At 42.8% G+C, this 144179-nt stretch overlaps 3 protein-coding genes across 10 annotated transcripts in view; 1 reads left to right on the forward strand and 2 right to left on the reverse strand.

Moving 5' to 3' along the window:
• Positions 1 to 3667: 3667 nt before the first annotated feature.
• adm2a (adrenomedullin 2a) lies at positions 3668 to 15600 on the reverse strand. Its single transcript, XM_078242789.1, has 3 exons — positions 15490 to 15600; positions 14848 to 15130; positions 3668 to 4914 (listed from the first exon to the last, which is right to left on the reverse strand). Exons 2-3 carry the CDS (start codon positions 14940 to 14942, stop codon positions 4506 to 4508), a joined length of 504 nt encoding a protein of 167 aa, XP_078098915.1. The 5' UTR covers positions 14943 to 15130; positions 15490 to 15600; the 3' UTR covers positions 3668 to 4505.
• A 16982-nt stretch (positions 15601 to 32582) lies between these two features.
• Positions 32583 to 121178, forward strand: sbf1 (SET binding factor 1). 7 transcript variants are annotated; one of them, XM_078243245.1, is made up of 44 exons: positions 32583 to 32795; positions 60218 to 60303; positions 62981 to 63118; positions 65087 to 65215; positions 66040 to 66150; positions 67855 to 67932; positions 72426 to 72455; positions 74847 to 74952; positions 75509 to 75641; positions 75778 to 75886; positions 78832 to 78945; positions 86540 to 86617; positions 87602 to 87715; positions 87854 to 87982; positions 88681 to 88779; positions 89103 to 89310; positions 90140 to 90252; positions 91148 to 91297; positions 92464 to 92565; positions 94689 to 94757; positions 95005 to 95166; positions 95823 to 96088; positions 96746 to 96918; positions 97044 to 97117; positions 99796 to 99988; positions 100721 to 100848; positions 101586 to 101761; positions 104220 to 104356; positions 105008 to 105215; positions 105354 to 105550; positions 110331 to 110468; positions 110573 to 110668; positions 111378 to 111446; positions 111993 to 112165; positions 112855 to 113031; positions 113161 to 113262; positions 113343 to 113528; positions 114682 to 114808; positions 114996 to 115126; positions 116372 to 116716; positions 118321 to 118526; positions 119054 to 119141; positions 119270 to 119401; positions 119862 to 121178. In XM_078243245.1, exons 1-44 carry the CDS (start codon positions 32741 to 32743, stop codon positions 119958 to 119960), a joined length of 5934 nt encoding a protein of 1977 aa, XP_078099371.1. In that variant the 5' UTR covers positions 32583 to 32740; the 3' UTR covers positions 119961 to 121178. The 7 variants fall into 7 exon arrangements, with proteins under 7 accessions (XP_078099371.1, XP_078099373.1, XP_078099375.1 ...); XM_078243247.1 differs by lacking the exon at positions 111378 to 111446; XM_078243249.1 differs by lacking the exon at positions 92464 to 92565.
• A 2706-nt stretch (positions 121179 to 123884) lies between these two features.
• LOC144512475 (serine/threonine-protein phosphatase 6 regulatory subunit 2-like) overlaps positions 123885 to 144179 on the reverse strand; it is a 27218-nt gene continuing 6923 nt past the window's right edge. Inside the window, exons 8-24 of one of the 2 annotated variants that reach the window (XM_078243256.1) lie at positions 143581 to 143694; positions 143223 to 143349; positions 142831 to 142983; positions 139977 to 140201; positions 139763 to 139827; positions 139522 to 139637; positions 139341 to 139426; positions 138273 to 138353; positions 137455 to 137534; positions 137107 to 137164; positions 136729 to 136856; positions 136428 to 136597; positions 135735 to 135879; positions 134183 to 134271; positions 133515 to 133704; positions 132575 to 132667; positions 123885 to 131339 (exon numbers count right to left, since the gene is read on the reverse strand). In XM_078243256.1, coding sequence (XP_078099382.1) covers positions 131291 to 131339; positions 132575 to 132667; positions 133515 to 133704; positions 134183 to 134271; positions 135735 to 135879; positions 136428 to 136597; positions 136729 to 136856; positions 137107 to 137164; positions 137455 to 137534; positions 138273 to 138353; positions 139341 to 139426; positions 139522 to 139637; positions 139763 to 139827; positions 139977 to 140201; positions 142831 to 142983; positions 143223 to 143349; positions 143581 to 143694 — 1969 coding nt within the window. In that variant the 3' untranslated portion in view covers positions 123885 to 131290. Of the gene's footprint in view, positions 131340 to 132574; positions 132668 to 133514; positions 133705 to 134182; positions 134272 to 135734; positions 135880 to 136427; positions 136598 to 136728; positions 136857 to 137106; positions 137165 to 137454; positions 137553 to 138272; positions 138354 to 139340; positions 139427 to 139521; positions 139638 to 139762; positions 139828 to 139976; positions 140202 to 142830; positions 142984 to 143222; positions 143350 to 143580; positions 143695 to 144179 lie in introns of both variants that reach the window. The other variant, XM_078243252.1, reaches the window with a different exon arrangement.

Consider the following 144179-nt stretch of genomic DNA (forward strand, 5'->3'; position numbering starts at 1 on the left):
TTTCTCTACTTCATGGTTCCTCTGAGCTACAACACACCTCACCTTGCAACACTCTGAAAAACTGTGAATCATTTAGGTTGTAAAAAAACAAAAAAAACACATGCATTCTTGAATACTTCCTGTTCCCTCGCCCTTCCCTCTCTCCTGAAATGAACCAATAGCGTTTCTGCTGTCAGCCAAACCTCCTGTCACTCATTAACTCTGTCAAGTCATCCGACCTTTAGCACTAACGTGACTGCTGATGCCCTGATCATATGTTTCTCAATGTTTCATTAACATTGCACCCCACCCCCAACCCCCCAACCACCTGACCTGTAATGATTGACTTCTCTTGGGATTTTTTGGTCAGGGGCAAAGTTACACGGAGGAGGGTGGAATTGATTAGAAAGAAAGTTTAAAAAATATATATACAGAATCACGTTTTGCACTTCATTTGTGAATGTTCAGAACCTTTTTGGTGCATTCAGGATATTTCAAAGCCTCATGTGATTCTATCATGTATGCCTTTATGTCTTTAAGGAATGCACCCTTCTTCAAATCAAACTCCATACTCCATCACATTACAGTTTAGTTCTTTATTTTACAGCGTGAAAGACATTGACAAACAGTAACATTTTAACTACAGTTAAGACTTTTGTTTCCTACCATAAGGTCATGTTCAAGGAGTAGTGGAAAAGGTGAGATAAATAGTCTTTGGTGACGTACAGATATTAACATACAAAGATAACTTAAATACATTACTTTCTTTAAATAGTTTGGCTGATTCACAGGTGCACACAACGTTCACAGTCATCCTGACGCCACATGGAGTGCGCTGACGTCTTCAAGCACATTCGCAGACAATCTCAAAATGCAACATTTACAAAAGGGCACCTCTTCCAACTTTCACAGGTCCATGAACAATGTGTGAGATTCAAGTTGTGAGAAACTATGGACACACGTGTTTGCAATAAAGTGCTTTCCTGTGACACTAAAGTAGAAAAACAGCAACCTGGATCTACACTATCTTGCAAAACTAACAAGAGACATTTTTTTTTTTTTTTTTTTTTTTTTTAAAACACTCATTCCTCTTTGCAACATGGAGCCATGAAAGCTGTGGTTTTTCTACGGGGGAGGTATTAGAGGCAGTGCACAGCTTGCTCACACAACTCGACATGACGCAACTCCTGACGTCACAAAAACATACCACGCTGAAAAAATAAAAAATAAAGACTGGGCGCACAATAGTCCAGAGCACTGATCAAACACAGGACAGAAGTGTCCTGGTAGGCCTGACACGTCCGTCTGAAACAGAACATTTTGAAAAAGTAGAGAGATCCACCAGGATTTTTCGGTGTTTGAAAAGCCTTTTAATGATCGGTCACGAGACATTGATTAGCTCCATTACAGCAGAGAGAGAGAGAGAGAGGCATGTGTCCCCCTCAGCAAGCCTTTGAACAGATTAGATTTAAGACTAAGGAACTACTGATTATATTACCCTGTGACCTCCATGGTTACAGACAGAAGAGAAACAGAGAGCCAGGATGGGGCTGAGAGACTAAAGACACAAAGTCAAATCAGGAGACACAGATAAAGATATAAAAGAATACAATATTATATGATGTAGATCACATGTAAAGTCGGTCGATTTGTCAAGTATTGCCAGGTATTTGGTGAGTTTAAACTAATGCTCTTAGGAATACCAAACGTTCATGTTTGTGAAATCATACGCAAAATAACAAAAAAAACGTACTAGATGTGATGTACTCTAACTGACACAACAATCAGAAAGTGGGCCAACAGTTTGGTCTGTAATCCCACTGTGAAACAGTGAAGCACTCGCTGCAGGTTTGGATCAAGCTTCCATATAGTAAGTCTTGGTATTTAAATAATATATGTAATATAATTATGTTTCTCGCCAAACGTGGGATTTATACATATGGTTGCATTTTTTTGGTTTTAAAGTACTCATATTATGCTCATTTCTAGGTTCATTATTGTATTTAGAGGTTGTACCAGAATAGGTTTACATGGTTTAATTTTCAAAAAACACCATATTTTTGTTGTACTGCACATTGCTGCAGCTCCTCTTTTCACCCTGTGTGTTGAGCTCTCTGTTTTAGCTACAGAGTGAGACATCTCACTTCTGTTCCATCTTTGTTGGGAGTCGCACATGCTCAGTAGCTAGGTAAGGACTACTAGCCAGTCAGAAGCAGAGTATGAGGGCGTGCCATGCTAGCAGCTAGGCGAGCATTATAACGTGTGTGTACAAAGTGACCACGTTTGTCTCTGAAGTAAAGGCTGGACTACAATAGAGCTGTTTGGAGCAGTTTGTGAACAGTGTTTTCTGTTGGAGATGGTAAGTCCCTTTGGGGGGGACTTTGGGCTTTTTCACTTTGTAAACCTATTACATGCACAAAATGATATATAACACAATAAAGGAAAGGCAACAAGCCAAAAAGCATAATATGAGCACTTTAAGGCCTGTCAAATGTCATCATGCCTGATGATGAGAAGAGCTTGACTTCAGTTATTCTTAGTCAATCACACGCCCACTGTTTTAGATACGGACATATAGAGAGAAGGAAATGTCAGGGTGTATTTTTGATGGTGCGTTGCTATTTTGTGTACATATTTGACATTGGGCACACCTAACATTTTGGTCGCTCTGGTCTCTCTCATAAGAAACCAGAAATGTAACAGTAGAGCTTTTAGCCGTCGTCTCAGGACTAGTTTAAACCCCTTTAACATACTACATGTGACAACGGTGCCAACCGAACTGTGTGTTTACTTTAGTGTGTTGACTATAGGAAATGGAAGGAACAGTCAACCTTTTTTTTCTCCATTCATCTGCAACATTACTGTTGGACTTACTATTGGTGTATTAGCCAACTTTTAGAGATTTCTCCCTCCACCCCAGGACAAAGGAGGCAGGGTGCAAAATTAACTTTTTTTGTCCCCCAGCCAAATGGCTAATGAATGTTTTACCAGCTACTCAATAGATTACCATTGGTTTTTTGGCTGGGCAGTGAAACAAAGCAACCAGCCACTTGTATAATTGACTAGCATTTGGCTGGTGGATGGTGCTAATTTTGTACCCTGAAAGGAGGTGAATGGAATTTTGTCTGTGGTGCTCACAGCACTAGAACATGGCATTAAAATAATTTCAAGAACAAGAATCCATGTTACTCTGGAAAATCCCAAAAATATTCTGCAAAGTATGGGGAATTTGTTTTTGGTAAGTAAACCCTTTAATATCTGCAAACTTCAAGGCTGCGTGTGTGCATATTTGTGGGAGCCACATGCCTTGCTCTTTATATTTATGTTTTAGCACTGAGTGTGCGGACCATGGGAGGATGAGCCCCCCCCCTCCCCTCCTGCTGTGGCGGTGCATATTTCTGATGTGATAAGGTCAGTTTTAATAAACTGCTGTCAACCCAAAGTCCTGACTTGCAAGGGGAACGTATGAATCATGTGAAAAGGCTAATATTTCAGACTTGGCCTCCAGCAGGGAAAATGCCAGCAGTGGTGCGACGGAGCACTGACCCATGGCTCCAAGGCTCACTTTAGCACCTACTGTGTTGGCCAACGGGCTACTCCAATGCAACACTGAAACTGATCCTTTGGGAAGTGAGTTTCTGTGTAGATTCCTTCCAAGGCACTGGATGCCGACCCTCTTCTTTTTCCATTTTCAGCGTGGAGTTTATGTGGTTAAGTCCTGACTCAGAATGCTCTTAAACTCAGGGGGGTGTAACCAAAGTGCTGTGGCTGGTTTCAATGTAAACTGTGGTCCTGAAACACAAAGTCCTGCTGACTGCCAAATTCCCAGCTCAACTCAAAGCTTGTGGAATATTTTGTGGATGTCAGAGTTCATATTGTAATTGTATATGCAGTTGTGAAATGACTTGGGAGTCCCAAAGTTAACAAAAAGGGACACACACACAAAAAAAAGAGTTGAAAGGGTTCATGGGTCATTTACGCTCTCTTTGGGAATCCATTGGTTTTGACAGGTCTCCGGCTCTGAGTGTAGGTTGAAAGTGTTTGATCAATGAGCTGCGGAATATCCACCGCTGGGGGGGTCAGTTGGCAGACAGGACCAGGCCACTGGATGGTGTTGAGGACAAGCCTTTATTCTAATATTAACAGGATTAAGACGTCAAACTGAGGCCTCTTGGCTTCTTTTTTGGGCATTCAGGAGGGGGAACCAAAACGACTTTGACGAGACTTGAACGCCCTACAAAAAGACAAACGTTCTCAGGACGGTGGGTGAACTCAAATTGCGGGTTTTCAAAAAATGATTCAGTCAGTCACGGTGTTGAATTTAAATCTTCAAATCCATCAATCAGCACAAAAAGTAGAGAGGCACAACATCATCGTCATTTATGGTAGTATAATTGTCATTTTGAGATACATAAGCAAGGGTTAAGGACTACATCAAACTAATGCAAAAAATACCAGTAATACATTAAAAGATAAGTAATTGGAGATATAGATAGACTTGCTGTGGGTGTTTGGGGTCAACTAACTCATCCATAACTATGGGGGCTACTGGGGTTGATGGGGGATGAGTCCTGTCTGCCGCTCTGACCAATGAGCTGATAGAGCCGGTGGCTGAGGTTCTGCACTTGGCAGGTTCCCAGGACGCAACCCACTCTCATCAGCTGGGCATGTTGGTGGTGGTGACCACCTCGCGAGTGGGTGTAGCGACGAGTTCTCAGCGCCCTCCGCTGGATGGGTGAAGCCCTATTTGGTCGTGCCCACGCCAGGCTTGGCGAGGCAGTGCTCACTCCCGAAGCCGGTTGGTGTCTCAGGAAACCGGGCAGCCATTTTGGGGATGGGCTCAAGGCTGAAGAGGGGGCGGCGATGTGAGTCTGGCTTCCTGTCGCTGAGGCTTCATCCTCTCTCTGGTCCATGAGCCTGTCGATGAGGGCCAACCTGAGGAGAAGACAGAAGTCGGGTGAAGATTTGTCCCGGTGTGCGAGTATCATTCATATTTAATAAGTTCTGGAAAGAAAATGTAAAAAAAAATATGTACAAAGAGGTAGGGCTGCTTGATTTTGGACAAAAAAATCATAATCACAATTATTTTGGTCAATATGAAATCACGATTTTTTTAACACGATTACTCATTGACTTTTGGAAAGATGTTGCGTTTATTGAACTCGCAAAACTGTGAAACTTTTTTTAAATTCCCCTTAAAAAATAAAAAATATATTCAAATCTGGCTGAGTGAGTTTAGTCTTCGGGAGGGGTGAAAGTACGCCTCATTTAGAACCAAGACAAATTAGTTGGGAGCCAAAATCGAAATTGCGATTAAAATGAGTTTGATTGCACAGCCCTACAAAGAGGGAAGGTTTAGGGGCCGTTTCATTTGTTTGTGCAAGTTATAGAGCTAGCAGATGAAGAGGAGGATTGAGTACTGACTCATGTAAACCCCCCCAATGTGGCTGATGTGAGTTCAAACTAAAACGGTTAAATTACCTTAAATTGAATCGGTTAGGCAGTAATTTGTTGTATACTTTTTGGAATCAACGTTTGAAACGTCTTGGTCTGAGAAGGTTTTTTTTCTTCCCTTTTCTTTCTTTTGACTTATGTTTGCATTTCCTGTTTGTCTGTTTGATATGGAGGAGAATGCTGGTGCCTGGACAAATGAGAAGGCTCAAACCACGTTTGTCTCTGAAGTAAAGGCTGGACTACAATAGAGCTGTTTGGAGCAGTTTGTGAACAGTGTTTTCTGTTGGAGATGGTAAGTCCCTTTGGGGGGGACTTTGGACTTTTTCACTTTGTAAACCTATAACATTAACACAAAAAAGATATATAACACAATAAAGGAAAGGGAAAAAGCCAAAAAGCATAATATGAGCACTTTAAAAAACAAAGACATTTCCTCATGCACCTGCCAGCTTTGTTACTATAACAACTAATGTTGTAGGGCACAGGTTACTCTGCAGAAATCCGATTAGCCTACAAAGCAGCTTTGATAAACAAATCATTTTGGCCTTCTGTGTGAACACAGCTTGGCTCTCTGCACAGTCACCCCTTCACGTGGACACCATGCTCATCTCCTAATGTACAACAGAAACGTTAATGGCTTTGTACATGTTGCCTGACACAACAAGTGCACTGAGTCAGTTGGTCATTACATTATGCAATCAAAACCTGCACCCCGCTGCATTTTAATGCCCAGCTGGGATTCAGCAAACGGTAACTATGGGAGATTTAGCCTGGCAAGCCAATGTCTCAGTGGTCCTGATGGGCTCCAGAGGAGGAGATCCTTTCACATGTTATGTTTCAGGGTTTTATGAACCTCGCTCTCCGCCTTGTTTCAATACACAATACATTGAATTGAATCTGGAGACATCTCTTGCCCAATAGACACACATTTTCACTCTTTAAAGGGTCTGTTCATCCAAACTACAAAATGACATATATACTTCTCGTAGTATCAAGCCATGCAGATAGCTTTTTGAAACTTCTACCACCAGTCTAATACAATGGAGCCTACTGGAATTTGAATTGTGTTGCCCAAAGCATTGAAAAATGACATTTGAAAAACAAAAACAGTTTTCAGAGGAAACTAGTTCGGCTAAAAAAACAATGACCATAACGTCTTCAGATTGTCCGGTCAAATTTTTTCTTTTATGATTAATGGATTAGTTGTTTGGAGTATTAAATGTCAGAAAATGGTAAACAATGTCGACCAGTGCCCAAGATGACGTCCTCTAATGTCTTGTTTTGTCCACAACTCAAATATATTCAGTTTACTGTCACAGAGGAGAGAAGAAACTAGAACATATTCATATATACATAACATATATATTTAACAAGCTGGAATTTTTTTTAGATCGATTATCAAATTAGTTGGCAATTAATTTAATAGTTGACAACCAATCAATTCATCTTTGCAGTTCTACTCCTCTAAAGACTTCTCAAAGACTTGTCAAAGAATCTTAAAATCTGGCCAAAATAAAAACCAAACCTTATCACTTTTAATGACAAACATGTTTTTTGTAGTTTGTGTGACCTTTGCAAAAACAGGTTGTGCAGTGCGGTGGACCGGCGGGTATGGATCGTTCAGCAAACAGAGCACCAACCAACTCGCCATCTGGTCATTGTTTGACAAAGACAGTCGTTTCTCACAACTTGACCCTCCTCACTAAACTGTCACCGCTGTGTTTGTACAGCACAGTGTGACTCGAGTCCCTGAGTGTTAACCCATCACCACCGCTGAAGGTCGGGGAGAAGTAAAACAGGAAAGTGCTGTTGTACCTGGCAGCCAGCGGATGAATAGTATGGACATGTTAAATGGTAGCAATAGAGCCTTCTTTTGTAATGAGGTTTAAATACAGCATCAGGGCAAATATATCTGATGTTTGCTTTACTGAGTCAAAGGAAAAAAATCTTCCACTGCGACAGTTTTTGGCACTATTTTCCCATGTTCGGAGAGGCAGAAGCCACAGTTGATCTAATTATAAAAAGTTTGCTCCACTTTGTGAAATGCTGACTTGAGCTATTTTACTCATGGTGGGAGGTTTTGATGTGAGACATCACACAGCAGATGGCTTCTCTTACAGACAGTGCTGTGGTGCGTTTGGGATTCCTCTGTGAAATGTGAAGCTTTTGGTTTATTCAGCCAGCTCCTGGCTCACTGCTGGCAGGTATGGGAGCCTGGAGGTGACCTGCTGTGAAACAGTGGCAAGGGCTGAATAAATAGTTGCGTAATGCCAGGCCACAGACGGAGGCCAGCACTATTTCCAGGACAGGCTTGGTCTGTCATGGTGCCACATCACCAAGTTACACCCACCTGATCTGCTGAGGGAAGGTTGCTGCACAGGAAAGCTTTTCACCATGCAGCAGTGTTTGCCCTGCACCAAATTCCTATTCTGACTTTATTCTTCTATACAAGACAGAACTGTAATCGTTTTTTGTTTGGATCACGGAGGTCAAAAGTTAGAGTAAGAGAAAAAGAAACTCAAGTAAGTCTTAAGTCAAAAAAACACTTTATACCCAGGGCTGGATTAACCCACTATGAGGCCCTGGTTATAAAAGTTACCTGTGAGGCCCAGGCCCACAGGAAGTCACCAGGCTTTGAAGCGAATTGAACATAGCGGCCAAACAGTGGAATTGCATTTCCGGGCCCATCACGTGATGTCCTCTCGCCCCAAAATACTTACATGGCGAAAGAGACATCTGTAAATCAGTGGATAAATTTTTTGAGCGTCACTATCTCCTTGAAATGACTCGTTTCACTATCAGATTTTCATCCATTTGGTCCGATAACATTTGGAAAGTCAGTAGACGGCTCTTGGCTGCACAGTGCAGAAGCAGCGCAGATCATCCAGGTAATTTTTGGCTCTACGATGGCTTCATCACCCACGGTGGGCCCCTGTTGGCCTGTCCCCCCAATAGGTAAAAATGTAGATGTCTCCTTAAAGGTAGTGGCCCCTATCATTTAGTTTAAACTAAGCCGGCCTGCTATGATTGGTCATCTGCTCCAGCTAGGCAGGACTGGAGTGGGTTTTTTTTTACTACGCTACTGCGGTGTTAACATTGTCCCATGTAATTACATGCTAACAGCTCCACATCACCTTTTCTTCAACAATCTAACACAAACCCTTTAAGCCTTACACAAGATTGGACTTTGCAGGTCTGCAACTTAACCAATTCCAATTCGCTTAAAAACAGTTGGCTATAAGGACATTTGAAGTAGTTGGCAGATGACCAAAAGGACCCTGTGACTGTGCTACAACAACAATTATAGAGGAGAATACATCCTGGAAGAGAAAGTATAAAGGAGCCAGATCATTTTTGAACTTTATATAAGGTTAAAAGTATTTGGTGTTGTTTGATTTTCAAGATTTCCAATGCAACAGTTGTCCTGCTTATCTCACTTGAAGCATTTGCTTATTATTTTTCAGTCTAAAGATTTATAATTAGTTATCTAATAGCATACAGGTAAATTTAAATATCATAATTTATGTTAATGGCTGTGTGTGGTATGTGTAATATATGGCAAAGCCAAGGCCAAGCTCCTCTCCAAAAACACTTCAGACTGCCATGCTTTTTCTTCTAGAAGTTAAAAGAATCTTGATGTAGAAAACGCTTCCACTCTGTCACATTTGATCACACAAGACAGGCTAATTTGGCCATTAGGAGCTTAATCCCACAACTCCACAGTAATGGAGATCTCAGTGATTGGCAGACGATCAAAGATATCCAAGCTACTTTGCCTGTAATTATTCACCTTGCATGGTCTTAGCTGAAGGGAATTATACTAATATTCATTTTGACTGAAGATGATTTGTAAGGATTTTATAGATGCTGATCCCTGCGTGCTGCCTTGTTTGGTTTTTCTTCTGTATTAACCTCACAGCATTGCTGCCTTTAAGATGAGGGATCAAAGCTGAAGTCTCCCCATGTTGATGACACGCTTCAGTTACCAAGCCCTCCCTACCTCTGACCCCAACCCTTACCCCAAGGGTAAGCCTTCTCTAACCCTAAGGGCCGGGTCATGCTTGGGAAAAAATTGTTCTCACGACATTTTGTCTGACCACATCTTTAGTGTCGAAAGTCTTAATAACGCATAATGTTCTGAACAGCTACACTCAAAGGCGAGTGGCCTACCACTGTGTGAAATGGCCGTAAATGTCAGATTGTTGGTTTTGGGAAGTTACAGAACTTGTCGGACACAGCCCCCCAAATTCCAACATTGGAAAGGTGTGGGGGGAGGGCTTTACAAAGCCATTGGACCAATCCAACAAGTACTTTTGATAAAGTATAGCCTACTGGTGCCTTAACCATAACTACAACCCTCCCTAACCCTAACCCTAGTACGTGCTGCGGAGAGGCTGAAGCTTACCAAGGGCAGCCTTAATCAGCTGTAACTATAGCACATTCATTGGTAATCTCCCGATAGGTAACAGTGGGGAGATTGTTGTTAGCAAATAGCAGGACAAAAATAAAGGAAAGGTGATTTATTTCACACGTAACACATCCTACTTGTTAGGAAGCAGTTCTGCTTTCATAACCTCCTTAGTGGGATGCGGAGTACTTTATGTAAGAAAAACTGGACATTGAGCATGCTTACTACAGCCAGTAAATTACAAAGATACACCGGATACGTTAAGATAAGTTAAAAACTATACGTCTGCTCTGAAACCACATAACTGCGATGCAAGTAGACAAAACATTCACAATCACAGCTCTCAGAAGCCACCTTTGTTTTTTAAGCCTTTTGATCCACACTCCCACTGTAAGCTACTCCTCTTAATGCATATAGTATACATGCACATTCATGCCTCCACAACGGTGTGGCTCTCTGTGTAAAGTGCGAAAAACCTGCTCTTTAAGGATGTGGTGGGTGGAATTTAAGGTCTAAGCCATTAATCCACAGTGGAATTTTTTTTTGCCTGCTTGGTCGCAGTTTCACCTTCAACGTCAGCCTAGGTTTGGTCAGATTGACCCCCATGGAGCCATACAAATATTTATACACTGTACATGTTAGCAGTCCAAGCCAAAAAATATCCTGTTTATAAGACATACAACAAGAGGCCTCTCTTGAGAGATTTACAACAAAGGCAATCCTGGTTTCAATCATTCTGCAAGCATAAAAATGGTTTTCTGATCATTTATACACAATAAAGAGAGTTATGTTCGTGTTGTTCCTTGATAAAGTGCAAACGTGTCAGAATATAGATAGCAAATCAAGACGATGGACCCAAAGCCAACTGCATGTACAGAGTGGCTCAACAAACATCGAGAAGGCAGGAAGCCACCCTGTGTGACATGAATTCAGTCTGTTTCTCAGGTAAATATGATGTTAAGAGTATCTACGCTGAAGCCCACACTGCTCAAATGCACACCAACAAGAATGGGTTAAGGATTTAGCAGATCGATTGGGGGAAAACATGACTTTATTTGGCCTTGACAAAGTTCGAACAAACCTGTGGCCACAACATGTACACACAGACTGATTTGCCATCTCATCGTACCCTGGTCCAGACGGAGCAGAGGCATTCTGGGTGTATGTAACAAAAGCTTGACCACAAATCAGCCTTGCATGTCTTCTGTCTCGAAAGCAATGAGCTGCTTCCCACTTCTGGGATCTGTATTGTAAAGCCGCTTTGCTGCTAAAGCCATATTTAACTTCTCTGGCTGCGGACCCTGGCTATTTTCTAAAATAAAACGACAATTAAGGGTATGCGTTGCTTGGGATCCTGGGAACATGCAATTTCTCCTTGTTTGGAAAGCACCCGTCAGCGTCTTGGTGGGATTTTGTCGTGTCCTTATCAGGACACACAGGGACAACATGGATGCAAACACAAAGCAGGGAAGGAATGACAGAGATATGAGCTCAGACACAGTGTCAGTGTCCAACGAGGGAAAGAAATGTAGAGCAGTCATGTCTGTTATAATCATGCTGTCATCGTGCGATGGTAAAAAAAAGAACAGGACGTGCTCTACGGAGTCAAGAGAAGAGGGAGAATTTACTGTCCTCATAAAAGCCACACAGGACATTTATGAAAGATGGGCAAAGTGAGAAATGTGGTTTGTGAAGCAGAAGAAAGTGACACTACTACAGTGCGGAAAAACTACAGGCCCGATTTTCATGAAACTTGGTGGAAGGGTGTAGCATGTGTCAAGGAAAAAAAACATTACATTTTGGGAGCGGATCTGAATCAAGGGGCGGATACACAAATTATTTTTTACTCTTAATAACATTGCGAGATAGGGCATTTGTGCAGCATTTATGTGTTGAAAAATGAGTTCCCGACTGGGAAGATTCCCGTGAACGCCCCCCCTCAACTTGGAACAATGAAATTGCCAGATAGGGCATGCCTTGGCAGAGGTCTGCACTCTCTGAGTGCCCTTCTAGTTCTTCTAAATCCCCCTCTAACTGCTGCAGCCCTTTCTCTCAGACTGAGAGATATAAAATGACCCTTTGCTGGTAATGACAGTTTCAAACAGAGGTGGGAATGATGGGGGATTACAGTGCTAGCAACACAAACAGAGCGAGGATACAGGAGCCTCGCTTACCTTAATTGTGGTTAGATTTCAGCAGCAGGTGTTCACCATTTGAACATGCACACACGCACTCGCGCGCACACACACACACACACACACACACACACACACACACACACACACACACACACGCACGCTAGTGCACCGCAGCCACGTCCCAGCGTCACTCTGTCCCCAGCTCTGGCACACAAACCCTCATCTGAAGCCCAGCTTCTCCTACATACACACACACACACACACACACACACACACACACACACACACACACACAAATGCACGAGATGGCCACCTGGAGGAAAATTCCACTCCCAGATCTTCTTACACTGTTATATATTATATGTTAAGTGCTTTCTCTTTTTCTTCACTCCTGCCTTACTGTAGAATCTGACACATCTCTGAATGTGGATCATTTGTACGTGTAACACCTGATAATAGCTAAGCCTAGTGTTAATGAGGGATACACAGCAAAGAAGAATATCTATTTTATTAATGGATATCAGATCACTCAAACAAAGATCGATTTTAATTGGAGACTCAATTATTATAACCCAGCCCTAGTATTCATTAGAGGTGGGGTGAAATAATCAAAATTGTATGTATTGTGATCATTTTTGCGACAGTTTTTAAAATCGATTCTTTCGATCGATATTTTTTTACCAATGATTGACCTAAATACTTTCTGTTTATACGGTACCGCTGACGGCAACTTCATCATATCTGTTTTCTGACCGAAAGCAGAAAAATCCATGTTATGACTGACATGTGATGTGCATTCTTTTTAGAAAACAATTAGTTTTTAGAAATGCCTCATGATATATTGTCTCTAGTCGTGTGTTATTCTTTTGTTTTTGTCTCAACACTCAATACTATCATATCTAGCATATCATCCCAGCCCTAATAATGATGATTTCTCAGTCAGGTATGATCAGCTGCAATGTTCATATCAGCCTACACTTGCTTTGCTCAGTCACAACTTGACATTTTGCTCAGTCACAACTTGACATGCATGCAACATGTGATGCATAGAAAATGGATCAGAGTATAGGCCTTCAGGGGCCCCATGCTTGCCTTTGTCCAGGGCCCCCACATCACATCACATCACTGTCTCTCCCTCCCTCCCTCCCTCCCTCCCTCCCATTGAGCCAGCAGCTGTGGATCCAAAATCCACCAGAAGGGGGCATTCATACACCAACTCATCCACATTCCTCACTGCTCCTCATAATTGCAGCTCCACAGGCATTGCTGGTAGACCTCCCTCACACACAATAAATAGGTAGTGTACTGTATGTTGGGCAGCCACTTAAGGCGTGGAAAAGTAGAGGTGCGACTCAGTGGCTAACAAAATCCTTTACAATAGTCCATGCTGGTATTTCTGGCCCGGGCTGTGAGACAAACTGGTTTTCCCACCTCGGAAATATCAGTTTCCTATACAGAATCACAGGGAGATTATAGCACACGACACCTTTGTAAACTGTTACTCATGTGATGTCTGATGGGATCAAGAAGGGGAGGAGGATGAAGAAGAAAAGACAGAATCATCTTTGAAATGTTTAGAAAAAAAAAAAAAAAAAATTGTTCATACATGAACAATAGCCTACTTTTTTTTCCGGATTAACCGCAACAGTGATACCAATAATTAGTTGTTGTTGTTTTTTTAACATAATTTATAACTTATTTGCCAGAACAGTCTAATATATGGGTCACATTTACTGTAGAGCTGCTGTAAAATGTAGATTATAAAACCAATTTGAACGCCATAACCTGCATGACTTTATTATCAGTTACTTTAAACTTTAGCCTAACGTGTACCTTGCTATTAGGAAGGGTGATACCATAGAGACAATCAGGTCACTGTGAACTTGCTACTGTTACAAATAGCCTACTATATTATACTGTCAAAATGTATTAGAAATAAAATGGATTTCCGTTTAGTTCGGTCTTTTTAATAGGTTTTAAAAAAGTTATAATGGTTTATTTGAATCTGAAATTCAGTTGCATTGCCTAACACTGTCACTTCTTGCACAGCTGATGTGCTCTCCAGCAACAGGGCTTATCTCAAGGAGAGAGAGAACGTGTTTTATTGTATCATGGGAGAGCCTTTGTCCTTGCGTCTACGTTATCCTCTATCTGGCCGACACAGCAACGCAGCACTTTCGTTTTTACACACGGTGTGATGGGATTTCTCACACAGGCTACAGGCTAAATCCAGCCTTTCAGCTTTGACTGAAAATAAAACCTAAACAATACGTTATAGTTAAAATAGCCTAAATTTAAAAAGTGAGAATTTTAGAAATGCCACATTTTTTGTTTAGTAATAAAGTCTGACTAATTTAAACAATGCAAAGGTCCACTGAAAAACTACGAAAATATGCTTGGTGAAAAAAGATATGTTGGCTTAAAATAAGTTTAAAAAGGGAGAGTTTTAAAAATGCCACGTTTTTTGTTAAGTAACGTTACCAAAGTCTGACTAAATGCGAAGGTCCACTGAAAAACTACGAAAATGGACTTGATGAAAAAGGGTATGTTAGCTTAAATTAGCAAAAGCGTTGCAGCTAACTGACGTGTTTACAAATTTAAAAAAAAAACATATTTAACGTCATTTAATACCTAATACCGCCGTTATAGCTTATTTACATTTAATAATACATATAACACTACGATTTAACCCCCAACCAAGCAGGTCAAAGTGGCCAGTAAGTGCTTATTAATACTGGGTACTACTAGCTTAGCTATATCATGTAACGTTATCTTACTATGTTAAAGAGTATTTAGCCAATCAGATGCGCGGAGCGGCTCTCTACAGGATGCTTAAAAAAGTAGTAACTCAATAAAAGGGTGTCCTACCTGTTGCTGTCGGGACGCTCAGCCGGCATTGCCTCCAGCTGCTGGAGGGAAACCAGGCTGATGCAATACACAGCAAGCGGGAGAAAGGACTGCATCTCTCCGGGGCGACTTTAACTTTACACCCTCTCTGGGAAGGAGGGGGCGACCACACGGAGTGGGCGAAGATTTAATTCCCAAGAGTGGGAGAAAATAAATAGTAAAACACAAAAAAATGAAGAAAAAAAATGTTCCTAAAAGGTTGATGTCCAAGTCTGGCAATGGATATTGCAGTTGTTTGTGAAACCTTTGGAGAAAGCAGAAGGAATAAAATGGTCAATGAACCTGTTGCTCATACAGAAAAGAGAGCCGGTGAAAGTGCGCTTCTGAATGTAGCCTACCCTTCACTGAATTAGACCTTTCACTTAGTGATACGCTTTAAAAACACACTATCTGCACTAAAACTATCCCCAGTGAATTCTTCATCACAACTCCTGCTTTTTTCTTTCCATAACCAGCCATTAAACCTATGCGCCAGATGAACACTTTACATTGTTTAGAAAATGTCCCCAAAAAAATGCAACCTCAATCCATTATGCAAATACTTTTGTAAACTCTTACATTTGATGAATAAACCTACTCAACACAAGTAAAGAGAAGTCTTACCTTCTTGGTAGTTATAGCTCAGAATGTGGGCTTAATTGTAAGTTGTTGTTTTTTTCTCTCCCATGTATCCAAACGAGTTGGTCAAGATCAAGTTCTCCAGTGTGAATCTGAGCGCCTGGTGACATTGTGGGTTTAAATAGTGAGTGGGCGGAGTCACTGACTCAAGTACCGGTGCATGGGCAAAAGGTGCTCAAACATCATTATCTTCCATGTTGGGAATATCCTTCTATATACAGTCTATGGGAATATCCTGCATTGATGTGGTTGGCACGGATAAACCCTGGAAGCACTTTATGGCAATTAAGACTCTACATAAACTTAAAGAAAAAAAAACACTATGGTATTTCTTTTGATACATGTCGGAGAGATTCTATTCACAAACTTTATCACAGAAAAACTACAAGTTCCATGATGTTGTTAAAGCTGCTCATACAGACAATAATGTATGTCAGGTTTACTATAAACACAGTGTTGAACAGCAGGGAATCACTTTAAAGTCCCAGAACTGTTGTAGTGCCATCATAGGGGCAAATATAGATCACTGTAAACTGATTAAATAGCATTTAACAGTATAGGTCCTATTAGCAATGGTATAATACATCATAGTAATATTAATAATAATTCTATTTTTTTTTTTATGCCTCGACGCAGAGGTCCAGGGTTCAAATCTGACCTCTGATGATTTCCTGCATGTCTTCCCCCTTTCTCACCTAGCTGTCCTGTCAAAAGTAAAGGTGGAAAAGCCCCCAAAACAAAATTGAAGTCGTATGATAGTGATGCAATATGAGTTTTAAAATACCATAACATTCCCACAGAAACACTACAAGTCCCTACAGGAACATGGCTGATAGCTCAGGATGCTAAAGTCACTACAATTATAAGCTTAGTCCTATTCAGCACAAAGTGCTTCATACTATCATAATCAGCCATATACATTCTCATGTAAATAGCCCAATTTTTCACGAATTTCTTCAGCAGTTTGTCCTCCTGACCAAACCCTCCTCCTATCTGTTATCATTGCTCTCAGCCAAGTGTGTAAAACAGATAGAAGGAATTACAGGAATCTTTTCATGAGGCCCCGCCCACAGTTGCATCATGAAGCATCATTGATATATTTCCTGAAGCTAAACGTTTCCTTCATACAGCTTATTGCTGCCAGACTTACAAGCTCCTGCTAGGAAACAGTTTTTTTATAAAGACATGATTCATCAAGAAGCTGGCTTCCTTCACTTACAGTTTGGTCCCCATAAAGCCCTAAAAAGGTACGTGTGGACGTGACCTAAGTCATGTTCCACAATGCCTTCCATCCAGGACCTGGCGCACAAACGCTGTCCAACCCGGGCTCAAAGCATCACCCATCCCCATCATGCACTGTTTTCTTTGGGTCATCCTCTGTTGTTTTACTGTAAATGTGCTTTATAAATGACTTGCCTTTCCAAACCAAGACTCTATCACTTTCAGTTGTGTATTTAAACACGTTATAACTAATGGCCTGTTACAGGTCTGAACGTGTAACTTACAACTCAGTTTAATGACTCAGGTGAATCCTGTGACGCTTATTTCATCTTATTAGAGAGGATTGTTGTGCAGTGTCCTCCCTCCCTCCCTCCCTCCCTCCTTCCTTTCTAACTCAATAACGTTGCTGTAGCAACAGGGATACATACACCTGATCCTGCCTCAAATGCGGTTACGCAACGTTCATTTCTAAGAAAGCGTGTCCAGCCAACAGTTGGTCCAGCAGGTTGTCAACACCTGAGTGGACGCCCGTCCTGGTCCTGGAAAGAAGCTGCACATCCACGTGCTAAGAGAAACAATAACAGAGACTCCATGAGGAATGGAAGGATGTTACTGTGTATTTGTTATTTGTCTTCTTGCTAATGCAAAAATCCACCCAGGCTCATCGAAATAATCAGTAGGCCTGCCACAGAAAACTGCACATGCAGAAGATGTAAAGGCTTGTTTTTTTCAATATGGAATAGACAGATGAAGCCATTACATAACCATCATGATGAAAAACATAGTTGTTTTTTTTAAACCTATTTCACAAGTTTCTCGGGAATGACCTACTGTTTGTCCTTGCTTACAATTTGAACACATTCTTTTGTATGAAAATATAAAATATAGGTCAGCTAAATTTACAAATGCCCTGATAATAAAATCAAACTCAGTAAGGAGATACTTATTTCTGGTGACCATGTGTGTGTGTGTGTGTGTGTGTGTGTGTGTGTGTGTGTGTGTGTGTGTGTGTGTGTGTGTGTGTGTGTGATTGTGTATGTAGGAGAAGCTGGGCTTCAGATGAGGGTTTGTGTGCCAGAGCTGGGGACAGAGTGACGCTGGGACGTGGCTGCGGTGTGCGTGTGTGTGTGTGTGTGTGTGTGCGTGTGCGTGTGTGTGTGTGCGTGTGTGTGTGCGTGTGTGCGTGCTGTAGCAGGAACCACAACAGGAGATTGCAGTATATTTGTACTTTGCCAGGTGTTTATATTCCTGTCTGTTGGCAGACAGATTTTGTCACCGTGATAGCACCACAACCATGCAAGATATACAGTGCCGAAAACTTCACAGGTGTGTAGCTGACATACAAATGAAGGCCGAGTTGGAAGATGGGTGCGGTGCAAGCAAGGGCGGCCAGAAGTATAGGGGGGGGTAGTTGGTGTCATGGCTGGTGTGAACCCATCGCAAGATGGTCTCTAGTATTTTGATTGAATATTTGACATTTTTATTCAAATGAATTGGATAAAGTTTTTGATTTACAAAAAAAAGAGCAAGGACATATGCCTGGATACAGCTAAAACTTGGGAAATGGGTAAAAAAAGGAATTGTGCAACAGATTGTTAGAATATTTTCTGAGCGTCTTTGAGGATTCTGGAAATATCTTCAGAGCAGCGGTACGATCTGACTAGAATGTAATAATAATATACATTGTGGGTACAAACTGAGAATTGACGGAGCAAAAGAAGTTATTTAGGGACCGTTCAGTATTTATGGAATGGACCTTACCTATGCTAAAATATACAATGACTGAGGAAGCCTAGTGATGAGTCTATACCAACCAGTGTGGAATTATTTCCCAGTGTCTTTTGCTGAATGGTCTCAATGTTTTATTGTTTTATTTCAGGTGAATACTAGTTTACTAGAGGAGTAACTTAGTATTTGAAGTAATGCAGTAATGCAGGAAGTGTGCATTTGTGTTTCCACAACGTTAGTGAGTAAATCTACTGAAATGGCCACCACACCATAACAGAGGAGTGGGATGTGTAAGATAAGAAGGCAGAGGTTTAATCACATATGTCATGGCTGTAAAAAAAACAAAAAAAACAAACAATGGGTATCTGTACATCTTTGCCAAGCGCAAACCAATACAGAAGGCATCAATAAATTGTTGAGGGTCATCCCTTTTTTCCATATCATTTTGGAGGGTTATCCAAAATGTATTGCTGGTGAAGGGAGGGCCAGGTCTTTTTTTGATTAAAGATCCCAAAACTCCTCCAGTGGCCCCTGAAATAAATAACGAACAGTCCCTTAACTCCTCGAAAGCTTTCAATATCACAAATCTGCGACTTGTATGAGGGACTCTGTGTTTTTTTTGTATAATTGAGCCAACCCAGGATTTAAGCCCTAAAGTGCTACGTGAGATCTGCCTTGTGTGTAATGTGAAGCGCTGCGTGAGTCATATTGGCTCAGACAGATTCGTCAGTATTAGTTGCCAACTTCTCACCCCGCTGCTATCGTCCCACAGCTCGTCTGTGCTCGGGCCTTTCTTTGATCGTCTCGTGTAGTTTCTCAGTTATAATTCCATCAGAGTTAGTGACCCACCGGTGACACACTAATCCAGGTTTGGATGTATTTATAGAATCCTTCTAGTCTTCGTTTTCATTTTCACAAGCCAATTTGTGTCACGGTTAGACTTGGTAAACCCAGCCCGATCTGCCGGCGATTTGATTGCGCCCTGCAGCTCAGGCTGGAAACCTGCACATTTATCTATCCTGCTTCTGTTACAAATCTGTGGCAACTAATCACAAACTGGCTTATCCACCTGGCGCGCTATTGGTGGGTTCATTCCAATTCCTTTTAACCTCTCGACGATGCTCAATGGCTTCTTTAGTTTAGCAAACAAATCGCTCGAGTGGGTGTAAATACCACTCACTTTCATGTTTATTTTGCACAACCTGCAAGAATCGCTCGATGCCATTGCTGCTTCTGCAAACCGCTGATCAATGCTACAAACCAACACATTTCCTGCCTGGAGTTTTCGTGTCGCTCTGCAAAGTACGTCACCCGGATCGTTGGTCTGATTGGTTGAAGGACTATCCAATTGCGTACAGAGTCATTTGAACTATGCCCGTTGATCACGCCTCTTGTGCAGGAGAAAATACAGAGCAGACTCCCCAGACTAATGTTCAATCTTAAAAGATTGAGCTTGGTCAGGTTGATAGACAGACTATGTCACGGTACCAATCAGGGGCAATTGTAGCCCTTTTTTAGGGGTACCGAAGCACCCCTAAACTTGATGCCGGCACCCCAAAAAAAAAGAAAAACTGTGTAAATCTATTGTGAGCTGAGGAGTTCCGCTCTGGGAATATCACAGCATTATGAAACTAAACCCAGAATCTAGATGCCGAGATCATTCAGAAAAAGCCAGCCATATTCAGAAAATAGTGCTAGTCAGCATTTAGTCAAAATTGCATACATCTTTAATTTTGAAAAGTTGTTGATACTGCTTATTGGGAATGTCTGCTTTTCCATGAATACATGTCTGATTTCATTTGTAATAGCACCTCACCTTTGTAGTAATGGCCCTGTGGCTCAGCATTGCAGTCAGTTTTCTCAGAAATGTTGTCTTTCTAGTTACATAATTCAGTGTTTCCTCTACCACGATGGTCCAAAATTATGTCAAAAAGCACAGTTAGCACAGTGGAATAACTGTTTTTTTTTAATTATTATTATGTTAAAAGGGTGCCAGGCACCCTTAAAGCATTGATCCTAGATTCATGTCAGAAACTCTCAGGTTCTGAACCCAAACGCAGATCAGGACAAGGTAGGTGGTGAAGAAGGTATTTATTGATGACAAAAATATAACTGGAAAGGTAATGCCAGACCTGTAGACAGGTGAGTCTGGGTGATGGAATGCTGATGGTGGTGACGAACGTGTTGGGAGGTGAGTACTGGTGGACAGTCTTGATGGAACGACGTAGTAGATGGTTCTGGTTGCCAGGCAAGGGTGAAGGGAATTCCAGGGTGAAGGTACTGCAGACAGAGGAACAGGAAACAGTTTAGGATAGAAGTGTCCCTCACGTCTCATTTGGAAGGTCTGTTAATTGAGTTTAGATTTTGTTAGCCTTATTTTTCACTACAGTTTTGTTGACTTTTTTTAAGGGCCCTATAACTCTTTACCTTATTTGCTTAGTGAATCTGCGGTTCTGACCTTGTTGGCTAGATTTAAAGATGTATTCATTTTAAATATTGCATATTGACCTTCACCCATAAGCTACAGATGCAATGGCTTATGATCTATTTCCTAACCCAGGACAGCTGATAGTAACTCATTAATCACTCCGACTTGGCTGTGGAAACAGGTCACTTCTTCACTGATTCTGACCCGTTTATGTAAGAGTCCTCTGGCATGTGACAGCAGCCAGTGAATCGGTGAACACAGGCTTCCCACCGGGTTTGATCTCTCAATCGTGCACTGGTTTCACTTTTGTTTTAGGCGGCAATTAGCGAACATGAGTACGTACTCCGGTTGAGACAGCCAACGCGGCACAGGACGGCTTTAAAAAGAGCTTCAATCTGTGGCTTTGAAACTGGTCCGAAAAGGAAAAGTTGGGGGATGTAGTCAAGTGATCAAAGAGCAGAGGGAACCTTTGCTTGATTGTGCAGCATTCTCTGTCACTGTCCTTGTTGTTGTGAATCTTTGAATGGCTGAGACTGGGACACAGCCTGCTTTAAAGGTTGCTTAAACAGTGCAAATAAGCAGTTGTCTCATTAGGCGCGATAAAGGCAAACACCGACCGTAGTGAAGCGAATCCGAACTGACCCTTCAAAACACCAAAGTAACACAACAACAAAAACAAACTGCCTAACCAATCGAGGCAGCAGTTAGTCTGGCATTGCCAGACCTTCCTCCATAGTGCTACGGAGGAGGGTCTGGCTAGTCCACACAGCATTCTGGGATGGGAGGAAAACGTGCTCTGGTTTATTGGCATTTCTTTAAACCAATCACAATCGTCTTTAGCTAAGCTCCGCACGGTGCCGCTGTAAAATAACCTCGGGGAAGGAAGTTGTTTTGGTGGACCATGTGTACGTTAAAAGTTGTTTAAGTCGTGTTTAAAGGAGAATTCCGGTCGATTTCAACACGTTGCTCTGTTGTTTGTAAATTTGGAGTGCTGTCAGTAGCGAGAAAAACGGAAACAATCGGTGCTGCCTACACCGTGTTATCCTCCTGCTACAGTTTTCACCCAGGAGTTTTAAACCTGCTTTTAGCCTCTTAACATGTTCAAAATGTCATTACAAGTGCCTACCCATGTGAAGTGATTCCTTAGGAGTGAACACAGTGAATCTGACTGCAGTAGATGTGAAAGAAATGTATAAAAGTTGTGCTAATTCAGCTCTGTTTAGTTCTGGTGTTGATACTGCAAGACGAGTGCTTAGGGACAAACTACGAAAAGAGATACAAACATATTTTCAAAAATAGGCATATACTTTTTTTTTTAAAAGTAAGTGCTGTAGTACAAGTAGCAGGAGACAAGTTGAAGTTTGGAGACACTACCTTATTTAATCATTAAATTAATACATATTTTTGTTGTGTCTCTTTTCGGTATTGTACTTTGTAGACGGTCCCTAAGTCTTGCCATCTCAACACCAGAACTAAACAGAGCTGAATTAGCGTTCATTTATGCATTTCTTTCACATCTGCTGCAGTCAGATTCACTGTGTTCACTCGGAAGGAATCACTTCACATGGGTAGGCACATTTCGAACATGTTAAGAGGCTAAAAGCACGTTAAAAACTTGCCCTGTTTCAGCCTCCTGGGCGCAAACTGTAGCAGGAGGATAACACGGTGTAGGCAACACCGATTGTTTTCGTTTTTCTCGCGACCGGAATTCTCCTTTCAGTAGAAAATACATTCACTGTTGGTTCTGTAATCCCATGTTTTAATTCTGTGGAGGAAGTTGCATTGTAGCTTTAAAGGGCGGATTTGCCCAAGGTACAAAAAAAGAGTTTTCTCACTAAGATAAGTTAGTATCTACCCATGCAAATAGTTTTGGTTTTATTCATTCAGGTTCTGCAATATCTCTCTGTAAAATGCATGTACAATGTCTAACGGAGATGAATAGAATGACGTTTCTGTTGGAATTTGGCCCCTATAAGACGTGGTGACAGCTTCATTCTTGACCTTAGAAACAAACAAACAAAATCTCATGTTCTTCCTCAGGGGATGGAGGAAGACTAAACTATACATAGAGGTATAAGTCCATTCACTGAGGTGCGATGCAGTTGAAAGCTCTAAAAAAGCAAGTAAGTATAGACCTTGAGTTAAGTTGACTGTTGTTGGCTTGTTCTGTTGACACTGTTTCTAGAAAGACATGTCGAATATCTTAAATGTCATTTTTCACTCAATTCTATTCACCTCCAGTGTAAAACCAAACCTATCCGCATGGCTGGATACTTTTTTTGTTTCGTTTTTTTCATTTTTTTTTTAATCATACTTTATTAATCCCGCAAGGGAATTTGCAATTTTTGTTAGTAACACACATTACACAACAACTCCCTACAGCCTAAACTACTGCCACCCCATCTTAAAAAAGCCGTACCCATACTTTTACAATTTCAGTGAACCAACCTTTTAATATGGCAGCTACTACTATGCACTACGCACTCTTGAGTCCATGACAAATTTCCCCTAGGGGACAATGAAGTATATTCTATTCTATTCTATAATAGCTTCAACATGTGTAGAAATGTTTGCCGTAATCTGTTTTTTTAGATAGAGGGGGTTAATGTCAAAAGGCACATAAACAGTGTCCTGGCTCTGAATTGAGATGGTTTATGATACAACACAAATGAATCATCCCAGCATGGGCAATAGGATCTGAAGTAAGCTGAAGGACTGTACATGGACATGTACAAACACACACAACACCTGCAGGTTTGAGGAGGACTCATGGCTCCTTTGGGAGAACTCCCGTTTTTTGAGGAATTAGCCCTTTCTGAAGAACACTTTATCCATAGTGCATGTTTTCCGATGTTTTCCCAATCTGGCTGAAAACAGAATGTTTTTCTTAGGTCTCCCCTTGGTGTTACATCCCCTGCATCTTAACACATCATTCTGTCCTGTACTGTTTCTTACTCCCTGCTGATTTATTGGAGAAAAAAAAACACATTTTACATCAATATGTCTCACATTTTGGCACACCGTCCACTTCCTCCTCCCCGCCTCGCACAAATAAGTAACACTGTCAGAGATGATGGACATAAATCGCAGCATTTCTAAAGTGACTGTAATATCTGTGTTCATATATGTGTTGTGTTGTATGTCATTCCATGAGGAGCCACAGTGAGTGTGGTAGTCTAATGATTGCTGCCCCCTAGTGAACCCTCACGTTCCATCAACAGAATACAGCAGCTGCTGCTGAGAGCGACTCTGTTATGATGCTTCCCATGAGGACCAGTGTGAGTGAAACTCCTACATACAAAACTAATTTCATTTATCAGTATATTTGGACAACAAAAATAAATATTATATCAGGGCGCAGTCTTGGATTTTAAAAGTAATTGTTGCATAAGTCACGGTTAAATCCCTATGAAGAATCAATGAGGAGACGTTTTCCCACTGGCGTGCTGTTAGCATCCTCTTGGCTGCTCCAGTAAAACTTTATTTACATGGCTTGTTTGAGATGGTGCACAAGCGAGTTTGTTTGAACGCCTTGTTGTCTCTGTCCGAGCCCTCTCAGTCAAGTTTGTTTGGCATGGCTGCTCACCAGCGCAGTGGTGCACGGGAGGGAAGGGGAGGGGGGAGCTAACAGGACAGTGTTCTGCCATTTATGTGGACAAACGAGGGATTGGGTTTCAGTGTGGGAAAGATGATGGCCAAGGACAGAAGTGGCTGATAACAGTGGAGCTCCCAGAAATCACAGCGGCCTAATGAAGAAAACTGAGCTTCCACATTTGTGACAACAGTTTTGGGGGGGGGACATTTCCCTTTCAACATGACAATGCCCCTGTGCACAAAGCCAGCTCCATAAAGAAATGACTTTCCCTGTTTGGTGGAGAAGAGTTTGACTAGTCTGCACAGAGCCCTGACCTCAACCCCATCCAACACTTTTAAAGAGCCCCTAATATACTCCTTATCTGCCTCATATTTGTACTGTCAGGTTCTACTAGAATAGGTTTACATGCTTTGACGTTCAAAAAAACATATGTTTCTCATACTGCCCATTGCTGCAGTGCCTCTGCCTGAAACGCTCTGTCTGAGCTTTTGGCCCGGTGTCAGTACCCGATCCGTACCGCCTGTAAAATCCGTTCTCCGCATGCGCATAGTTACGTAGTAGAAAACTAACAATGTCCCTGTGCGATTTGTACCACGCATGCGTTGAAACACTTTACGACCAAACATCACAACTTTTTTATTAATTCTTAGTCCTTTTGAAGATGGGATGACAGCTCTTCCAGCCACCACTGCTGTATACCACTATAGTAGCTACATGCTAACGGCAGTAAACATGTCATCTTAGCTGGCAATGTTGTTAAATTCTCCCCAATTCCGGGTCACATTCCTGCTGAAACATGTCCGATTGTGTAGTGTTTGGTTCAGAAGCCTTTATCTGCGATTTTTGACGTTAGAAAGTGCTGCTTCATTCCACTACAATCTAACGTTAGCATACTCATAGCTAACTATTGTAGCTGCATGCTAACGCGACATAGCGGAGCATATATAGCTAGCTATATATGTACGTATGTAGCAGGACTTTGTACCGTAAAAAATCACCAATAAAGGCTTCTAAACCAAATACTAAACAAATACAAATACAGTAAAGTGACCGGAATTTGGGGTGAAATGTCCAGCATTGAGCTACATAATAGTTTGCTAGGAGTTTGCTGGTCTCTCACAGAGATCTCATTTGTAGCCCTGTTTTTACCTGATACTTTCATCGAAGTACAAACACATGAAGTGAGAGGTATACACATGCTTAAACTTTATTTAAAGCATGATTAACCTGAAGCAGGACGGAGTCATGACTTAAAACAACAAAGCAAGGCTTCTAGCTCAGGCTAGCTAGCGTTAGCAAATTACCTTCAAAGTTGCAAAGAAATGATGAAACGTAACATGTGAAGCCTTTATTTAATTTGCTACATGGTGTTGTACTGGATGGCCGGACGACCCTCCGTATATCATTAACAGATACCCAAAAAGTCCAGTCTGCTCTGATTGGTCAGCTGGCCCACTCTGTTGTGATTGGTCGACCAAATTGAAACAAGCCACTGGGCGGGCTGTGCTTGCTCAGGCAGCACCTACGGGCAGCACATATGAAAAACTGGGCTGGCTTTCTCAATCAGTGACATCACTGATTGAGGAATATCAAACAGGAACAGGAACAGTTTTTAGGCAGTTGAGAAAAAGTGCTGTCTGTGGAAGAGAAAGCTCCATTTAGAGTGAAATGTGTGTTTTTTGTACTTTATACTATCTATTACATACACAAAAAACTATATAACACACTAAAAGATGGGGAAAATCCCCAAAAAGCATAATAGGGGCTCTTTAAGATAAACTAGACCAGTGGTTCCAAACCTTTCTGGTCCAAGGTACCCCCACAGCCCTGTCAGATGAACCTGCATACCCCTTCAGCAATCCACAATGTATGTTTACAATTTATAACACTATTCATTAAATAAAAGTGGATATTGTTAAATATTTCATACAATTGAACTGTCAATATTAAACTTGAGAAATCGTAATACTACTAACCTACTATTAATAATTTGGAGGCTTCCCTGCATTGACTCTGAGGACCCCCTAGGGGTCCCGGACCCCCTGTTGAAGATCCTTGTTATAGATAAATACTTTGAAAAGATTTGAAGTCAGGTTTTTAGAGTCTTTAAAGGAGCCCACCATCAATTTCAAATGGAGTTTTTTTTCTTATTTACTAAAATAGGTGGAGTGCCATTTTTTTTAATTATTATTATTATTTTTTGGGCTTCGTATGGCCTTTAATCTACAGGATAGCTTGAACACAGGAAAAGGGGGAGAGAGAGAGGGGGGGGGGGGACGACACGCAGCAAAGGGCCGCAGGTCAGATTTGAACCCCGGCCGCTGCCAAGGACTCAGCCTACCTACATGGGGTGCACACTCTACTGGGTGAGCTAGAGGTCGCCCCAGAGTGCTGTTTTAAATGCATGAAGAAGCCTGTTGTTTTATGTCTTCTGTGAAGTTTGCCAAAGTCTGAGACAATAGCTCCGAATGATGTCATGGTGACATTATCAGAGTTATTTGGACATGGGTTTGGAGATTACAAATCTATAACAGGCTACGGGTGTGGTGCGTATGGGAAGTGTAGGATCCAATGTTTTCAGAGCTTCACTCAAAAAAGCATGAAAAGGATGGGACGAGCATTTTGCGTGCGTGCGTGCAAACCTGCAATACAATACAATAGGCTACTTATTATTTAATGGTACAGGAGACATAGTAAATAACTGGCATTGTCATATTTTCCTATCTGTGGTCATCTTCCTGGGTGTTACGGGTAAAAACACATTAGTTACAAATCAGGATTTACAGCAGTTTACTATACACAAGTCTTTTGCCACATTGCAGAAACAGAGGAGCTCCAATTACAGCAGTGAGATACATGATACAGGGAGTGTGTCTGTATATGGGTTATCATCAGGGGTGGAGTATCCAGATCCTGTACTCAAATAAAAGTACTAATACCACACTAAAAAAACACTCTGTTACAAGTTAAAAGTCTTGCATTGAAAATGGTACTTAAGTAAAAGTATGTAATTATCATCAGGAAAATGTACTGTAACAGATCAAAACAGTTCTGTCAATCAACTAAGTGTTTAATCAGCTAATCATTTCAGCTGGACTTCTAGGCCTATAGCCTATATAGTTTAATTTATATTAAAACATGGTATTTTATAAACTATATGTGTTTTGTGTGCAAACATCTTAATTTGTAAAGTAACTAATGCTCTCAGATGAATGTAGTGGAGTAAAAAGTCCAATATTTCTCTCTGAAATGTAGTGGAGTAGCAGTAGAAAGTGGCATTAAAAGACTCAAGTAAAGTACAAGTACCTCACATTTGTACTTTAGTAAATGTACTTAGGTACATTCCACCACTGATCTTCCAGGACCTCAAATGGGGAAAAAAAGCCCAGCAGAGGACATACTTCCTGCGGCAGCTGAAGAAGTTCAACCTGTCAAAGACAATGATGGTGCACTTCTACTCTGCCATCATTGAGTCCATCCTCACATCCTCCATCACCATCTGGTACGCTGCTGCCACTGCCAAGGACAAGGGCAGACTGCAGCGTGTCATCCACTCTGCTAGGAAGGTGATTGGCTGCAATCTGCCGTCTCTCCAGGACCTGTACGCCTCCAGGACGCTGAGGCGGGCAGGAAGGATTGTAGCCAATCCCTCTCACCCCGGACACAAACTGTTTGAACCCCTCCCCTCTGGCAGGAGACTGTGGTCCTTCACAACCAAAACCTCATGCCACAAAAACAGTTTCTTCCCCTTTGCAGTCAGCCTCACCAACAAGGACACGAACCCCCCACTGACATAACCACTTAATCATGCAATCCTGGACTATATACCCAGGGGAAATTCCAAGATTTTTTAAATGGGGTGGCACATTTTATCAGAATACAGCATAGAAAATCTGCTTGGAAATATTGGATAGGATAGAACACCACAATGTAATTGTGCTAAATAAAACATTACATTCATTATTAGTTTCACTTGTTTTCATTTTAAACAAATCGTCTATCCGAATACAATACACATTTTCAATACTAACTGCTCAGCCTGCCAGTTTTTAAAACAATTCCAGTGCTGGTTCCATGGTATCAGAATTTTGGATAGTCACCATGGAAACATTAATTGGTCATGTGACAAAGGCTGGAAAGATTGGCAGAACAGGCAGCCAAGTGACAGTACTCTGATCCAATGGAAATCACAATTGTCACATTGACAGCACTCCAGCCCAATGGGTCAGGGGGGGCCCCGCCCCTGTATATACCTGTTCTCCGCACATTCTGTATATCCTGAACTTTTGCAAATCCCCTTAACATTGAAGCACATCCTGCACTAATCAATACACCCCTCTTTTTTCTTAATGTTAAACATTTATATTGTACATATTTATTCCTGTATTGTTTATTCCCTATTCATGTTTAATATGTTTATGTATGAACCAACCACCAAGGCAAATTCCTTGTAAGTGTTACTTACTTGGCAATAGTTAAATTTTTATCATTTGTCATTTAACCTGCCTAAATGACGACCGGCCTGTGGCGCTTACCTCGGTGGTAATGAAAGTGTTCAAGAGACTTGTCAAAGACATCATCTCTGCCTCCATCCCCAGCACCACGGATCTGCTCCAGTTCGCCTACCGTTCTAATAGATCTACGGGGGGACGCCATCTCCCATGTCTTGAACACCACCCTCAGCCATGTTGACAAGAGGAATAGGAACTACATGAGGCTGCTGTTCATTGACTACAGCTCATCTTTTAATACAATATTCCCCTCGAGACTGGTTTACAAGCTGGTTGACTTGGGTCTGAGCAGTGGTCTATGTGCATGGGTCTTGGACTTCCTCACAGGCAGATCCCAGGCTGTGAGACTTATTATACTATTAGTTATGTGATAGCACAGTTGGAGTGTTGTAAGTGTATGACTATGCATGTGACAAATAAAGAAACTTGAACTTGAACTTGATTTCTGACTTTCTGCAAGAGTGTAAGTCAGTGGAGTCACATTGCTGTGACTGTAAGGATCTGCTTGTGTCACCTCTGGGGAATTGAACTAATGGGTGCAAGGCGTGCTTAATGAAGCGTTTTCATGCACTATGCTTCAGCTGAGCTGAAGGGAAGTTGACAGCTGGAATAGCCCCGTGAAGTGAACACTGAATTGCAAGAGGCCATCAAACCACTTCCTGTGTGTTGGTTAGTCTGCAGGAAGTCACATGGCTGTTGCATCCTGCAGAGAGTGACTTTGTGTTCTGATTGGGCGTCATGTATGAATAACACAGAATCAGTGATAGATAGGACGGGTACTGCTGTCGTCTTCTTATTCATTCCTAGAAATAAAAGGTGACAAAAAAGAATGATGACGGAATACTAAAATAGCAAAGCTCCTACATACACTCACATTACAAAGTCTACACAGTGAGTGTACTTGGTCTTCTTCCTGCCTAGGCTGTGTTCAGTCCATGTTGGAAAACCATAATTACAACATGAGTGCACGTGAATTATGTAACAAAATCATTATTGTGTGGGGAGAGTCTGGATTACAGTGAGCTCAGAGTTTCTAAATGGTGTACTTTGGATACTTTGACTCTTTGGGGTCTGTTGGAGGTAAAATAATAAATAAATAAATAAAAGCTGCAACAATTAGTCCACAAATCAATAAGTGGTTTGACAGAAAATGAATCAGCAACTATAGTTTGATAAGTGATTCATCATTTCAGTGACTTTTCAGCTCTGGTTCCAGTTTTACAAATGTGAATACCAAATGTGATTTTAGATAGCATGCCAGTAAAAGAGGTGCGATGTTTAATCCAACAGTGTCGACGTCTGTGTGTGTGTGTGTGTGTGTGTGTGTGTGTGTGTGTGTGTATGTGTAGTCCCGCCATGCGAATGGCCCGAGTTCCCTTTTACACCCTTTATACATAGCGGCAAAGCGGAATATTTTCCTGCCTTGAACAGGCTGTGTGAGAGTACTCTACTGTCTGTCTCTCTGGCAACTTGTCAAGCGTGGTTCAAGCTTAAGATACCGTTAACGTCAGCTGTAAGAATCAAAAACCACAGCGGTGACCTCAGTGTGACTTCCTAAAAATACGCTAGTATTCACAAAGCAGTTTTGAGTTGCGTGCTATCTCTTGTTAACATAGCTTTGGTTGTCAGAGGCCGCGTTTATTGCAGAGCAGCGCTGTCCTCCTCTCACTCAGACCCCGAGTCTCAGATAACTGTGTAAGAAAAGAGGGAGACAAGTTGTTACTGAGTGTTGGGAAAACAAAGCTCTTGAAGAAAATATGTGACATCCCATGCTTGGGATTGTTTTCAACCAGAGAGTGATAAGCACTTTAGGTCAAAGGTCACAGCGCAGGAAATATTGGAATTCCCCCGAGGCTGTTACAGTGCTGACAGCCAAGGACAGGCCACACGGATGTGGGCCATCAGGCCTTCCTCACATCCCACTGACATGTCATCTGCCTATCCAAAGTGACACCACAACATCACGCCAAGGTTTTCTCTAGCCTAACTTGGCATGATTCAAGCGTTTACACAGCCAAAGGTTCTACATCTTTCTGGTAATATCCACCAAAGGTGTAACTTTGGTTTTGAGAAGTGTGTGTGTGTGTGTGTGTGTGTGTGTGTTATATTTTCCTTACTGAGGATACTCTGTCTGCTACTAAAGGTTGCAACCAGAACGAGGATTGTCAGTGGGGAAAATATTTGAGATAAAAGAGATAGATATTGGAGTTTGGGAATTGTTTGGCAGCAGAAACTTAGATTAATGCTGCCCAAGAAGTTTTGGTGAAATCAATCTCCTTGACATTTAATGTTTTTTGAAGCTCTAAAAAGATGATTGTCCATTGGTTTGGAACTGTGATTGTGATTTAACATCTTTTTTTTATGATTATTTTTTCTTTTTTTTTTTCATCTTTTTATGGCCTTTAATTGACAGGATAGCTTAAAGACAGGAAAAGAGAGAGAACGGACGACATGCAGCAAAGGGCCGTGGGTTGGATTTGAACCCGGGCTGCTGCCAAGGCCTCAGCCTTCATGGGGTGCACACTCTACTGGGTGAGCTAGAGGTCGCCCCTGTCTATAAAACCTAGGACTGAGGACCTTTGGAATTAAAATAGCCCCCCCACATCATCACATCCCCTTCACCATACCTAGAGATTGGCATGGGGTACTTTCCATAAAATCATCTCTTAATGCAAATCAAACCAGCTATTAGGCTAACTGAAATAAAACCATGCCAATCTCTAGGTATGGTGAAGGGGATGTGATGATGTGGGGGGGGCTATTTTAATTCCAAAGGCCAAGGGAACTTTATCAGGATCATAGTATCCTGGATCCATGAAATAACTGGCCTTTAAAAATCTAAATCTGCCTGCCTCTATGGGAATTTAACATAGGGGTGTACTGACTTATGCCCCCTGTATTTTAAGGAAGAACATTTATTTATTTACGATACATTATTCATTCACAAAGAAAATTGGTGTCCTTAAAGGCTGGATTTTTCCTCTTTTTTTTTAATTAAGGCACTAATTACTTATTCCTCTTTTTAGTCAACTTTAGCATGGGTGTCCTAATTTGTTCACATGACTGTACATCACCCTGCAAAATCTGGACAATGCTTCCACTTACAAACAATCATACATGACTCCCCCCACCAATACAAACTGTGGGTTCAGGTCAGGAGTCTCTTTTCCCTTTTTTTTGAGTGGCAAGCAGATAATCCATCCCAACTAGTTTGTGGTAAGACTTGCAATGGCCCCTGTGGTTGACATTGCTGCCTCTTTAATGATTTAAAAAGGTTTAAAAAGCACCGGATTTAACTCAGGAGGCTATCAAATGCCTTGACTTTTGACAAGCTGGGGCCCCCTGAAATAATATTTCCCCATGGATGCCCGTTTTAAAATAAAGCAGCCCTACTGAATTTGTTGTGGCTGCTTTTCAGTTTAGGGCTACCGGAATCGTCACCACCTTTAACCCCTCTAGCGACGGAACTGTTGTGTTTATTATAGGTTTTGGTCAGACTGTTGGCCCCTTGGTTTGGCTCCTCACATGGGACATTCCTGCCGAGCAGCCCCTCCCTGCAAATCCCTCAGTGCGCAGACTCGCGGCTCTCCGCTGTCAGGGCAAGGCAGACTGACAGTATGGCGGCGGGGTGCAGCTGGAAGGATGCTACTGTCGCCCGTGATGTGTCTATCGCCGGTAGGACGTAAATGGACAATTGACGGCAAAAAGAGAAGAGGATTTAGCGAGAAAGGCTTGTCGCCGTGAGCTCCAAAGATGGCCAGGCTCGCCGACTACTATTTAGTGGTCGGTTACGACCTCGACAAGCGAGGTGGGTACTTGAGTTAGCCTGCACTGCTAGCTTTGACGGCGTATTATTAGCTGTGGGTAAAAAGGAGGCGGGGAGGGAGGCGGGGACGGGCCGGGTCGCCACTCACAACTGACCGATGCTAGGTGCTGTCAGCTGGCAGTTCTGACAACTTTGGGCCGAGGACGCGCAGGCCTCACGGGATTAGTGTACTTAAATGCTAGCCTTGTCGGCTGATGTCACGCATTTCTTACGAGGAGACACATTGAATGCACAGCTCCATTGCAATGCTTAACTTCCAGGCATGTTTTAGCTTTAGCAAATTAAACGGTCTTACACTGTTGACAGCAAACTTAGGCTAACTTTATTTGCTAAGAGCTAACGTTAGCCCGGCTAGCTCTGGGGGGGGTGGGGGGTGGGGTTTGCTTGGTCGGCTGTGACCTAAAACAGATTTATTTACAGTTTCAGCTGCATCTTACCTAGTTGTCTCTCACTTATTACTAGTGCAACAGTCGTCATTTAAACGTCATTTTAAAAGCAGAACGTCACACAGAATGTGCTAGACAGTGAGTTGTCAGTGTTGTGGATGCAGGGTGCTGAGCAGTTACTTGGGACAGTCACACCACGAAAACCTCGTTCATTTTCGCTTGGACTCTATTTTAAGCATTTTTTTTAAAAATCGATGCTTCTCCTCGGCGGAGTTGCTGATTGTTTTCTTTGTCTGTGTTTTGTGTGGATTAACCCAAATGGCTTTGCCCCTCCCTGAGCCCCCTCGGACCGGAGCTCTGTTCCCTTGTGTTGTGGGACGGGGTTTGGACCGTTATCTGAGCCCCCCTCCCTTCAGCCGGAGCCTTGGCCTAGATCTGTACAGTATAATGGCCTGTTTAATCATGAAATATTCAACCCGCCCTTCCAGTGGAAGAATGCCGCTTGTAACGTGGTAGAGTCTTTTATATAGAGTGGAATTTTGTCTATGATTAATTCATTAGAGGCAAATTGTTACAAGACAAGCTCTCTGTGGCTAAAAGTGGCTTTTATCTTGATGATGCTGGAGCAACCTACATCACTTTTCTCATTGCATGAAAGCACTTATTGCACCTTGTATTTTCTTCGGGGGGTGTGAACACAGGATGTTATAACGTGGACACTGCAAGCACTGCAGAAACTCTCCTTCCTGTTCTATGAATGCAATGCAGAGCAGAACAAGGCCTGTAAAAAGCATCTGGGAACCAGACATTAAAGCCACCGTGGCTTAATGGATCAAGGCTCCCATGCCTCGTAAAACCAAACACTTTAAGGGTGATGATGATTGTTGGCGTTGGCCTACTACTGCTGCCTCACTGTTTACAGGAACTTTACTTAACCATTCTAAAGGCTTCTCGGTGGAGGCATTGTGTTAAACATCTCCAATACCATCAGTGAGATTATTCCCATCATCGTTTGATGCCCTGGCAGCCATCATTAGCTTCCTTAGTTCAGTTAGATCAACACACTTCTGCACAGTCTTTACTTCTGATACTATTGTACGCTCTTCTCGTTTTGTCTGGTTCCTCACACATCATTGCTAAGCTCCGAAAAAAAAAAAAAGATGGAGATTGCGATTTTGATATTGTACATGTGGGCATGCTCCTCTTGAAAGCGTGCTCACCAATGAATAACGGTGTCAAAAGTAGACGTCAGGGGTTGGGGTTGGATTTAGAGTCTGACACCCCCACTTTCCATGCTTGTGTGGTACCATAGTTTTTTTTTATCATAATGCTAAATGACTTTGAGGAAAACACTTGGCTATGAATCAGGAATGAATGGTCCTCGATCATAACAATACCTCGAATTCTGAAGCACAGTGGAGTTTCCTCTTGTGTTTAAATATTTCATATTTCATACATCCTGTCTACGTGTGTGTGTGTGTTTATGTGTGTGTGTGTGAGAGAGAGAGAGAGAGAGAGAGAGATATGAGGGTGGGTGGGTGGGTGGTTTCTGGTTGTCACTCAGTCAGTGGAATGTTTTGCAAGCGTGGGCACTGACAGGTTTTCAGCCAGGGCTGACATCATCGCTACTCATCTGCCTAACAGAGTGCCATCACCAACAGAAAGCCTGTGGGTTTTTCCAAAATGCACATCCTACAGGCAGAACTGTTTCTATTCTTATTTCTCTTTGATTTTAGCGTTCGTTCCTTGTTGAACACCCTGTGATAGTTTGGTTTGTTAACCTGGGGGCAGAGCCTTGAATCTTCCATTCACCCTCCGCATTTGTCTCTAAGGTGTCAGGTTGCTCACATTGTGCTCAACCTAGATGCTACGTTCACTGCCACTATCACTGGATCTCACTTAGAGCCAAGATGGCTGCTCGTGGGTTTGGAAAGGGGCCGTAGTTGCCGGGGTGTGGTTCTCCTAGCATGGGTCTCTTGAGAAACTGTCACTGTGTTTTGACAGCGGTTCCTCCGCTGCGCCGAGTGCACTACCCAGCAGCCAAAATGGATATGCAGCCCGAGGCCCAAACAGGAAACTGGGGAGAGGACCTGAGGGAGATTTGTGTTTAGAGCGAGAATCCAGATTGTCTCCCTGTGCGTGTCTGAAAAACCAGGAAAGGGGCTTGTGTTTGTGTGTGCAACTGTGTGAGGCGTTCTCATTCAAGACAGGGAAGAGACACACTCACTTGCATTCACACACACACACACACACACACACACACACACAAACACAGACGCTAACATACAGGCTCTATTGTAGCTCCATCTGTGTGCCTCTGGCGGTGCAGTGATGGTCATTGCCGCGGAGGCCCTAAACAGAATGCAGAATGGTTGTTTTCAGGCTGGAGTGACAGCTCTGGCACACAAACCCTCATCTGAAGCCCAGCTTCTCCTAAATACACACACACACACACACACACACACACACACACACACACACACACACACACACCCCTACAGCTTGCAGTCAAGCTCGGGCCATTCACAACATTAGAGGCCAGCGAGGACACAAAGATGCAGGCTGTTGTGTTTACAAATCTCAGGTTTTCTCTGTTACTGCCATACAGTGTTGTCATGATGGTATAATTGTGACATTGCTACCAATGAGTAAGGTTTAAGGGTGCTATGATACCACAGTAAAACAAAACAAAAGCAGTGTGCTGTAACTCCCGACTGGAACAGTTTTGTAGCAGTGATTGTGGTGCCAGTTGGTTGTCAGCTCTGTAAGCAAAATAGTTTCATATTTCACTTCTGACACCAGTTTCATAACCAGATGTGTCAGTTTGACTGAGTAAAGTGTTGCCAAACTGACAGTGATGTTTTCAACCTTAAGTGCTGGGTGTGAAACGTGCTTTTATTTTACGTTCAGATTCATAGGTCCTGATTTAAATCCGGATTCAGCCTACCAATCCAGTTCTATCCAGGCAAAGGATGCTTGTGTGTAGACATTGAACTGAAACTTCGGTATCATATTGGCTGGCTCTAGTATTGATACATTTCAAATGACAACCTGCCCTTCCTGTGCCATTTAAACGGTAGTATCACATCACATAGCCTACACTCCAGTCTGGTTGCTTTATCAATAAACAGTTCCCTGTTTCATTTTTCCAGAACACCCTCTATTAAGAAACACACATACTCACTTTCGAGATAAGAGTGATACTTTCTTTTCATGATAGAGATGGCAGGAAATGAAGCGAGAGGCAATGACATGCTTTATGCATGTAACAAGAAATCACGTTGCGATTGGTGCCCTAAAGCACGAGGCCACCGAGGTGTCCTGAGTCAGGATATATCTGGTAGAACTATTGAACATCCTTACTATTTGATTCAGACTGTTGCTGTAGTATTGAAGTAGGGATTTCTGTCATCGTGACAAAGCTGTGACTCATTCGTGTGGTGCTCACAGGTGCATTCAGTAGAGTGTAAATGCAAGCCAAAGGCCTACATGAGGCTACATAGGGGAAATAGAAACCTCTCAGATTGAAAGCAAGATGAAGCGAGGGAGCGAGTGATTGGCGGAGAGAGGAGTGAGTGTGATGCTGCCAGCAGTGCCTGCCTGTGGGCAGCCACTTCCTCCATCGCTCCAGAGCATGGCGGCAGCCTTACAGGCCCTCCAGAAATAGCCCTCACAATTTGCCTTTCATAGGGGGACAGAGTGACGCTGGGTCGTGGCTGTGGTGCACTGACATTTGGGCTGGGGGTTGTGGTTAATGCCTGTCACGTATTGACCAGTTTGTGACTAGTCATGACGTCAATATTTTAACCGTTAATACTATCAGTTAAACAGTTAAAAACAATGATAAAAAAATAGGTTATACGATCTTATTTCTTAACTGCTAGTTAACTTACCTTACTTAAGCTACCTTTGCACCACGTTTGAGCCTCCTGGACGGGGGAACTGGGACTCGGTTGCCTGCTTGTCAGTTAAAGGTTAATGATCGGTTAACGAGGGTGGGCTAACGGTTCGAACCCCCCCTCTAAATTAGCATCCCTATTTTTTAACCAAAACAAAGTTTCTGTTTTATTTAAGTTTTTGAAGCCAGCATGTAAACCACCACAGGACACCAAAACATGAAGAAAAAAAAAATTGAATAAATTATAATGTATTTGATTTAAAAGAGCAAGGAACATGTTGACAGTCCTCGCAGACAGCTGTCATCATGCTGTGGTCTGGGAGAACCTCCAACCATATCACTGTTGTGATGGTACCCTCGCCCTTGTGTGTGTGTGTGTGTGTGTTTGTGTTTGTGTGTGTGCTGTGCTGAATACTTGTTATTCATGAGTAAGACGGTGGCCCCAGGGCCCCAACACAGCCCTCGTTCCTACTACACAGATAGAGGTGTGTGTGTGTGTGTGTGTGTGTGTGTGTGTCGCCACACGCACATAGCCATGCAGATATACACACACATGCTTTTTTACTCACAGTCTGCAGACACTTATTCTTCTGTCATACACTGTATACTCAAATCGTAATCCAAGGCTATGTGAGACAATTTTTCGTGTATGTGCGTGCGTGCGTGCGTATGTTAGAGATGCCCTGCTCCTTGGTGCTTTGATGGTTTCCCTGGAATTCTGAGAATTTCTCTGTCCCCTCTCGGGACAAAGGCTGAGTCAGTGTTGCTCACAGTCAGCCCGTTGGTGCTCAAGGGAGCAATCGTTAAAATCAGCGAGGAGTGATTCCAGCGTGTCCAGAGCAATTCTGATTTAAAGATAGAGAGTTGTTGGGATTAGTAGAGTTGGGTGTGTGAGGCTGGTTGGCTGTTGCGGTAACCACATCACTGCAACACCCTGTTTGCTCGACTGTGTATGCATGGGATTAGGGGTGTCACGAGAACCGATACTTGCGATACCTTTTGGTTCTAAAATGACAAAACGCCGACGATGCCCATTTTTTTGAAGCACCGTAGGCTCCGTGAGCGCCGATGCCAGTGTTAGCAGCATCGGTGCTGCGCCTCTTCTGGAACTGATGGGGGCAGTATACGCTTCAGAGTGTTCCAGTCAATACTTACATTCAGAAGTAGGAGGTCACGAACAAGTGGCCAAAGTCACGCCCTTCTACTTCCGGTCCATGGGACATATCTTTCGAAAAAATATGAACGAGAGTCAACGGAGATAAACTCACGGTCCTCTCTTCCTGATTTACAGCCCCTCCATCTTGGCTTCAAATAACTCACCGTTTTCGGCCACGGCCGCTGAACAGGCTACACGTTGTAAACAACCGTGGCCGCTTGCCTGTTCCTCTGGTAACGTTAGCTAGCAGTTAGCAGTTAGCAGGGTTAGCATGGCGGCGTTAGCCAGGACCAGTCGGGATCACTTTACTGGCTGTGTCTCAATTGTTTTTGCGAGTAACCAACTTGGGTACTCTAGCTTACGGCTGGGCGTTATGGAGAAAATCAAATATCACGATATTTTTGACCAAACGTCAAAACCTCGATGTCGATATTGCAATGATATTGTAAGGTTGACAATTGGTGCTTTCACAAAATATCTTCCACATTTTAGATTTAAGATAAATAACCATCATAATGTGGATATTATGACTAAGTGGTTAAAGGCAAATAATAGAACAGCTACAACAGTCTGGTAAGTTCAGACAATGACATCACTTTACTGTAATGCAGCCTTTAAAACTAGAAAAAGACTAAACTTACCATGTAATGATATTAAAATTCTTCACAATCTAAGACGATATCTAGTCTCATATCACGATCTCGATATAATATTGAAATATTGCCCAGCCCTACTCTAGCTATATAATTCAATGTGAGTACACAAATGTTGAAATGACATAAAATGCCCGTCCCTTGTAGCCGTGATAACTTAGCCTGAAGCTAATGCCTAGTTACCTGTTCAGGAGGAAGTTAGCCAACTCGGCATCCTTTTAGGCTCTAAACTGTCTCCATCTTTCAAATACATCTCCAATATTTACCCGGGGTTTGTAGCGTCTCTGTTCACGCAACCGTTAGAAACACTGTTGTTGTTTTTGCACAGTACCTTTTGAAAAGATGCCTGGAAGTCTGGAATATGTCTGGGGACACTAGTGTTTGCACTATGACCATTAATTGCACTTTATTATGTTGTTCTATGCTCTATTGCACATGTTTTGTTTGTCTTGTTATGACATTTTTCAAATATTTTAATAAAGAAGTTCATGTTTTTTTACTGTGGTATCGAAATCGGCATCGACAACTGTTATTTTACTGGTATTAGCAACGACTACTGAATTTTTGGTATCGTGACACCCCTACATGGGATAATCATGCAAGTCCATCAATCTTTCTCTGCGGTGGCTAAAGAAATACAGATCAGAAATGGTGGGTGAGTGACTATAGTGGTAAAAGATTAAACTTGATCTTTATTAAGAAGACCTCCAGCTTAAATCTGTTGTTTGGAGGAAGAAAACAAAAGCAAATCTGCCTCTCAGACACCCACTGTGCTTGCTCTAATCTGATGGGTAGTCTGTGACTGGTTTGAATATGCAGATTAGAGGACTGTTTTGGGTCCAGACCTGGTTCGAGGTCTATATCACTGATCACTGTACTGTATTTGTGGCACGTCTTTGCTGCCCCCCCCCCCCTCCCCTGAAAGAGCTCTGTGTTGTTTAAAGGTTATTCAGATTATTGTCTCATGCTTCCTCTGACAGGGAGATGTAGCCTTACATCATGCTGCCAGTAGGCCTCTGCTTGATTGTACCACTTTGAACTTATACATTGAGCTTCTCTTTTGTGGCGAACATATTCAACTTTCACAAAAGTAATAATAACAAGCACATACTAACTCAATTTTCCCCAAAACTCTGTTGTGAAACATTTTGAGGGACTATCATTTGAAGAATTGCAGGTTTTAACATCACACTATTTTTGTGCATACATGTAAACATGGTATTGAGCTGAGAATCTTTTTGATCGATGAAACATTATTGATGATTATTTATCTAAAATCTAATTTTAAAAACCACCAATTGTCAACCCTACAATATCGCTCAATATCGAGGTATTTGGTCAAGAATATCTGATTTTCTCCATATTGCCCAGCCCTAGAAAATGCACACTTTGTTGTAGTGTACTACTGTTTTAATGCTGTCACATCACCAAAATATATCATGCTCACGTGAGCTCCACATTCTACACGACATGCAGTGTCCTACATGTTGCGGAAATTTGATGGCACTTTTACTTGTCGGACTCATGCCTGAAAAAGAGCCCAAATCAGTTTTACAGTATGTAAATGTCACGAGTCTAAACCTGCTGTCATTAGCAATGTAAAAGCTGCAGCAGCACAAGGTTAAATATGCACAGTAAGATGAAATACATCTTGTTCTGCCTTATTACTGTGAGAGCTAAGTAATACATTCTATTGTTCACTCATGGTCTGGCATGCACAAAGAAAAGAAAATAAGTTTAATAAAACCACCAAACATTGAATGAGGTAATCATTTATTAATAATAATAATAATTTATACTTTATTAATCCCGCAAGGGGAAATTACAATGTTTTCACTCTGTTATTATTATACACATTACACACAGGCCTGAATTACACACACATGCGCAGTACCTATGCATGCACTAATGGAGAGATGTCAGAGTGAGGGAGCTGCCCATGGAAAGGCGCCCCGAGCAGTTGGGGGTTCGGTGCCTCGCTCAAGAGCACCATAGCAGTGCCCAGGAGGTGAACTGGCACCTCTCCAGCTACCAGTCCACCACCATACTTTGGTCCGTATGGGGACTTGAACCAGCAACCCTCCAATTCAAATGGTTATGCGGTGCAAACAAGGTAAAAAGTAATAGACTTATAAAATCACAATATTCATCAACCAGTACATGGTTGTATACTGTATATTTTATTCAATATAATGAATCTACATCCAGAAAAACACTTTGCGTATAGCTTCTGGGCAAATAGGAAATAAGTGAGAGTCTGGACTTAAAGCTTTGTCATTTTATATTGGTGGACTGACGTAGGAGAATTCTTTTTCAAAGCGGGCTATTTTGGGCCTGTGGAAAACTGATATGATGAAATTGATTAATAAGGTGATTGGCAGTTTACTGCATGTAGTCTCTAACTGGGACGTTTTGGGACCGATTGGTGGGGTTGCTGTGGACGTAGTACACACAGCATAATATTGTATGTGACGTTTTTCTTTTGCGGGGGTGCAAATGTTCCCCCAAAACAAGTTCCTTCCCGAGACTATTTTGCAGAGCCACCGTCTCGGCATCCCGAGATGATTGGGATTGGTTATATAGAAAAATTCAAACAACTCGGAGCGCTTTTTTTCTCCTATTCTAAAATGTATGTGGAGATACTGTAGGTCTGGCAATGCGAAACTACTAAAACTGTAACAATTAATTACACACTCCTGGCTCTAGAGTGCGACCAAAATTTGTCAGGGTGCGACTAAGATTGTTCCTAGGTCGCACCGGTGCACCTAACGTCCTCGCATCCGCTGCCTCTCCACTAACGAAGCGATGTCGTTTATATCGATATGGTTTAATGTTGCGTTACATGACCCATTCCTTCTGTAAAGCCGTGCCTGTGTTTATATCTCTCCATGCGCTTCAGTCCATCGCACTCCCCCCTTTCTCCCTCTGTCTCCCTATGTCTTTCTGTCTGTTTTTTTTGTTTGATTTTTAAGATTTCGGCCTTTATTTTGATAGGACAGCTGAAGACATGAAAGGAGAGAGAGAGGGGGGAATGACATGCAGCAAAGGTCTGCAAATCAGTCTGTTATTGCTGTTGTAAAATTTGGGTGCACCTACATTTTGTGTTGGTGCACCTAAATAAAAAAGTTAGGCGCACCAGTGCAACCAAGGCAAAAAGTTAGTCTGGAGCCCTGCACACTCGACACCTGTCTGAATGACAAAAACGGGAAACTGAAAAGAGATGGATTAGACCACGTCTGAAAAGGACATAAGTGTCATGTCTAACAAATACACCAGAGAATACCACTGGATTATAAGTCTTTAAGGGAACATAAGACCCAAATGTCACACAGTCATGTTTATATGCCGTGTAAAACCCAGTTCAGACCAAAGCTTTGCGACATCTCAGCTCGACTCAAGCCAGCTGATGGCGTCGCCTGCGACTCAGCCTGTCAAGTTGCCAGTGGCTGCTTTTAGAACGTTGTAGACCGGCACATTGCAAGTAGTTGCACGTTTGAACTTGTCTTGCCGCAAACTTGTGCAGTATAAGTAAATGAAACCCATGTGCAGTATATTGCCAGCAGCCACAGATAGCACACGTTTTGTGCTTTCATGCGTCACATTGGACTTCTTCAGTGTCGAGAACCATTAAAGCATTTCTTTTGGGAATCCTAAAGTCAGTCAGCTTCAGATTCAGCCCAAACCTACTGTAGCTGTCTGCTTCCGTTGTTTTTTAGACTCACTTGGTCTGGTTCAAGTTTGGTTATGAGACATGTACACGTCTGTTTCTTGGCTATTGGTTGCCCGAGTAACAAGACGTCATTTCCGTGCCATGTGTGTGGGTGCTGTGGTAGGAGAAAGAGTTTTATTGGGTTTTCTTTTTTTGCAACTGCATACAATCTGGCACAGTGTAGTAGAAGTGGCAAAGGAGGAAGGAAGAGTGTTTGGTTGAAATGATTAGAGGGACGTAATGTATTACTGTGTAAAGACAAAGGTCTGGCTGGCAGAAGATAAGTTGTGATTGAGTGCATTAGCCCACAGCTATCATGTTTCCCGTTGCAGTATTCTGGGGTAGCACACATAAGTCTCGTATGTTTTGAAGCAGCTGCTTGCATTAATACCATATTTCCTGTGTGTCAATGTGTCTGTGGTGGATTCTCAGGTTCATTAAGACAACCGTATCCTCTGGTTGACTGTGAACATTCCCAGATGCTGGGTGTGTGTTACAACTAGTGACCGGGATGATTGAATGATGTATTCTTGACATCTTTAAGTGGTTTGTGCTAGGGCTGCTCGATTATGAAAAAAATAAAAAAAATAAAAATAAATCCTAATCAGGATTCCTAATTCCTAATCAGGAGATCACGATTATTTAGCTCGATTCCTTATTGATTTTTGGAAAGATGTTGCAATTATTGAACTTAAAAAAAACCAGTGAGACAGTTAATCAAATCAACAGTGAAAACACCTTGAACTGCGAAATTTCCCTTAATACTTTTCCCATTTGGAAAAAAAAAAATTCATTCATAACACAAAAGAAAGAGTTTACTTGCCAGGGTTCAACGGTAAGGTTTTTAATACGAGGAAAAAAATGTTTATTAAAAACAAGCCCCGTCAAAAAAAAAATCGTCGGGGAAAAATATGTCAAAAAATCATTTAAAAACACCATGAAAAAATGTCAAAAATGTAGACAAAAACGTCAAAAAAAAGGTTGAAAAAAAAAAAAAGACAAATGTTGAAAGCATCAAGTGCCAACTAATTCCTGATTGGCCAACAGCACATTCAGATCAAATGATTGACACGATGATGCCCGAACGGGCGAGTGGGCTGTTATGTTTACTTGCCCGAAGTGGCGTTTAACTTGCCCCGGGCCATTGGGCAACCCTTATTGTTGAACCCTGCTTGCAAAACGTCATGTGCAAAACAATCGTTTTCATCGATTATTCTGTTTTTGTGATCAATAGGACCCAAAATTGTAATCGCGATTACATTTTTTTTGATTGATTGCACTGCCCTAGTTTGTGCAGGGTAGATGATTTCCTTTACTATTTACCAAACCCATTCATCTTGAGTGCCCCCCCCATGCTTATCCCCTTGTTTACTGAGAGCTCCTTTGGAGCCACAAGATTGATTGGTGACAGCATCGTGTCAGCATGCGGGCCATGTGCTTTCCTCATCATGTGATTGTCCTCCAGCCTCAATGTTACAAGCTGGACACTCTTTGCATACTGACAAACATGCATGCCTCTCACCAGACGACTTGCAATCTTTTCTTCACCTCTTCCTGGCCTTTGTCTTGACTTCTTAGATGTGTCTCTAGGCAACACTTCAGAAAAAGCTTGATTTTAATAACCCCTCATTAAGAGGTGTGGCTCCTTCATAGAGCTGGGCGATATCAAGAAAGTCAAATATCACAATATTATTGACCAAATGCATCGATGTCGATATTGTAGGGTTGACTATCGGTGCTTTAACTTAATATTTCACAATGAGATGTTAGATAAATAATCTTCAGTAATGTGGATATAAGTGGGTAAAGGCAAATAATAGAACAGCTAGAACAGTCTGTTTCTAGCTGTTCTATTAGTTTGTTTAGAAAGTTACATCACTGTACTGTAACGCAGCCTTTAAAACCAGGAAAAGACAACACTTATAACGATATTACGATATCCAAAATCCAAGACGATATCTAGTCTCTTATCACGATATCGATATCATATCGATGTATTGCCCAGCCCTACTCCTTCATTGCTGTCCACAGAAGTACACTGAAGCCTGTTGTTGCTGTTTGGCGAATTACACACATGATCATTTTACTAGTGGACCCAACAACCCACAATGTTTTACTGCTGTATTCTTAAATGTAGTTTATGCAGTGTAGATGTACGTATCAAAAGTTGAATATATGTCCCTCATAATGCATCGGTGCGGTAGGATTCCCCCCCACACTGGCCGTTAATGTCATGACACGATAACATTAGCAGTGTTTTGCATTGATCAGATCAATGCAAATCAATGACTCTCAGTGTTACAAGCAGCCTCTTGCCTTTAACACCGCGATACCCAAAACCATGGTGTCAAAACCCCAGCACCTTTAAGGCCCAGTCACACAACCATACTGTTCATTTTGTGGAACAGCAACATGGATCACATTTGTGGTTAAATTAACATTTGTATTATTTTGCCGGATACTTAACTTTCAGGCTTCTTTCAATTTCACCTCAGAGTATTGCAATGGGTTTTATTGTCTGCAATTAAAAACAAATCCAAACTAGTATACGGATATGCTATTTAGGACCAGGATATGAAAGACTAAACAAGCTGAGGTCTGTGTTCAGGGGAAGTTGACTCCTGGATGTACTTCAGTCTGAAACAATGCCCAGAGTGACTGCAAAGTGGATGGCCCGTGTTCTGTGAGCATGGGCAGGTTTCTCCACTCTAGTGAGTCCGTTTGGTGGCTCCGCTTAAAACAGAGCACACTCGCACACATCCACCTGTAGCTGCAAAGGGGGAATCAAAGTAGAGCTGGGCGATATGGAAAAATCTAACATCATGATATTTTTGACCAAATAGTATTGCGGCGATATTGTAGTGTTGACTGTGCTTTCACAAAATGTTAACACAATGAGAGTTTTGATAAATAATCCCCAATAATGTGGATACAATGACTAAGTGGGCAAAAGCAAACAATAAAACAGTTGTTTAAGTTAGTAAGTCTGGTAAGTTCAGTAAAGTGACATCTCTTTACTGTAATGCAGCCTTTAAAACCAGGAAAAGATAACACTTGTGTCAAATTACGATATCCAAAATCTAAGATGATATCTAGCCTCATATATCGATGTAGATATAGTATCGATATATTGCCCAGCCCTACTTGAAAGTCATGTTATTAATCATTAGTCTGTGACAGTTTGATTTGATCTGAAGCAACCGACTGCCTCAAACTGAAATACGTTTAGTCACTGGAGCTGCTGTGCCCTCTCGGAGGCCATTTCCCCTCCTGGAAAGCCTTTCGATTTTGTTTTGGGGCTTTGGGAGGGGGGGCAGGGGGGATGTGAGTTTGCTGAAGAGCATTTGCACAAAGAAAATGTCCCACATTGTCTCCAGGGTGACGCCGGTTTCCAGATTGAGCAGGGATTTCTTTTTTCACCCTCTTTTTTTTGGCTCCTAAACGACGGCTTCACACTTGGTTTTTCAACATGGACTGGCTGGTTTATTTATGCGGGATTATCGTCTTTGTCATCGCCATCGGACACCAAAGTCAGACAGCTCTAAATGTCAAGTGTTGCCTACTGATGCGCTGCTCCGTGTGTTGCCTCTGACCCCACACGGGGCCTCAGCCTGTCCGTGTAGTGCTGCCTTTAATCACAGAGTGACTCACACTCCTTCACATTACTCAACTAGACTGTCCTGCGTGTGTGTGTGTGTGTGTGTATCAGAAAACACACGTGCACGCATTCATGTGTGAATGTATGTGTGTGTAATAGCAAGCTGGGTGGACAGCAGAGAGCCCTGTCAGAGGGTGTGGTATAGAGCCTGGACATAATGATGTCATAGTTTTGTATGTTTTTCTGGAGATGTTATCTGAACACAGTGGAGATACTGTTGGCAGCTCACCTCATGCACACTCTGATCCCACTTGACTTGCCATGTTGCTGCAAGCTGTTCATGGGATTAAACAAATGATGCACAGATATTAGTAGTACTTACTACATGTAAGCATAATAATTGCAGCGTTGTATAGCACATTCTTGCTGCTGCATTGATTCACTAATGAACGTTTTCATCATAAGGAAGGTCACAGAGCTAAATAAGTCATCAGTAAGATGGTGTTTCATTAGTAAATATAAGGAAAGGAAATAAGGAAACTTCCTCTCTCAGAACTAGAGTTGTTACGATACCAGTTTCTTGCTATTGGCGAGTGGGCGAGTCTGTGCACAGAGCCGATACCTCGTAATGTAGACCGAAATAAAATACTTTAAAGTTTAGTCAGTCATACGTTCTTTTCCCATTATGACTGTCAAACTAGATAATAAAAGAAAGTTATATGGCATTCATTCTCTGTATTTGTTCATGTTTTACAAAGAGTTTAAGCCGAGACAGGCAGGGTTGGGAGTATACAGCTGAAACCCCCCCCCCCCCCCCAAAAAAAACAAAAAAAAAAACCTGGTATTGAATCAGTACTCGGTATCGGCCAGTACACAAGTTCAGGTTTCGAAATTGGTAAAGGGAAAAAAATAGCATGGGAACATCTCTTCTCAGAACCTTATGCAGGAGTGAGCTTGCTTTAGGCCAAATTGTATTCCTCGTTTTGTACATAGTTGCAAATCTGCACACACACACACACACACACACACACACACACACACACATGCTGTTGTGTATGTGCACACAAAGGCGGATGAAAAACCTACAAGGCTCACTCAGAGCTCTTTTGTCTTTGACTGCTGCAGTCGCCTTGGAAACCGCCTGATGTCGTGTCACTGTGGTTTGGAAGCCTGTGAACGAGAAGCTGTGGTCTGGTTCAGCACCAGAAGCATGACACACAAACACACACACACACACACACACACAGACACAGACACAGACACACACACAAACACAGAGCTTCAACTCTGACTGCCATTAGTCAGTGATCACATGACCAGGCAGTCTCCTTCCATCCTGTGTCACAGAGTATCTGTGTGACCCACATTTCCTCCCTCGCTCCCGCCTTTCATCCTCGTCAGGCCCGCCTCTATCTCGCTCTCTCCCATTTTAACTTTTCTTCATTGCCTTTATTCGACCAGGTCTTCTCAGCATGTGTATAATTTGTAAGAAGCAGTCTGCTGCCGGTTCAGACGGTGAGCCTCCTGGTTGTTCGGTGGCTCTGTTCTGGTTGATCTTGGCTGGCATGAGGCTCTGATTGGATCTGTGGTACTGGTCTGCAGAAAGGTAGATTTGTCAAAAAAAGGAAACCTGCAATTTCTCATAATTAGTATTATTTACTGTTTATAGCAGCACAAGTCTTTTAAAAAAAGCCCTCTTTTGCTTCGGACCTATTTTGGTGTAGCTTGCCCAATAATGTTTCCAAAGCTACTTATTCACACACTCACCTTTTTTCTTTGATAACTGCACACATTATTGTAACCGACATATAATCTCCAGGGTTTTCCCTACCAGTATAAGGCTTAGGCAAGCAGTTTTAGGCACCATCTAAGCTAAATGAATTTAAAATCAGCGTGAGCATCAAAACTAACTAAATGACTTTTCTGACATCTAATGATCAGAATTGGTCCCCAGTGGACTTATTTAGCAAGTTTTGTCTTTTAAAGGACAATTCTGGCGTAAAAATGAACCTAGTGTTTACATTCGGCCGCCACCTTAAAAAACAGTCATGAGCAGTCGAATCACGAACACCGTGTTTGAGCCATGTTACTGGTTGCACGGTGTTCGTGGTTCGACTGCTCATGACTGTTTTCTAAGGTGGCGGCCGAATGTAAACACAAACGCTACTGTCTTTATAATCTATCTTTGTAATAAACTGTCTGTACACTTACAAAGTTCTCAATGCTTCGGTTTACATGTAGGGACCCTCATTATGCTACTGTTGAAGTGTGGTGCTATTTTGAGCCTTGCTGGCGTAAACACTGGTTTTGCGGTAGCTTGTTTAAAGCTAGAGACTCATTAGATTAGCATGAAAACATCCCAGAGAACAGTAACATATGTTATTAACCCCTAGGTTCATTTTACGCCGGAATTGTCCTTTAAGCTTTTGAGTGTTATTTATTTATTGTCTGCTCTACCTTTTCCAACGTTTTGGACGCAGATATGGTAGTAATAATAATGTGAGAATTATGTGAAATTGCATATTTCTTTTATTGAAAAACCTAATGTTCTTGAGGGAGGACCCCTAAACACCCCGCCAAATATGTGCACCTCAGTCTAACACAAACCTAAGGAAAACACTGCTCTCAGGAAAACAATGAACTTGTAGAAGGGAACTATTTTCTGTCATGTTAAGCTTTGACTTTGCCTCATCTATTATATTCCTGTATCAGGAGAACTATTGTGCATTATTGTTTGGTTAATACGTCTTTCACAAACAAGCGGTCTTTGCATAAACAATATGTATTCTCAGTATCAGCTGCTGTCTCAAAGTTGCTAAATCTTTTTTCTGGCTAACGATGCCTCCAAGAAAATGACATCAGAGCAGCGAGATGGTAGGAATTTAGTCCATATGTCAGGCTATATGTACAGCATTTAGCATACATTTAAATGTGAACAGATCACTTTTCATTGATCCCAACAAATGGACTTTCAAAGCTTTCCAGCTTCAAACCACTTTCAATGCCTATAAACAACTTGCAGACCATTTTGAAATAGCGAGGCCGAACTATTGTGTACGACTTTGGATGGCAGACCCGGAAGCTTTGAGGCCTGATTTGGCTGTTACTGGCTGCTTATAGAGAGTCCACAGTCTGCACATTGATTGGGTCTCTTTGGTTGCTCAGCACTGTAGGAACTGAATGCACTGATTGTGACTTGCTGATTGTGTTGCTCACACTGTGAACATACAGCTGCTGTAAACTCACGAGGTGGACAGAAATAACAGGAACACAGGGCAATGCAGCGCAGGAGCCTGACAGCAATTACCAGTTTGGTATCTGAGTGTACGTCGATGTGACTTGTGGTCACTCATACTCTTTGTTAACACTGTTTTTAGATATTTGTCATGCTTTTTAATGTTATAACTTTGGGGATATTTATACTGTGAGAGGGGATGTGATGAGTGTGGTATGTATAGGGTTGGGTACCGAGACCTGCCTTTACGACCGGTATCTACCGGACCGAACAGCAACGTGGATTTCGGTGCTTCACTTCGGTGCCACTGAAATGCCTGCGCTGCTTTTTGATGCTCCCAAACAGACGTTAGAGGCAACAGAAACATTGCTGCACGTGACGCTAGTTAACATTAGACTTGGCAGCATTTAACATTGATGTCAGCCTACCGTTAGCTAGCAGCTGGATTAAACACGGTTAAGATGCTGACAGCTAAACGGTGTAAAGTGTGACTGTATTTCCCTGTAGAGGATTCCAACATGCGGGACCTAGAACAGTCTGCAGCTGCTGTTGTCGGAGAAACAACACAGACGGTACGTAGGGCTGGGCGATATATCGATATTACATTGATATCGTGATATGAGACTAGATATCGTCTTAGATTTTGGATATCGTGATATGACATAACTGTTGTCTTTTACTGGTTTTAAAGGCTGCATTACAGTAAAGTGATGTACTTTTCTGAACTTACCAGACTGTTCTATTATTTGCCTTTTCCCCACTTAGACATTATGTCCACATTACTGATGATTATTTATCTAAAATCTGTTGTGTGAAGATATTTTGTTAAAGCACCAATTGTCAACCCTAGAATATTGCCGCAGTATCGATATCGAGGTATTTGGTCAAGAATATTGTGATATCTGATTTTCGCCATATCGCCCAGCCCTAGCGGTACGTTTACTTGAAACTTGCCTCGCCAGCCTCGAGGTGCATTCAAAGTTATTGTAAAATACCCTTTTCCCATCTACCAGCAATTTACTGGTGGAATAAGTTTTTATAAATTGTTGTTATAACATTTTTTAATAAGGAATCATTTAATTTTGACTATATGGCCTTAGCAATAAACAAGTCATTCTTTAATGTCGCCGACTTTCATTTTGTGCTCCTTTTTAAAATAAATAAATAAATAAATATATATATTATTTTTTTAAGTATCAGTTAAGGCACTGTTTAGGCACCGGCACCATTGTAAAGGTGTCATTTTAGCACCGGTATTGGAAAACATCCTATGTATTTATGGTGTTTGCATCAGCTTGTATAATGAGGGAACAGACGTATGCATGTCAGTCTACACAGTTCTGTGAGAAGGCACAGCAAGTCAGAAAGGACCTATTTTTGTTGTCACAGCAAGAAAAGCGAAGAAGGTCGTTCAGGAGAAAATAAATGCAAGACGCACTGATGAAAACCTACACAATAGAGTGCATGGCCATATCATGGGTTGGAGAAGGAGGAAGTTATCTAAATGGAGAAAGAGGAGGCAAAGACAAATGGATACTAAAAAGACACTCTCCAAAAACATGGACTGAGGTGTATAACATGTAACAGCATATCAACTCAGTCAACAACATTCTCCACTTTTGGCATCGTGTTTGATGTTAATTGTTGTGTGACCTCCTAAGCCCGTACTCCAATGAGAGAAGTAAGTGCTTAATAAAAGATGAGAAGCTGGCTGGGTTTGTTAAATAAAACATGAGTGAAAATGTCACAACTTCTAAATGCCAACCTGCAGGAAGCATTGGTTGCTGAAACTAAAATCACAATGCCCATATTGCATGATTGGAAACGTTGCACACAGCCCGCTGGAGCGTCAAGCGCCAAGTCTAGAGTCATTCAACTGGATCTGACAGGGAAACCGTGGGTGTGGCATGGACTGGAAACTGTATTAAGTGAGATTTTAAATGGATTCTGCTGCTGTCATTGTAGTCCAGGTGTGATAGCTTTTAGGCTGGGCCCATTGTTTAATTTAATGTCCATTGCTTTAAAACACCCTACCACTTTTGTGTAGGACTGGGTACCGAATTCTATACTTTTTAGGCACCGACCGAATGGCCTCCTTAGTATCGAGTATTGGAAAATGCCTCGTCATTCAAGACCCAATTTCAACACCTAAGGAGTAAATCTCATCAGCATCAGTGAGCCAATAAGCACGCAGCATGCTTCTACCAAGATCTAATATTGCTGGCGATCGGCTGTCATAACATTACTCGTCATAGAGACACGTGAGAAAAATTCTACCTTACACACAAAGATGGGGCTCACTTAGTAGGAGCTAAAAAAAAATAAATGAAAAGATTTTTGCTGTAATGTTGTAATTTCTTTTTGTTAAAATGGCACTTATAAAATTGGCATCACAAAAAAGTATTGTTTAGGAACCGGTATCAAAGTCACGATATTGGTGTCGGTACCCGTATCCAAATTTTTGGATCGATACCCAGCCCTAGAGTCACATGCAGTGATGCCTCTGTTGCCTTTTAAAGTCGGTTTTGGAGCCCCGGAGAGCAGCGCTGGCATATAGTGGCACTGAATTCTGCGTTGTTATTTGGTCCCGTAGATACCGGTCATTTCAGGTTTTGGTACCCAACGCTAAAATGCACAAATTGCAGAAAAATAAAAGTATGCCATGCAATTTTTCATGCGGTTGTGGACATTCAAGAACTGCGGAGCCCCCAGATCATCATCACATAGCCCTCTATTGTTCACCCGATTGGTACAGCAAATATCTGGACAGGCATAATTATTTTGGGTGGATATTTTTCAGTACACCTCGGTAAAGACTCAGTTTGCAACTGGTTGTCTGGCCTTGCAGGAGGTAATGACCAACTTGATACAAAACTATTTTAATTACCAATGTAATTGCATTTTGTGTGATCACATTATCATTATGTGATATCGTATCATTTTCTGATACAGATATCAGCGATTTCCTATCATTGTCCACTTAAAAACTGCTGACCCGTGACCTTAATTTCTTAGGAAAGTGCAATTCTTGTGCAATTCTGCAGGTGCAGGTGTGCATATTGCACCATTCTTCAGTGAAATGCAGCTTATCTCTTTCAGTATTTTGGTGTTGCAGAATCTTCTACAAATGGATTAAGTAGCAGTATTTGTCTAGTCAACATTTCATCACAGCTTTTTTTCATTTCATTATCATCAGTCGTGCGTTAGCGGTGTCTTTCCACCCATACTGACATGGGTGTGCTTCTTATGTTCACACACTGTACCAGAACTGTCGCTTTTGTTTACAAAATCCTGATTTAATTTCATATTCCAGGAAGCCTACAGGTATAATCGTGAATAATTAGATTATATTGTTTACATACAACTTCTGATTCCAGAACTGACTTAACTGTTGACTGTCGGTCACTTGGAACTTCTACTTTGCATTAACACACACAGAGAGACTACGAAAGTATGGGTTACATATGAGATGTAGATGTATAAAATGAAATGACAGCGTGTTCTCTTTAAACAGTCAGGAGTTTTCCTGTTCCTGACATTCCAACAGTACTTTGATTACTTTCCTTTCCTTCCTTTCTTTCTTTCTTCTTGTAGATATTATTATACGTGTTTATACAGTTGTCATCAGGGTTTGGATGTAGATAATGCCTCTCTGCCAACAAACTGTCGATCAGTTCAGTGACACGCAATAGTGTTTCTGCAGAAGCTTGAAAAAATGTGATTTAATAAGGGGTAGTGTGATCCAAGCAGTCCTAAATGGTTGAAATCTTATGGTAGATCTAGCTTTTGATTCAGATTGTATTTTCTTGTGTGTACACCAATAGGGACATATCAGACAATATATGTAAATGTTGACAGGTTTTATAAAGCCTGTATGAAATGTATGACACCGTTATAACTTCCATATCTTTAATGAAGGTGTGGATACTAGAAATCAAAACCAATACTGGCACGTTAGAACAGGCAAAAATGACCTCATGAAGGAGGAAAGGTGGGGACGAGGTTCGTAATGTATGTTTTCTATGGTCTGTTTTGTATACATTACATCTATAGCATTTAGGGCTGTCAAAATAACGCGTTAATTTTGATTAATCTGAGAAAAAATAATCCATTCCATATTGACGTTTGCATACAGACGAAAATCTGGGGCCACTGATATGTCTGCGCTTCTCTCTGCTGCTCTGAAACAGACGTTACAGGAAACACAAACACCGCTGCACGTGACGCTAGTTAACACTATACTCAACAGCAGCTAACGTTAGCCTTCCGCTGGCTAGTTAACACTATACTCGACAACAGCTAACGTTAGCCTACCGCTGGCTAGTTAACACTATACTCGACAACAGCTAACGTTAGCCTACCGCTAGCTAGTTAACACTATACTCGACAACAGCTAACGTTAGCCTACCGCTAGCTAGTAGCTGGATTAAACACGGTTAAAATGCTGACAGCTGACGCTAAACGGTGTAAAGTGTGACTGTGTTTTACTGTAGAGGATTCAACACCGGGATGTAACAATCTGCAGCTGCCATTTACAAGTTATTGTAAATGTCCGTTTCCTATCTGGTTGTTGTTTTTGTCGTTCAATAGCAATTTACTAGTGAAATAAGTTATTGTTATTGTTATACATTATTATTAAATCATTTAATTTTGACCATATGGCCTTAGCAATAAACAAGCCGTTCTTTAATGTCACCAACTGTTGTTTGGTACCCTTTTTTTTCTTTTCTTTTTTTACTTTCTTAAAAACGGTTCAGGCACCGTTAATTATGTATGCGATTAATTTTGATTAATTAATCACAGAGTATGTAATTAATTAGATTACATTTTTTAATCGATTGACAGCCCTAATAACATTGCATCTGATTTGTGCGTAGTGGCAGTGTAAACACTATAGCACTATATCTGTAAATAAGAAGCTCTGAGATGACATATGTGCCTGCAGTAACCTGCTTACCCGCTGTCTCTACCACAGCGGCACACTTGTGTGCCAACTGCATTCAAGCGACACTGAGGCGAGAAGTTTCGCTTTGCCTGACCTTCCTCCGCAGCGCTGCAGAGGAGGGTCTGGCTAGATGGGAGAAAAACGTGCTCTGGCAGAGCCACAGTGCCGCTGCAAAATAGCTTTGGGAAGGAACTTGTTTTGGTGTTACAAAGTTGTTTGTAGTCGTGCATCAGAAAACTCAGATTGTACAGATAGTCTAGCTAGCTGTCAAAAAGTCTATAAATCCACCGGAGTTTAGAACGCCAACACAAAGAAAGAAGAAGGTAGCGAACATCCGGTCGAAAAGAGTGACATGCGGAGGAATTTCCGGCGGCAACGGAGCAATCCCGGAGCGGAATGTCGTAGGATATAGACTATGAGGCGAGTGTCTGTACTGGTTCCGTCTGGTCCGCGAATTTGAAATCCTCAGCAGCACGGCAGGGAAGTGTTGGGGATCGGAAAGTAAATGTACAGCGTAGGTTACAGTTTGACCATGAATAAACATGCACCTCCTCAATTCCCAAGAAGTTCCCGTGTCTTGCTTCCCAGCTGCTGGGAGAAAGTGAAGGGAGAGTCTGTGGGATTACAAACCAGAGCAGAATGTGCTGCTCTCTGGCTCCTTACAGAGACACAGCACCTCCGCTTCGCCTAGGTTGCAAAATGTAGCTAAAAGTATTGTCGAAAAACTAGACTTAAAGTGCAAATCATGCTAAATAAATAAGGTCACGTTTACACCCGTGAGACGAGGCTGAGACATGAACCTGATGGAGCCGGTGCAGCCGCTGTAAAGATTAAAATGAGAGCTTATCTGTTGCGTGAGACGTGCAAATATATATATTAAAAAAAAACGCGTCTGAAACACATGTGGTCTATACACCGGGTTAATTTCACTTCACAATCAATGTGCTGGATCGGCACTGTGAAGTTGGAGCTTTAATCAAAAGTAACGCTTTATCTGAAACCCTGACTTGTGTGACCAAAGTATCTCAACTTTTTGCCAAACAGATATGAGACATTATGCAAGCCAGCATTTCAGTGAAATCAGTCGGAACTTCTGCGGCTCCTGTACACTCCTGAACACTAAACACTCCTAAAGAAGAATTACTCACCTGTTCAAAGGGACAAAGCAAACATTTGCATCATGGTTGCAAAGTCTTTTTCATGTAGGTGTCCATCACTCAATATTTCATCACACCAGTTTGTGTTATTATGGATCCCACTCAACTTCCAGGCAAGACCTGCCCTTCAATAGCATTCACACACTACTATTAGCCAGGCGTCCATGCTAACGCGAGGTAACGTAACCTGATTTGTTCAGGTCCTATCCCCTGACCAATCGGCTATCCTAACCTTAACCACTCAAGGTCAATGCCTAACCCCAACCAATCAGGCTGCTTTGTACGGAGGGACTTGCCTAGAAGTTACGTGGGTTCCATAACGCCACAAGATCCCTTTGGCATAAGTTTGATGCCAGTAGTGGTTCCCGTCATGGTGCCAGTAGGCGATATGGAGGTATTACTGCAGGCTCATATCTTAAGATAAGATAAGATACAGCTTTATCAATCCCAGTGGGGAAATTCGGTTGTTGCAGCAGCACAACAGAAACAACAGATATACAGATAAGTATAGAAAGTAACAGAAATAAATAATAAGAGGTACATAAGCTAAAATAGAATATAATCAAAAATAGAAACTGTAACTATACAGAGCATTTAGCGACAGATGACATGATAAAGTAAGTGTTGCTGTCTGTTCTGGGCCTTATGCTCTCCTGCCTGCTGCAGCTCTCTGAAGAAAGTCCTAACAACTGCAGAGGTTACTTTTGCTTTTTGTTGCCAAGAGGTTATAGACTAGCTAGTTCTGAGTCTGGCAGCGTGCTCCAAAACTGCTTTAAGAATATATTGTCAGACTGCTGTCGGCGCTGCCTGCCGGCATACTCTGCTACTTCAAGTGTGCTCTGCTAGTAATCCATGCTAGACTCTGTGAGGCTTGGTGGGAACGGGCACGACTCGAGTTCCCCCAAACAGGAAATTGAAGTACTACTGCTCATAATTAAGCAGTTGCAGGTGAAGGCGTATTTAGGTAGTGGTGAACAAAGCTGTGGAAACGTTGAAAGGTTTCCTACAGAGCAGAGATTGAAGCCAAATGAAGTGATTCCTTTTGGTTGCAAGCTTGCTGCTTTGCCAAGTCTGATATGAGCTCTAATAGGGGAACAGACGTGAGGGTATGTTGTGGAGTGGTATGGAGTCAGTATCTCGATAACCTATCGGTGCTTTAAAGAGGAGCTAGCTTGAGCCATTCTTGGTAAGTGTAAATTAGGAGTGTGCCATGCCATATTGTTTGCGATACTGATACAATTTTGAAATATCGTATAAATGATTCCTGTCACGATCATGGCGATATTTCGTCTCGTTGACATAATGATGTCACAGCAGCAACAAACACGTCTGAAAGGGAAATGGCTACCGGCTCCACGGTTGAGTGGTTGTAACCATTTTGACCATGGCACCGCCACTATCTCACTCTGCACCTTCTCATATTTTTGAGACTGGTTTTGTGAAGTCAATTGGAAGCCTTTAAGTCTTGTTTACATTCCCTAGATTCTTTTTGCATACATGCACATATTCCTGACATTATTGGATTGGAGAGATAATTAGCCTCTTGTGACGAGGAGACACTTCTTGTATCTAGCATACCCAGTTTAAGGAGTGACTTGGGTTTAGTTTGTGTTGAGGGTTTTTTCAGAGGACAGAAGTTCAACACGAAACAAACTACAAGAGTGAGAGTGAGTGTGTGTTTATGTATGTGGCTGTAAGGCCTGCATGTCACTCCCAGCAGACTCATTTTCTGGCTCATTGATACACTCCTCCCTCAGTTGCAGGATGTACTGTTTTAACTGGCTGAATAATCCCCACCCTGCCTGACTATTGGCTGATAGGGAGTCTGCACTAGTCTGGCTTTGCAGACACACTCTGTGCATGTGCGTGTGATTTTCATTGTGTGTGTGTGTTCGTGACACACCTGCAGCTCGTCATCCACTGGCAACATATTGTTACAGAACAAACACGACATACTGTACATACAGAGTGACACGTGCACTGCTTTTTCAAATCACCGTCTCTAAGGAGGTAGTTGGGAAGTGACATGGGGTCCCGTCATCCATCGGCTATGGTATAGTGCACCAGGTGATTCATTACAGTGTACCAAGGGGGTTGGCTAATTCACATGTGCTTAATAAATGGTATTAAAGTCCATCAATCCCTTTTTACAAGTAGACTGTGATCCATTTTACCTCTTTTAATAATTATTATGTGATAGTCTATTAAAGGGATTCTTCCCGATTATAATCCTGCTCTGTGTCATGGCAATGTGAGCAGTGTGTTTAGATGAACGGTGTTTGGCCTCCCTCCGTGGCGCCAGTGCACAAAGCGGCCAAGATCTGCCGGATGATGCGACGCGTCATTTCTTATTATCTGGCGGATCTTGGCAGACCTCGGCTGCTCTGCTGAGGTGGGAGCTCTGTGGCCGCAGGGCAACCAAACGACATTTAAACACACTGCCCACACTGCCATGACACAGAGCTGCATTTAAATCAGCTAAATATCTCTTTAAGAACTATGCAGCTCTGTTGTAGCCTAGAATCTAGACACACCCTAACGGCAGCAAATTTAATTTGCAGCTAGGGGGGTCTAGGCACTCCGTTGGCTTGCGAGCTGGAAAAACCAAACTCTAGCCAGGCCAATCACATCGTGTATAGAGTCGGTGGGCGGGCTTATGGCTGCTGCTGCTGCTGGGAACAGCGGTCTTCTGGAAGACTTGGAGTTCAGCTTTTCTGTGAGAAAAGAACAAAGAACGGCACTGAAGTCATTCTTAAAAAAGGAAGATGTGTTTGGAGTTTTGCCGACCGGATACGGCAAAAGTTTAATCTATCAACTAGTTTCGCTACCTTCTTCGTTGCTCGTCCTGGTTGTAGCGCTATCCTATTGCGTGCAGAGGGAGTTTGAAAGACAACAGTTTATCCCGCCCCTCGGATTGAGCCCTGCCAATGGTGAGTTCCCAGACCCAACATCTTGATGTGGGTCTGGCTCGTCAGGCTAGCTCTGTTGTGTAAAGTGGTCTAAATATAATTTATTTATATGTAGACCTTTAGTCAAATTAGACATCACATCTGATGATTGAATACAAATCTTTGATTGTAAACCACAAACACGCTCAGTTGTGGTACGTGCATAGTCTCACAGACTTAATTGTGTGAGGTTGAAGGTCCATCTTGAACCAATAAAAGATATTTTTTATCTAGTTCATGTGGCACTCAACATTTTGGGCCTGTGATGCCCAATTAATTGACATCTACTCATGTGGAATAAACATTTGACCACTGATGTTTCAACTCTACTTCAGGAAAATTACAAAAAAGGCACGCTACAGAACTGAAACAGTGCACCTCATGGCATCCCCTCTCCAGGTTCCAGTGCTTTTTGTTGATGCCGGAGCACTTGAGAGCAGCCTCAGAGATCATTGCCAATCATCTCAAAACCAAAAGGAAATGAACCTGATCCCAGAGCACCACTCCCACAAGCGTCCACATATCTCTAGTTCGCAAGGGAGAGGGGATGACTTTAGCATTTCCCTGTGTGTTTTGGGACCTGGCCTGCTTTCTGTTTGTGTATTGTCTCTGTGTGTCTGTGCTTCTGTCTTAGTTCCCTTGGTAAAGGTTCAGTTGTTTTCTCCGAGGAAGGACCAAACTGTCCACGTTTGGTCTAAATGCTGGTGAAAACCTCTCCTTCATTTAGCATGGGATAATATTTGGTTTTGTGCAGTTTTAAGCTACATTTAGAAGCGTTTGCGTTGGGAGGATGAGTGTCGTCTCTGTGCGGATGAATGCTGTCATTAAGCAGCCTGCAGGTTTTCAGATGGAAGTAAGCTGAAAGACGGACTTGTGGTGGTTACATAAGTCGGCCTTTGTTGTGTCATTGTGCCACTGTGATGAGCCAGGCCCCACAGTGGAAATGGCCTCATTAAACTAGCCGCAAATAAGCATTTTACCACGTCACACTACTGTTTAGCTGGCTGATATGGACTCATTTAAAAGACCAACCTGACAATACACACACATGAAAACAGCTGTAACTAATAACATGTTTCTCAGACTTTAATTGAACTTTGAATTTGTTGCCTCCAACATAGTCAACTATTTAGATTTAGTGACAACGTCAGCTCTATAAACACATACTTCAATAAAAGGAGGCACACAATTCATCAGTCATAGTTGTAACTAGGGTACTCAAAACCTAGTGTAGCATGAAGACTGGAAGTAGGCGGGCACAGCTACCCTACCTTTTGTCAAAGGTCCATTCACATCCAAAGCTGTCATAGTTTAGTTGTGTTGAAATAGAAATGAGCACTTATGTTATTTACTGACAAACAACAGCTGTGCCCAGTGACTGCACGCATCACCTCTGTAGTCCTGTCTTCATGAAGTGTCTTCGACTTTACACACTTGTCAAAGGTGTATTTTAACTCTTTTGATGGAGGCTAGTAGTTTTCCCCCTGCATCCAATCTTTGACCAATCCCTGTGCCAAAACATGCATTTTCTATTAACATTAATTCATAGTTTATTTATTTATGCCAACAAACAACCAACACACAATGATAGAACACAAAAAGAAGATAAAAATCGGCGTGCTGATATGGTTTTAAAAAAAACCCTCAAAGGAGCTTATTTAAGGAAACAAACACAAATGTAAATACCATGGTCTGATCTGTGTCTGTGTCTCTCTGCAGTGGAGGGTGAAGGTCTAGGTCGCATTCTCCAGCGGTTTCCTGAGAAAGACTGGGAGGACAGCCCGTTCCCACAAGGCATAGAGCTGGTAAGTCAACACTTATAGACACGCTCCAGGGTGCTCCGTGGGTAGAACAAGGCACGTAACACTCTCAGGGTTAGGGGTTCAATTCCCTGGGCAGCTAAATGGTTAGAGACTTAGGCCGTGTTTACACGAATACGCTCGCGGGTGAAAACGTTAAAATATGTGCCTTTCGTTTAGACGGCGGCGGCGTTTTTGGGGCTTAAAAAACGCATGAAAGTGAAACCACCCTCCAGAGTGGAAATCTTAAAAACACACTGTGCGAGAGTGTGTGTGTGTGTGTGTGTGTGTGTGTGTGTGTGTGTGTGTGCGCCTGTGTGTGCGGAGCAATAACTCCACCTCCTCGTCTGTCCAGACAAGATTGTCAGCTTTTGTTGTTCGCTTTGCGCCACTAGGGAGAGGAGAGGGAGAGAGGAGGAGGAGGAGGAGAGGGAGACAAGTAGAAGGAAGGTTCTACGCAGGCGTGCAGACTTGGTGGTCTTGGTGGCACAGATTTCTCCCCCGAAACGCTCGTCTAAACGCGGAATAAAAAGTGAGAAAGCAACGCCACTTTTGCGTTTTCTCTTCAGATCGTTTCCGTCTAAACATAGCCCAAGTGCAGGTATTGCAGGTTTTATAGGATTGTTCCATTCGTCACACTGTGGCCTGGCTGAGAGCTATGTTTAGGGGGGGGGGGGATTGCTAAGTGTTAGAGTATCAGTTATGGATAGGTGAGTTGGAAGGTTTTAACAGATTAAAGGTGCTGACACACCAGGGAGATCGTTCGAGCTGTAACAATTCCAAATTTTGCTGAATTGTCTCAGAATTAATAGCGATTAACAATATAATTGTCTCTTTAATTCACATTTCAAGATATTTATTTATTTCTTCCCAACAAATGCAGTTTTGAATTATCATAAAACATATTTTCTAACTGTATCCCGCCATGTCATTTTTGTTGCTATGAACGTGGAGAGGGCCAAGTGCCAACAACTAACAATTGAAATAATACATATAGTATATAATATATAGTCCGACCAATAATCACTTGTATAATCACAATTTAGCAAATCTAAACTAAATCAACACTTACCAGTCACACGCCTTAAACCTGAGCTAATGTTAGCCGCGATTATATAAAAAAATGGACAATAAGTCAATTATGCAATAATTGGTACAGGCCTAGAGATTGTTTTTGGTGTGTCCCGCATCGTGGACTCTCGGCTTTTTTTGCGTGGCCCATTTAAAAAAAACAACTTAATATTAAGACCGTAGACCTCTCTTCCTCTGCCCTCTGTAGCGTGGCTGGCTAGTTAGCTAGCTTGGCTAGTAAAATGTAACAATTTAATGTTTCATTTACACACTCCTGTGACAGCGTAGGAAAGCACATTGCTATCGCCAGACGAGTGACAACTTAATTTGGCTCATTCGTCCCCATTTGTGTGTCAGCATCTTAACAGTCAGCTGTCCTAAACTCCTGCTATCTTGAATGGAGCTTTTTATGCCTGTAATGAAACTGCGTCTTGTGTTGTGTTGGAGGTATATCCCCTTCAGGCTCAGGTTATCCAGGGATCACAGAAAACACGTTTCATACACTGACATGTGAGGAAGCATTTGAACTTGAGATCAGAAACCGAGTTGTGACTCACAAGGCTAAGCGGGGGTTGTCATGCTTTCTCATGCTAAATTATTTAGTTAGCCCAAAAAACGAGACTGCATGCTCAGAAACTGAGCAGAATGGAGGATGTGACGTAATAATTAGGGATACTCCAGTTCTTTGGGATATTTTTTTCCATTTTGGAAAATAGGGGCATGGTTTCATATGGGTACTACTCTGGGTATCTGAATCTGTATCGTGAGGAAAAAGTCAGATAGCTGCATTCCTAATATTAATGCAGGTGAGCTGTCAGGCCTGTTGAATCAGCAAGGATTCACACATTGGTTAAAAAGGTCGGCTTGTTAAAAACGCTCTGTGAATCGGACGTGAAAAAGGGCAACTAAAATGGCTTCATAAACGGTGTTGGTGTGGATTGACTTAAGATAAAAGCATGTGTGACATGTTTACACATGCCAACTTCAGCTCAAGTCATCAAGTCATCATCATGAATAATGACCATAACATGATAAATGTCATATCTTAACAAAGAAAACTTGCTAATGACTTTCTGTTGTTTGCTCTCCTCAGTCACCGATGACTCTATTGATTTGACTTGAACCGTGAAATTTCCCTAAATACTTTTCCCATTTTTTTCATTCAGAACACAAGACAAAATAAGAGTTTACTTACAAAACGTAATGTGCAAAATGTTTTTACGATCACTAGGGGCCGAATTAGTAATCGCGATTAAAAATTGTTATTGATTGCACAGTCCTAAAAGCAACTACATTGGGATTAGAAATAAGAGCCAACTTTCACATCCATTCACATGGTTCAGTCAGAGCTTTTGGTGTTATGAAGTAGGCGGACAGTTTTCAGAACCTGTTTTATTGCGTTAATGATAGCCTAGCCCTGGATGAATCACTCTGAGGTGCAGTACGAACACATGTCTGATATGTCACCCAGGTTGCTATGTACACTAATCTTTTTTGTGCCCTTTCTTTCCATCACCATCTGATTCCAACCCATGTCCCTGTTTCTCCTCTGGCCGCGACGCTGCCATCACCTTTTCACCTCTTCAACCTCCACTTCCTCCTCCTCCTCTAGTTCTGTCAGCCCAGCGGTTGGCAGCTGGTTCCTGAGCGGCAACCCGCTTCCTTCTTTGTAGCGGTTTTGACCGACATCAACTCAGAGCGTCACTACTGTGCCTGCTTCACCTTCTGGGAGGGCCTGGACAACCCCCAGGTGAGACGGACTGCATTGAATTTGCACAATTTTGTAATACTAGTGCAGTGCTTGTTCAAAACATGCCTGTTTGGAATAGGCCGATTGCTTGGCCTCCTGTATTGCTGCTTGTAGCTTTCTCCGTAGTCTCGCTTTGCCAGACCCTCCTTCACAGCGCTGCGGAGGAGGGTCTGGCTAGTCCACACAACATTCCAGGATGGGAGAAAAACGTGCTCTGGTTTATTGGCATTTCTTCAAACCAGTCACAATCATCTTGGGCGGTGCTAAGCACCCGACCGAGCAACGGTGCCTCTGCAAAATAGCCTCTGGAAGGAACTTGTTTTGGTGGAACATGTGTACGTTCAAAAGTAGTTTTAGTCGTGCAACAGAAAACTCCGATTGGACAGATAGTCTAGCTAGCTGTCTGGATTTACCCTGCAGAGATCTGAGGAGCAGTTAACCACAGTCCTCAGAAATCCACCAGAGTTTAAAATTACAACACAAAGAGAGCGGAAGGTGACGGACATCCGACAGAAAAGAGTGAAATCCGGCGGAATTTCTGGCGGCAACAGAGCAATCCCGGAAGTGAAACTTTGTGGATATAGACTTCTTTCTCCAGAACCATTGTACTTCGAAACTTCCGGAAGGCCCCCAAAGCACTTAATACCCCAACTGTAGGCCAATACTACTGACCAGAGTTTCCGCTGGGGTCTTAAAAAGTCCAAAATATTTTTGTGTCATTATATTACTCGTCTGGATCGACTACCTACACGCTGAAAATGGTATGTTTTGAAAACATTTGAATCGTGAAACAAGGCAGGTCTGCTTGGTTCTTTCAGGGAATGATTGTAAATATTTACAAAGAATATGTTTATGGTATTTCCTCTCTAACTGGGACGTTTTGGGAGCTATTGGTGAGATTGCTGTTTACGAAGAACAGACATGGCGATACACTGGTAAGAACTAATTATGTTTAACCATGTATCCAGCTAATTTAAAATTTGCGGGGTGCAAATGTGCAAAACAAGTTCCTTCCTGGGACTGTTTTACAGATCCACCATCTTTGCGTCCGGAGCTTATCGCCGCCCAAGACAGTTGTGATTGGTTTAAAGAAATGCAAACAACCCAGAGCATATTTTTTTCTCCTATCCCGGAGTGTATGTGTGGTGTAACCGGACCTTACTCCACAGCGTTGTGGAGATAGGTCTGGCAATGCAAGACTATTATATTACAGATCCTGCGTGTGAACCAAGGGGGTAAGCTTCTCCTCGGACCGCGAACCTCCTGTGGCGCCATTTTGATGCTAATAAGCCATCACCTCCCGTTAGCATCCCATTGACTGCCATTCATTTTAGCATCACTTTGACAGCAAATAACTTTACATCTGAAGCGTTTAAAGACTCTATTTGTCCATTGTTTATTTCTAAAGAAACACGACAATGTATAAAAGGCTCCATTACCTTGTACCTCACGTTATGGCTCCGTAGCAGACGTTTTTATAAAAATAGGCTAACGATTGTGTCATAACCACGCGACTTACTGTCGCATAGTAGAGGAATTACCGTATAGTACAGGAGAAGCACAGGCAGTTTGGACTTACATTAGCTGTTTAAATTTAATTAATTAACTAGCATTTTAGTTAGCAGTAATTAGCCTGTGTCCATGTTATCTCCTTACATATATCTACACTCTCCGTCTCTGCAAGATTAGGAATGATTGAGATTTCTCTTGGCACAGCTACCAGAAGACTTCCAACTTTCAGACAGGTTGCTCACGTCACATTTACATCGTCTCTCTCAGTTGGAGGCTGCGCAGTAACGCTCAGCGCTCACCAGAAAAGTGCTTCTAATATCCTTCACTGGTCTCAGTCCAGAGCAACGGGGTCTGTTGGTCCATTCTATATACTTGGTGTGAACCAGGTTTTACAGTTTGAAGTGTTTATGTCAGCCTGATGTGACTTCTGTTCTATCTCTGCTTCTCTGTGTTCAGCTGCAGAAGGCTAAGGCCAGCGAGGCGGATGAGGTGGACGAGGGGCTCGCTGTCGTCCAATCAGCTCAGGTTTTCGCCCCCAAGAGCCTGGTGCTGGTGTCCCGACTGGACTACACCGAGGTGTTCAGGGTACGACACACACAACAGCCCCAAATACCCACCCACTTCTATATCCTTTTTTGTTTGTGGGAAATGACACCAACGTGTGATTGGGTTTGTCTGCATTGACCTTCTGGCGACAGATGCCATATTAGCACGACGGCGGCCACCATTTGGGACACACAACGAGGCTAAAACTATCAACTGTAGGGCTGAACGATTTGGGGGAACAAAATCTAATGGCGATTTTTCTGCCGATATTGCGATTACGATTTGATTTGTGTTTTTTTTTTTAGTTTAGTTAAAGTTCAATATTCACTGTGTAACAGATAAAACATGTCATGGAGCATTAGAACATGAGACACCATCAAAACTGCTCTATATTTTTATGGAAGGATGAGAACATGGATATGAATTGCCAGAAATAAGTGTTTTTCTTTTAATTAAAAAAGTTATAGTAACAAAAAAATATCAGTACTCTCCTGTAAAGTGAAATGTCTGATATGACTCAGTTCAATAGCAGCATCTACATGTCGCACCTTCTACCATCACGTTAAATAAAGTCATACAAATTAAAGGACAAATCCACTGAAAATAGGACATTTCGGGAAACAGTCTGTAACATTATTCCAGCATTCATCTTATGAAAAAACAGCAAATATTATTACAAAAAGAGGAATAGAAAAATGTTAGACCAAACATTCATTAACGATTAGCTAACCGCATTCTTTCAAATTGACTTCGACTTGAACACGATTAATCGTTCAGCCCTACTGGACTGTATAAAATATGGACGGGGGCCATGCTTTTGTTAACCTTTAACCTCTGTCTCTCCCCCCCCCTTGATTGAACAGAACTGTCTGGGTCTGATCTACACCGTCCATGTCGACGGCCTGCCTGTCCCCTTGGAAACAGTGATCGGAAACCTCCTCACATGTATCATCCCCATCGCTGGAGGCTCCCAGGTAACTGCTGCCCGTTCATCTCTTTCTAGCACACACACACCTGTACAAGCTACATGGCCCTACAAAGTCACAAGTTCAAGTCATGGTATGATGTCATATAAACCAAATGTGCTGTGAACAGCTGACCAAGGACGATGCTAAGCTGTGACTAGGGCTGGGTACCGAATTCAATACTTTTTAGGCACCGACCGTAGAAGAAATTTCTTGCGACTGTTACAGTTTAGACTGTAGCAGCGACGTTAGTGGTATTAACACTGTCTCCGTCTGTCTATTCGGCAGTATATAAAACTTTAAAACACAATTATTTATTTTTTTTACTTATTAGAGGCGCAGAACGCCACAAAAAAGACGCAAAAAAAGAAACGTAAATGACAAAGATTAAAGATGAACCGCTAACCAGGTCTACGCTCATTAATTAGAATGGTTTGTTTTTCCCCCACGGCAGAAACGGAAATGATGTTTTAGTGGGCGTTCCAAGTAATGGCGACCAAGTCTATTGAAGTCACCGGTATTGGACATTTTTTAACGATACCCAGCCCTAGCTGTGACAGAATTCAGTCTCATTTCTCATGCTGTTCCAACTCTTTGGCTTTGCTGGGTGGTATACTGTACACTCCTTAATGTTGCCCCATGCCTTGCTCAGCCGTACAGCTTCTTGAGGCAGTAAGCAGTGTAGAGAAGTAGAGCTTGGCGCAGCCTGCTAGTATAGCAACTTGTTTTTAGCATGGACTGCTGGCTGCTAAACCTTCACCTGTGTCAGCTCGGTACAGCAGAAAAGTATTAGCTGTGGCTATAGAGGTTTGGACCCTGTATTCCTTCAAATGTGTACAGTATGTATGCCTGTAGAAAGACTATGAATATGCACGTGCCTGTAATGTGCCTGCACATTTCTTACTTGGATTACTATAAACAGAGTCATGAGGTTAAAAATGACACTAATCTCCTTCATACAGCTAGTTTTACAGCCAATCTCTCGTCCTGTAAACACACTTTAATGTAGACATTTCAGCATTATTTCACTTCATTTTTGTAGTCTTGGGTGTACTGGAAGACATTTGTCACCTTTTTTTTCCTTTATGCTTTTCCCCTTGAGTTGAGGTCTGTTGTATAAGCCTAAGGGTTCTTGACCTGTTCTGACACATTTGTTATTTTTTTCATTATCTGGATTTTATGCAGTCTTATGTATGATAAAACTAAATAATACTGGGAGACATTGATTTCAAAGCGAAACACATAGTCCTTTGTGGACAGTATTTAACAGATTTAGACCGATTCACCACACTTTGCAGGCCATATTGGCCATTGAAGAAAACAACAATCCTTCAATTCAGAACCAGATCAACTTTTATCATATCTGCGATACCTCAGATATGATAAAACACAATACTTTTGTGTTTTTGTAAACACTTTTCTTGTCATATTCTTTTCTTTTTTATTATTTCTCATTCCCCTTTACTCAATTCTTTTTTCTCTCATACATTTTGTAAAAAAACATGTTCTATTTTTTTAATCTCACTTCCAGTGAGTGACTTGTTTTTGAATCAGCATTTAAACATCCCAATTACCCATGTTCGTGCCCATGGTGCACATACAGTACGAAGTATCCATTTTCTCTAAATGCACATCTGCTGTGGTTTCCAGCTGTTCTAACCCATGTGTGTCTTTGTGTGCACCCTACTGTACACTGGTTCCTCTGTGTTACAGATAGATGAGTCCCCAGTTTGTAGTTTAGACACGTTTCCTCAGGCCCTGGCCTGTGACTGGCTGCTGGCCTGTCTCCAGGTAACTTTACTGTTCTGCAAGCTTCACCAATCAACAGCCAGCTCAATGTTAATGATTCTGTTAATCCAACAGACCCGAGTTGGTTTCTTTTCTTTAAGGAATGTGCAGTCTTTACAATCATGCGTGATTGATGGCGCTTCGGCTATTTTTGACCTGCTTTGTTGTGTGTTTTGTCATCAAAACAGGATCATAGTAATCATTTCAAGCATTTAATTTAATTTTTTTCATCTCTCGTATTTGTCTTGAACCAGATTTATTTGTGTGCAAAATCTTAGAACACTGACCACGCTTACATGCACACTATTTTCCACTATTAATCCGAATATGACAATATTTCTAATTTAATACGGGTCATGTAAACAGCATACTTGTTTGGATATTCAGAATTAGGCTTAATTCCGAATATAACATTTTCTGATTAAGACATGTGGGATATGCCAATATTATTTAGGTTTGAGGAGCATTCTTTAGACATGTATACAGCCCATTCAGAATATGCGTCTCAATTAGAATTTTTATCGCACACGGCCTCTTTCCTGTTTATGGTCAGCTCTGTGCGTTGTACACAAACCAACTAACAGTTTTCAAGGCTGGGGTTTTCCCACTCTCTAAAACACACACACACACACACACACACACACACCCCCACCCACCCACAAACACACACACACACACACACACCCAAACACCCACCCAAACACCCACCCACCCACACACACACACACACACACACACACACACACACACACACACAAGTTGCTGGGCAACTATATAGGACAGCAGATGGCTTCGTAGCGGGCAGCATAGCATCTGAATGAGAGAATCAGCTCTTATCAGCATTAACACACATACAGACCCAAACAGTAGAGGATAATGCGCGGCTCACCTTACACACTGACACACATCTGAAAACACAAACAAGCGCACAGGCAATCTCATTCAAATCCCATATATATATATATATATATATATATATATATATATATATATATATATATATATATATCTCCTTGAGGCCCTTAGAAATACATTTGTACTGCTTCTATCTCTCCAAGCTTAAACAGTCATGTTCCTCAGACTCAAGAGGACGACAGGCCACTTAGAAAAGAATAACACACAAACACACACGTACACACAGGCTCACTAAATGTCTGTCATTACCACAGAGTCTGTTCATGTCAACTTCTCCCACACACACACACACACTCACTCACTCACTCACTCACTCACTCACTCACTCACTCACTCACTCACTCACTCTCACTCTCACACACACACACACACACACACACACACACACACACACTCTCACTCACTCACACACAAACAACACACATGGTGGATGCAGGAAAAAAAGGAGATGAGACGACAGGATGACCTAAATTGACATTGACAACCGAATAATCCAGCAACATGACACTGAAATCATCTCTGCCGTTAGACATGTTGTCGTGGCAACACTGTCACACCAAACCGCTTTTGACACAGACAATCCTCCAAACCTTCTGCAAAGCCTACACTCTCTTCCAAGTTACACATTGTTCAAAATCATCATCGATTATTTATATTTATTTATATATAAAAATAAATCCAGCAACCTCAACGTCTTACAAGTCAAAGTTTTACAGTTAAAATTTATATTTGAACAGGTTTGGAAAAAGTTTTGAATTTCTAGAAGAAGATATTGTAATCTCAATTGATAGTTTGCTAAACCCTGCCCCCAAACAGTGATTGTCTAATCACAGTTTAGCAACCGCAACTAGGGAAGGCAGGTCCATCGAGCTGTGTACATGGGACTGTAGTAAGAGCGATACTCTGTGTGTAACAAGTTTGGATGATTGTTTCTTTCTGTACTCTCTCCAAACCTAAAACTATAAGCTATATAGGCTGTGTATCTTACTACCTACAGCTAGAGCTGCAAAGATTAATCGATTGTCTAAACTATGAAATTAATCCCCAACTATTTTTTTTCTTAAGTGTCTTTTTATTGAGCAGTTATATTTCACATACATTACATTTTTACATTCAGAGCTCTTTTTCATAGATTTGCGTCATCTTGAGCTTCTGGAAACACCGATTGACATTTTTCACCATTTTCTGACATTTTATAGACCAAACAACTAATCCATTAATAAAGAAAATAATCAACAGATTAATCAGCAGTGAAAATAATCGTTAGTTGCAGCCCTAATCTCAGAACGCCAAGTATCTTTTTCTTCTACATCACAGTGTTTGCTTCTCATCCTTAAAGCCTTTTTTTCCTGTAACATGAAAACGTAGCATTGTTGGAGAATGCAAAGCTTGACCAGCGTAAAAACAGTAACTAAGGAGACAGGACTTAGTGAATGGTCAGTTTGGCAAAATGTTGAACAGGCGGCTAAACGTTTGAGCTACATTGCCATAGCGTTAGTAATGGCTGTGACAGTTCCAGTGCTGCTGTGCAGCTTGTAAAATAACCACAAGTTTTTATTTTTATTTTTTTAACAAGTGTATGATTTAGACAGGTTGACCAGCAGGACGTTGCAACACAGTCATTTATCTGAGAAGTTTACACAACCCTAATGTGAAGTGAACTTCTGGCTGTTAGCCTGATGTGAGAAATGGTGAATAACAAAGGGAGAGCAGCAGGGTGGCCTTTACACAGAAGTGACAAACCACTGAGTTCTTATGCATCCTTTCCTTATCAAGTCCTCTTAATCAACACAGTGAATCCCCGCAATCTGTACAGTACACAGCCCTGACCTATGGCCTTTGTGCAAGTATGTGTGTGTGGTAGTTCCAGACTTCCCCATGGTGTATGGGGTGACTTGTATTTACAATGGAAGAAAGTCAAGTGCTCATCGTACCATCCATCAGTGACCGAGCTGTTCCAGGAATCTGTGTAAATCTGTCTCTGACATGGCTTCATGTGACAGAGGGAATTCCGATCCCAGTTTCTGGACTTAGTCTGTCTCACTGCCAAGTGCTCTGACTGACAGGATTTAATTTCGGAATAACACATTAGACCTTTAAGGCATAACTGACAGAAACCCCACTTCAAAAAGTTGAACAAGCTGTTTAGCTTAAGGTCATGGCCACTTTCTGTTGGTTGTCACGTGGCCTGTGGACTTCAGTTGTTCCCTTTACCTCTTATCATTGCAGTTTGATTGACTGATCTCGGTGCAGGAAGTGGGCTTCCAGTATCAGTTTTAGGACAGATACTTTCAGTTTTTGAATAAGAATACCTCGGCTTTAGAAATTCCCGCATCACATCAGTGTTACTTTTACAGTGTAATTTCAAAACCATGTAAGGATTATAGACTGTAAAAAGAATGCACGTAGCATCCGTGACGTCACCCATTGGTTTGTGGACTGCCGTTTGAAAGCCTTGAGCTTGGCAATATTGCCGTCGCCATCTTGGTTTTTTGAAACCCGACGTGACAATTTGTGACGAGAGGGTGGAGCTTGGGTGACGCAGCCAAGCCATTGTTGTTTATGGTTCCCATGGTGCTGCACTAAGCTAAACGCCTAAGGGGGAAAGTTTAAGCATCCCCTGCTTTATCATCTATTTTAAAATAAATGGGACCATCATTTACAATATGAACATCATGCTCTATTGAAGAAGACTTGAAACTAGCGATTGAGGCCATACATTCATTATGAAAATATTTATTGAGGTAATAAATCAAGTGAGAAGTAGGGATTGTTCCCCATAGACTTCTATAGAAACAGACTTCTTTTTGCACTCGCCCCCTGCTGGAAATTAGACAGAATGCATGTTTAAGGCACATCTGCATTGGCTTCACTTTTCAGACCTGGAAGCTTTGTCCATTATTTTTACAGTGTGTGGTAAGGATGGAGGAGTTCATATAGCTTCTGATAAAAAAAAATGTCCTTCGGGATGAATAAAGTATCTATCTATCTATCTGATAGAATCAGGTCTCTCACAAGACAAAAGCAGACATTGTGCTCAATGAGGCGCCTCCTCTGTGCCATCATAGTGTGTGTGTGTGTGTGTGTGTGTGTGTGTGTGTGTGTGTGTGTGTGTGTGTGTGACACCAATAAACGGCACTAGTAATGTCCATACCCCTCTATTACTGTTATATCATGTCATTCATTTATCCATATTTGTACTGTTGTTGCTCGCTATGTGTGCATTTGGAGTTTTGAGTAGAATGAAGTGACGACTCATCTGTTCCTGTTTTTGTGCTGCCAGATGCATATAGCTATGATGCATGTGTGTGTCTCTCATGTCTAATGTTACAATCATACTTTTTTTTTTCCACAGCAGTCATCTTGCAGTTCATGTTCACAATATTATTGTTTATGCAGCTTACTTGTTTTGCCATGCTGAGACATTACTGTCATATTGTTATTTAGTTTGGGCATTCTGTGCCCTCACTCCTGTTGTTTCTAACCTGTGTCTTATCCTGCGGTGTGTGTGGGTGTGTGTGTGTGTGTGTGTGTGTGTGTGGGTGTGGGTGTGTCTCTTTCTCTGCTGGGTGCTTGTGTAGCCGGGCCAGGAGGAGAGAGAGGAGAGTTTGGTACGCCGGCCTGCCTTTTATTCTCCTCTCGCCACCAATCAGCTCTGAGCTTTCTCAGCTTCCTTTTCTCCACCCATTCCCTTTAGCCTATCCGTGCACACCTCCTGTGGCAGGAGAACCAATCAGAATGCTTCAATGCAGACTCAATATGTGACCAACAACTGATCATTCATTTCATATTCGGTGCACATCTGATACAAGCCTCTCAACTTTTCTCATATAATAAATAAATATATAAATAAGGGGTGTCCCATGGACCTGCAGTTGTTTTTCATAACATTATGTCCCTCTAGTAACATTAATACACATTTATTAAATGGTTTATAACACATTATAATGCAGTTGCATGCAGCTATAAGGACATTTTACGTGCAAAAATACATACAGTATTTGTCAGCAATAAGTTCTCCTATGAACACATACATCTGTGATTTAATACATAGTCATTCACTATCTGCTAACACAGCAGCCTCCACATCTGGGTGTTTACAGGAGGAGTTCCCTTTCAGACGATTCACTCGGTACAATACATATAGAATGGGATATCACGCCCCCGCCTGGCCTGACTGAAGACCCCTCTGTTCACACCTATAAGGCAGATGATCTGTGGTGACGTATGTTGGGCCCCGCCTGCACATATAAACACCATCACCACAGTCATCCTTCAGTTCTCACGCTCTTCACCTCGCTAAGAACACCTCTGCCGGTTCAGGCTAGCTAGCTAGCTACTGCTAGTTAGCTCTGTTTCTTTAGTAGGCGACTGCCAGCTTGAAGTTAGCTTAACTGCCCATGTTGGTGTTAGCCACCGACTACCCGCGGAGTGTAGGAGTATTTTATCCACGGGCTCTGTGTCTCGGTGCCTAAACAGGTAAAGAAGAGTTATAGTTGTTGACAAATACATGAATGAACTCTCACACCTGCTTATAACTACAATATAGTGTGTTATACGCAGACCTTCAGCCTATCAGAACAGAGTATCCTCAACGGCGACGCAAATAACATTAGCATATCGGCCCCTTATTATGACCTTTCCAACAGGTGAATCGAACACACCTGATGATCAGGTGTTGGATCACAGTATTGAATCGCTAACAGCTCGCCTGTGGTCGCTGATGCTATCGCTATTGCTGCTGCTGCTGTAGAGAGCATGAAATAACGCTGCACTTTCCCCTCCCCGCTACACACAGCCATACTGACTGGGTGCATTTCAACCACTTGAGAAGAAGTTCTATTTCAGAAACTAATTGCAGATTAAACTGACTTTAAGCCCCTCTGACAATATTAAAATACACCTTGGATGTCTACTGTTGCTCAAAATAGTCCAGGTGCTTTCATGTAATTTTGTTTTCTATATGCAGTAGGTCAGGGAATCTGTGATTATCTGCGAAATATATCTTTTTTTTTATTATTATTATTATTATTTTGCCCATAATTGTGCCATCCAAATTGACATATGCAGGTTTTTTTTAAGCATAGCCTTACATTTGATTTGTACTAATTTTAAGCAAAATAAATAAGTCTCACGTTTCATGTATTTTAGAAATCATGTCCCCAAGGTATACTGTGTCATTCGTCTTGTGCTGCGATGCTTAGTTGTACTGTGTTATTGTGCTCATACTGTATTGATTTCTATTTTTCTAAATCAACCCCATTTCCACTCCTGGTTACGCTTGTTATCCAAACCACACACAAGTCGATATTTATTGGCTTTGCATTCTGTCTGGAGCAAAGTAGATTTCCACTTTTACCAAAGTTAATGTGGTTTTCTGTAATGGAGGACATAGTTATTAGACATATTGTAGTGCCAATCAGAGATCCTGAATGTCATCCCTGTAATAAGCAGTATCTGAGCTGTTGTAAGCTCTTTAAGAAAGGCATTTAGTTTCAACCTTTTTACGGATCAGAGAAGTGTTTCTACACTGTGTCGATGCTTCACGGTCCATAAATGAATCATCCATACAGATTCACTCTGATCAACCTTTTTCCACCTGTGCTCACTATAGACTGCAGTGGAAACTTTCCCTGGGGCAGTACACCTGCCGCGTGGCCGGGATTTCTCTCTCTCTCCCATAATAGCTTGTCGATACGGTGTTTTGCAGTAAGGTCGTTGGCATGGAGTCCTGCCCAGCTCCATTCATGTCCCGATCGGCTGGAATGGCTTGTCTTTAATTTGTGATGTACCTGCTAAGCTTCTGGGATTCTCAATCTCTCTGTTGCTGACTCCCGCTGCTCAATGGACACGCACCGCTGTGATTAAACCACCCTGCCAAACCCTGACTCTCTGAGAAGCACCATTCGTTCTTAGTTGGGTTTTTTTTTCCCTCACCTCACCTTTTCAATCCTTCTGGTCACTCTTTCTCTCTCCCCCCCTCTCTCTCTCTCCACCTATAGAGGACTATAACGTTAGGTGCTGGCGACCGGCAAGTTATCCAGACTCCCATCGATGACGCGCTTCCTGTCAGTGGCAGCACCGTGGCCCAGCTCTTCAGACAGCTCGGTACGGTTAATTAAAATACGGGGTTTAATTCTACACCTGTCCTTCCCCCCCAGCTGTTAACTTAGTGAATCTAGCTCACTAACTTGCACATCTTCCGTTAGTAGGGATGTCACGATACCAAAAATCTAGTTGCTGGTACCGATACCACCAAAGTTGATACTACGGTGTGTAAAAAAAAAAAACCCCACAAACAATAATACTTCAACATTAATTCCTTTAATTAAACATTTTGGGTGTGGTGGGGAAAGTCTCGTGTCACTCTTTTTTCAGTGTCAAGGAGACAGTGATTTACATGTAATCTGAAGAAAACGTTTTCTGTGCTGGTGGTCGGCGTTCTTCTTCTTCTCCAGCAATACGCGGCAGACTAGAACACTTGTAGGCGTATATACTGCCCCCGTCAGGTGCGGAAGGATTGCATCCCCCGGTAGGGTTAAAATATAGTACTAAGTACCGGGTCTTGTGACATCCCTAACCGGTAGAACCTATGATTGTGAATTTGGTTTTCTGTCCTGGACTTCCTGTGATGCCTCCGTGTCTGTGCTCTCTTCGCCCTCAGGGATAGTCAACGTGTTGTATCTGTTCTGTGCCGCACTGACGGAACATAAGATCCTGTTCCTGTCCAGCAGCTACCAGAGACTGACCGATGCCTGCCGAGGATTGCTGGCCATCATGTTCCCCCTCAAATACAGGTGTGATTCCACTCCTCAGTCTCTCCACACTGCATCTTTAGATCTTTCTTTCAGGACACATCTGGTCTGATATCTAATGGGTAAAGCACAGTCTAGTTGACAGCAGATGTGCTAAATCTCTTTTTTTTCGTTTCAGCTTCACCTACGTTCCCATCCTGCCGGGAAAACTGCTGGAGGTCCTGAGCACCCCCACTCCCTTCATCATCGGTGTCAACTCATTCTTTCGCTCGGAGACACAAGAATTGGTGGGTTCTCATCACTACAATATTATAGACCAATGTAACAGTGCTACTGTATATCTGGATAAGACCAAGTAAACTCCGTTGGTCATATGTGGAGAAATTCATCACATAGAGACAGTCACATGTTCACACATCCAGATAAAAAGAACCAGGGAGTCTTTGACTCTCAACAACAGTTCCCGCTCTGCTTTTACACACTAGATTTATTTGTTAGATTGAGAAGTATTCTGTTAAAATTCAAAGAGGTCCAGTTTCTAATATTTCCTCTCAGCAAAGGTCCGAACCACATAATGTCTACATTGCAATCTACCCCTACGTATGTCAAATAAATATAAATAAATAGTATATTTCATTTCAACAATATTTATTTTCAATTTTCAAAGTAGCATACTTTTAACATATAGACTTTTATGGAAAACTAAAAACCATGTTTGACATAAATCAAATGAGTTAACTTGAGGCCTACATTTCAAGTGAAAGACAACAAGACAGACTCTTCTGAATAAAATAAAAAAAAGTGTCTCTTTTAGAAAAAGTGCTAGCTTTGAGCAGTCCCCTTTTCTCTTCATTGTGTTACATTTCCTTTTACTTCCTTTCCTAGAGAGAGACATGGGCCCGTGGCTGCCCTGCCAGTAGTTTGAATCTTGGCTCAAATGGAGTTAGTTCCATTCCCATGCACACGTCTGTGCTCACCGGTGAGCCTGGATACTAACCTGGTACTTATAGTGTGTTCCATTTCCCTGGGAACTGTGAAGCCCGAGCTGGGAATGACGTCACACCTGAGTTGAATGCGTTCCATTTACAAGTCAGATTTTTTTAATTGTGGTGTAAGTTCTAGCCAGGTTAGCCATTGTTAGCAATACCAGAAGAAAACAACGCATTACCGCCGTTTTGTTGTGCATGTCCAACATGTCCACAGATAGAAGTTGGACAGGGGACTGTGTGTACGACTGATTTAGTGGGACACAAATAAGACAGAAGTGGTAATAACTGCATGTTACTGCACGGGGCAGCCATGTTGGATTTTGTTGTTTTCCTAAACCCAGCCGTCCGTTGTTGTCTCGCCTCCCCCAGAGACTGGGGCTCGTTTCCCGCGAGTCACGTTTGCTTTCCCGTTCTTCTTTTCCTTAACCCAACCGAGCATGAGGGTCGTGGAGCATGTTAACCCAGGCTTAGAGCCACTTACTGGGGCTTGGAGGTGAGGACCCTGGAGGTCAAAGCCCAGCCATTGAGGCTCTAACTGGGGCTTGGGAGGGAGCATGTTAACCCAGGCTTAGAGCCACTTACTGGGGCGAGTCACGTTTGCTTTTGCCCTTTATTAGGTAGAGACAGAGGATAGACATGAAAGGGGGAGAGAGATGGGGGAGAGAGATGGGGGATGACACGCAGCAAAGGGCAGCAGGTCGGATTTGATACCCGCGCCACTGCAGGACTCAGCCCATGGACTGAGTTTTGATTACAATGGAGAAAATGTTCATGTAAACTCTCACTGACCCATTAAGCAATGGTTCACCTGTCTTTTAATAAACTGCCCATCTGGCTATTTGCTACCTGCCGCCCTTTGTAGATTTTAATATAAAACTATTTACAGACCTTGCCAAGATAAATTATACCAATATACGTAGCAATAGTTACTGTCTAGATCCCATGATCAAGGGCAATACTTGGCGGTTGTCTTATTAAAGCTTGATGAGAGTGTAATGAACCCATACAGTACTGCGTGCCGCCCTGATGGAGCCGTTGTCTGACATCACAACCAGACACTGTGATGTACAGTAGCCACATGGCCATTATCGGTGTACAGGTCAGAGGTTATTGTTTGGGCAGCCTTTCCTGCCGCCTGCACTGAAATGGGACTGTGTTTGTGTTGTTTGACGGCTAGCGTCCTGTAATGAGCAGCTGCCGACAGTGACCACTTTGTCTGTCTTAGGGATCAAGCGATACTGGTTCTTCAAGGCCAGTACCTATTGTTAGTAGTTAATGGAACCATTATGCATTTACAGTGAAAAGGAAAATCTTTAAGTTTACAAACTCCAACACAAAACTTTGTTTAAATGCTTTGAGCAATTATTTAATAAATGAGAAACTTTGAACATAATACCCAGTAGAAGAGAGTCAGATAGTGTTGTGGCGGGACATTAAGTCAGACTCAGGGGGGAGAGAAACCGGAGCAGAGGGACAGAGCTGTAGCCGAGCCAAAGTAGAACGCTTTTTAATTCATTAACTTTTATCGGTTATCAGGCAAATAAAACGCAGATCATATGCAAACTGCCAAAAAAACAGCCCGATAATCCATTGATCCCTAGTCTTTCTCTGCGGTAGCGTCAGTTGCTTGTGTATCTACGGCTGTAACAATTATTACAAAATTGTCTAATTGTCAATTTTTTGTTGCATAATCGCGGATCCTTTGTTTAACTGCAATTAATTGATAACATTATTTAAGGCGTATGTATGACTGGTAATTGTGGATTTTGTTTAGATATACCAAATTGTAATTATATAAGTGATTATTGGTCAGACTATTTGTTTTTTGTTACTAATTGTAACTAATTGTTAGTTGTTGGCACTTGGCCCTGTACATGTTCATGAGAACAAAAATGACAAGGGGGGGGGGGGATACAGTTAGAAAATATGTTTTATGAAAATAAGGAGGCATTGTTTACATTATAGGCTGTGTGTTATTACATCATCTGGGTCACATGACAGTGATATAACCGAAAGATGTATCCTGGGATTCATTCAAAACTTTCACTTGTTTAAAAAAAGTAATACCTTAATAAATCTTTTTCAATTTGATTGAAAGAGACAACTCTATTGTTAATCGCAATTATTTCTGAGACAATCAATTGTTCAATAAAATTGTTACAGCTCCATGTGTAACAATCTCGGAGGCAGAGATAAAAAAAATAGTATTGTGTGTGTGTGTGTGTGTGTGTGTGTGTTTTCAGTTGGATGTGATCATCGCTGACCTGGACGGCGGCACGGTGACCATCCCCGAGTGTGTCCACATCTCCCTGCTGCCTGAGCCGCTCCTCCAGCAGACCCAGACTGTGCTCTCCATGGTAAGGGCCGCAGCCTTAACTCTGAACACACCCACAACACACCCATAACACACACACACACACACACACACACACACACACACACACACACACACACACACACACACACACACACACACACACACACACACACACACACACACACACACACACACACACACAGACACACACACACTACCAGTGAGTACTGGGAAGTGTCATTAACATCCAGTGGGTGGTTTCTACCAAGCAATAAAATTCCCCGGTGGTGCTTTATGGGTTGAGATGCCAGGAAGCTTTAAAGGATTTTCCTCCCTTTTTCTTTGCATAACTTTTTTCAGGTTGAATTTTGGTTTTGGTGTTGATCATCTTTGAAACTTTTTTTTTCTTGCTTGTTTTGCATGTTTTAAGTGGTGGATTTTATTTTTGTTTAAGTTAAACACCCACAAAACTAAGAGGGCGCTCAGAGAGTGCAGAACTTGGCCAAGGCGTGTCATATCTCACAATGTTAATGCAGTGTGAATTTTCCCAGTCTGGAACTCATTTTTTAGATTGTACCGACACTACATGGATGCAGCACAAACGCCTTATCTCACAGTGTTAACGAACGTGCAAAATAAAACATTGTCCGCTCAGTGACTGGGTTTCGCTCCAAAATGTAATGTTTTTTTTCTTGGCTGATGCTACACCCTTCAACTCCGACCTGCGGCCCTTTGCTGCATGTCATTCTCTCTCTCTCTCCCCTTTCATGTCTTCAGCTGTCCTATAAACATAAAAAATAAAGGCCTAAAATAGTAATCTTTAAATAAAAAATAAAAAAGCAGTCTAAAAAACAAAACACACATAGAGTTCAACATTACAGTGGCTTCAGAAAGTATTCAGAAACCTTCACTTTTTGCACAATTCAGTACTTTGGCAGCAGTTACAGCTCCGAGTCTTCTTTGGTAAGTCTCTACAAACTTTGCACACCTGGATTTGGGACGTTTATCCCATTCTTAAAGTGACATCGAAATAGAGTGTGCAAAAAGTGAAGGGGTCTGAATACTTTTCTGAAGCCGCTGCATATCGTATAGAAGTCCAGGAATCATTCAGTAAGCATGACATGTTGCCTTCTCTTAAGTTTATTCCCAGACATTTATGAGTACATTCTTTAAATTAGGAGATGCAGACATTCACAAAACTGTTGTACGTTGAAGCATTTCAGTTAATTGTACAAACGGAACAGTTTAGTCGTCTGTGTTTTTATTAGCGCTCTAGTTGAAGCTTGGTGCCGATGCGGTTTTAACCATATCACCCTCACCTCGACATCGATACCAAATACGATATTGTAGTGTTGACTACTGGTGCTTTCACAAAATATTTACACAATGAGATTTTAGATAAATAATCATCAGTAATGTTGATATAATGACTAAGTGGGTAAAGGCAAATAATAGAACAGTTACAACAGTCTGGTAAGTTCAGAAAATGACGTCACTTTACTGTAATGCAGCCTTTAAAACCAGGAAAAGACAACACTTATGCCATATTACGATATCCACAATCTAATCTAATATACTATCGATATATTGCCCAGCTCTACTCACACACACACACACACACACACACACACACACACATAGTAAAGAATGTTCCATCTATTGTGTTCATATTAAACACTTCAAAAACTGCCAGCTCATGCTGTATCAAGCACTTTACAGCTTCTGGTAATCCAGTGCCAGCCCATTTTGAGAAATGCTTTTTATCTGTTTAGGTATGTAAACAAATGCTCTTCCTGCTTCCTTATTTTCTTATTGATATCTGCAGAATGCCTTTGTTGCTACTGTTTACTGTGTTTGTGGGAATTTGGATCACATTGGAGCTGTTGACAGCTGGAAGAATGGGTTGGTTAATACAAGATATTGTTTTCCTGGCTTTTCTGGACTTTGATTAAATGGCTCTGATACACTTTGGACAGATGCTCAGTTTTTAGGTTCAGGTTACTTTATTAGGTGGGTAGATTTGTTTTGCAGCAAAAATATGACATCCGTTATAACACACAACTATGAAAACGTTTTTCTTTAAAACTATTTACAATCTGATACAAATACTTAAGGTTTCATCAGTCAGGCCATACGAGAGAAAGATAAAGATAAATAGGTGAAATAAAGTCATTCAAATAACTATTCTCTTGTATAAAATCAAGATAAAAGCAGGTTTAAAAACAGACTAAATAATGCTCCTATCATATTTGTACAAATATGGCTGCAGCTTGTTCAGCTCAGTGATAGCAGCAGGAACAAAGCTATTTGTGTACCGCTTTGTTCTGCACCTTGGGACTGAAAACCTCCGGTCGAAAGGGAAGAAGCTTAAAATCACTGTGCAAAGGGTGGGAGCCATCATTTAAAATAGAGGTAGCTATCCTCTGTTACTGTCTGGTATACAGGGACGCTGGGGAAAGCTGTGGCTCCCCAGTCATCCGACCGGACCATTTAACTGTCTGCTTTAAGGATTTCCTCTCCTTTAAGGATGCGTGACCGAACCGTGACACCAAGGAAAGGTTTCCATGCTATCATGCTGCTCTGCTAGCTCACGTGCTACAGAGTCATCAACACTTTGCTGCACAAACTACTCATTATGACTCTGCTTGTTTTACAGAATTATACAACGCTCATAAAAATGATTCACTCCTCAATTTATGATTTTATTGAATAACGGGATGTAATTTGGATTTTATGACAATGATTGAAAGAAAACAAAACAAGGAGTCTACAGCCATGCTCGCAGCTCGTGTGTCCTTTGTCAGCGTCATTTCCACGCCTCCCATTCATTTCTATGGAAGCAGCTGTGCAATGCATTCTGGATGTGTCGTGGAGACTTTGGAGAAGCGGGGCGTCGAGTCGCCCACTCCTCATTTGCATAAAGTCAAATCCAGCCAACTTTATGCAACCTCTCAAAAGCTGACGGAAATCTTTTAAACTGACCGTTTGACCGTTGATCTGAACTAAAAACTGCATGGCCTATTTCTTGCTTAAAATGTTTTCAGAAACATGTTCCGGTGAACTTTTTTTTGTAAAATAAGAGATTGTATTCCAAACGAGCCGCCATTATGGTCGGTTTTGAAATCCAGGAGGAGCCAGCCCCACGTGAAGCGCTCGTCCAATCAGGTGCATCCATCGCCGTAGGAGGGTGTAGACCAGGGGTGTCAAACATACAGCCTGTGGGCCAGAACGGCCCACCAAAGGGTCCAATCAGGCCCACTGGATGACTTTGCAAAGTGTAAAAATTGCAGAGAAGAAATTAATTCCAATTCCAAATGTACCACTTTAATCTCAGAGAATATCCGAGTTCTTCTTCCGTAAATGTACGATTTTAGTCTTAGAAATTCTGATATATTTTTCTTTTCTTTTTTTAAAGATAATTTTTTTGGGCTTTTCCGCCTTTAATGTACAGGACAGCTAGGTGAGAAAGGAGAGAGAGAGGGGGAAGACATGCAGGAAATCGTCACAGGTCGGACTCAAACCCTGGACCTCTGCGTGGAGGCATAAACCTCCATGTATATGTGCACCTTCTCTACCCACTGAACCAACCTGGCCACAGAGTTTTTTCTCTGAATATTTCCCCTCTCTCCCGGGTCCGTAACATTATTATTTTTCCTACAATGGCCTTAGAACGCCGTTGTGACGAAAAGAGAGCTGAGCCAGAAGGCAAAGCTCTCAATCTACCGGTCAGTTTTTGTTCCTACCCTCACCTATGGTCATGAAGGCTGGGTCATGACCGAAAGAACAAGATCCAGGGTACAAGCGGCCGAAATGGGTTTCCTCAGGAGGGTAGCTGGCGTCTCCCTTAGAGATAGGGTGAGAAGCTCAGTTATCCGTGAGGAGCTCTGAGTAGAGCCGCTGCTCCTTCGCGTCGAAAGGAGCCAGTTGAGGTGGTTCGGGCATCTGGTAAGGATGCCCCCTGGGCGCCTCCCTAGGGAGGTGTTCCAGGTACGTCCAGCTGGGAGGAGGCCTCGGGGGAGACCCAGGACTAGGTGGAGGGATTATATCTCTAACCTGGCCTGGGAACGCCTCGGGATCCCCCAGTCGGAGCTGGTTAATGTGGCTCGGGAAAGGGAAGTTTGGGGTCCCCTGCTGGAGCTGCTACCCCCGCGACCCGACCCCGGATAAGCGGACGAAGATGGATGGGCCTTAGAACGCTGTCGGAGCAGAAGCAACTTGCGTTTGCCAACATCAAGCTGACAAGAAACTCTGTGGCAGATACAGTCTCTGATCTTTCTGGAGTGGTTCACTGGTCTGGCCCACTTGGGATCAGATTAGGGGGATGTGGCCCATGAACTAAAATGAGTTTAACACCCCTGCTACTGTTTTCTTTCCTTGTCAGTGAAGAGAAACTGGCGGCAAGCCGACTAGCGTGCAATGCTGGGAAGCGGGCGATCCCTTCCGTGAAAACAACGCGTATATGGACATGTTCTATGAGGCTGAACTTGAGCTAAACGCTCACATCAGCATGTCAGCACCCAATAGAGATAGTTCAGTCCGGACCAAAGTGGTGGACCGACAGACTGACATTGCCATCCACAGAGACATGTCGCCTCTTTAATGTCCAGGCGAAAGCAAATCTTCACAGATGAATATAAAAATACGAAGAACACAGACTGCAGGGCAGAGAACGTTCACTTTTGGAACGTCAATGTTCTGGAAATGTGTTGTTCACTTCCTGTCTCCGTGCAACTTGCAACTTTGAGGGACGTTTGCAAAGAAAAATGAAGAAATTGCGGTGTCCATATCGTGCAAGGCTGAAACCACATGCATACTAAGACTCGAGCTGTACGGCTGCCTCTAATAAATGTTGTCCTGAGTGGGGGGTAAATACTTTTTCAATCAGTTATTTAATCTATGATATTTAGAGATATTTGTCAAAGTATTTTAGTCTTTGTCTGTTCATCGGTGTAAAAGATTCAGAAACTCGATATTTTAAGAGTGAAACTATTTATCGTAAAACCTGCTCAAATCAATTCAGGACAATCATTGTGGATCCATCTCTATATGGAGTTGGATAGCTTCTAGTTATCTTCTCTATAGCACTGGGTCAGTTCCCGGTTGTGGGAAAATCCTTCTAATGTGTGCTGTGATGCCAAATCATCCCTCCCTGGATAGTCTGGTTTGTTTGCTGTAGCTGTGATTGCAGTCCTGTTTAAAACATGAGGATTGACTTTATTTGATTATTGTCTCCTACTGATGAGTTTCTGGTAAAAGATTGGCACACCCCAAATGACGGTTTTCTCTCTGCGGGTTGCACAGGGTTGGAGTTTTTGGAGATGTCACTGAGGCAAAGGGTAGGATATGTTTATTTGGGAGTGGATGGAGCTGGCATTCACTGCTCTGTCTCAGCTGAGATGTGCCAAGTGTGTATTTGGATGCTGCGAGGAGCCTAAAGTTTGGGAATCAATGCTCTTCCCACGGACTCTCGTCGTATTTGAAATATTTGTGCTATAAGAACAAAATAGAAACTGAAGATAGTATCTCTCTTTGCAGACGTCAAGTAAAAAAAACTGCAATGAATGCTACAGTTGCAGTTGGATGATTTGCTGCACGAGCTACATAGAAGAACTGCATAGTTTATTTTGTCACATGACACCCGGGGTGGATACGCTAGTTTTCGCCCCTTTTTCCTTTCGCGATGCTGTGACTCTGTCACAGGGCTGTAGTACTTGAGTCCGGAGTCGAGACGCTTTTCTGTCATTTCGGACTCGTCTTGGACTGGTTGGTATTTGGACTCGGACTTGTCTCGAACTCGGCCATTGGACTCGCCAAATATTCTAGTTGGTATTGACTTTGTTACTTGAGTCCAGCACTGTATGCTTTTGTTCTCAAGTAACTTCCTTTTGCTATGTCTTAGCCGCATCAATAAAGGCATTTTAACTTTTGCGTTATCAAGAGTGCCTTGGTTTCCATGCTATCGGATGACCCTTGCACTAGAGAGCACAAGAGCACCTTGTTACACTTTTTTCAACCACCACCAAAAAGAAGCGCTCCTTTTCTCTGTCTTCCCACATCGTTCCAAATTAGTTTGCACCGAGTTTGAAAGAGAGACTGAATAATAACAAATATGAAAAATAAGAAACCTCCTTAACATCGTCTATGGCCTCTATGCTGCTTTCTACTGTTTACTAAATCTGTTTTCCGGCGCATTCATGACGTTGAACGTGACACACTAAAACAAAAAGAAAGAAATGCACACGTGATGGGAGAGCAAAGCAGTCTATGGCGTATTTTTAGAGGGTTTGCCCCACGTTTAAAACCTGCATATGCACGCTAATTTTAGTGGAAAGGGGGTATTAGTGCAATAAAATAAACCACAATTTTGTCCCATGGATCTTACAGTATAAGGATTGTGTTTATGATTGCGTCATGGCCTGTTGACAGTGTTTTTTTTTAGAACTACTGTCGCATAAAAACAGATGTGTACAATCCCCAAATCCCAACAACAGCTTATTTGTTCCTAACAGCAGCTGTGTGTCAAAGTGTCCTCAACCGAGACACTGAACCTCGACCCACTGACCGGGGCTTCTGCTAAATGCCTTAGATGACAAGGCTCAAAATAAATAGATTCAATAAATAAATATTTAAAAAAAGGGAGTTTCTATTGTGAAACCCAGGGGGTCATGCCACATGTGTTTGTGTTATGGACAGTTTCTGTCACTAGCTGCTCTGTGTGCTTTATGGCTTCTAACCTGGATACTCTTGTGTGTTGTGGTCCTTTGCTCTGCATGGATGGAATGAGAGCTGGAGACGGGTTGAAGGGAAGTTCACCGGGTTATGGGCCTCAGCGAGCAGAGCTGTGTGTGTACAAACGCCAACACAGATTTATTAACTGGAGGATTGTAGCTCCAATTGAGCAGTTTTCCACCTCGGGTGCACGATCAATGACCCCAACAGACCCAGAAGTATCAGTATCAGTCCGATCAGCTCACACAGGTGGGGCTGGCTGACCTCCCTCGCTGCAGGCTGCAGGAACGATGGTGCTGTAGATTGTTGGGTAGCAACTGTGATTCAGGGCTTAGGCGCTGTGCTCTCCTTACACTTAGCTGAATGAAATTTTAATGGAATGGCCTGAAACTGGCACTGATACTGTTTCCAAGGTAGTATTTGTTGATAGGGCTCTGGCTGCTGCTGCTGCAGTGTCTTTCTCCACGCTATAAAACATGGACTACTTTAATTGCTTCCACTTTTCTACAAGCTTATGACCAAATATGTTTATATTTAGTCATGTGTTTGTGTGACTTGGTGATCCACATGAATAGCCCAACCACAAATTGTTTTGTGGTTAGGTTGTGGGGGGGGGGGGGGGAGCATTGAAAATGCTTAAAAGGCAAAACTTGCTAAAGAAGTCCACTGGGGACCAACTACAACCATTAGATTAGTTTTGATGCTCACATCGATTTAACATTTATTTGGCTTAAGTGGTGCCCAAAACAGCCTCGTAATGGTAGGGCAAACCCTGGATTTTCTCTGAGGTCTTGACTCAGTTACCCAGAGTTCCACTGATGCAGCAGGAACAAGGTCCAGTAGAGAGTCTACGAGAGGCAGTTGAATAGTGATTGACAGTGGCTTTCATGTTGTTGCTGTTGTAGGTTTTGGATCCAGAGCTGGAAGTCGCTGATCACGCCTTCCCCCCTCTCTCCACACAACCCTCGGCACTCAAGATCCAGGTAAGAAAAACTTCCTGCTGTTTGCTTTTCTCAGCAGCAGGACGTCTCACGTTTGTGTTGAGGTTTCAATAGTCTATATCCACGACGTTTCACTTCCGGGATTGCTCCGTTGGCGTCGATAATTCCGCTGGATTTCACCCTTTTCAGCCGGATGTCAGGTTACCTTCCTCTTCCTTTGTGTTGGCGTTCTAACCTCCGGTGGATTTCTGAGGACTATGGTTAACTGCTCCTCAGATCTCTGCAGGGTAAATCCAGACAGCTAGCTAGACTATCTGTCCAATCTGAGTTTTCTGTTGCACGACTAAAACTACTTTTGAACGTACACGTTCCACCAAAACAAGTTCCTTCCTGAGGCTATTTTGCAGCTGCACCGTGGCTTTTCCCGGTGCTTAGCACCGCCCATGACGATTGTGATTGGTTTAAAGAAATGCCAATAAACCAGCGCACGTTTTTCTCCCATCCTGGAATGTTGTGTGGACTAGCCAGACCCTCCTCCACAGCGGTGTTGAGGAGGGTCTGGCAAAGCGAGACTAAGGTTTTAATAATGTTAAAAGTTTCTTCACTTTATTTCATGTGAGAGAATAAACCAAATGAAAAGGTTTTTCATTAGTCCTAATTGTGCAGCACTTCTCCTAAATGTTGCCTGTGAAGTCAGCACACTGACACATTCTGGGCACAGCATTAACTTCAAGAGACTTTTCAATAGACAGCATACTGAGTTACTGCAATCCGAGATCCGAGTCACCAGAATAAACTGTTGTTACGGCCAAATTGCTCATACCCTCAACCAAAACAGACTTTTTATAGTGGACAGATTTAGTCCAAGTTTGTACACTGTGCTGCTCTGAGAGGCCAGTAGGTTTTATATTTGATGCTTGTTGGCATGAAAAAGAAGTTAAAGGGTCAATAGTGTGTGTGTGTGTGTGTGTGTGTGTGTGTGTGTGTTTTCTGGCTGGTTTGCTTTAACTTGACCGTGTGGTTCAGGATAAGGAGATCCGGGGAGTCTTCCTGTGGCTGTTCGCTCGGCTCTTCCAGGGCTATCGCTGGTGTTTACACATCATCCGCATTCACCCAGAACCAGTGATCCGATTCCACAAGGTCTGTACTGAATACTGCATGTGACCACAGCTCTGACCAATCATCTGTGTTCTTAAGAGGAGGAATGAAGAGGCTTCAAAGGGAGGCCAGTGTGCGAATGAGAACAGCAGCTGATTAGTGTGACGTGTGTTTCCACAGGCTGCCTTCCTGGGTCAGAGGTCGCTGACTGAGGACGACTTCCTCATGAAGGTGTTGGACGGCATGGCGTTTGCAGGCTTCGTGTCAGAGCGAGGGCCTCCTTACAGAGCCACCGACCTGTTTGATGACGTGAGTCTGTCAGCACAGCTAGACTAAGGCCACATCTACACCACTACATTTCATTTTTAAGCAGCGTTTTGAGACAAAAACCAATCTCTGTCTACACAAGAGTTTTAGCTCCAGTAGCAGAACTAATCTCCGTCCATATTAACACGTCTGACATCACATATCACATGACCATTGTCATACACTAGGCATGCACGTGCCGGTGTAAACAGGAAGCAGATTGTCTGACATTACTCTGCGGTTCAAACTCATGGATGTGTAATATAAAGCAAATTCTTTGAAGAAAGAACAACAACGGTGAAAAGTAAGAGCAGGGATTTATTTTTTTGGAGCGACGACGAGGTGGAACTATTACTGAAAGGTACGTAAGCCTACTTAACAGATAAGACGTTGTTTCCAAAGGTCTCTGTTTGTGCCCGTCCGGACTGCAAAGCAACCCCGGAGTTTTCAAATCAAAACGGGGGCAGCCCTGTTTCTAGATGTCTCCGTTTTAGGGGCTTGGAAACGCTGGAGTACTGTGGACGCGAGGCCTAAACGTAGCAAAAGATATTAGTTTTTAAATCAAAACGTAGCAGTGTAGATGTAGCCTTTGTGTTGTGTGTCGCTGTGCTACTGAGGGGAATTGAACACACGTGGCTCAGATATGAAAGGTAGTTGCTGACATTTGAGGTAAGCTTACTTCTTTTGTCCCGTTTCCACAGCTGGTGGCCAATCACGTGGAGCGGATACGACAAGAGGAGGCCTGTCCACACAAAGTCCTGAACCACGTCAAGGAACTGGCTGAGCTGCTCTTCAAAAATGTATATTTTTAATATAATTGACAACAAATAGCGTTTCTTAAAGACTACCTATTACTTACCCTTTATCCTACTGGTTTCCTGTTAGTCCTGCTGTGTCTTTCTTTCCCACCATTTTCCTCTTGTGAGACTCTCCTCTCCGGCACTTTTCTTGGCCCAGTATATCTCTTCACTCTCCATTTTTCTTTTTCTCTCCCCGTCTCTAATAACTAATAGTATGAAACATGTCCTTTTCTCTTCAAGCTCTGTTTTTGTTCAGTCACTTCTTTGCTTTCCTTATCTTGTCCCTTCTTTATTCCCTCTCTGTCTTCTACCCCCCCCCCCAGGAGAATCCGTACCCCGCTGTGGCCATGCACAAAGTCCAGCGGCCGTCAGAAAACAGCCAGAGCGCCGTAAATAATCCGACGCCGTTCCCTGCGCTGGACGATGTCGCTGTGCAGCTCTTCATCGACCACGCTGCCGCCAAGCTCAAAACTGCACCTCCTGTGGTCAAGGCGGAGCTCAAGGGCATGGTGCCATCTGGGCCCCCGCTGGGTGAGCTGGGGAGGGGACTGACACTGGACTCAGATGAAAATGTCTGGGTCATTTGAAATCAGAAGCGTGCAGTTGTAAAGTAGAAAATATGTAGCTGTGATGTTTAACCCTCTGAGGACAAAAGACACGCCGGCGAGTCCAAGCGATGATTGACAACAGTCCTATTCAAAAACCGGTATTACAAAATGTCATTTTAGACACTTATTTACTATTTTATCCATATATTACGCTACTTTTGTGAACCCAAGACTTTTGTAAACTCATTTCAAGCACCAAAACAATTGAGTTTAGTTTTGGGCCTCATTATACAGAAAGCTGAGTTTGTTCTAAACATTTTTTTTTGGCCTTTTCTGCCTAATAGGACAGCTAGGTGAGAAAGGGGAGCGAGAGAGGGGGAAGACCTGCAGGAAATCGTCACAGGCCGGACTCGAACACTGGACCTCTGCGTCCAAGCATAAGCCTCTCAGTATATGTGCCCCTGCTCTACCCACTGAGCCAACCCGGCCAACGTTTTGATATGAAACACATGGGTATCAGGTTATATGCAAATATACTTAAAATGTAAAAACAAATCTAAAAATGCACTTAAGACCTCAGATGGTTAAAAAGCCACGTGGCGTTGGTTAGAGCGAAGGTGGTGAACACTTGTCAGAAGTCTGTTGTAAGACAGCGGGCGACGCCAAGTTGAATATATCTTTCACTTTCAACCCAAACTTCCTGTGTGAACAGTCTGTCTCACAGTGTGTGTTTAATGGGGTCGAGGTCCGTCCCCAGTGATGAATGACTGTGACTGGGATGAGTGTCTGATCATTCTCCCATGTCTCCACAGGAGACACCGTGGACAGGAACGGCATCGTGATGGCCAACAGCGCTCGCAGGCTGGAGGTGGTCAGGAACTGCATCACGTACATCTTCGAGAACAAGATGCTGGAGGCCAAGAAGGTAGGGGTGACTCCTCCCTGCATGACCAGACTGACAGGACACACACAAAACACTGCATACCTACTTAGCAGAACCAAAACACCTCAACGTTCATTTTAGCTTCTAGTAGGGAGGTCCCGATCACAGTATCGGATCGGAGCCGATTTTGGCATTTTTTATAACTGATCGGGGATCGGTATTTATCCTGATTACCTTACTCCAATCATGTACATCAGCTTGTAGTGATTGCTGTCTTTAATTACACACGCCCTGTGCCACAGACGCACCGCCAGACTGCCTGGATGCCGGCACTTTCAAACCAAGATGGCGTGGCCACTCACCACTGTCCGTCCAGAGAATGTCTAGTAGCTTGCCAGCCCTTGGCAACAAGTCAAAAAAAGTCTTTCTCAGTCTCCCGTTTTTTACAGAAGCGGATTACTGACTCAATTCTCCACACTTCTTCTGTGATTCCACCAGCAAACCACGCTTACAGGCTGTTATTCCCGACAGCACATTGAAGGCATCACTTGAAGGCAGCGAAGAAAAAGAAAAGAGATGAAGCGAGAGTTGAAGCGACTTTTCTTTGTTGTTACAAGACACAGTCACCTGTTTGTTACACAAACTCTTCAGTTCAGTGTTTTGTTTTTTAACCTTCATCACTTTTTTGTGGAAGCGATAGCCAGTGATGTTTCCTGTTTACAGTAACGTTAACGGGACTCGCACTTTTTTTTTTTTTTTTTAAACACGACTATTCAAATCCCAAAATACGAATACCTACCCATCTAATATTCAAATATTCAGATCCAGCCCTACTGGCTTCTATTGTCTTTTCCCTCAAGAATTGACTCTGTTTATTTTGAAATGTGTATTTTTTCTGCGTGATTCAGCTGTTGTTGTTGTCATCTCCTCTGTCCAGTTAATGCCAGCTGTACTGCGGGCGCTGAAGGGTCGGGCAGCCCGGATTTGTTTGACCCAGGAGCTCAATCAGCACGTCCTGCAGAACCGAGCTGTGCTGGATGACCAGCAGTTTGACTACATTGTCCGAATGATGAACTGCACCTTACAGGTGAGCCAGCAAATACTAGAATATCACTCAAATATGCGCTACCGGTCAAAAGTTTGGTTGTCACTTAGAAATTTCCATTCCACTCCATTATAGACAGAATACCAGCTGAGATCAGTTGCATTGTTTTTTTTCAACCAAGGCAGCAGTTTTCAGATTACATTATGTGCTTACATAATTGCAAAAGGGTTCTAGACTGTTGAATAAGTGGCTGATCTTTAATGCAATATCTACATTGGCCATTATCAGCAACCATTCATCCAATGTTCCAAAGGCCCATTCTGTTTACTAATCTGATATCATTTTAAAAGGCTAACTGAGAAAACATTGGAGAACCCTTTCGCAATTATGTAAGCACATATTGTAATCTGAAAACCGCTGCCCTGGTTAAAATAAAATGCAACTGATCTCAGCTGGTATTCTGTCTGGAATGGAGTGGAATGGACATTTCTAAGTGACCCCAAACTTTTGACCGGTAGTGTGTGGTATAGCGAATAAAACGAGGCCAAATCCTAGTTTCCTCCTGGTTTCTATAATGTGAATATAGATCTTAAAAGTTCATCTGTAGTGGTCCCAGTCATATTTGTTTGTTGTGTACTGAAGTAGCACATCTCATGACATAGTAAAGATATGTTTGAGACAAATAATTGAGGACAGCTCATTTAATGTAATCATGCTATGCTATTGCTATGCAATAAGTATTTGTTGTTCTAGGATTGAGGGCCGTCCGCAACAAGAACGATAACTACAAATATTTAGTTACAAAAATTGTTCTAACTCAATTCCATGGTGAAGTCCACACCACAACTATAATGACGACGAGCGAACCGCATCGCTGGGATCGCTTTCAGAGAGACTATATATATATATATATATATATATATATAAACACTGACAGCCAATCACAATCCATCTGAATTTATAACATGGCACGGCAGGTGACACTGCGGAGAGATTAGTTCCACGCGGCTGGGGCGGTGGTGTGGCGTGATCTCTTCCACTCGGCGGGGCTACCATTCCTTGGCTCTGTGTGTGTGTTTTTTTTTTTTTTGTATTTTTGAAAGTATTTCTCATGTCACAGAAACCACTGAGAGTGAATGTTGTGTTTTGGATGTACCTGTCATACTGTCAGTGATGTGTCAGTGTTTTTGTTTCGGTGCTCTGCTCAGATGGGACACCCGCCCGCCTGCTCTCATCCCCGGCTCCCTGGAGCTCGGTGCGCCGCCGCTGCCTGGCAAAGGCGGCGGTATCGGCGTCCCCAGGGACCGCTGGTAGACAACAACCTTATATTTATTTGGTTCATAAAATGTACCTGAATTCACGAAAATGTGTGATATTACTACAGGCATCGCTGTGACCTTATGTCGCAACCACAGACCGTAAAAGTAAGGTTGCCGTGTCTTCTGTGACAGTGTATTATGTATTATTATCAGCCGCAGCCTGCAGTGCGTCCTCGACGCCACTGTTTAAATATTGGTCTTGATTTGAGCATTTATTCGAAGACACACTGAAACCAACACTGTACATTTGCTGCCACCTCACTTTACTGTTTATTTCTTCCCCGCTCTCTTCGGTGCACCGATGTTAGTGTCTCCGCCGGAAACTCAAAGTCGTTTTTCCATTACATGGTACCTGCTCGACTCGCCTCGACTCGACACACTGTGCGTCCGTTTTCCATTACAGATTTTAGTACCGCCTCAGCGTGGCTGGTCGTCATAGCGGCTCCGCAGTAAACCGCCGTGACCTAACGCGACACACACACAGAACGTGGGAGGTGTGTTGTTGTTGCCAGAAGACACATTTAGTTTCAAATGAAGCTGGAGGCAGCAAAAAAAAAACACAGCTGGCTAAACTATTTTAAAATGGCAGGTTTGTTCAGGACACCCGTCTGTCGCTTTCACGTCACCTTTTGGTATCGGCTCAGCTCGCTTGGAACCTCGACTGAGGTGGTACTAAAAAAAAGTACCTGTTAGCAGGTACCAGGTACTTTTTTTCGTAATGGAAAACCAAAAAAGTAGAGTAGAGTCGAGTCAAGCAGGTACCACGTAATGGAAAAGCGCCATCAGATGTTTCTATTTCATAGTAGGGCTGTCAAAATGAACATGATAATAACCAGTTAACGCATATTCCTTTCAACGCCACCATTTGTTTGACGCTCGATTAACGCACGTACGTTCGTGATTTGGGCCTCGGTCCACTCCAAAATCAGGAAGCGATGCGGCAGTAACGTTGATCTTTGTTGTGGATGGCTAACAGAAACAAAGCTCCTTGAGCAGAGTTTCTGGATAAAGAAAAGGGTCTTTAGAATGGCCAGTTGAGTTTCAAAGCCCTTCCAGATGGTTCTCTCCACAAGACTAAAGTTATTAGCATGTACTGTCAATGTTACCACGGGAGTACATCCAGTCTCAGATACCAACATGCTGGCCAAGCACACCCCCTCCCCCCTCGTCCGCCTCGCAAAAGACACACCACACTGGATAAAATGTCATGTAGTCATATCTGTTGTTGCTTGATGGGCTTGGGTTTGCCATATTTTACTTTCAGCATATTTTTTGAGCATACAGTATTAATGTTGTTCCAGAGAATATTCTAGACAGTATTTGTCATTGTTTTGGATTGTTGCGATAATAATAAACATTTGCATAAAGCAAGGCATATTTGTCGGCTCACATACATAAGCATTAAAAACATTGAAACAACAGCACATATAGAAGAGATAAAAAATGTGTGATTAATCGCGAGTTACTATAGACAATCATGCGCAATCGTGATTAAATATTTAAATCGCTTGACAGCCCTATGTTTTTTTTTTTTAAGATTATTTTTTGGGGGCATTTTAGGCCTTTATTTTCACAGGACAGATGAAGACATGAAAGAGGAGAGAGCGGGGGGGACGACATGCAGCAGAGGTCGGAATCGAGCCCACGGCCTCTGCGTGGAGGAGTAAACCTCTATATATGTGCGCCTGCTCTACCAGCTGAGCTAACGCGGCCACACATTGACAGCCCTATTTTAAATATGATTTCTCCTTTCTTCATAATGTGTAGGCCTACTCCTTTTTGTTATTTGAGTAGTTTATCTTTCACCGGGCGCTGATGTGCTGCCCGCTTTCTGATCAGAGGTTTCATTAGCATTCATCCTAGCATGGCTGAACACACTAGGACAACACACTGACTATCTTTTTGATTATGATGCCAAAGGAGAAGTCATTTAGAAGCTCTACGAGTATCAGATTTTAAGATATGTGCTGTTTAAAGATACAGTGTAAAGAGGACAAAATTGAAAGCGGATACAATAAATAGTTCAATAATTAGCCTCAGATGATTTTGAATGAAGTTGTGTTTTATGGTTCACAAGTTGTCACATCATTGGTTGCTTATCTGTTTCTGTTCAGGACTGCTCGCATATAGATGAACATGGTATTGCAGCTGCCCTCCTTCCACTGGTCACAGCCTTCTGCAGGGTAAGTTCCTAACCCGCATCGCCAAAGTCCTTCCACGTGGCCCACATTCAGCCTTAGCCACAGCTAAGAAACCCATGAAGTCAGTAGAGATCCAGTGTGCCCTCTTGGTTTTAACAACTGAATGAGTGAGGGGATTTTGAGATCGTGGGATGGCTGAACATGAATACTCTAGTATAGTTCTGAGTGTTCAGACATGTCAAGTGGCTCGTCTCCCTCATAAACTTCTCTTCCTGTGTGTGTGTGACAGAAAATGGGCGCGGGCATCACTCAGTTTGCCTACAGCTGCGTCCAGGAGCACATGGTGTGGACCACGATGCAGTTCTGGGAGGCCATGTTCTACAGCGACGTTCAGAGCCACATCCGAGCTCTGTACCTGGAGACAGAAGAGGGAGAGCAGCACAACAACTCTGTGAGCACCTACGTTCCACTCAATATGCTACTACGGCTGAACGATTTGGGGAACAAAATCTAATGGCCATTTTTCTGCCAGATATTGAGATTCCGATTCAATTTTGCGGTTTTTTATTTATTTTTTTAGTTTAGTTCAGTTTCAGTATTCACTGTGTCATGGAGCATTATAACATGCGACACCATCCAAACTCTATATATATTACTTATGCAAGGATGAGAACATGGATATGAATTGCCAGCAATACGTGTTTTTCTTTTAATAAGCATGGAACATTGAACAGTCAAACACAGATTATTTATCACAAAAGCTAAAGTTATAATAATAATATAAACAATTCCAATAAATAAAAATATCAGTACTTTCCTGACAGACATATCATTTATTTTATTGACAAGAGCACAGGAAAATGTCCAGCCCACAGGCACTGAGCTTTAAATAGAAAAAAAGGCATGATACTGCTGTATCCAAAATTCCAAAAGAAATGATGATTGATGGTCTTGAACATTGTTCAAAACTTTTGGTGATTTCCTTTTAAAGCAATCTGCCACCACAGCTGGTAGACTAATGAGTCCGTGTGCCAGCCTGCTGAGCCGAATACCACTTTGGCCTCGAGATGATTAATGGTTGACGGACCTCGTGTGATTTGTTCTCAGGAGCAGCTGGATGGGTCAGGCAGTCGGCGGGAGATCAGCGCCCTGGAGCTGGCATCGGAGCAGAGCCGCCTGTGGCCGACGCTCAGCAAGGAGCTGCAGACGGAGCGCGTGCAGAAGGAGGAGAGCACGGTGTTCAGCCAGGCCATCCACTACGCCAACAGGATGAGCTACCTGCTGCTGCCGCTGGACACCAGCAAGAACCGGCTGCTGAGGAGCTCCGGCCTGGGCGACGTGGAAAGCGTCAGCAACAGCTACGTCACAAACAGGTACGTCATAAACAGGTACCAGCCAGCGGTCAGCCTTCAGTGGGGTCGGGAGTGAAAACTTAAAAATAACTGCTCTGTGGCTAGCTCTTAAGGGTCGCCTTCTCTGGGAGAAGGGCTGGACAATATAGTTATTATCACTATAACATATAACCAGGGTGCGATTTGTGAAAAAAGCAGAGGGGGGGGGATGTTTTTTGATCATACACAACAACACAAAACATGCAAGAATTAAATCCTCCTTTCAATTCCATAGATATAGAGCCACTCGGACAGCCATGCCAAAACACTTCAGCATGAACTTCAATATCCTATGGAAAATAATAATACTACATAATACATTTTGTCCCCACCAAGTATAATATGAGCACTTTAACATTTATAAAGATGAACCTTTTATTTTAAAATCCCCAAATCATTGGGCGAGCTCATCCTGATGAGTAAGTGATAAAGGATATCTCCTGCCTCTAAAAACTGATATCATTTATTTCCGATCTGCTATCAGCAATCAGTTAAGTGAATATCATTTCATCCAATATTCATTTTTCATTGCAGATAGAAGTAAAAATGTTAAAATAGTTGTTGTTGTTTTTTTTTCTAAAGCTGGTCATTTACAATTTAGAAACATAAATGTTTAAAGCCGTTCTTTTTGTCTTGCAGTATTGCAGGCAGCATGGCGGAGAGCTACGACACAGAGAGTGGCTTCGAAGACGCCGAGAGCTCCGACGTGGCTAACTCGGTGGTACGCTTCATTAATCGCTTCGTAGACAAAGTGTGTAACGAGAGCGGCGTGACCAACGAGCACCTGAAGGCTCTCCACGCCATGATCCCAGGTACAGAGCCACCGAGACCTGCCACACTCACTGATCTCTCTTTGTATCGCAGAAGAGCATCACAACCAAACGTCATGGCAAAATGTGTCACTTTATTGCTATGCTTTCTGTCCGCCTCTTTGCAGACATTGTTCAGATGCACATCGAGACGTTAGACGCAGTCCACCGGGAGAGTAAGAGACTGCCTCCGATCCAAAAGGTAACCAATTCCTATTTTTACGTTCCACTGGACAAAGGCCATGCAGAGCCCCCGCCAGCCACGCCCACTCCCCTCTCCACCAATCCCTACAGCTCAGGCTCACAGTGTCACAGCAGGTACGTCTGTCCGCCAGAGACAGAACTGTGTGACTCACAGCACGCCTAAGCAGTGCATGCCTGGTGATTGCGCTCCCTTGTTGTGCTGTTTGGTCTCAGAGGCCCAGGTGGAGCTCAGCCTGGCTGCTGTAGCTCCCCGAGGCCCTGCAGAGTTGAGTGCCTTCAGTCTGAAGGGTGCTGTTGGTCCTGCGTGCAGTGTGTTGGAGAGGGACGCTGACTTAATGTGACATGTTTTGTCAAATTGACTAAACTAAATGTAATGTCGTTCCACAATGTCCCGTCACAATGTTCTCTTGTAGCGTGCAAGTTCATGTCGTGAGCTGCATGCTCAGTGCAGCTAGTGGATATGAGATTGAGGGCTGAGCAGAAACATTTGTGTGAAATTCACAGCTATTCAAGTCTCAGCAGTTAAATGCCCACAGAGGAAGCTCTGCCCTTTTTCTGTCATGTGGTGGCCAGCTGCAGTGGCAGTGACAGACGTGTGTGGCAGTAGGTGTTGTGTAACAGATTAGGAAACGGGTTGCCAAAGTTGTAATTCATTTCCTATCACAGGTGGAGTTCCTTAGGAAGCTCCCCGGGGCCTCACTGGGGGACAGGAAGTGATGTAAAGGGGGCAGAGGACAAAGCCAGCATCGTATTTCATACTGTTGGTATTCAGAAAGGCTCAGCAGCCCATAGAGCCCTGTAGTCAAGCTTTGGATCCTCAGGGACTGTTCAAAACAACACAGTCCTTATTTTTTATTTTTTTAAATATGGAATGAACATCCCATTGCATAAACACACCCAAATCAATATTATTATACTTTTATTTCTGTGTATTTATCTTTTAGTTTCTAACATCATCTCTGCCAAGATCCCACCAATCCAGAACATGTGTGTTATGCAACAATCATTTCAGTATCAGCCTCTGTCTTTTTTTTTGTTGTTGGTCTAAACTTCCCAAACAGTGCAGGTCAGCCAGCCACTAACCTCAGCATGCTTGTGATTCGCATGACATTTTGAGATTGTGGAGTGATTGTTTGGTCATGAAATGTATATACAGCATACACGATTACTGGTGTTTTATGGTATATTACAGTTGTAGGTGCCACGTCTAATTAGTGCTGCATGTTCCACCCATTTCATAAATGAATAACGGTAACGAGTGTTAGCTGCAAACTTTCAGCATCGCTTTAGTGTAGAATTATTCAGTTGTATAATCCTTGCTGGGCCCAAATAACTTAACAGGGTTCCCACTGGAACATCATGCAGTTTGGAGCAGCCTTTTTTGCTTGTGACCCATACATTCAAAGCTGTGTCTACTTGGGACCCCTCATCCCAGGCTGCAAGGGGTTGTGTGAAGTTTAGAGTGATTTTCTCTTTTTTTAAGACTTTATCGGAATAATTCCAAAGGCCCAAAGGGGTAAAACTATAAAGGTTTAACTTGTTTACTGCTTCTCGTGACCCCTTAGATTCATCTGAACACCCTTAGGGGGTTCTGGAACCACAGTCTTAGAGGGATTTGTTTCTTAAATAAACATTTTCAGGGTCATTTTAGTGTACAGTGTACATTCTCAAATGTAACCCTTTCATGTTTCTTTTCTTTAAAGCTTCTTTAACTATTTGAAGGAACTTTAGACTATGAAATTATTGTATATATCAGTAACACATTGTTATAAATTAGATCCACCGCACAGCACTTGCTTAAAACACAGAATCCTTGGGCATGTTAGCGTGTTGTTTATTACCGAGCCTGTTTACCGGTCTCTCCTTCGCTCTCGTGTGTGTGCAGTGTGTTTCCCGCGCGGCTCTCGTGGTCAGTGTAGCAGTTTGAGTCGAGTATAGACGCGCTCTGCTGCGGACGTGCTGCAGCCGATGTGTCCGTGGCCATGTATTTTAGCCGTACCCGCTCTCGGTAAAACAGGAGAGCAGTGGTGTGCTGCTGCAGAATGAATATCGGGAAAATACTGGTGCATCATTGTGCAGCCTTATTATCCTGCTAGACTGAAATGTGTACGCAGGGTTTGCACTGAAATATCAGGCGATGCAGACTAGGATTGGGCAGCGAGAACCGATCCCTACTTGGAATCGTTTCTTTATTGGAATCGTTTGGAATCGTTTGGAAGATTTGGTTTCAAATCTGATCATGGGTTCCAAATTTAATATGCGCAAGTTTTAGTTTCCGTAGCGGCCAGGCTCTTGTTGTGTTGCAGCCATGGAGCACAGTAAGCGGAGCTCTAGTCTGGCTTTATTTTACATTGAAAAAGCCCGGTAAAACTGCAACCCACCATTGAATCAAAATAAAACTTTCCTCTTATTTGTGAAATAAGCACGTGACCCGTTTCAACTCCACCCCTCAGAGAATTGGAATCGAGAATCGATAAAAACCGGAATTGAAAGGAAGAATCGGAATCAGAATCTGTTAAAATCCAAACGATGCCCAACCGTAATGCAGACGGTCATTACAGTTAGAGATCCTGATGAATTCTATGGCAAATTGGCAGCTTCGCAGAAATTATTTTACAAATATTTTTAATTTAACGTCGTCCTTAATCTCCCTCCTCTCTTTCTGTCTGTGTGCAGCCCAAGCTGCTGAGGCCGACGCTGTTGCCCGGGGAGGAGCTGGTGATGGACGGCATGCGGGTCCACCTGATCCCCGACGGCCGCGAGGAGGCCACGGGGCTGATGGGAGGTCCGCCTCTGCTCCCTGCTGAGGGCGCCATCTTCCTCACCAACTACCGGCTCATCTTCAAGGGCACGCCCAACGACCCACTGGGTGAGAGATGATGCACACACTCGCACTAACACACACACACACACACACAGGCATGCACACACACACACACACACACACACACACACACACACACAGTGCGTCTCACCCTAACCTTAACCATCACAACTAAATGCCTAACCTTAACCCTCACCCTAACCAGAACCTAATCCTAAAACCAAGTCTTAACCCTCAAACAGACCTTTAAACTTGTGGGGCCCAGCATTTTGGCCCCACAAGGCTGTCCGGACCCCACAAGTATACTGTATTCCCGGTTTTTGGACCCCACGAATGAATATAGTTCAACAAGAACACACACACACACACACACACACACACACACACACACACACACACTAAATAGGGAATAGGCTAAAGCCTGAAAACAGAACCAAGAGGAGGTATAGAAGTCTAGTTTTCTTTGTAAACACTTGAACTACAAATTGCTGAAAGGTTATTATGGAATGTTTGCCAAAAATAGACTGGCTACCACAGCTTTATAAGGAATTGTTGCTGAAATAATAATTTCAGAAAATTTGAGTAAACACATTTTTATGATTATTATCCATTCATATGATTGATGAAAAGCAAAGCTACAGTGATTGAGACATTAACCAGGCTGGTCACACACGCGCACCAAGGCGCGCGCATGCGCGCGCACACACACACACACGCACACACGCGGGTCTGTGGGTCCTCTAAACCCTGCTCTTTGTCTGTGTCTTCCTCCTGCAGTGGGGGAGCAGGTAGTGACTCGCTCCTTCCCCATTGCCTCTCTGACTAAGGAGAAGAGGATCTCGGTCACTATACCAATGGATCAGTTTGTCCAGGAGGGGCTACAGCTGCGCTCCTGCACCTTCCAGGTACTCTTTATCTGTACTGTACTCTTAACACCGTGGCATGCATGGAGACGTTTATGTACTGAGACGCTAATGAACGGAGATGTTTATGCTCAACGCATTGTTCGTTGCAGTATTCTCCGAAACACCAGGGGACGTACAAACAAAATAATCTGTGAATAAGCAAGAAGTAGAAGGGAGAAGAAGAGAGCAGTCAAGGAAAGGAAAGCAGGCAGCCTGGCAACAGTAGTAAAGACATGATAAACACCGACGTACCAGCCAAACGTTGCATTTACCTACTCTAATCATTAACGTGTCGTTCATCTCCCAATCGAAACTACTGTCTGTCTGTAACACTCGTTCCATGAAGCCGTTGTTTTTGGCTTCGACAAAGCGACCCCTCATGTTTTTCCACACTCTTCAGCAAAATGTTTTTTCTTATCCCAGTGTGGTATCTCTCTCTGACCACATATTCAAGACTGTGGTCTGTACATGAAGAACCATACAGATGTTTGTACAGGTGAGGCTGTTTGGTCTGTCTTCCCAGCAGGCCATTTTGAGCTGAAAGCGCAGCGCGCGCCGAGTTATAAAAGTTCAGAGGTGCACGACCACGCGCTGCGACAACTTGCGGAGCCCTCGTGCCTGAAACGACAGGCATACCTAGCAAAAACCTAGCTTTGCGTTTTCAACTCCTATAGCAAATATCCCGTTCTTTTCTTTGCTTACTGTACTGATTTCACTGTTTCTCTGTCTGTCTGTAGCTGATGAAGATTGCGTTTGACGAGGAGGTCGCGTCAGACCTGGCTGAGGTTTTCAGGAAGCACATGCACAAGCTGCGCTATCCTCAGCACGTCCAGGGCACCTTCGCCTTCACTGTGGGTCAGTGCGGGAAGATGGTGGTGGAGCACAAGACCAAGGACAAAAACCAGTCACTCAGGTAAGGAACCACCCATGCAGAATGAATGTATTTGTCAGTACATAAAATGTTTATTGCGAGAAATACATATTTTAAATTGAAGATTTTAATGACATTAGTCAGAGGGATTTTAGCTGAGAGACATAAGGTCAAAACTGCCACAGCATCAAAGGATCATGTTTTCTATACAAATGGTCAGAAGACAGCGACTTGTGGACTTATTTTTGGAAAAAACAAAGGAAATGTATTGTGTAGCATGCATGGCTCAAAACCTCTCCTGTCTGAGGACAGAGACTCTGTGTCTTCAGATTCAACACACCGAGCGACTATGCTTTTTAAGAGAACAAGTAGGACAATTTCTATGACATTATATGCAAGAGAAACTCAAAACCTAAGAAGATGATCCATCCATCAGCAACACAAGCACTGTGTCTGTCAAGGAAGCGACAGGCTGTTAAATCCCCCACAACACCCTGTGAGTCAAGCACAGCGTGTTCATTACCGTACAGTAACTCACCAGGTGACACAGATGATGCTTCACATCTGTACCCCAGCTGTTGCATTTACACCTCGAGCTCAAGAATGCTCAGCCCATATTTCACCAGGCTAAGGGCCCGTTGCGCGGTGGCGGGAGTGTCACTTAAACGGCCCATTTGTGTGACGTCCTGTTGTGTTCTTTAACCCCCAAATGTAGCACAAGTAGACTTTATATGTCACAGTTACTGCCTTGCGTCAGATCGTTTATAGATCTTGACATTTCCGACCACACTTGAAAGCAGCTTCGTTTCACGGAGAAAGAAAACAGCTGGGGTGACTGTGCTTTGTTGTTGCTTTGTTTAAAACGTTGTTGTGGCAGCGATAGAGCCATGGATGTTTCCTGTTTCCTGTACGGGACTCTCACACCGCCTCAAAGTGGACTGACTCTGATCGCCGATTACATGGCTGACCGCCGCAGCGTGACGTCGGGTTGCGTTTCTCCAAATGTTGAATGCGTCTCAACTTTTCGCCGCAGGTCGCTGCTGTGTTTTTTGGCTTACCCCCCATGTGACCCCCACTGCTTAGCCACTTAGCTGGATACCTAGTCTAGAAAAAAGTTAAAGGCTTATTACATGCCAAGCCTCTTCTAAAAAGTGAAAATGTTGTTACTCCGTCAGGGAAAGGAGAACTCTGGAAAGATAAGAGATGACACCCTGTTGGCAGATCACATTGATGTGCAAAGTTTAAAACTAGCCTAGACTACTGACTGTGGACTGCATCGCATTGTTAACAAACACTCAAGCAGCAGTTCAAGGCTCATTATAGTCTATAAGATTGAGAGTACAAAAGAAGTCTGTCTACAACGCTATTCTTAGCCGATGTTACTGCAAACCTGCACAAAACACAAGCCACTTAAATACATGTCTGGGTTTGTGGTTCCCCCGTCATTTGGCTGTATGAACCTAAACAATGTGTGCAAAACAAGGAAGGTTTTCCTGCAGGAGCAACTGCAGCTACAGAAACCAGGTCAGGAGATGCCTTTATTCTATTCCATGTTGTCTGTTTCATCATGTGCGTGCATGTATCGTCACTTCTGTCACGCGAGAGTGTGAAAACAGGCTCTCAGGTTTGCAGGGAGTGAGTGCAAAGTAGCTTTTTTTTTATTTATTTTTTTTATTCCCGACTGGCTGCATCTAGTCACATTTATCTCTGAGCTTTGGCTCCGTGTCATCCACATGATACTTTTCAGTTTCATCTGCTAGCGTCCCACTCTGCTTTAACTGCTGCAGGAGAACCGATTGGAGCTCTCAGAGCAACAACATGGAAGCAAGGTACTAAATTGTGTAGTACCTTACTAGCCAATTGGTGGTAAAATATGCAAGTGGCAGGTGGATTTGCTTCACTCGCCAGACAAAAGTAGCTGGTAAAATTTGGCTCATGGACGAAAAAGTAAATTTTGCACCCTCCATGGAAGAGTATCATGAGTATCATGCATTGAGAAAAGATTGCTTTTTTTTATTATTATTTGAATCACAGTGACCTTCCTGGTTCATTTCCTGGAGAATGAAAGGAGCGCGAGAGAAGCCTTTGAATAATTCATCAGAGGAAAATGTGGCAGCCGTTTTATGGGCCCTGTTGTTTCCATCCTCCATTCAGACACATTACTTCAGACTGTTGCCGTGTGGCATGCTAAACCAGCGGCACACTCAGCTTATTGTCAGCTGGGGTTGGACACTGCTTTCAAATCTAAATGTGTGTGTGTGTGTGTGTGTGTGTGTGTGTGTGTGTGTGTGTGTGTGTGTGTGTGTGTGTGTGTGTGTGTGTGTGTGTGTGTGTGTGTGTGTGTGTGTGTGTGTGTGTGTGTGTGTGTGTGTGTGCGTGCGTGCGTGCTAAAAGACCCAACAGGAAGTGGATGCCAAGTGACTTTGAATGGGATATACTGTTGAACCAGAACAGTGATGTTCAACTTTCCCTTCTCTTTCTCCCCCCGTGTCTTTGTCAGGACACTTTCCAAAAACCTGGTGAAGAGTGCCAAGAGGACCATCGGCCGGCAGTATGTGACCAAGAAGAAGTATTCTCCCCCCACCTGGGAAAACAGGAGCAGCTTCCAGTCAGAGCTGGATGAGGATGAAATTTCGGGTAAGCACTGTCAAATGCTCTTTTCAGGCCTCCTTAGAAAGTGTGTTCATTCTCTGTGTCTGGTGTCGCTATGTAATTTTTAGGCATGCTAATTCAGAGGGTTTTTTTTCTGACTGATAGTCGATCCTTGTTAACGATTGCTAACCGTAAACAAACAAGCAGGATAGGAGTCCCAGTTCACCTGTCCAGGAGGCTCAAAGATACTTTCCGCGGATAGCTGCGGACTTGTAGCGGTTGTGCAGCCACAATGTTACGTGCATTGTCGTGGACACATGCAGCCACTTTCCTGGAACGGCATACTCTGTGTGTAGGACCGCCGGTCCTCATCAATATAGTGGCATGTGTCTGTGAGCGCCATCCAGCAGAGGACCAGCAAGTTAACTAGTAGTTAGGAAATATATTGTATAGCCTATTTTAATTTACAATGCAAAAAAAACCTTTTTAATAAGTTTCTTTTTTCAGAACTGTTTAACTGATTGTATTAATCGGTCAAAATTATTATTATTGTCGGTTAATGGTTAACATCCCTAGTCATTTTACACACAAATGGCATTTCCTTAAGGTACCCAGCTCAGCTGGAGACAACTACCACAGGTGTGTGAGCTGTGGAACTGTTGTTAATGCCGTGAGTTGTCCCGTGTGCCTTCACAGTTTCAGAGGAAGTGGACCAGAGCTCCCTCACCCTCTCCTCCACCATGCGCTCATCCGACAGACAGACCATGAGCAACGTCGTGGAGCGCGCCTGTTGCCGCGACTACCAGCGCCTGGGTCTGGGCACACTCAGTAACAGCCTGACGCGTTCTAAAAACGAGCCTTTTAGGATTTCCACCGTCAACCGCATGTACACCGTCTGCAGGAGGTGAGAGAGCAATGGAAGACAGCATGCACTATGAGGGGTTAGAGGATGGAGTCATGTATAGACAGAATCTCTTCAGTGCTTTATACAATGTGTGTGTGTGTGTGTGTGTGTGTGTGTGTGTGTGTGTGTGTCTCACAGCTACCCCGGCCTGCTGATTGTGCCTCAGAGCATCCCAGACACGACTATACAGAGAATCTGCCGCTGCTACCGGCAGAATCGCTTCCCCGTAGTTTGCTGGAGGAATTCCCGAACCAAGGCCGTCCTGCTGCGATCTGCAGGCCTCCACGCAAAGGGGGTGGTGGGCTTCTTCAAGTCCCCTAATGCCCCTGCTTCAGGTAAAATACTCTATTTTAGGCACCATGTTGATCATCATCATCATCAACATTGAACCTTTATATTACAAGGGAATGTTGCTGGTTAATTTTTGGGGAATGCCCTGCTTTATACATATGTCCACTCATTTCCTCACCAGTCGTTAAATGTTAGCTGCCTAGATAAACACTCGGAGCTCCTCCAGCGGAGGAGTGACCTTGTAGGAAGGAGGACAGGGGTCACGGATTAAGAGGCAAGATGCATGTTTTGTCAAGCCCTTGTCGAAAAGATCTAGAGATCAGCCATTTAAAATACTTTATTGATCCCCAGGTGGAAATTCAGTTCATTACAGGACAAACTGCAATCCTTTGAAGAGTTACCTGAAGCATAAAGGTTTGTTCTAGGGCTGGGTATCTCCACCGATTTCCTGAATCAATTCCGATTCATAAGGTCCCGGTTTGATTCAATATTGATGCGATTATGGATATTTCAGTTACATTACCAATTTATCTTTGATATTGTACAAGGAACCCTCTAGCTAAAATATGAATGTTAAGAATTGACCCCAAAGAAGTTACAGTACATTCATGAGTCAAGTCATTTGTTATAGAATGTATAGATCATGGCCCGATGCAAAGGAGGGGGTAATTAAACCTTAGCAAAGTATGCTCTTTGAGAGATCCTTAGGAGGGAATAGGTTTAAGGGTTGTAAGGTGATTGGGGGGGGGGGGGGGGGGGGCAGCAGAGTGATAAATGTCTGTGTGTTTGAGCATGAATGGATGTTTGAATGTGTGTCTTTTTTAGTTTTGTCTTATCAATTTACGTTGGGTTCTGTTGACAGTAGCTGGAGGAGCATTATAAGGGAGATTAGCTTATTACTCTATGGCTTATAAAAGTATTGCACAAAACCTTCCGAATACAATACAAATTGCGACCTGGAATGTAAACGGGTTACAGGAAGTTACTAAAAAGCATAAGGTCCTATACCATTTAGGGAAATTATCCTCTGACATTTTCTTTCTTCAGGAGCTTCATTTTAAAACAGGACAGATAGAGTACCTTAAGAGACAATGGGTAGGAGAAGCCTTTGAAGCAACACTTACATCTAGGAGCAGAGGGGTGGGCATTTTAATAAATAAAAGGTTATCTTTCAAACTACTTTCACAACATCCAGATAAATATGGCAGGTACTTAGTAGTTAGGTGTGAATTGTTTGGAGAGATTTTTACTCTTATAAATGTCTATAAACCTCCTATATCTGATACGTCTTTTCTAAGCAAGATACAGACTTAGACAGTGCACCAACAGGGGTCATTATATTTGGGGGAAGATTTGAATAATATTTTTAGTTCAAAGGACAGCTCAACAACAACCAGAAAGGTAAATCTGCCAAATAAACTCCTCGATTTCTTATTTACTAATGACCTTCAGGATGTATGGAGGACCTTACATCCTAATATAACAGATAATACATATTTTTCACATGCGCAGAATAGCTCTAGTCGAATTGATTATTTGTTTATTTCAGGGAGTGAATTAGATAGAGTTGTAACGAGTAAAATCAATGATATTGTAATATCTGATCATGCTATAGTGACATGCGTGTTGTCACCTAAAGAAAACATAACGTCTCACAGGATCTGGAGAATGAATAGGAAATATCTAATGGATACTGACTTTCTGGAATATGCCAATAGCCATATACCGGTAGATCTATTTATAGAAACAAATGTGAAAAGCGGGGATCCCCAGGACAGACCGGGTATTGACATAGTTCGGGATACTTTTAAGACATACCTAAAAGGAGTTATGATCGGATATGCGTCAAAAAAGAAAGCAGAATTTGATAAGGAATTAGATAAAGTGAGAGAAGAGATAAAATTACTAAAACTGGACAGTCTGTTACTTAAGAAAGCAGAGGACTTTAAGTATAATTCTAACAAAATAAATGATATAGCTGCCAATAAATCAGGCAAGCACCTGACCTCATTAATAAAGAAAGTTTTGAAAAGGAAACCTATAGTTTTAAGAGATCTCAAACAAAGTCCACACAAATAATCAGGCCATAAATAATGAATTTAGATCATTTTATGAAGAATGATATACTTCAGAAATAAGAGACCAGGACCCTCTCCCTTTCTTAAAATCAATTAACCTAAAAAGTCTTTCTCTTGAGCAAATTGAAGATCTTAGTAAGGAGATAACCAACATAGAAATACAATCTGCTATAAAAAAAACTTTTCCCCTAAAAAAGCTCCAGGAATGGACAGTTTTCCTGTAGAATTTTACACCACATTCTGGGCTAAAATTGATTCTTTATTCACAGAAGTGGTTAACTCGATGCCAAAAAACAATAGTCTTCCTGAAACAATGTATCAAGCGACTATATCTGTTCTACCAAAACCAGGTAAGACTTGCGAAGTACCTTCTGATTATAGGCCTATAAGCTTAATAAACTGTGACAGGAAGATCATAACCACAATTTTGAATAATAGACTGGTACAAACTCTATCAAGCTTAATACATTACGACCAAGCTGGTTTTATACAACATAGGGATTTAAGAACTAATACTAGAACTTGTATCTCCCTCACACAATATGCAAAGAAACATAAAATAGATTTAACATTAATGGCAGTTGATGCGGAAAAGGCTTTTGATAGACTAGAATGCTCCTACTTGTTTAAAGTTTTGGAGGTATACAATTTTCCATTACATTTTATGAATATGATTAGAACCCTGTACAAGTCTCCTAAAGCATATGTATATACAAACGGAATTCTATCAAAACCTTTCTCATTAACTAGAGGAACTGCCCAAGGATGTCTCTTTCACCATCATTATTTGCATTAGCAATTGAACCCTTGGCTCAAAAAATTTGAGAGACAAAAGAGATAGGAGGTATCGAGATTGGTAAAAAAAAAACAGTTTAAATTGAGCCTATTCGCGGATGATTTATTACTTTACTTAAGTAATGCAGTTACCTCAGTTCCACATGTTATGAAAATAATTACAACCTTTTCATGGATCTCAGGTTATGAACATTGCAAAAACGGAGCTGTTGGCAACAGACTCTTGTAAAAAGGACTTGGAGATTCTCACACAATTTCGGATACAGAAAAAGAATATAAAATACCTTGGAATCTATATTAGCCATGATAAGACCCAGTTGTATAAAGATGACTTTCTTCCACTTGTGAAAGACTTTAAGAAGGATGTTAGGCAGTGGCAAGACTTGAAGATTAATTTAATAGGAAGAGTAAACCTCTTTAAGATGATGTGGCTACCAAAATTCTTATTTAAATTTCAAACTATTCCTATAATGCCTCCTAAAACCTTTTTTAAAGAGGTAAACTCAATAATTTCTTCGTTCATTTTGTCAAATAAAGCATCTAGATTGAAAAGGAAACCTTTGTATCACTCAAGAGCAGAAGGGGGTCTAAATCTCCCTAACTTAGAGTTTTATCACGTAGCAGCTCAGTCATTTTATATGTAGTATATATTAGTGCTAACAGTTTACTGTTTTTACTTTTTTCTAAGGGCAACATTAAATCAACGAACTTTGTTATTGATAGTACATTAAAGGCCTGGAATAAAATAAAAACAATTCTTCATCAGGAAATAGGGCTTCCCAGGCATATACATATTTGGAGCAATCCATCAATAAATATACAGAGCACGCAGCTTTACTGGGAAACATGGATAAAAGGTGGAATCAAGCAGTTGTCAGATGTCACAAACTACGACACTGTTGCACCATTTAGTGAATTAAAAAGTAAATATAACCTAAAAGATGGAGAATTATTTAGGTATATGCAACTGAAAAACTGGATTACCTGCAGTTTTGACTTGGAAAAGAACATTAGCCCTGAAATGTCTACCTTATTAAGCCAAAGCAACAAACAAAAAAGGAGGCTGATCGGCTCTATGTACAATTTACTGATAAGCATGGAAAAGCAGTGATGAATTATTACAAAGTATATACAATAAATGGACGGAAGAGCTAGGGGTTGACATTAAAGAAAAATGGAAAGAAAGCTTGTCACTAACATACAAATTAACTACTAACGAAAATCTGCGTCTAATACGGTTTAAGATAATGACAAGAATATATTACACTAGAGATAAAATAAACAAGTTTGATAACACATCATCAGATATATGTTTAAAATGTAGTGTGTGTGTGTGTGTGTGTGTGTGTGTGTGTGTGTGTGAGAGAGAGAGAGAGAGAGAGAGAGAGAGCTCTGTGGTGAATGAGGACCAGCAATGTGCGGGTAAATGGGGACGGGGGTGGGAGAGGTGGGCGGATGGTAGGGTGGGTTGATATAATCAATAATAAGTATTGAGGGAAGCATAGTATATAAAAAATAGAGATGAAATTTTGACGAAACTCTGATTTTGATAACATTTTGAAATCTGTCTTTATTGATTTATTTTCTTTTTGTTTTTTTTTATTTATTATTTTTATTTTTTTATTTGTTGTTTCGCCTTTATTTGATGTAATTCCTGGAACCAAGTTATGATGACCCACAGAAATTAATAAAAATAAATTCTAAAAAAGAAAAAAAAAGAATTGACCCCAAAGCAGTGACAGTACATTCATGTATTTTTTATTTAACATGAACACACTACAGCAGTCAGTACAAGAGTGCTTTCCGTGGTGCAGAGGGTGTGATGCAGAGACGGTATATACCCTATTATGAATCAATGTCGGATCATCCAAATGAAGATTGATTAGAATCAGAATTGTTTTTTTCTTCTTTTTTTTTCCTAGTTTGTTGATGTGTTGTCTGTTGTGTGCAGGGCCCTCCCAGGCCGACTCCACCAGTCTGGAGCAGGAGAAGTACCTGCAGGCCATCATCAGCTCCATGCCTTCTTACAGCGAGAGCAGCGGCAGGAACACGCTCAGCGGCTTCACCTCCACACACATGAGCACCTCCGGTGGGTGGACACACACACACACACACACACACACACACACACTCTGACATGACATATGACTGGGACTGTGGGCTCACTCAGCTGATGCTGCCTCCTGTCCACAGACTCCTCAGACAAGCTGAGGCAGCCCAAGATCGGTGCTCTGATGAAGCAGGTGATGGGCACCAGGGAGGATGTTCCCGGGACATTCAGCAGAGGAGGTGAGACATGTCTGTGCGTCCCCACGGGGCTCCTGTAGTTTCTCTGTCAGTCTGTCGCAGTCCCCATTTCAAAACAAAGTGTTTGCATTGTGTTTCAAGTCTGAAACTGGGACTGGACCTGGAGGATGATGTATGAGTTACTGCATCTTTAGGGGGTGGGTGGGTGTGTGTGTGTGTGTGTGTGTGTCAGGGTTCCCTCGGGGTCCTAAAAGTATTAAAAAGTCTTAAATTTCATATTCCAAAAAATAAGGCCTTAGAAGTATTTAATTTGGTATACAAAGGTCTCACCTTTTTTTTTCTTGTCTTTTCGTAGAATAAAATAAATGCCGCAATGTCACAAATAAATATTTTGTGTGGGAAACATTTAAATTTCCTTGATTTTGTATTTTTTGTTTCAAAGCACAAGAGCTCTAAATGTGACAAATATTGTATTCATTTTATGTTCTTAAGAGTACAAACACGCTTAACAAAAATGCTATATTTAATTCAGGTAATAATACTTGGTAAATACTTCTTTTCTTGGGCTTAAAATCCATACTGATTTTCCATTAAATGGCCGTGAAGTTGGCATTACATTTCATCCTAGGTGGTATTAAAAAGGTCTTTAAAAAATCTGAAATCTAACTTGTGTGTGTGAGGGAGTGAGTGAAACCATCCTCCATTGTGTGGCGTTGTTGGTTAACTAGCCATCTCTGTCGTTTGGCCTCAGCTCTGGGTCAAAGGGCGAAAGTCATCTCCCTCTCTCAGCCCAAAGTGTCTGGCAGGAACCCCTCTAGAGGTACAGTAGGCCCCGCCCCCTCCACTCCTGTCTAACCAATCAGATCTCTCTTTAACAGTAGCGTCAGTGTGTTTGCTGTGGTTCCTGTCTCTGCGGACTAATGGTCTGTTGGTATTGCTTGTGTTCATCAGAGAGCGGCTGCGAGTGCATGCCGCGGCTGCAGCTCTGCTGTCTGACGTCTTGTCTGTTGTTTCTGTTTGATTCTTCTCTCTGTTAAATGTCAGCAGCCAATCAGTCGACAACTTTTGATCGTAACGTTGCTGTCACTGAGCTAGATGTAACAAACTGGGCTGGGTACTTTTCAATCATTTCTGCCTTGTGTAGCAGCATGGCTATTAGTAGCTGTGGACGTCGTACTATACACATGTGCGTGTTTTAAAGGATCATTCCAGTTTATTACAACTTATAAATAGACTTATAATAAACCGGAATGATCCTTTAATGGCTGTTGAACATGGAAAGGTGCTTCCACATACGTTTTGAGGATTCCTGTTTTCACGTCATGATTCCTTTAAAGGCAACTTTGTGTGTGTGTGTTTATGGCAGGTAAATGGGGCAGCATCCGGGGCAGCGGGCGTCTAAGTGCCTACAACCCAGACGTGGGGACGCGCCTGGCGGGGAAAGAGTCCCCGCAGTCCAACGGAGGGCCGGGCGAGGCGCTGTTTCTCCGCCAGCAGAAGGCCTACCTCTACATCATTGGAGACAAGGCCCAGCTCAAGGTAACAACTGACAACACTGATTAGCGCCATGTTTAAAGTGTCAACTGGGATTAAGGGCTAGACAAAGATAAAAGGTTAGCAAAGAGGAGAAAGGGAAGCAGACGAAAAAGAAGAGAGGGGTGTATGAATTAGAGCTGTGACGGTCAGTTGTCCGACAGACTGTTAGTTACAGACAGTATTACACCAATCTTATTTGTAATTGTTTATAAGGGCATACAACATGTTTCATTTAATGAGAGTTTGTATTTTTTTTATTTATTGTTCTATTTATGTCATTTGTACTGTTGAGCAAAGCAAAAATGTCTATTTTGAAAAGATTTTTTTTATTTCATTTTGTAAAATAATAAGTTATTAAAAAAAAAAAAAAATTGCAAATTTTTTTGTTTATGTATTGCTTATGCTCTTTAACTTTGTGTGTTTAAGTTGAGATAATCAGTCAGGTAGACTCATGATACCATTATATCGCAGTATTGTAAATCGCAATATCTTGGGGTTTTGGACTGACATTTAAAGGCATCACCTTGGACTTTGAGAAACGGGGATGTATATCTTACTATTTTCTGACATTTTATAGACCAAACGATGAGTAAGAAAATAATCAGCAGATTAATCAACAGTGAAATGAATCGTTAGTAATAATTGTGCTGTGAAATGACGTGGTTGTTGTTGGACTGTTTCGTTGTGTTCAGGGAGGGAAGCAGGACTCGTTCCAGCAGTGGGAGGTGGTTCCCATCGAGGTGTGCGACGTGCGGCAGGTGAAGAACAGCTTCAAGAAGCTGATGAAGGCCTGCGTGCCCAGCTCCTCCACCACTGACCCCAACATGAGCTTCCTGCGCTGCCTGGAGGAGTCGGAGTGGATGGCTCTGGTTGGTGCTCCCTGCTGAGACACCGCACATTTACTGCTCATTCTGTCATCTTCAGTGTTCTTACTGACTGTGTGTGTGTTTGTGTGTGTGTGTGTGTGTGTGTGTGTGTGTGTGTGTGTGTGTGCGCAGTTACACAGAGTGCTGCAGGTGTCTGTGCTGGTGGTGGAGCTTCTGGATACGGGCTCGTCGGTCATGGTCAGCCTGGAGGACGGCTGGGACGTCACCACACAGGTTTGTGGTCGACACCCTTTACACAACTTCCACTCCATTCCTGAGAAGTGTTCTCTGAGTGGGGCGTGCTGTGTGTGCAGGTGGTGTCCCTGGTGCAGCTGCTGTCTGATCCATATTACCGGACGTTTGACGGCTTCCGGCTGCTGGTGGAGAAGGAATGGCTGTCGTTTGGCCACAGATTCAGCCACCGTGGAGCGCAGACGCTGGGCAGCCAGAACAGCGGCTTCACCCCCGTGTTCCTGCAGTTCCTCGACTGCGTGCACCAGGTGGGTCTGCAGCGCTGCATGTGAGCTTTCTGCCTTACTATGCAGTGGCCGGAAGATTTTTAACCCTTCTTAAGCAAGTCATCTGGCAGAGATTTACCAGCGAGTAAACGCAGACCTCTCGTTACTGACGCCATTCATCTGCATGTACGGCAGTATAGAAAATCTGCAAACTTTCTCTTAGGCTTTGTTGGCACTACACTAAAAAAAGATTTTTTTTCAGGCGACCAAAATGTTCCAGTTAACTTTGATAAAGTGAAAATACACAGTGACAGGGTCAAAGTTTAAGAGGAAAACACAGACAACACTCTAAGGTTCAGGTCTATTTTAATGTATACAGGGCCATGGTTCACATTGCTAAGCCATGATTGACAGGTCGGTGTGAAGCTTTATCTTCCGTTTTAAAATAAATGGGGCCATAATTTACAAAATGAACATCATGCTGTAGCCATTAAGACCATAAACTCATTATAAAAATCTAACAAACTAAAAAACGTCAGCTGTCCGGAAACATTGTCTGCAACAATTCCCCGATTTCCTCATTCGCATTATAGGACTGGTGTCTAGTCAGCGTGTGGAGCACCCCAAGCACTTCTGCTCTTAGTGTTGGCTCTGAATAAAATGTCACCTTTTTCAGCCCTTCTGAGTTTGCAGGTATGTATTTAAATTAGCTGGATACATGGTTAAACGTCATTTGTTCTTACCAGTGTATCGCTGTGTGTATTTTGTCCTGAGCAATCTTCTCATTTTGGTTCCAAACGTCCCAGTTAGAGGGTAAATGCCGAAAAACATATTCTTTGTAAACTTTACAATCCTTCCCTTAAAGAACCAAGCACGCCTGCCTTGTTGCACCATTCAAAAACATTTTTAAAACTTGCCATTTTTTAGCTTGTTGTTGTTGTTTCACAAAAAACAAACAAAGTTTGAGGACAGCAACACACAGAGAGCAGAAGGTGATAATTGCCTGACATGGCGCCAGATGTCAGGCGATTATCCTGGAAATGCACTCCCGTTGATCCAGTGTGTGATCTAATGTGAACATGCCCATGTATGGAGTACAAAGGGAAGCATGTCAGCGTCCCTTTTTGAGCTACGTATATATCCGCCCCTTAAAAGTGTAACCCTGACCTGTGTTCCTCTGTCCCCGCACCCTCAGATCCACCTGCAGTTTCCCATGGAGTTTGAGTTCAGTCAGTACTACCTGAAGTTCTTGGCCTACCACTATGTGTCCAACCGCTTCCGCACCTTCCTGCTCGACTCCGACTACGAACGCATCGAGCTGGGTAAGGACATTTCCTAGTCTCAGTAATGCTATTGTTTACACTTGTCTAGCTCCAGAAACTCAGTCATATAATACTCATAGATACAGTGTATGTTTACCTGACAAGCTATGTGTGTGTGTCTGTCCGTCTGTCTGTGTTTGCGTGCGTCTGTCTGTCTCTCTGTCTCTCTGTCTGTGCATGTGTGCAGGAGTGCTGTATGAGGAGAAAGGTGAGAGGAGAAGCCCTCAGGTGTGTAAGTCTGTGTGGGACTACATCGACAGACTCAACAAGAAAACACCCGTCTTCTACAACTACATGTTCTCTCCTGAAGACGACGAGGTGAGGCCGCTGCACTTGCACCCAACCCGCTGATTCCATGTGTTCACTTCCTGTATACAAGACACAACGTGAACCAGGCCCCCCAGAAAGTGCGCCGGGCTTTGAAGCCAATTTGACGTAGCGGCCAAACAGTGGAATTACAACTTCCGTGTCCGTCATGTGATGCCATGGGGCCCAACAATGCTATTTCCCATAGACTAACTTAGAAAGAGACATCTGTAAATCAGCGGACACATTTTTTCGAGCGTCAAAACCCCCATAAAACGACTCATTTCCCTGTCAGAATTTGATCCATTCGGTCCGATAACATTTGGAAAGTCTAGAAGAGCCGCACGATTAAATCATTCGATCAGGGCTCCTTCTCAGTCGCTGTGTTCAGGTCTTATTATACATCCATGACATGTACAAACACTTTGACCAGGCTCCTAGCTTTTGAGGTGAAATCAGGCCTCGCAGTGATCGCCAGGAAACGGCTCGTTGTCGCCACGTTCTCACCTCTCCTGGATTATGGTGACATTGTTTATATGAATGCGTCTGCCAGCTCTCTGCGGATGTTGGACGCTGTCTATCGCGGATCTCTACGATTCATTACTGGTTGTTAACCCCTCACCCATCATTGCACACTCTGCTCAGTTGGTCATCATTATCCATTCGTAGACTTTTGCACTGGTATAACTTCATCTACAAATCCATCCCTGGGTTGCTGTCAACATATTCATCCAGTTACATGTCCTGCAATTACTGCAGTCCCAGCCTTCGTCACCGTCTACGTCCCATCAGTTCGTACTCTTTTTCTGCCCCCTCAAGCTGGAATACACTGCAGCAGGACCTATAATTGTCCAGCTTGATCCCGCTAGGGGATTTAAACTCATTTTAAGGGCACTGGAGAAAACATCTTTGGAATCTTGTTCTTGTTTTTAGTACTTTAGTGTTTTAAGTCTACTTGGTACTTTTGTTCAAATAGTGTATGTACTATTTGGTGAATCTTGGTAATCTGTTTGTCTGTAACTGATGTTGTGCATCGTCCCAAACAGGTCTCTCTTGAGAATGAGACCCTGTGTCTCAATGAGATTACCTGTATAAATAAAGGTTAAATAAAAAAAGTTTAAAATCGCTAGTGACCAGCTTCAGTAAATAAAAGAATAGTCAAACGTAGCCCTAAAATCCAGTTAATTCCGTGAACATCGTACAAGCATTGAAACAAAGTCGGTCGGTCAGTTTAAAGTGAGTAATTGTGTGTTCCAGGTGCTGCGGCCGTACACCTTCAACTCCAACCTGAAGGTGTGGGACTTCTACATGGAGGAGACCCTGTCGGAGGGGCCCTCCTACGACTGGGAGCTGAGGGGCCGGCAGGAGCGCGTGGCGGAGGAGACGCCGGAGAGACCCGACAGCAGCGGCCCCAAATCGCAGCGGCACATCGTGTGGCCGTGCTACGACAGCCTGAGCAAGGTAGTTCCCGACGCCATCACCAAGCTGCTGCAGGACCTGCAGAGCCTGGAGGCGGAGCTCGGCCAGACGTCGGAGAAGTGGAAGGACACGTGGGATAAAATCAAGAACGCGCAGAGGACTGAGACCAAACTGGAAAGCAAGGTGAGACCAGCGGCTTACTTTCCCCCACCCAGAAACATCTTGTTGTGTGTTTGTAGCTGCTAAACTGAAAAAGTTTATAACTAAAAGGTATACACAGCCCTGGCTGTGTAAATGGAAAACAAACAGAAAGGAGTGCACGAGCCACAGAACACTGTTCCAGCCAATCAGCAACAGGCGGCGACAGCTGAATGTTGGGGGGGGGGGGGGGGGGGGATGGCAGCATGTGAATGTGCCGGCCGACCAGTAGCTATCTGTCCGTAAATCTGCGGGGCGGGGCTTCTGAAGGGGGAGTTGTATTTGTTTAGCAGTTGAGTTCAAATATCAACAGTCTTTGTGCAGAATCACGTACTGCACCTTTATCTTTCTGCTGAAGTGTGGCATTCATGTGTGTTCAGAAGATTAGCTTGTGAATGCAAACAAAGCTGAAGTGGGAGCTTTGACCACACATATATGTCAGTCAGTAGGAAACACTGGACTCTATGGTAAAGGGGCAGCTGTGGCTCAGTGGTAGAGCGGTCGCCTGTCAATTGGAAGGCAGTCCCATGTCGAAGTGTCCTTGGGCAAGACACTGAACCCCGAGTTGCCCCTGATGCTGCGCCATCGGAGTGTAAATGTGTGTGAATGTTTATCTGATGAGCAGGTGGCACCTTGTACGGCAGCCTCGGCCACAGTGTGTGAATGTGTGTGAATGGTTCCTGTACTATGTTAAAGAGCTTTTAGTAGTCGTTAAGACTAGGAAAGCGCTACATATAAACAGTCCATATGGTAGGACTTTCACAAACTGTACTTAAACCACAGCTTGTGGCTTTGGGCTGCAGTGTGCATAATCAAATTCATTCATTTGTGAAATAATGCTCACATATATTTACACATACTGTATGTGTCTTAAGCTTTTAATTATTTACAATGTTATAATAGTTATTGACAATTAGAAAAAATGTATTTCACCCCACACAAGCACTTAAATGCTGCACAGACGGCTCTTAACAATTTTTTTCTCCAACAAACAAACAAAAAAACATCTACACACTGCTGGACCAAAAAAAAACACATTAATGAAATCAAATCATGTCACACATGTTGGGCATTATTTCTAAAGAAATAAAGAAAATGGACCCAAATTCCAGAAACAAACCCTTTGTTGGAATGGTGTAAGCCATTTGAGATACACATCTGTTGAATGACCAGTCCATCTCTTCTTGCATCCAATCAAAGATCTTAAACCAGTAACTGTGACGCAAACACTGAACGTTTTCAATCAGAAGTAAAGATGAAGACAGGAGTTTTCCACTGACATCTTTTGGTGAAAAAGCAGAATGCAGTTAGGAACTTAAAGGACCACGTTTGCATGTTTTAGATCCAAATCAAGCACGTTTTCAACACCACCGATCGTTTTTAAAGTATACTGAAGGTTTTAGATTTCTACCTCCCAGCGAGCCATTGTCTGTGTTTCAGTATGGTTTGTAAAGCATCTTGCAGAAGACTTGCTTGAGGTTGATATGTCACATTTCGATGCTGTTTTTGCTTGTGGAGTGGCCCGCGCTTTTGAAAACATTCCCTCTGCTTCGTTGATTCAAACTCTCCCTGAACCCTTCCCCCGGCAGCCGTCGTTCTCCAGCTCCCTGCTGATGTCGTCCAACCTGAGCCACCAGCGGCGCTCTCAGGGCGTGTACCTGCAGGAGAGCGGCGTGGGCTCCTCCATCAACCTGGCTCTGGACTGCGAGGCCAGCGCCACCTCCACCCCCGCGGCCGGTCGGCCGAGCACCAGCACGCTCTACAGCCAGTTCCAGAGCACAGAGAGCGAGAACAGGTGCGTACCCAGCCCGCCTGTGTGAGGGTTGTAAATGTTTCTAAGCGCAGCTCAAACGTGCACACGGCTCCCTGCTCAGTGAAGGGTAGGAGCTGAGAAAACCGTACAACTGACCTCATTTGTATACATTAAATATATCGAGACATCACTTGGTATATGGATGTTTCCACATTATGTGTCACACCGTCTTTTCACCAGTTTGGCCAGTGTGTAAATACTAGGGCTGCACAATTAATCACATTTTTATTGAAATCGCAATATGGACTAGTGCAATATCCAAATCACGAGACTCAAGAGATCATTTCAGTGTTTTACATTTTAATATTTTTCAGTGCATCTGAGATTAATGATGAATAAATGATCATTTCCTCCAACATCGTGAATCCTATCGCAATCACAATATCAGTCCACAATAATCCCAATGAGATATTTTCCTCATATCGTGCAGCCCTAGTAAATACCAGTGTCAGACAAATCCCTAAAAAGTCAAACATCTCCTCACTTTTGTTTGGACTTTCTCCCATCAGGAGTTTCGAAGGCATCCTGTTTAAGAGAGGGGCGCTGTTGAAACCATGGAAACCGCGGTGGTTTGTTCTGGACAAGACCAAACATCAGGTAAGACGATGATTGAAGTCAATGTTCAAGCCCACAAATAAAATGCAATCATTTTTTGACGCAGCTAGCTTAAACAGTTGAAAGTTTTATATCGGCCTGTGTCTCTAATACCGTGTCCCTGTCCCCAGCTGAGATACTACGAGAGCAGGCGGGACAAGGAGTGTAAAGGGGTGATTGAGCTGGCCGAAGTGGAATCGGTCATTCCAGGAACGTCTGCCATGGGAGCACCCAAAAACATCGAGGAGAAAGCCTTCTTTGATGTAAGTTGGCCGTCACTTTGTTTAAGCAGCACTGGAGGAATGGAAATCAGTATTTAAAAACGTTGGGAATATTCACGCATTATTCCGAGACGGTTACCCCTCTTGCTAGCATTGTAGTCACACCACCAGACAAATAGAAATGAAACTTCAATTATTGTGGCACATATAGCAGTTAAAAGCAGTTGCCCTTTTTAATCAGCTGAATGTATCCGTCTATTTTCTTATCTAAACCTAACTGGAGGCTTTGCAGCTATTTTGTCTCCCGTTTGTTAAATCCTGTATCGGTGCCTTGCTCAAGGGGGGCTGGACCGGCACCTCTCCAGCTACCAGTCCACGCTCCGTACCTTAAACACAACTGCTGCATCACCCATATTTTTGCTAGCACATTCACGTAACCAACCAGTGTGTCTGTGTGTGCAGATAGCTGCAGATAACTAATTTCTCTCCCTTCGTCTTTCAGCTCAAGACGACCAAACGGGTGTACAACTTCTGTGCCCAGGACAGCCTGAACGCACAGCTGTGGATGGACAGTGTTCAGAGCTGCCTGTCGGACGCCTAGACAGGAGGCGGGACTCTTTAAGGAGCAATGCAACCGGGAACGAATGAGCAGTGCTGCGGCACCTGACGGACACCTCTGCCGGCCAATCCCAGCGGAGCAGGGAGGGGGAAAGGGGGCCTTTCACCACTTAAGCTTGGTTCTGTTCGCTAGCGTTGAACTAATAACCTTGCGTCACAACGTTTCAGTGTTTTTGTTATAAAAAAAAAAAATTTAAAAAAATTTAAAAAAAATCAGGAAAAAAAAAAAGAAATGTACTGAAGAACCACTCGCTGTCGTCTCACCAAGTAGCTGCAGCCTCTCACCCCCCCCCACACACAGTCTGACCACTATGTGCGCTGGATGTCTGTATGCACACAAAAAACAATGCGTATTAAAGCACGTTGTTGCATTTCTGTGCGGCGTCCTGCAGCTTGGACCAGCATGAAGATCTTTCCAGACCCTCCACCTGTAAACCACAACCCCGCTCTCCACTCCCTCGAACCCTGCTCGCCCTTTATGACACCCAGGGGGAGGAATGACGGAGGAGCTGCAGTCGCCCGCCGGGCCCAGCCACAGACAGGACCCCCTTTACACTGCTGTGGGGGGGAGGGAAAGACCTACAAGATGCACTGGTGGGGTTGGCAGACCAAAACAACCCTGAGGAACACGCCCGCTGACAGCAAACGCTCCTCCTCCCAGTCGTCCTCAGAGGTTTCTGCTCTGTTGGCCTCTCACTGCCTGACGGAGCCCTGTCGCAGGACATCTAGACGGAGCTTCGGGGGAATCTGAGCGTGACCCTGCAGCTGCGAGGGGAGGGAGGGAGGGAGGGAAGAGGGGGAGGGCTCCTCAAGGGTTCATGAAGGATTTCCTTTTCTTTTCCCCCAAATCTCAAATTTGTATCCGAAAGAGATCAATGCTCGTCACCTGTCCTCAGCAGGCGATGGTGACGATATACTGTGAAAGCCGAGGATCAGGCGCAGAGACCAAACCAGGAGAGCCAGGCGGAGATTGGAGTCTGTCAGGTATTGAGTGTGTCGGTGAACTTTCACTGAGAGTGTTTACAAAGTAGACAAAACTTCCCCTCACTAAGCTAAACTCTGCTCTTCACCTGTGTGTGTGTGTGTTTTATAAATCCGTACAACCACTATTAACATTCAGATTTTTTTTAAGGGATGCTGAAGGACAAAGGAGGGATTTATTTTGTAGTGATATCTTTAAAAAAAAACAAAAAAAAAACAATCTATAGATGGAGAGATTAAGAGGAGGGATACTAATGAACAGAGTGATATTATGGGATGCTTCGGAGAGACTACCGTTTTTAGAGATGGACATTGACTCGCCACAGTGCTCCAAGTGTCGGAAACTGAATGTTTGGTAAAGGAGAAGTCCGTTTTTTTTTTTCCCACCTAGGTCTTATTGTCATTGTTGTGCCCATTATGGGCCATCCTAAATGAACACAACCTCTCTTGTTAGCTGGAGTTGCATTTTGTGACTCCGGCAAACAATCGTTACAACAAGTATTATTCTGTAAATACGAGGCAAGTAGTGTCAGCCGCCCAAGATTGCCACATACATTTAAATACAGAAATCATTTCAAACTCTTGTTTCTAAAGCCGACTAAAAGGACACACAGACTGCGAGCTCATTTGGTCAGCGAGGGCGACCAGCTGGCTTACCACACTGGCTGTATGGTCGTGTGTGGTTATGGGTAATGAACAAGCAGCTGTTAGCTAGCTACATGTTTCATTTGTAGGAGAATTCCCTCAACTCGTAAAGGAATCTCTGTTTTGCTGGAGTCATGTTTTGCCAATTGCTACAAATGGAGTTGGTTAAGTGCACATTTAGAATGACCCGTTAGTCAGAAATGGCCACAACTATGGAAATAAGACTCGGGTTGAAAACTCTCAGGCTTTCCCTGTAAGGATGCTGGGGCACATAGAGGAGTCTACATCTGGTAGAGTTTTAGAGAAACAGTACGTTTAGCTGGAAGGTTTCAACATCAAGTCACTTTTTGTTTTTATGTCAATGGTTTGTCAGACACCCCCCCCCTCCCTCCCTCCCTCCCCCCCTCCCTCTCTATTCACATCTGTCCTCCACACACAAACCACTCTGACCCACACTTGTTAACCCAAACCCTGCTATGTAAAATAAGGTTCTACTGCTGTCTTTGTTGAACTTAAAATTTTGAAATTGTAGATTGTGTCTAATAACTCCTTTGTATATACTACTCCAGATTTGTATGTAACGTTTATGGTAGTAATTTATTTAACTTGTCTCCTCAGTAAGAAAGTTCCTCAAGCACCACTTTATTTTTAAATTAGGAATTCAATGTGCCATTTGTTTATGTGACTAATGCATAATTTTTTTTATTTTTTATGTTATTGTACAAGTAAACCCTCTGTCTTTCTTTTTTTTGTTTTGTTTTGTAAACACGGTTGTCCTTATGCCAAACCAACCATTAATGCAGGAGTGTAAATGGTGTGTTAGTGGGAGAGGAGGCCTCACTCACAGTGATGGGATGTTCTGGATGTAGCTTACAGTCACAATAAATGTCAGACATACAAAGTTCTCCTGGTGCTGGCTTCTGCTGACTGGCTTGCTGCTAGCGAAATGGACTCCTCTTGTCTTCATTAAATAGTCAGTGGCGGAGTGTCATATTGTAACACGGCAGGCCGCCTAAATGTGCTGTACAGTCAGTCTCCATAGTTAACTGAAGAATATCAGCACGTTCTTTTAAACTGCACGGTGTAGTCAAACATTGTAATAATATGATTAAATATAGTAATATGTGTTCATAAGTGTTTGACTGCCCTCTGCTTGAACCTTTCAATCAACGTGTAACCACACCCAACAGTGATGTCACAGTGTGACGTCACGTCTGCAGCAAGGGGGATATTTCTAACTTACGGTTTGATCCGACCAACAGTCTGACATTTGATTCATTATCGTATAAGACAAACCAGCAAATATTCACATTTTAAAAGCAGAAACTCGAGCATTTTTGGCTTAAAAGCTTTAGTGCGTAACCTTTTTGATATTAATGAACGTCCGTTACATTCCAGCCATTGCCAAATGAGTTGCTACAAAGCTAATTCAGACTATCAGCTCCACACAACTCTCTCTGGATTTCTCAGTATGACTGTGTTCAGAAGATTGTGGCGTCCGGTGACTTTCCCGCGCAGAAACTCGAGTGAAGATAACGACCTCTTCTGAAGAGGCCATGTTTTTTTTAATCCTCCGTGTCCTCCTTGGCTACTAGCAACTGCGCGATCACGGAAAGCTTGGGTCATGTGGACGCGCCGGTTGACGCGCCGGCTGTTGTTGTCATTACTTAGAATTCCTCATGGGGGAGACAGAGAACTACGCACTGTAGCTTTAAACGATTATAATCGATTAGCGATAGGTTTAGCAAAACAAGAGTTTCAGCTGGTGTAAAGTTGCCCTTTAAGCTCTCAGTCAACGACTAGGAGTACGATCAGTCTGTTCCGACTGCCATCTTCTCACTAAATATTGGTCTTTTGACCGGTTGTGAATCCCTGACAGTAGATGCCTGATCTAAGCATGACATAAGGTCTAGAGCGAGAGTACCTGTGGTGTTTTAACTGCCATCCATCCCACCACACTGCTGTTTGTTTGTGTATGGATGCTGAAGTCTCTCCAGTTTGTTGGAGGTCTGGTGGTACACAGCCAACATCATGATCACACATGGAGAAGTTCCAGGTGACCGTGTGCATCTTAAAAGAGTCTTCCCCCCCCCCCCCCTGAGGAGTAGACTGACCAAAGTGACACAGCAGCCAGAACCCGCCTGTGGGAAGACTCGGTGTGTTTCCGACTGCAGTCTGCATCCAGTTAGACCCCCCCCCCCACTCATCTTTTCACTCATCTGTCGACACAGCTTCATTAACCACAACATGACATAATCCTTTTTTATTTATTTTTATTTCATTTCTTTTTGTTCTTAATTAGAAATGATTTTCTGAGCCTGGGTTATGTTGTCAATCATGTCAATATAGTTTTTAGAATCCAAATAAAAACTGTGGGTTTAAATGTTCATCTGTGTTGTAATTTCGCCAGGTTTCACCTCAAAATAACACCACATATAGAGACCAACAAAAAAAAACCAGGCTGTAAACATGTTCAATTCTGCTGTAAAGTTGGGCATTTTAACATCGGGGTCTATGGAAATTGACTCACTTCTGGACCCACCTTCAAGGGCCACTCGATGAACTGCAGTTTCTGGCATGTGTTTCATTGCTGAGCAGGGGAGGTTGCCCCTTGATGTTTACACGTCCAGCAGACGCAAAGCGACATTAGCATCCATCCATAAAGAATGTGCAGCAGCCTACTCTCGACCATGTCCTGAGTGGAATATATCTGGCTCTTTAGCTGAAATGTTCTACTATATTCACCATGTAATAGCTAACTTCGTCTGCTGTCGGTGCTGCGCAGGTAGTGTACATTGGGTTTATCCAAATGACTCCGAAGAGACTAAACCAAAATGGTAACGTAATGCCAGAAACACCATTAAGATATTGTAGGGTTGACTATTGAGATTTTAGATACATAATCACCAGTTATGTGGATACAATGACTAAGTGGGTAAAGGCAAATAATAGAACAGCTAGAACAGTCTGGTGTGTTCAGACCCCTTGATGTTTACACGTCCAGCAGACGCGAAGCGACATTAGCATCCACTTGGAGTCACGTTTCTAGATATAATATGGATATATTCTCTCACTCTCTCTCTCACACACACACACACACACACACACACACACACACACACACACACACACACACACACACACACACACACACACACACACACACACACACACACACACACCTGCTGCTGCTGCTCTGTAGTTGACCCTGACCTCTCTGCAGACGTCCCTGGATTATGTGGACGCAGTATACCCACTAAGAAAGCTCCAGGATTTCCATATACCCACTTAATATACAATGACATGTAACAACATACTTTCCATTATATGTTTAATATATTTTGAATTGCCATCTGTGTTTTTCTTCGCATAGGCTAAATAAATGTATTTCCACCGTAAATTGGTGCATTAAAGTGTATCAGAATGAAGGAAATTAAGTCGTTAATGCTTAAAACTTCCCTGGGGGAGGACACCCAGACGCCCCACTTTAATATGTCCATTCTGGTCCATATATTTATATAGTACAGTATACCCGCTAAAATACATTAGACTACACCACTGGGTTTAGGCTATTGTTTGGTGAGCAGTGTGCCCTTTTAGTAATATTTTCGGTATCGGCCGAGATATTACGAATCCCACTATGGCCACGCCAAGACCCGCCCTTCAATAGCATTCACACACTACTATTGGCCAGCCGTCCATGCTTGCATGTACAGGTCCTATCCCCTAACCCTAACCTTAACCACTCGAGGTCAAATGCCTAACCCCAACCAATCGAGCTGCTTCGTAGGGCGGGTCTTGGCGTGGCCATAGTGGGATTCGGAATTTTGCGCCCCGGCCGTTTTAGTAAGAAGCTGGCTGCTAGTGGGCGGGGCTTATTAACCGCAGGTGCTCGGAGTTAATGAGGAGGTGAGCTGGAGGAGAGACTCGGTCTTGTCGCGGAATCACCGAGGTGGCGTGTTTAGAGCACCTTTGCCTGTGGCCTGGAAACCCGAACGCCTTTTATTGCCAGCTTTGTTTTCTTTTCGACCAACCACTAATAATATAACCTTGAACTAGACACCATCATCAACAGAAGACGGGGCTGGTCGCTTAATTGTGTGGAGCTGTTGATGGAGTTGGCGGAGGTCGCTGTTCCAGGTAAGCACTCAACCCACTGCCAGCCAGCCTTTACTAGCACAATTTATGTTAGGGAAGGAATTGTTATACTAAACATCTTACAGGTTGGCTGTACTAATATAGTAAGGTGAGTTAGTGGCATACTAATCTGGTATTGTCAGACCTTCCTCCACAACACTGCGGAGGAAGGTCTGGCTAGTCCACACAGCATTCTGAGATGGGAGAAAAAGGTGCTCTGGTTTATTGTTATTTCTTTAAACCAATCACAATCGTCTTGGGCGGTGCTAAGCTCTACACAGAGCAACAGTGCCTCTGCGAAATAGCCTCGGGAAGGAACTTGTTTTGGTGGAACGTGTACGTTCAAAAGTAGTTTTAGTCGTTTCCCGGCGGAACTGGAGCAATCCCGGAAGTAAAAGGTCATGGATTAGTGGCATACTGGCGTCTGTTTTGCAAACAGCGATACTTGGAGTTGTATTCAGCTCACCAAAGAACTATACCTGCCAGGCTGTTAGTTTAGACGGGCATGTAATTCAGAGGCTGGACTAGCCACACTGTATTGGCTGTTGTTAAAACGGATGGTGGGGTGTCAGGAGACTTGTAAATTGTATTGTTGTTGTATTGTTGTAGTGATTTTTGCAAACTTAACAAAGACCAGTTGCTGGTAGTGGCTCAGTACTTTGAAGTGGACGTTGATCCGCAGCTAAGGAAAGGTGAAGTTGTTGATTTCCTGGTAGAAGCTTTGTGGTTACCAGACCCTAAACTGGAACAGCAGGAAAGGGAGCGTGAGCGGCAAGATGGAATTGGAACAAGAAAAATAAAAACAAGCTGCCCTTAAGGTACAACTGAAACATGAGGCCTGGTTTGATAACAATAGCTGTTTGAGACTGGTGCCCAGTTTTAATCAGGAATAAGTTGGTTATTTATTTTTTTTAAGTGCTTTTGGAAAAAAAATCGCGAAAGAGTTAGACTGGCCAGAGGATAAGTGGCCTTTGCTTATTCAGAGTGTAAGGCACAAGAGGCATATGCAGCTCTTCACCAAATCCAGAGCAGGGAGTATGACTAGGGTTGGGTACCGAAACCCGGTTCCACTATGGAACCGGTTCCTCCGACATCGCAAAATGCAACAAATGTTTCAAAACGATTATGTGGCAAAGGGGGAAGCACGTTCAATTTATTGAAACATGCGGCGACACACTATAAAAGAGCCTTTCTCTGATGTCATTTTTCAGTTTTTCAAGAATCGCTTTAGGAATCGGAATCGTTTTAAAAGTACCGGTTCGGCATCGGAATCGTAAAAATCCAAACGATACCCGACTCCAAGTATGACACGGTGAAAAAGGCAGTTCTAACTGCACAAGGTCGTTCCTGAAGCTTATAGGCAAAAGTTTAGGTCACTTTATAGGAGACGAGGGGAGACCTATCTTGATGTTGCACGCCAACAGGAAGCGTGGTTTGATAGATGGCTAACAGCCTGTGAAGTCTAGATACATAAAGACCTGTGGCAACTACTCTTGCTAGAGCAGTTTGTAGCTAGTGTCCCAAAGCATACCGTCTCACATAAGGAATCATGATGTCAAAGATAGCCAAAAGGCTGCTATGATGGCCGACTCCTATGAATTAACAAACAAGGATGTGCCTTGGAAAAGTAAGTCAGGGAGACAGGAAAAGAAAACGATCAGTGAGGGTGATGACCCAGGAGACTTAGTGACAAGGCACAGTACAGCAGTACCACCTCAAACGTGGGGTAAGAAGCCTAATAAGCCCCCATAATCTAGAAGTGAGGTAATTTGCCATTATTGTAAAAAGCCAGGTCACATTAAATCCAGTTGTTTCACACTGAAAAGGAAGGAAACCCGGTTGCTCTGCTTACAACTCAGCCCCGAGGTAGTCCTACAAACTTGCAGGTCACAACTTCCAAGCGGCCTCCCAAAGCCTATAGAGGTTTTGTGTCTGAAGGGGGTGTGGCCATAGCCACGGACAGAAAAATGGCCCCTATATCCATGTTGAGGGATACAGGTGCCCCCAAGTCCTTGCTGGTTCGGGGTATAATAGACCTACCACCCACCACTGCCTTGTAATGCTCCTACTCTGGTGTGGGAGGTGGATATGTTGGCGTTCTTTACATTGTTTTCCTGAAATCTAACACTGTAAACGGACCCGTAGTGGTAGCCGTTGTCCCTTCGCTGCCGGTTGATGGAATAGATTTTGTGTTGAGTAATGATTTGGCTGGAACACAAGTTTGTATCACCACAATAGTGACTGATGAACCCTGTGAAGTGCCTGAAACACTGGCATTGGAACAGGAACACCCTAAGGTTTAGGTTTGAGGTGTAGTGACACAGTCTAAGGAGGTCTAACCCCGGATTTCCACTGAATGCAGAACGTCTGCGGACCGGCTCCGCTGTGGAACGGCTCCGTGGTCCGTCAATACCCACTAGGACCGGATTTGTTGCGGCACGGCTGCGGCCATGACTGACAGCTGTAGTCACGAGGACCCACAAGATCTCGCGAATTCACGTAGAATAGAACCACAAAACCAACAACAGTTTGTTTCCATCCAGAGGAGTAGAGGGGAAACAACTCTGTGCTGTGTTTTCAAGGTGTAGTGCAGAGAAATATGATCCGCCGTGAGCACGGTGGATTTTACTTTGAAAATTAACCGGATGTTTTATTTTGTTTCTGTGCTCGACTTCCTGTCCCGCACTATCTGCCCTGTGCTGAATTGCTGCGGAGCTCTTCGGCCTCCGGCAAAAATAGAAGCTCTGCGTATCTGCTCCGGAGGGCTGTGGACCGCCGGAGCTGGGACGCAGTCGGAACGCAGCCGTTCTGCAGTCAGTGGAAATACACACATTGATTTTAATAAAAACCTAATGACTCCGCCGCCGTTCCGTATCCAGTGGAAATTGGGAGTAAAGCTGCTTACACACCAACCAGACAGCCGACCCTCGGCAGAAAAGGCAGTTGGACTGATCAGTCTCCCCGAGTTGGTCAAAAAAAAAAAGCCTCAAAAACACACCCAAGAGACGAAGCGTAATACGTCTCCATAACAGCAGGCGGTGCTAATCTGTATTGTCGCCCAAAAATGAAAACCGGCAGCTGATTGGACGAACCTGGGTCTTGTTTCTCCAGAAATTCACAGCCAGACTGTCATGGCGGCTTGTTCAGAATACGTTCTCATATTGTACTAAAATAGTTCACCGAAACGTGTTTCTGAAAACATTTTAAGCGAGAAATAGACCGTGCAGTTGCTGAATCTGTCTTCATTTCAGATCAACAAAGGTCAGTTTAAAAGATTTTCGTCAGATTTTGAGAGACTCTAGTCACGCTCATTCCGCTCCCTGTTTCAGATGGGTCATTTGAGCCCGACTGCCGGCAGTGCCCGCCCCGCTGATTACACATGTCAAATCGGCCAAAATGAAGGACGACGGCCCCTCGGACGGACGACGGCACGGAACACACCGAACAGACTCGAGTCACTGACCTCGCCAGACTGTCCGACGGCCGATTATCAGCTCTGTGTGTCCGGGCCTTTAGGAGCAGCAGCTCGAAATCCAGGGATTCCATGAAGCTTCCCCCGTCAATTTAGCCGATACCTTCTTTCCAAAACTTGCCGGTTTACAAACCGCAAAACCGTTTTCACAGCAGGGTCTTATTGGTGAACATGCACAAGATCCTACTTTAGCTTTTGTAAGGGAGCAATTTTGTTGAAGAAGTGGAGGCCTCCGGGCCACCTTGCAAACGAGCTATGGACTGCATGTGCATATTATTACTCTGTGTCGCTTTTAATCAATTTGAATACATTTATTTACTTTGCAAATACTTTGTCATGATATAGGTCTTAAATTTCCTTCATAAAAAGGCCTTAAAAAGTCTTCAATTTGACTTGGTAAATCCAGCAGAAACCCTGCGATCGGGACATCCCTGTTATACGGAGTTCAGTGATCTACCCAAACAAAGAGTTTGAGAAGGGGGGGACTGAACGTCTTATTCACATCAACAAGCAGCTGGATCTTTGCAGAGGTGGAAAGACAACAACCAGACGGGCAAGGCAAAGCTTTTGGTATTAATTGTGGTCAACCAGACAATTTTAATTTCAATTGTTTTGTTTTTAACAATGATCGTAGAACCTGATCGCTGTCAAATGATTTAAGTACAACAACAAAAAAAGGCCTGGAGCTCTGCAGAACCCAGACCTGCCCTCTTTCCAATCCTGCTGCTCAGAGACAAATAAAATTCAACTTTAAAAAAAAAAAAAAAAAAAATCACTCTTAACCAGATGCCACTCGCCCTGTGAATAAGTGCTTGGTGGAGAGAGAGAAAAAAGGAACAGACAGCAATAGTAATCTCAAGATTGCTTTGTAAAAATTACTTTTAAATGTAGATAATATTTGTATATAGGCAGATAATGTTTGGTTTGATTTAAGGGGGGATAGCAATAACAACTTAAAGGTCAATACAATCAGAAGGTCTTAGCTCACTAGCTAGGTCAACAGAGAACCGGTTATACATGCACTATGAAATAAAAAATAAAACCAAAAAAGAACATTTTAAAATAAATGATCAAGTTGAGAATATATCCAAATTTGTGCGCCCCAAACTACACCACGAGTATCCAACGAGTATCCAACGCTAGATTGATTCTTTTAAAAGGAAAAATGTTGAATTTCATTTTTAAATTAAACGGCTAATTGACATTATTGCACATGAGCAAAAGACAGTAATACTATTGGAGCTCTGTTCATCGACCTGCCCCTCCACCGACCCTCCCGAAGCACTTGAGAACATTCCGAAACCTGGTGATGTACGACAACAAGAGATGTTTCATCAAGAGCTACCAAAGAGAAGAGCAAAAAATAAAAAATAAACCAACCCCGGAAACAACGGCTAAAAACCTCGATCTGGGTGAGAGGACAGATAAGACAGCCAGCAGAGATGAGGGTAGAACACTTACATTGTGCTATAATGTACAGTAAATGGCTGCATAAGTGCTTTTTCTTAAGCTTGAAGAAGGAAAAAAAAAAAAAAAAAAAATTATATTTTCAAAATAAGGTATTTATTGTTGAGGCATCATTAAAAGTTAGCCTGTGCTATCCATTCAGGAGTGACGATGTAAAAAAAAAAATCCCTATCGATGGGATTCCAACAGCTTTGACCAAAGTGGGAGGAGCTCTTTTCAGGACATAAAAAAATAATGACGATGTTACCCCTCGGATTCTGTCGTTTTTCAAAGATCGCTGCTACATTAAAACCGCACGTAATTATGTGCAACGTTGGAAAAAAAGGCTTCGAAGATGATTCCTTACACTCCGTTCTGTCTGTTGGTTTGGTTGATGTTTTTTTTTTTTTTCCATGTTTATTTTCTTTTTTTTATTTTTATTTTTCTTTTTCTTTTTTTTTTTTTACATGTTCCGCCGCCTCATTATTGGTGTCGATTGGCAGTGTCCAGGTCCAATAACATGGCCGAGGGATTCAGTAAAAACACCCAAGTTGCAGCAAGGTTATTTTTTGGGGGAAGTCACTCTGGAGGAGGCTGACAGTCACTGTTGGATTGAGCAGTGTTGCTGGCGCTCAGACCGGCCCGTTGACAGACACTTCCTGGGGCGGTGGCGTTTCCTCTCTGTTAGGGGGACACAGGAAACAGTCACATAAACAGAGAACCTGCGAGGACGAGCATCTACTGGTAGCAGTTTAACACACAGACACCCGAGCCCGACCAGATCTCGTTCTTTTCTCATACTAATGACACATGTACGTTTGTTTGTGTGGAAAGCTTTTATTAAGCAACTGGCGCACACCTACATAATGAACTGTTTTAAATTTAAATGTTCGATGCCTTATCGCGCTGATGTGACCGAGCCCGACCCGAACCCCAACATCATTTGTCCAAACCCGTCAGGTCCTGACGGGCCCGGTCGGGTATCCATCCTCTAGTGTCAAACTCAACTTCACTAAGGGCCACACTGGAAAATGAGAATCCCATTAAGGGCCACACATGTAAAGTTTATTGACATGCTTTTATTTCATCAAAAAAGTCAAATATCTGTGACCTTTAGCACATACTGACCTATTCCATGTCTCGTATAGCCTTCTCGCATACAGTTTGACATAAAGCCATAAAAAAAGTCAGCAAAAAAGTTCCTTATCATAGAGTTTAGCAAATCAAGCAAAACAAGGATTACATTTTTAAAAGCAGGCTACACAAGTCGACTCACAGCAACCTGTTTCTCAGCCTGAATATGAAAACTCTCTGGTTGTTTGGGAATTTTCTGAGTCTCAGTCGGCAAACCTGCCAAATTCTGCTCCGAGTGTCGCGTAATTGCAGTTTGAAAGAAGTTTCCCATCTTTTTGGTTTCGGCGCACAACTAGGCGGGCCAACATTTATTTTGAACCTAAATTGATATTCGGGCCGGATCAAGATCTGTGAGGGGCCAGATTGATGGCAGCATCAATGTAGAGCCCAATAGTTTCTGGATAACAGAATCATGGATGGAATTGAGAAATTGAGAATTTAAAAAAGCTATAAGGCCCTACATTAAGTCAGTGCTAAAAGCTAACTGGAGATTTGAAAATATGATATGATAAATATGTCTAAGTTTCCAACCGAGCTGCCCAACTGCAACTGTAATTTAAAAAAACGTCTTACTACATACATTAAAAAATAATTCCCAGTTGCTTAGGCCTGCTGGGATACCAGGCTTGCAATACACTGGGGGAAACACTGCTAATACACTGACTATGGTGAAGTACCTCATACAACCCCACTTCCAATGATCCCAACTATCCCTTTAGGTCATTATTTCAGCACAAGAAATCTTGTATAGAGCGCCTATAGAGAAGAGGCGGGGCTCTTACCTCCTGTCAGTCTGTGTGGTTGCAGGTGAAGTCTCAGCAGGCTGCTCTGAGGCTTCCAGTGAGAGTTTCTCCAGAGACACCGGACTCTCCTCGCTGCAGGACACAGGCAAACAGTTAGGCCACTCCCACAAACTTTCAGCACAGTTTGCAGGTTTCAACTCAAGTCAGTGAACTTTGTCTTTACTGTTTGTTCTGTAGCTGACCTTTGACCCCACTGCAAAGGCAAAAGAGAACTTTGCTATTTTGGGCTCAGTAAATAAAGCACTTCATTTAGCTTGTTTTAGTCTGTGGACATACTGAGTGACAGTGCTTAGTAATCAGCAGATATTACTCGGTGCTCGTCTCAAGAGCAACATTATTTGACCACGAACACTCTGGGATTAGCCGTTACACTATCCTGGATGCCTGTGTTACTGCGTGAACCAAATAGTGTTTCTGATATTTCTGACGCCCTTTGCTCCAGAAGATTAAGTAGCGTTGTGTGTGTGCTTATGATGACTGACAGGGTTAGACAACTGTTTGACTTAAAAATGCCTACAGTACATTTACTGTAGGGCATCTATAACTGAAATAGTACTTTTTTACACAACTGGGAAAAGTACTAACATTGCTACCCAGCTGCCAGGTTATAAAACTTCTTATACGTCTCAGTTTACCCTCAAATGTCTGTAGATTACCAGAGAAGCTGCCAGGATATACTTTACTTTCAGAAGTTGGAAGAAGCAGCAGCAGCCTTTAGAAAGGCAAAACTGAATGAATCCAGTAATTTTAAAATCCCAGTCCAGTCTATAATTACCTCATGGTGGTAATTATGTTTCAAATATAGATGTTTACGCACACAGACCAGCTTTTGGTGTAGGCTGCAGAGTGGACTGGTCAACCGAGGAGGATGTTACCACTCGGCATCTGACAGCAAAGCTTCCAGCTAAAAGATTCAAACCTTTTGAGGTCAGCTGTCTTGTTGCCGGGGGCGCCGGCTGTTTCCGAGACGACGGCTGCGGTGGGAGGAGCGCCAGCGTTTTTGTCGTCCTCCTCGCTGTCGGATCCCCCGGAGGAGCTGCTGTCTGAGGCCACGATGGGAGCCTTCCTCCCCTCTCCCACCGGCCAGGCACCAGAGGAGGCACCAACGTCTTGACGACACAAACAAAAGGACAGGAAAAAATGAGGTTCTCCAAATCAACTGATAGTGTGTTCCATTTCCCTGGGAACTGTGAAACCGGAGCTGGGAATGACGTCACACGCGAGTTGAATGCGTTCCATTTACAAGTCAGATTTTTCATTGTGGGGTTAGCTCTAGCCAGGTTAGCCATTGTTAGCAATACCAGTAGAAAACGCATTACCCTGTATTTTGTGCAAACATACATGTCCACAGATAGAAGATGGACAGGACTGTGTGTACAATATAAATACAGAAAAACAAAAATACATACAAAGTAACTGTTGCATAAGAGAAAAGGCTGAATGTGTTGTGTGTGTGTGTATGTGTATATATATATATATATATATATATATATATATACACACACACACACACACACACACATACATAGTGTGCCTCTCTAACAGGCAGAGTTTGTCTGAGCTCTGAGGATGGCAGCAAACACTCACCACTCTTCTCGTGGTTTTGTTTGGCTTGTTTATCGGCATCGCCGCTGCCCGAGTCCACCGGAGAGCTGCACCTGGGATCAGTCTCTGTACTGCAGAAAAACAACCCCAAAAAAAAACAGAGAACTGTGTTAACAAGCTGTAACGAATCACTATCGTTTCTACATCATTTCCATTTTTTGTGACTTGTGTTGTTTAAGTGTTCTGTGTTTAATATGTCAAATGGTAAAGAAGGCAATACAACTGTGAAATGGCTCGACATCAGTCTGCATATGAACAACTGGCTACACCGCTTATCTATTCTGGGATAGGGGGAAGAACGCTCTGGCTTGTTTGTAATTATTCAAACCAAACAGTCCTGGGTGGCACTGAACCCCAGATGCAGAGACGGGAATCTTACAAAATAGATAGCGGAAGGGGAGGGACATCACGCCGGATGTCAGGTTTATCCCAGCAATGTACATCCGTTGGCCCAGACTACTGTAGGGTAGACAATGTAAAATCGTCCAGTACACTCTCTATAGTTGTAAACTTATAGATTTTTTGATCTTCCTAATGTTTACTAGCCAAAAATAATAGTTCCTCCTCCTACAGAGGGCCAACAGATGGTAAAATAAATCCCTTTTTTCGACCAAAAAGTTCCAGAAACTATGGAAACTGTCAAGATCTAAACTAGGCACTAAAAATCCCTTGTGTTTTTCATCTGAGGAGAAGACGGCTACGTTTAACACGCAATTTTCACAAATGAAAACAACACCACAGTGGCATCCTGGTCTTTGTATTTACTGTTGGGTCACTCTAGCAGCATTTCGACACAAGGATCTGGGGTCTTATACATATCTGAAGGAACTAGAAGGTTCCTTGAGCCACTTGTTTACTACTGCACCGGTATGAATGAAATGCAGTGAGGAGGAGAATGACACTATAAGAACATCTGTCTCCACAAAACCCATCTGTGTGTTAGACGTTTATTTATTTCTGCTTTAGAACATAACGGCCATGAAAGAATTCAGTTTTATCTCTCTCCTTCACCTGCTTTGTTTCTCATCTCTCCTCCCTCTCCTTCATTCACTCTCTCGCTCACTTTGTCAGCTTTGTTCACTTTTCTTAAAAAACAAGTCAAGAAGACAGCAGCCAGGCCTCACTTTAACGTTAATAAACAACAAGAAATGCCCGACCCTCGTCAAGACATCGATACTACAGTACTTCCTTGTTTTGCGAATGAAGCGGTACACAAATTGAAGCAGCCGCAGTGTATGTTTAATCAGCGACGGTCAGCGCTTAAAACTTCCCCTCTAATGTTCCTGAACCTTTGGAAAGTGCTACCCCCCTGGCCATCGTATCGTACATAACTAAATTTGAGTCCCAGTTTCCTCCGGTTGAAAATGCATGTTTAGTTTGCGAGTTCCTCAAAACCGTCTCGGTCCCCTGGTAAAGTTCCTGCAGTGGAAACGCCCTAGTAGTGATACCTGTTGCATCGATTAAACCTATGACCTAAAAAAATAAATCCATCCGAGCAGACTTGCTAATTTGGGTCAACGGGTTTGCTTCTCACCCGGAGAAAGGCTGGAACTCAGTGAAGGTGGCCCAGCCACTTCCCTGCGTCTGTGTTCCACTCCTAGACGAGCTGTCCCACTGGGCTGGGGTTTGGGATGCTGCAGTCCCTCCAGACTCCCTGAAATTTGCTGTCCAGCCTGGATCTGGAAACAAGACCAAAAAAGACTTTCATACTAAGACAAGAGCCTATTTTGAAAGTTCATAGGTTTACACAAAGTTTCTGCAGGTTTCACCAAGTTACATTTAAGACTTTTTAAGACAATTATGTACGACATTTTAGACCTTTTATCACAGCATCAACTAAGCCCTAAATTCAGCCAAGTACCGCTTAACTTGCACTTCCCCATAGCTGAAGAATAAAATCCAATTTACATCTGAGGTACAATCCGAAGGAGACTCGTGGCAATAACACTAAAGCTGATTGGCTGTAATAAGTAGCATGTTGGTCTCATTTGTAGTCGACTCGAAGGAAAAAAACTACAACAAAGGAATAAATAAATTTAAAAAAATGGCATTAGAGGTAGTGTTGCATGGAGGTAAGACCATTAAGACCTGTTTAAAATTATTTAAGACCTAGAACGCAATATTTCAGTGAATTTAAGACTTTTTATAGAGTTTTTAAGACCCCGCAGAAACCCTGTTACATGACATTTGGCTGTGTTCTGTGGGTCGCCGCTGTCCTCTAATCTACCCGTTTCTGACGTGTTGGGCTCAGATGTGTTCTGCTCAGATGTGTTCTGCTCAGATGTGTTCTGCTCAGAGTCCTCGTCCTCATCAGATTCAGAACCGTGGTCCCGCTCCCTGCCTCCGTTCTCCATGCTGCTCCTGGAGCTGTTCTCGGAGGTTTGGGAGACCCCAAACCTGGTGGAGAGTGGCAGGTGGATGCAGGTTGAGGAGAGAGGAAAGGGGTTAACAGACCGATGACAGAAATGCTTGGTGAACTCAACACTGCAGTGAGGGAACCAAAGACTGGAAGACATAGTCGGGTTTACCTTGTTCTGGATTTAGCTTGTGTTGCATAGTTCATCTCCTTCTCTTCCCAAATGTCCTCTTCCTCTTCAGCATCATCAAACTGGCGTATCCTCTCTTTACAGCAGGCTTCAAACGCAGCCGCATTGGCCTGTTAAACACATGGGAAAGAAGTCAGTCAGTCGCCTTTCTGCGACGATGCCTAATAGACAGAATTTGCATCAAGTTTAAGTTTCCCATAGCAGTGTTGACCAACTAAACTCTTAACAATAGCAACAGCTGTTAGGACATTATCAGTAGCGGTCATATTAATACCAATGACAGTAAAAGCAGATTGAGTTTGAAAGTTGCAATGTTTTTAAATGAACTGAGTAGGACACAAACACCAGCAAAACACTTACACTATTATCATCAGCATCTAGATTGAAGTTTATTTCGGCAATTCGGTCAAATGTGGCACTGAGGAACGAGAACAAGAAAATATTAGTTGATATCCTGTAAGTTAAGGTAGTTAAGGTTGCTGTAGGATAACTAAATGGGTTTAGCAACAAAGAATAAGACCCCTACATTAACGTATTGAAATAATACAAGTCAGTCATGAAATCAAATAGTGTAGCAGAGAATGAATACAAATGTCTGAGCTCTGGTATGGAGGGATTGTCGACTGCACAGGTTGGGATGCAGAGTTGTAAATCTTGTTTCATTTTCCTAAAAGGCCAACAAGCCGTGTAAGACTTTTTACTACTTACTTGATATTTTCATCATGCTCGCTGAACTCCTCGTCATTGAAGCCAAACTGATCCACAAAGTTGGCAGTCATCTGTTGGATCTGATAGTCAGAGAAGGCCTGGGAAGGTCAAAGCACTTTTTAAGGCAATATCATTATGGATAGAATAATAATAACTTTATTTATATAGCACTTTTTAAAACAAAGTTACAAAATGCTTAACAAGACAACAATAACATGGCCGACCAACAATTATAAAAACAATTTAAAACAAATTACAAGTTCTACATTATTAAAAAAAAGAGCAACACGAGAGAATAAGTATAATAGAACAATATATTAACTATTTAAAATATCGCTTTAGATAATGCCATTTCTTAAAATATAGATTTAAACAGATTAAAGTAACATTCAGGTCACAAACCCTGTAAAAGCACACTTATAAAGATGCGTTTTTAAAAAGGGATTTAAAAGAGGATAAGGAGCTTGTCTGATCTAGTCTCAGGGAGAGAGTTCCAGAGGGCGGGGGCCTTAACAGAAAGCCCGGTCATCCTTGGTCCTCAGCCTAGACTGCAGAACAGCTAACAGAGCCTTGGTTGCGACTGGGCACGTATGGTGACAGAAGATCTGATATATACTCAGGGGCAAATCCGGAGCGGGCCTTAAAAGTTATCAGTAATATCCTAAAATTTACCGGGAGCCAATGGAGAGAAGCTAACATTGGTGTAATGTGCTCTCTTTTTCTACTAGAAGGTTACTAGGGATGGATATGTATTTATTATTACAAGTAACAGTGGTGTGAGGGGTCATTTTAGTTTCCATGCTGGTGTGGTGTCCTACCTGCTGGAGAGACAGGTCGTTGGGGAACGGGCTCTCCATGTCATCATCTTCACTGGACGAGTGCATGTTGTGGGTGCTTACCTGCAGGACACAGTGCAGAGCTTTGGTGAACTTGTTACAGAGTCCTACAGTACATTACAGACGCCCAGTGGCCTTGCTAGACACATTTGAACAATTTTAACTCGTAAGTAGTCTATATCCTCGACCTTCCACTGCTGGGATTGCCCCATTAGTGCCGGAAAATCCGCTGCATGTCCTTATTTTCAGCCGGATTTCCGTTACCTAACGCTTCCTTTGTGTTGGCATTCTAACCTCCGATGGATTTCTGAGGACTATGGTTAACTGCTCCTCAGATCTCTGCAGGGTAAATCCAGGTAAATCTGGCAAAGCGAGACTAACTCGTGAGAAACCAAATACAAGTAATTTTTTCGTAACATAAAATCACCATGTAAAAAAAAATAAAAATAAATAAGACATTCAAAAACGATTTTCTTTTGATGATGTGGAAAACTGAAACACCAAGAGCAGATTCATTCAGTCATCCTACAGTACATCACTGAGCCTTTGTCATGAAGCCTGAATTCAGAGATGTACGAATGTATTTTTCTGTTTTAATAAGGGAAATAGGTGTAAGAATGTTTTCTTTGAAATTTTGGGAGTTTATTTTGTTTATTTATAAAGCCTTAAAAAAGCTAAGAGAGCTTGTGGAACGTAGCTAACTCACAGCACAAACACACCTCTCAGCTGAAACTACAGGAATACCACTTTCAATGCAGCAAATACCTTTTCTTGCAATGCAAATGCCCATCTGCAATTTGTAAACGTGCCTAGTTCAGTTTTCTGAAAAGCTATCAGCAGATATCGGTGCTGCCTGGGACCTCACCGCTGCCATGCTTTGAGTCTACAAACTATAATCAGGGCCACTATTGTTTTAAATCAATTAAACCAGCATGTCTGACTTCAGGGCTTATATTCTGAAGATTTATTGAATGACAAATTTGAAAAGAAAAATCTGATCTGCTGAGAAGCTGATAGCAGCTGCTCTGACGCTGCCGGGCCCAGTCTCACCAGCTCCACCGTGTTCCTCCGGTTAGTCTCTCGCAGGGTCTCGTCCACGAAGCTCTCCCAGCGGCCTCTGCAGTCTTCTGGCAGCTCTGCAACAACAGGCACACTCATTTTAACTGACTTGCCACTTAAAATGGTAACTCATCTGGCAATCAGGCCTACTGCAATATAAAATATGATATACCTTTGATGAGGTCGGTGATCTGGGACTGTACTGGTCCTTTCTCCAGGTTCTGGACCACCATGTTGGCGATTCTGGTCAGATGACCCATGTTGCCTCTCCTGGTGCCACCCTCACCCCTGAGATTCACAAATCACACTTTATATAAAATATTTAGCAGGACATGCATACAGCAGGATCATGCAGCTGCAGAGGTATGATGTGATGGTGGAAAACTTTCTGTTTTGATGCAAGAGAGCCTTACTGTATTTTATCGTTCTCCTCCCAGGCGTCAAGGATCCTCTGTACCAGTTGACACTTCTGGAAAAGCTGAGGGTTCGACAGAAACACAGAATGAAGGTGAGTGCAAGGCTTTAGTGCTCTTCCTTCCTCAATTATTTCCACAAACGAAAAGTGGCGGAGAAGGTTTTGGGCGTAGTATAGCAAGTTCAGGACATCGAGCCGCTTAAGCCACCTACATGCGCTACGAGGGCATTGTGGATGGAGGTCTGTGGGTCACTGGTCCTGCCTGTCTCCACCGCCTCCCCCTGCGGCTCAGGGTCCGATGCTGCGGGATTCCCATCGTGGTTCTGGAGGCCCGGGTTGGGCCGCTCCTCCGAGGAAGGATGGTTCAGGATAGCCGCCACACACAGCTCCACTTGGAAGTGCAAAAAGTTATTCCAGGAGTATTTGAAGAACAGATCCTATGCAGAGAGGCAGAGAGAGAGAGAGAGAGAGACAGAGAGAGATGTGAAGCAAAGTCAGTGGCATGCAGCAAAAGATTGCTAAAAGACCGGACTTTAAACAGCACTGAGTTGAGTGGACACTAGTGCTGCCGCGATTAGACGATGTAATCGACCATTAAAATAAGTCGTTTTTTTTAGTCGACGTCGTCATTTTACTATTGATTGCCTATTTATTTTTGGTCTCCTGTCTCAAACGGCTCGCTGTAATTCACCTCCACACCAGTCTGTGCGCTGCGCGTGCCCTGCTGACTAATCTGCTCTCCTCTTTCTTCCCCCTCCACCCCTGCCTTAGACTTTGGCAGTAATGTTTTAAACCCCGCCATGCATGCAAATGTAAACGCGAGCAGCTACACACTGGCTGCGTGGTGTTTCTGTTGTTCTATGTCTTTACACACCAGAAACGTGTCTGACGCGGCGCTGCTGCTGCTGCTAGCCTTGTCTGTACACATTAGGGCTGAAACAATTCCTCAAATAACTCGAATAATTCGATTACAAAAAATCCTCGAAGCTAAATTCTTTGCCTCGAAGCTTCGTTAAATCAATGTAATTCAGGTTGTACGGCTCACTGGGTTTCCGCACGGAGGATTATTACTAGCGTACACAACAGGTTGACGCTTCTCTGGACACAAGATGTTTATATACGGTCTATGCATGAGACGGACGGCCCAGATTACAAATGAAGGAAGACGAAAATAGCGAGGGTCTAAGAGAAGAGACAGGCGAGAGAAAACGACAGAAAGTTTGGGATCATTTTAAGCTGCAAACATGCTGCTACATCATCTCTGTAGAAAACATCCAGTCTACTCATCCATTCCACGGAGCGAACCCGACACCAGGTAGCTAACTAACGTCTGCTGCTCTCGTCCACCGCGCTGTTTTACACAACTAGCCTACAGCATGCTACTCTGCTAATAGCCATGTTTTACCAACGAGCTAACACGACAGCTGTCGGTTTGTAGTCTAACTGTTTATTAGTTTGCTACTAATCTTTGGAAACTTAGCTGCTCCTCCCCCCAGCATGGCCACTTAATATGCACGTGAATGACGTCATGATGCCGGTGATGTCTGCATTCTTTATTCTTTCTCCTCACTGTGTATTAGCCTTCTGAAAATGTGTCCCCCAGAACAGTGTAGTTGAATAGCCCTGCTGTAAGCTTTGTACCGTCACATTTCCCCTCTGGTTAGTGAACAGCTCTTTTTCATATCCAGTGCAAAGAGCCAGAGGCAAGAAGGGGAAGGGGGTGAAAAATATTAACATTTGGGCCACCAAAAATGTACTTGGAATTTCGCAATACAAAATGTTGCTTTTTCCAAAAAAAAACTGTCTTTTGTATATATACAAAAGACAGGTTTCCTTTTTTTAGTACACAGCAATAATAAATATTTACTATTGCTGTTTACTAAGTATTTCTTATCTGATTAATCGATGGAATAATCGGTAGAATACACGATTACTAAAATAATCGATAGCTGCAGCCCTAGTACACATGGATGTTTCTTGATTTACTACACTCAGTAAATCAAGAATCACAGTAGTATACTTCATGTTAAACAAATTTAATTTGATTACAGCAAAGACGACGTCGGCCGTACTGACGGCAAAATAGGCTACAGAATATTTTGTTCTGTATTGACAGGTGCAATATTAGAAAAATCGGTTGTTTTTTTTATTACATTTATATCTGCATTTGTCATTTTTTTATTTGGTAACATTTAAGTTATTTATACCGTTTATGGCACAAGGATCATGTTATGTTTTGACCCTTCAGTTGAGTTCAAAATAAAATGGACGAAATAAACACTTGATTTTTTTTCACTTGATTTTTTCCTCTTTAAATTAGTCGTTTACATTAGTCGACTAATCGAAAAATTAGATTAATCGTTGGTGGCAGCACTAGCGGACACCTCCCTTAACAGCATACAGTTGTCAAGATGTACCAATAACGGTAGCAGTTTTTAAGCATTTTAGCCAATTACTGCAAGACCACATGGCTCTGTGCCCTTCTAACATGGCTATGTTAAAGTCATGGTTATATCTGGACCAGAAAGGACTTCTCTAGTTCCCCCATGCAGTTTAACCAGGTCAACAGTCTGCTGCACTACATACGAAGCTCCATGGTTTTATATGAAATAAGCCTCACCCACTGCCCTTTGGTCAGGTGGTGTGATAAGGTTATCGGTGCTTCCGTGCCTCATGACCAACCTTGTGCAAATCTGATGCAATCTTTTCAGATTCACCAACCAGTCAAGGGGTGTGTGTGTGTGTGTGTGTGTGTGTGTGTGTGTGTGTGTGTGTGTGTGTGTGTGTAGTGAAGACTTTGAATCAATTTAATAAAAAAGGTATTAAGTGTATTTTTTTTTTGTCTATTAAATTAATCACCAACTATTTTGATAATCCATTAAACGGTCGATTTTTTATGAAAAAAAATGCTGATTCCAGTTTCTTAAATGTGAATTTTTTTTGTTTCTTCGCTCCTCTATGACAGTAAACTGAATATCTTTGAGTTGAGGACCCATCTTGTGCTTTGGGAAACACTCATCGACTTATTAACATCCCTAGTGCAGAATCGAGCCAGGCTTAGCCTACCAGTAGTAGGTCCATGGTGGAGAGATTGCAGAGCTCCTGGCAGATACTGAGTGCACTGGTCTGCAGCAAGGCGGCCACCAGCCGGGCCACGTGAAGGCGGGCGTTCCCCAGCGGCTGCTCTAGAACGCCAACGGTCGTCAATATTGCACTTTTCTGTAGAGGGAATGAGAAAAGCCCAATGTTATTTTGAAGCCAATACACAAGAATCCAGATATTCAGTGCTATAACTGTACTACAGGGGGGAACAATGAAAAGGTGTACTGTCAATGCCATCAGCTACGCTACTACGTTATTTTTAAAATATAAGGCTAAAACACGCTAGCTAAAGGCGCTACCTGCTTATGTTTAGAATATATAGTGCTTCAAGACATGGCACTGCTCCGTGGCTTTACCTTGGGGGGATCCAGAAGAAGCTGCTGGAAGTCCTTTATATGGGGCTCAATGGCATTTAAAATACTGCTGCTGACAGTGTAAGACCTTTCATAACCCTGAGAATACAGATCCATCAGCCCTTCCAACCTGGGAGACACAAGCAGACAGAAACATTAGGCCACTAGACTTGAAATTATGAAAATGCTAAGTTAGTAGATGACATGAGTCAGTATTGTTTTTTTAATGTTCCTCTGTAAATGCAATACAAATGTACCATGTGCTTAAAAAGACCCTGGAGGACCAGGACCCAGAGGAACAAAAATTAACTAAGCTACATATACATTTAAAAAAAAAAAAAACTTGTCAGGAAACACTTACCCAGACCTCCTGGTCTCCAGTAAGGTAAGTAGCACTTGAGTTCCGTTAACAATGGAGGCCTCACTCCTCTCCCCTTCAAACATGTTCTTCAGGAGCCCCGCTACACTCTCCTGCCTGAAAGACAAAAGGTTTATGCAGGAGCAAATTTAGTAAACAAACTACTAAACGATGACGATACACTAGCATGGTGTTCACTTCTTAAAGCCAGCACCCCAGTTGTCCAATGGCTTTGCTATTGTTGATAGTGAGGGGTGGAAATTCATGGGTGAGATGTACACCAAGGAAGTGTTATGAAAGACACAACCTCAAACTTGCACAAAAATATAAACTGTTATCTAACAGGCTCTGGCAGCAAATCACTGTACACACAACAACCTTTTAAAAGAACTCTCCACTCCAGATTTGGACATTTGTAAAACTACATAGGAGTGTTTCAGTAGGTTTACGATCCCGGCTTGTGTGGACATGTAAGGGCACACATCCTACCTAGTCTACCGTCAACTGCTTCAAAGAAGACAAAAAAAGAGCCTACCAATTAGGTCACACCATTACCCAACAGCAGATGGGAAGCAGAAGATTAGCATAGCTTAGTCATCAAA

The sequence above is a fragment of the Sander vitreus genome, chromosome 23 (genome assembly GCF_031162955.1).
Source record: "Sander vitreus isolate 19-12246 chromosome 23, sanVit1, whole genome shotgun sequence".
NCBI classification, from domain to species: Eukaryota; Metazoa; Chordata; class Actinopteri; order Perciformes; family Percidae; genus Sander; species Sander vitreus.

What these genes read in the sequence shown, in the direction of transcription:
- adm2a (XM_078242789.1), bottom strand. Translation starts at nt 14,942, where the DNA reads ATGCAGTCCTTTCTCCCGCTTGCTGTGTATTGCATCAGCCTGGTTTCC. An exon ending in GAGCGTCCCGACAGCAACAG is followed by an intron (nt 4,915 to 14,847) that starts GTAGGACACCCT and finishes TCTTCTCCTCAG; the next exon opens with GTTGGCCCTCATCGACAGGC.
- sbf1 (XM_078243245.1), top strand. Translation starts at nt 32,741, where the DNA reads ATGGCCAGGCTCGCCGACTACTATTTAGTGGTCGGTTACGACCTCGAC. An exon ending in AGGGCCTGGACAACCCCCAG is followed by an intron (nt 63,119 to 65,086) that starts GTGAGACGGACT and finishes CTCTGTGTTCAG; the next exon opens with CTGCAGAAGGCTAAGGCCAG. An exon ending in CACGCCCAACGACCCACTGG is followed by an intron (nt 99,989 to 100,720) that starts GTGAGAGATGAT and finishes TTCCTCCTGCAG; the next exon opens with TGGGGGAGCAGGTAGTGACT.